Here is a 144,179-nt window from a genome sequence, read left to right on the forward strand (position 1 = left end):
CAGATGAACAAAACCAGAAACACGTTCCTCGCTTTAACAAGTGCTCTATCTCGTTGGTGTCCAAATATTAAAAGGGCAATAGAATAGCTAAAGGATGTAGGGCAACTTCACAAGAAGGGTCACCCGACAGTGTTGAGACTACATGAGACACACCCTGAATTTCTGCTTAACAACTTAGTTTCCCGTGTCCAGTCCTCGCTAGAAATAAATGACATGCTTTCAACGATTGTCCAAGAACTTTTCACATAATTTAGTTGGCAGGAGCCCCACTTAAACTATAGTTTTCTTTTGGATCATCTTCGTATGAAAATTCCCATGAATTGCAAATAAGTAATTATATATGAAAACTATATATGCACATACATTACAATCAGTGCTAAGCTCCTTGTTTGTGCCAAAAGAGCTTTTCATATACATAGTGTGGGTTGAGAAGCAAATATAAATCTATTCCTTGTTTATGCAGAAAAAATGTGTAGAATTATTTAAGCCATTGGAAAATCAAGTGGTTTTTTTTTTGGGGGGGGGAAGATTTTTAGATATATGGGTAGAGTGGTAATGTTCATGATTTTAAAAGCTCATGTTTCTACAGATACATGAGGTTGTGTTTTGTGGGCCCACCTCTTCTGTTCTCTCCCCTGTTTTCACTGGGACCTTCTCTTTCCTTTGGCCTTGCAGCCCACGCCTTGCTCAATTTAAATGATGCTTCCAGCCAAGAACGGTTTTGCTCAGTGGTTAGGGCGTCGGCCTGCGGACTCAAGGATCCCAGGTTCGATTCCGGTCAAGGGCATGTACCTTGGTTGCGGGCACATCCCCAGTGGGGGGTGTGCAGGAGGCAGCTGATCGATGTTTCTCTCTCATCGGTGTTTCTAACTCTCTATCCCTCTCCCTTCCTCTCTGTAAAAAAATCAATAAAATATATTTTTAAAAAATAAAAATTAAAATAAATAAATAAATAAATGATGCTTCCAGCACTTTCTCCCAAGTGCAGGACTTTCTGGAAGGGAACTTTGTTTTATTAGTTTGAAGTTTGGGCCCAGACTGCTCCAGCTCCATCAGGCCTTTCCACGTGGCACACTCCCCAGCAGACTGGAGTCCTGGAACGCCAGACTCACCCGCAGGGGGCTGCTCTGATCTGCGGGACCCCTCGCCCTGCCCACAGAGAGGATCTCCTTCTGTCTCTCTTCCCTGTCTGTCTCCTGTCAACAGGCCAGGCCTTCCAAACCTAGCAGACAAGGGCTAAAAGGCAAAGTTCAGGAGTTGTTTTTGTTCCTGGCAATCTTTCGCATATGAATGGTACAAAAGTATTTCACAGCTGAGGAGTTTTGCAAATCTCTGGACCATGACTTTATGAGATCTGGTCACTCTGAGTTGGAAGCACAGATGGTAATTTATGAGAGCCACAGTGGGGAAATGGAGGAATCATGTTCTCTTTGGACCCAAACTAGGTAGGTGGCTTCTACTTCATGTTGCAATTGCATGCCCGAAAGTGGTAGCTGCTCTTGCTGGTATAACTACAGCTGTAAACGGTGTGGAAACACAATTCAATGGACTTCTTGTTGAGGTAGAACGAAAACGAGGTGATGGGTGGTGCCACCAAAAGGAGTCCCTCATTTTTTTTATAGCATTTCATTACAGAAGTTGAACCCTGGTGCCTGTAACATAGCCCTCTGCCTGTAAGAGTGCTCCCTGGCTTGAAGGGCGGTGGCCTTCAAATGGCTGACCTAGTAGTTTGCACAGATGTAGATGGCATCTTCTGTGAACAGAGAGATCAGCCCTAGCCAGTTAGGCTCAGTGGATAGAGCTTTGGCCTGTTGATTCCTGTCAAGGGCATGTACCTCGGTTGCCGGCTCAATCCCCAGCCCTGGTTGGGGCATGTGCAGGAGGCAACCATTTGATGTGTCTCTCTCACATCCATGTTTCTCTCTCTGTGTCTCTCCCCCGCTCCCTTCATCTCTCTAAAAATCAATGGAAAAATATCCTCAGATGAGGATTAACACAAAAAGAGAGAGAGAGAGAGAGAGAGAGAGAGATCATCAAATGAAGGAGGTAAATTTCTTCTTACTACTAGAAGTACACATTCAACCACATTGAAATTGCAGAGGAAAGAGAAAAACCCAGTGGAATCCACATTTATTGAGAGTATTTTATGGGCCAGGCACTCTGCTAGACACACCACATATTATCTCATTTAATCCTTCAACTCTAAAAGGTAGATGCTTTTTTTTTGACATTTTATAGATATTAAAAGATCAGATGCCCAGCCAGTGTGGATCAGGTCAGAGCTCATGCAGGAGGCAACCAATCGAAGTGTCCCTCTCACATTGATGTTTCTCTCTGTCTTTCCCTCTTTCTTCCACGCTCTCTAAAAATCAATGGAAAAATATCCTCAGGTGAGGATAAAAATAAAATAAAGAAATGTCATATCCTATGAAAGAGACATCTTGAAAATGCCTAAAGAAAGTTGTCATTTTTTCGTGGTGAAGGCACCGGAGTCCGTGTTGATGAAAACACCTTGGCGGCCAGCAGTGGCAGCGGAGTGATGGGGTGGCGCCTTCCCCTGATCAGCCCGCAGAGGGAGACCAGACTGTGGAGGGGGAAGCGGGCCTAAGCCGTCAGTAAAACATCCCCTGAGGGCTCCCAGACTGTGAGAGGGGGCAGACTGGGCTCAGGAGCCTCCCCCCCGCCCTCCAGTGCACAAATTTCGTGTCCTGGGTCTCTAGTATGGTGATAAAAATCAGAAAAATGGTTCCCTATCGGTGTGGCTGAGTGGTTAAGCACTGACCTATGAACCAGGAGGTCATGGTTCAATTCCTAGTCAGGCCATATGCCCAGGTTGTGAGCTCGATCTCCAGTGTGGGGTGTGCAGGAGGCAGCCAAACAATGATTCTCTCTCATCATTGCTGTTTCTCTCTCTCTCTCTCCATCTCTGAAATCAATAAAAATGTTATGTGTTTTTTTAAAGAAATCAGAATAGTGGCTGCCTCTGTGAGTGTGGGGTTATTGACCAGAAAGGAGAATGAGAACATTCTGGAGTGATGGAAATGTTCTATTTCTTGATTTGGGTTTTATTTGCATGGATGTATACAGCTCACAAAACTCTTTGAATTGTACACTTAAAATCTCTGCATTTTACTCTTATGAATTATGTCAATAAAGAGAAACAACCCTACAGTTACAACTCAAATATGGCACCTGCACCTGAATTCAATCCAATCTTGCACATTTATAATTTAAGTTGTACAGGCTTCAATGAATTTAGGTTAAACTTACAACCAAAATGGAAAACTTATTATAGGATAGCATTTGCTTGGAGAACCCAGATCTTTCAAAGCGGGGTTTCCAGGACCAGCCAATGCATGTAAGGGGGTGGGGGGGGGGGGGAGAGAGATAGAGATAGACAGACAGACAGACACAGCGGGGAGAGAAAAGGGATGGGGAGGAGAAAGCAGGGATGTCTCTTCTAACAAGGACTCTAAGCTTATTGGATCAAGGCCCTAGTCTTATGAACTCATTTAACTTTATAAAGGCCCCATCTCCAAATACAGCCACACTGGGACTTCAACATAAGAATTTGGAGGAGGGAGGGACACACAAATATTCAGTCCATTATAGCATCTTTGTGTGAAAAAAATCAGCAGCAATTTCTGAAAAAGTCTAAAAAAGCAGAAGGAATGTGCTAAATACATTTTAATGCTTTAAGTCACTATTTTCATTTCTTTCCCCTGTATTCTCATTTATATCAAATGAACACATGTTCCTGTTAGGTGTGCTGCGTGGCCATGCCGGCTCTCTGCTGCCTGCGAGATAAAACGCTCTGTGAGGCTTTAAAATGCCCACCTCTAGGCAGCCAGGAGAAAGACGGCTTCCTAAGGTTGGTGAGCACAGCGAACTTGGCTTAATTTTTTATTTAAATGCAATTTAGATGGTGCCTTTGGGGTGATATTTTATATTGACTTTGCAGCCAAAAATATAAGAAATGAACCTATTTTAAGTGATGCCTATTTCTAGCATTTTCATTATTCATGGAAATTATATTCATGCTTCCATGTCCAAATATAAACACGACATATTAAGTGACCTGGGAATTCTATGCCAGTGTACAGCAGTGATGCTAGCGACTCGCCACATTAATTATCTGCTGTGTCGAGCATCCTGCCAGCTGCTGGGAGTGCAGGAGGAATAAACCCTAGGCGCTGTCCACAAAGAACTTACACTCCGCTGGGGAGATAGACCCACCTTTCGGGTCACTTTCCCTGGAGGTAAGGGGTTTGTGCAGTCATCCACTTTCTCTTACCCACGTGGCTGCTTAGAAAGGCAGCCGTGGTCAAAAAACAGCTTTCCAAGAGAAGCTCTACCCTGTGGATAGCACAGTTTTGAAAAACCAATCTGTGCCAAGCAGTGAAGCAGTTAGGTATGTGCAATATCTATTTCAAATAGAAATGGAAATTTTGTGTGTGTCACTTAAAACATTCAACTCACTCCAAGATGCCTTTGCCCCTTGGATTAACCTCAGAGGACTCATGGCGTAAACCATAATGGGAAGCCCAGTACAACAGAGCGTTCTTATAAAAGGACAGACTCCCAGCGCCACTCTCCCCACAAAATGCTGCCTATTGTTTTCTTCTAAAACACCATTTTCATTTTCAAAAATAGGATGTTACCCCTGGAGATGTTTTAAAAACTGTAATTTTGCTTCTGAGGTACTTGCAAGCTTTGCCTCTGTGGTTTTGTGAGATCATCAACACCCTGAATACAACACCATGTGGCAACTCACAGGGAGGCTGCATCGCTGCAGGACAAGTGTGATCAGAAAAGCTTCTAGGCGCACCGTTCAAATTTTAACACTCACACTTATAACAGAGTTTTTTATACTTAAAGAAGCCACACAAAAACAAAGTCAATTAAATTTTTATTACAATCAAGAATATAAAATAAATGCAATGTAATTTATTTTAGTTTTAACAGTCATTTCAAGGAGGAGGCCAGGACAAATCAAAAGCGGGGGACACTCGGCTCCAAAGCGGCAGCTTGTCCTGCACCCCCAGGGCGGGCCTCGCTGGGTGCAGCGGCCCTGAGCGACACCTCGCAGCGGAGTGTGGAGAGCATACAGTCATCTCTATAACCATAAAGAGGGGTGCATGCAGGAAGTGACTGAAGTGAGACAAGGACAAGCACACTTCACAAGTAGGAATTATGGGAAATACAAACTATGCAGTTTAAGAAAGCATGTACTACATAACATATATAAAAAGTACTTTAAATTGTTGTTAAAAAGGACATCTTCAGTCCAGATTTTGTGTAATACCTTTAGTGTCTACACAGACAAATCTTTAAAAAAATTAAATAGTATTAATTTACTAAATATTTAGGAGATAACAGTGCATTAAGGATTTTTTTTCATACAATACATACTTATCACGCCTTTGCAGTGACAGCATAGAAGAGTAAGTATGGCCTTAGGTACAACACATTTTTTAAAAATCCTAAAACAATGAACTTTGCTTTATGATATTTATGATATTCTTTAAGATTATGGGGACCTAAACTACTATGCTTTATATAAAACGTTACTTATACTTGAATCCTTCAAGCCTCCTTTACTCTCACTGCCATTTCACTGCCTTCCTCCATTTCCTGCAAAGATATCACCATAGATAGGTTGGGGTTTGCAATTTTCATAGATTTCTTCCTTCATTATATATCGTTTCCGCTACATAAATTTATTCAAAGCAGACTAAGTGGCAAGTCTTATTGTCCAACTATTTTTTCTTTCTTTAGCAGAGAAAACAGCATAGCTTTAGAGGCATATAACTAACAGCTGCTTCACCAGGAATGAGGCAGTGAACATATATGTAAATGCCGTCCCTTTCCATTCTTAAAGGTAAATTGTTTATAAGAGCAAAAGAGTAGTGCAGAAGGCCAAAATTCTAAGTACTAAAGTTTTAAAACCACACAGATATAAAAATATACATGTCCTTGGTTTCTGTATGTTACTGCATGATCTGCTTCCTCACAAGGATTGCTTCAGCCTCCTAGTGTCAGCCCTGCCACCAGGCAGCCTTACCCTTGAGCTCAGCTGTCCTGAAATTCTGAAATCCCTTTTTCCACACACACACCTCACCAGAAAGCTACCTCAAATTGATTTGTAATATGGGGAGCAGAGCACCTTCATTTCGATTCCTTCCTTCCTGTGACCTCCCCTGGTTTAGGTGTTCCCATATGCTGAGGAATCTCCCCCTGCATTCTCAGGGACATGACAGTAATAAATTTTCAAAGAGGAATGTGGTCATTTGGGGACTACAAAGGTAAATTTGAACCTCAAAAAGCTTCATAGTTCTCCTTTGATGTCCCCCAGTTTTAGGGACCATAAATTTGTTAAAGGCTTTGTGCCCCTTTACAGGGTAATGGAAATTACAAATCAAAATTATTTTAAAAGATAACAGGCATCACCAACTCTGAGGCAGGAACATAGGAGGAAAGGGCCAGGGCCAGTGCAATGACCAGAAACCCGGTCCTGTGTGGAATGGGGTATCTGGCTTGATTCTGGAGAACATCGTACTGGGAACAACTGATGAAATCCCCTTATAGCCTCTCCATCAGTTCTGCCAGTAGAATTCACTACACACCAGGAATGCTAGGTAGTCCTATGATCCTGTAAGTACATATCACAAGAACTGTATTTCAAAGTTGTGTATAAAGTATGAAGGGACATGGCATTTTGGTTCATGCACATACTTGGGTATGTCTTTCATTAAATGTAAGGTCCCCTTGAGGGCAGGACAGAACTTCTATTTTCATTCTAATTTCCTACAGCTACTTAATAGTGTTCTGCCTACCAAGAGCCACCCACTTATTGAAAGGCTGCTGTAAACATTTCAAATGTACATGAATGCCTGCTGTGATACTGAATTGCTGGCTTTCTCAAAGGTAACTAGACATAGAAACCTCTCCATAACACTGTTTATTGTGGAGCAGAATTTGGAATAGTGACTCTGTCCAAGTGGGTCTAGAAGTGGACAAAAGGACCTTCGCATTCTAAGATGGTTTCACTTACAAGCCACCCATCATGGAGTGGGGCATAAGCTCCTTCAGTGCCAGCAAGTCCGTCTTGTCCTTTGTATCTCCCATCCAGCACAGCACTGGGTACAGGTGAGGGTGAGTGAGCATCTGATGACCAGTAACTCTGGACAGTGAGGCTTCAGGGCACAGGGCAGAACCTTATATATGCAGCTACATTAGGCAAAGGGCTATTAATTTTTCATTTTGAAAATAGAAGGGGTAAATCATCATGGAGACAATCAGAAATTCCTTCCAATGGAGCATGCATACAACTGTGTCAGTGTTGGTGAGCATCACTATATAGTCTTTATTACTAATAAGCATTATTATGCTGAAATCAGTAAGGTCCTTGCTGGCTACAGGATCACAGCAATAGTGCAAAATATATACTGGCTTCTGTCTAAAGTCTTATGTTACTTGTGTATGGACCCAGAGTATATAACCAGGTAGATAAGTTCATAAAGAATAGTAAAAAAATGCTTATAACTTGCATATACAACAATCAGCTATTTCTTCTAGCTAAGAAAACGTTTAAAACAAGGCTGGTGCTACTAGTAGCATTCAGAGAACACAAATGTCCTGTCCCTTACATTACAAGGAGAGCTCTAACTCTACATTTCTTTGTGACTCTGGGGAGTGAGGGGTTCTTTTCACTGACTGAGAAAGAACTCGGCCTCCGATTCATAGATCATGGAAATGCAAATATGCACTTTATCTAGTTTAGTTGTATACTATCTGCCCATAGTTTTTTAGGCACAATTATTAGTTTTCCCCTAGGGGCAAAAGAAAGTATTCAGTGCAATGAAGATTCTTGATAGAATTACGTTTCAGTAACAACAGCAACATTATGCATACATAATACATACTTTAAACATGAATAAAACCTAAATTTTTAACATGCCTTAAAAATAGTCACTCTATATCTAATGCAAATGGGAATGGAGAACACTGCTCTTTATTTTAAAAGCAGATTCATCGGCAGGCTTCTGTTGAGTACCCTTGATTATGTAAGAAAGTTACTCAAGATGGCCCACATGTGAAGAAACCAACAGCTCTTTAGAGAAGCCAACTTTATGTACAATACACACTAGAAGCTTTTCCTTCAAAGGAAAGTAATACATCCTGTGATCAGCATTGCTCCTTAAAGAATCCTAGTGCAGTTCATGTTCTCTTCAGCTCTCTGGTGCAGGTCACCAGAGGACTGCATTTCATCAAAGCTCTCAAAACCCTTTTAACACAGACTTAGCTACAGGAAGTTAAATTTATAATTCTTCATTACTGACTACTGCTCAGGATAAGATTCTAGGAACTAAGTTCCATGTAAATGATTACATAAAAAATATCACACACTTCAGTTCTTCATTGCATGAAGCATACTAACTTCGAAGATGTAGGCTGTTTTTGGTTGTAGGCTCCCTCTGTCCCACCACTTGTCTTTTTATTAGATCTTCCCTGAAACTAGATAAATAAAAACATAATAGTAAAGTACTTTGGGACAGTAACAATTTCTGTTTAAGACTTCCATGAGCAAAACAGTTATATTTTATGAAAACAACGTAGTGCTTTAAAAGGTACGTTTTTACCTGTGTTGCTAGGTTAGTTGATGAAGTATAAAACTATATACACCACTGGAGTCCTGATTCTAGAACATTAAAATCCTATTAAAAGAGCTTTGAAAAGATAAACATGGTGATTGCTACAGCATGAGAAAGGTGCACCAGGAAATCCTTCAAAAAAAATGCTGAAGGTTACAGAAGGTAAGTGCTGGGATTAGATCAGACGCCCGATCAGAGAAGTCACGATGGAACACATGCAGGGAAAGGGTGCTGGGGAAACTTCACAAAAATCTTCTTTAAGTCAATCAAGAAGAGACATCAGTCCTGCAAGATGCTCAGAATACAGTCTTCCTCCCACGTGAGTAAGATTTACATGGCATCATAGTTTTTGCATTTTTGGTTCTCTTCAATGCGGACATCATATTGCTGGAGTCTGCTCTGGGCTGCGGGAGTCAGTACCGATGGGCCTGGTGAGATGGGTGGTACTGGGTGCTCTGCTGAGATGAGGAGGAGTAGCCCAGTGTGCTCTGGGACTGAGAGGATCCCTGAACACTGCTTTGGTAATTCAGGCGTGAACTGGAGTGCTAGAAGGAAACAGGAGAAGGGAGTTACTGATGGAAGAAGAGATGATCATCACAACGGGATGGAGAAGTGAGCCACTTTCATCAGAGGCTCCTGGATCAGATCCAGCTTAGTTTGTTAATACATTTTGTTGATTGAAAATCATAGCCTGCCACCACTACAACCACACGTTTGGCTGGAATTCTTTGGGAGATGAGCTACACTGGCACACACACACAAGGCAGTGGGGAAACTTACGTTGTCCACTGCTCTCTGTACTGACTAATTCTGGTTAGTCATTCTTTGCATGAGATTTACAAACAAGAATAATTAATTTGGCACATTTGGCCAAAGTTATCCATAATATCTACAGATGCTTGTTAATTTTCTCATTATAAATAACAAAGCTGTGATTAAGAAATCATTTGTAGAGGAAAAGTTTTCAGAGGTAGAGGCCAGAGTGGGGGCAGCAGCAGCACCTCCAGGACAAAGCAAGGCAGAGTTGGGCAGGGCGTGGCAGCAATGAGTGGGCTTTATGACCTCAGGTCTTACTTAGAATAAAAAAATGTTCTTATATGAAAATGCCCTCAGGAGGAGGCAGACACAAATGTATTTCAATTCATTGTTTTTATTACTTTAAATGAAACATTCATCTTCACAGGGCACATATGAAAAAATATGTGAAAGGAAAATTCGTCTATAGAATAAAAACATGGTGCCTGGTGAAACAGAAGAATAGCTGGGACCAAGGCCTTTGGCTATGCTCAGAAGGCCAGTTCTTCCTCCGTGGGAAAGAATATACACAATAAAGCTATGATTTGTGGTTAAAATGCAAATGACTTTGAGGTGGCACTAGGGTTAAGAAAGGGACAAATCAACAAGGTGCCCACCTCAGGTGATTAGGCTGCCAAACTGGACTTGCAACATCTGGCCCAAGTCAGCAGGGCAGTAAGACAGGCTTGGTTAAACACAACTGACCGGATCCTTCCTAAGTTACGTAATTCTCATTAGTTGTGTTAGTGTAAGAAGCCTTCCAAAATTCCATTCTTAACTATGTTTTATTTTGAAAGTTTATTATAAAAAAATGTTCTTTCCACTCACAAGCCCTGTAATTGTTAGGCTGGCGAAGACCACTTTCACTTGAGCAGACTGGACACACACACTGGATTTTCCATACCAGATAAAGAACAAACACAGTGATGATGGTAGAGTTGCAAACAGATGCAAAGGGACTCCCTCTCCTCGTGCTAATCTATCCAACTAAATAGCTGAGATATCTACCCATTTTATAAATATGCTGTTTTATTTTTAAGTAAATAGCACAAGATGGACAAAGAAAAAAGATTTTGAAGAGCTCTTCAGTTTGAAAGGAATAAAAACAGTAATTAGGATCCTGACCAGGCAGCTCAGTTGGTTGGAGCATCATCTCAATACACCAAGGTTTCGGGTTTGATCCCCAGTCAGGGTACGCACAAGAATCAACCAATGACTATATAATAAATAAGTGGAATAACAAATGGATGTTTCTCTGTCTCTCACTCTTTTTTTTCTCTAAAATTAATAAACAAATTAAAAACAATTTTTAAAGTAAAGTAATCTGTCCACAATTGACTATAATCAGGTTATTGTAATATGTAGGCAAAAAGGGGCCACATGCTAACCTGACTAACTCAGGGAAGGCCTGTGTGGTGGCCTTGCAAACTCAGAGACCTAAAGTAACCACAAAGGGTGGTCTGAAATTAAAACTTAAAATTAAAAAGCAGTCTATGGTGGATAATTTTGGCTTAGGCCAGTATCTTCCCTGACAAAGATCAACTTTTATCTTAACTGAGCCTATTGTCTTTTTGCATCTATGATAACATACCTTTGGAATGTCAAAGTAACTTGCAACTTCTCCGTCCACCCCCACCCCTCAGGGCACAACCAAAGTGCCAGGATGGAGACCACAAATTCCCTCATTGTTACTGTTAATTGTTGATTGATAACTATGCTGTACCCACCTATGTAAAAGAAGCATGTGTCTGTCATTTTACTTTTTACCCAATCCCAGAAGTTTCCCCGCTTTGCAATCTCCCACCTTTAATCTATCACCAGCAGATTTCATACCCTCATTTGATGGTAATTTATAAAACTAGGTGAAAAACCGCCATTCTCCGGAAATTCTGCTTCCCAGCAATTGTTGACACAGTTTGATTCAAATAAACTCACATTTTATTATTATTATTTTTTACAGATTTGAATGTTTCTTACCTTAACAAATACAATCAGAGACACAAAGATAAGCCAGTATATAGTAAAGGTTTATTGCTCATATGATAAGAATAAACCAATGTTGGGGGGGGGGGGGGGGAAGGATCTGAATTTATAAGAAAATTCAAAGAGGCTCATGACCTGCTGCTTTTAGAGGATCAAAGGGTAACCTTGACTAGTTTAACTGGAACCAAATGGCAGTGCTGTTCTGGCCCCTCTGCTTGCAGGGAACCTGCCAAGAGAGGTTTTCAGAGACGCAGCTGTGCGAGAAAATACGTTCATTTTTTAAGATGTTCAAAATGGAAAGCCTGTTTAGGCAGCTATTTATTATATCTTTCCTGTTAATGTTTTTCTTGATTCCGGTTCCTTACCAGTGAGTTTATGGCCCCCTTGCCTGTGGTTTTGTTTTCTATTATCTCTAACCTCACTGCTCCCCCTCCACCAGTTTCCCGAGGGACCATGGTTCTAACCTTTCTTCTTTCTACCTTTCATTTAAGTTTTTCTTCTCATTTTTAGACCTTTTCTTAGTTTGTTGCTACCCTGAACACAAGGTGGCTTTTTTTTTTTTTCAAGATTCCTGCAGTTTTCACAAGTATTTTTACCTCTCTTCCCAAATACCAAACCTTTCATTTTTCTTTAATTTCAAGAATTTGTATTACAACTTATAGTTCTCTTTTTTATCAATGTACTTTTAGCAGAAAGTATTTTCTAGTCTCAAACTTATTTCTAGTGAAATTTAATGGTTATTTCTGAGAAATTTCCATTTTAATCCTCTTCTCTTCTATGTTTATGTGGCTATTTACTATTTCCTTCCAATGACAGCAAATCTTTCTGGTATATAGCTATTTTGTCCAAAATATGCTACCACTCTTCTCCCTTTTCAATTGCTTATCTAGGTATCTTTTTCTGGTTCAAAGCTGAAAGGCAGCTGTCTGTGCAAAAGAAGAAATTTTCTTTGAAAAGGAAGGGGCCTGCCTCAGCTTTTCTTCTTGGGGTGTCAGGATAAACAAGTCAAAAGAGAAATATCTTGCAATTACATGAAATATAACAAAGATATTCATTTTCATATAATGCCCTAGAAACAGGATTAACAGTTTGTACAAACTTTAGAGTTAAGTACTACTTAATTCTAAAAGCATTGATTTAATAAAATGTATAAACATTAAAAGTATAAAATTCAGGGGAGTACCTGATACTCTGACGGCATGACAGGCCCGCCTGAGTTTGCGCCTGAAGGCCCCAGCCGTGGCTTCTTGCTGGGAGGCACCTGGTTGAGGCCGGAGTCCTGACTGTGCTGCAGCCCTGCTGCGGTGCCCCCGGCCCCAGCCCCAGCCCCTCCTGCAGTCCCGTTGGTCTGGCTGCTGCTCTGCTGCTGAGGGGGTGCCTGCGGAGGGGCTGCTGTCTGTGCTGGAGGGACCGTGGGCTGCTGATGTTGGTTCTGTTGCTGTTGCTGATTCTTGGAAGGGAAAAAAAGCAAGCTTGGTATGGAACTAAATTAACAAGAAATGTCTTTCAATACCTGATGTACTGAGCCAACCTGCAGGGCGACCTATGTGGGACACCAAAGTGGCTGGAATGGCTGGAAAATGGAGCAGCCAAGGACTACAGCATCCTCAAAGGTTAACGTGCTGCGCCCGGAATGGGACTCATTCTCCAAGGTCCATTCAATTGCATAGTAATCCTCCAACCAGATACAGCATCCCACTGAAGACCACAGGCACATAGGAAATAGTTCTGTCCTCATTAAAACAGCTCTAATAGTCTTTCGAGAGTAATTTTCTGTACAGGGGTGTGGGAAGGGCCTTATATCTCCAAGTGTATCAAGAACAGAACAATGCTTTGAAAAGCAGCCTGCATAAGGTAATGGTAATAATGCTGAACAAACAAAAAGCAAGAATGAAGAGTCAGGGAATAAAATCCTATATAACAAAAGCCTAATATGCAAACTGTCCCCTCACCTGGACACCCTCCCCCTGGTCGGCCCCGCCCCCAATCAGCCTCCCCATCCCTAATTCGTGCACTGGGCCTCTAGTAGGCTATAAAACAAATCAGGAAGGCCATCTATCTGTAAACTTATTACATTTCAAATTTCAAAGCATACCTACATAAATACAGATTTAACTAAATAAAAGGTGGTTAAATACATAGGGATTATCCTATATAATACAGATGTAATATGCAAATGGTCATTATGCCGTGAAGCGTAATGACCGACCGAGTAACAACCGGATCACGGATCAGCAGGAGGGTGGGGCAGTGAGCTACAAGTGGGTGGTGGAGAGCTACAGGAGGGGGAAGGGCAGCAAGCTATGCCCTGCGCATGAATCCATGCGCCAGTAGCTCACTGCCGCCCTCCAGTAGCTCTCCGCCCGCTGCCCTGTCCTCCTAGTTAAGTTATACTTCCCTATGTTCTCTTTTTGCCTCCTTACTCTCTGAAAGTGAAAATGTACTGTGCAGTTCATACCTTATCACCTTTCTCTTCAGGTTCATCTTCATTTAGGAATTCTCGTTTGGGGTATGGAATCTGGCAGCCAGCAAACACACTAAGAATCATTACAAAGAAAGAAATGTCATGACTGAAAATCTACGATATCACTGACCTTGTTAATTTAAAATTCCACTTTTTTCTCAACGTATTTCCTATTCTTCATCTGTGATTGGTGCTTGCTAGATGTCTCCCATCACAACTTAATTAAAGCATTAAAGAACAATTCGTTGTCTTAATTTTACATGTTGCCATGTTCAATAACAAATCTTAGCTGCTGTTAGGGAGTTGACATATATGACAGAATTTCTCCACACAAACTTCATTGGCATTAATAATAACTGAATTTGTATTTCTTCAACAAAGAAAATAACTTTTCTTCCAAGAAAAGCTGTACCTCTAACAAACCTAAGCACAACGATATACGTAGGTATAACCGAGGATGGAGACACACTATTTAATTTTAACTTTTAAGTTCCCCACTGGTTCCGTTTAAACTGTTCTGACTGACCTTCTATAAAAGTCCCATCTGTCCCATTTGTTTTTATCTGTAAAACTGATTAATCATCACTCCTAAAATACTTCTTTTCATTCACACCTCTCCACAGCTTTGCCTCCTTCAAAATACAAGACCTTTCTCGTAAGTACTTTTTCTCCAAAGTAGCATTAATGAAGAAAGTAAAATACTTCAAAACAAGTGCTCTCTTGCTTTCAGCCACTACCCAACACCCTCACCTGGAGCAAAGGACACAGAAAAGGTATGGTACATACTCCAGTGTTGGCAAGGGGTCCTCCTGAAAATAGGGGTCCTGCAGAGCTTGTTCTGAGGTGATTCTCTTAGTTGGATCCATAGTGAGGAGTTTCTGAAGCTAGGGTAACACAGAAGAAATTGATAACACATGAAAAAATTGTTTACAAGTCAGTTCTGACTTTTATATTAATGTCTAACAGGATTAATTCAAATGCCATTTTGTACAGCTCACTGCATGATTAGCACACTATACACATTTATGTGGAATTGGCAAAAATCATTAGCATTAAAGCAGTTTTAGAATTTAATTCATTTTATGCTGATAAAATTATTGGGGGGAAAATAAGGCTGAAAGTCACGGATAACATCTCAAAAGAAAAATATTTAATTTGGCCCAGCACCCACTGATTTCTTGTCCTTCTAAAGAGAAGGAACAGCTGGGACAATTCCATGGGAAATGGGATGAGGTGAGAGCTGCACTAAGGTTCTGACTTCCCAATCTGGGGGAGATGCACCTACCAAGAGGAACACTTTGCTGTCAGGCTTGACCTTGTGTTTTTCCATGTACTTTATGAGGCTACTGTTGGCGTATCTGTAAAGACATAACAATCATACATCATTGGGAACGCTTACATCATACATATAATGGAAAGCTCAAAGACTGGGTTTTCCTATAAGGTATATGTTTTTTCTGATTAAAAAGGAACACACACCAAACATTGGTGTGTAAAGAAATAGGAATTGTTACACACCACATGCAAGAGTTTACATTTTTACAATCACTTTGGAAAATAATTATGCATTAACCATTAGAGTTGAAAATGTGAATATCTTATGACCCAACAATTCTTTTCCTACGTACATAATCTAGTCTAAGGGAGATTTTTTTAAAAAAATACATTTTTATTGATCTCAGAGAGGAAGGAAGAGGGAGAGAGAGATAGAAACAATCATGATGAGAGAGAATCATGGATCGGCTGCCTCCTGCAAGTCCCTAACTGGGGATCGAGCCCACAACCCAGGCATGTGCCCTTGACCGGAATCGAACCTGGGACCCCTCAGTCTGCAGGCCGACGCTCTATCCACTGAGCCAAACCAGCTAAGGCTAAGAGAGATTTTTGCACATGCATAACAGGATACATAGACAAGAAATGTTCTTGGCAGCATTTTGGTAATAGAATAAACTATAAACAACCCAAATGTATATCTGCTAAAGAATGGGTAATTAAATTGTTATGTATTAACATAATAGAATGCTAACAATAGTAAAAATGAATACAGAGGTTGAATGAGGAAAAACAAAGTGCAGAAAGTATGATACTATTTATATAAAAAGTTCAAAGATACATTAAACTGAACAATAATTTATTTGTAGTAAACCTATAATGAAAAATGAGGAATGATAAATACAAATTCAGAACAGGGGCTACCCTTTGGGAAGGACATGAACAAGAAGGGAGGGTACATAGAGTACTTCTGTAATATTAGTAATGTTCTATTTCTTTGGTTGAGGGGTGAGGTAGAAGGGTATTCATTTATTATTCTAAATAAGCTATATATATCACATATACTCTTTCCTATATATGAAATATTTCAAATTTAAATGGGTAAAAAATAGAAAATACATGTTCATGGCAGAAAATTTAGAGAATATAGTAGAGTATAAAGAAGAAAATTAAAATCACTCATAATCAAGCCATTCAGTGATAAAGAACCAGTCAAGATTTTGATAATTTCCTGACATTATACACACACACACACATACACACACATACATACACACACACACACATATTATACAAACAGTGAGGGATTTTTTTGTTTTTATAAAACGGGGATCATACTGTATAAATTGCCCTAACTTTTTTCACTTAATATTGTTTTATAAGCATTTTTCCTTGTCAAATGTTCTTTAAACTTATTATCTGTAGTGGTTTCATATCTCCTACTGTTACTAATGTGTTTCACAACAGTTATTATTCACCTTGCAGGTAAATCTGGTACACATTGTAGGGAGACAATACTGCAGAGCAGGTGAGAATTAGAGACACCTACCGGATCCTGTCAGTTACTATTGTATGATCTTGGGCAGTTAGCACTATGAAAGGCTTAGATTCCTCATTTCAAAGTGAGGATTATAATTATACCTACATTACAGAGTTGTTATAATGATCATATGAGAAAATGTAGGTAAAGGGTATAGGACATGCCAGGCACATAGTAAGTACTGAATTAGCAGCTCGAATTGCTTCCACAGAACAAATTCTTGGAATTATTTGGTCAAAGCATATGTACATTTCAAAGCCCTTTTTATGTGTTCTAGGACCCTGCTACACAAACCTGGCCTCCAGATCTGCAGCATGGGCACCTGAGAGCCTACATTAGAAATACAGATTCTGCCTGGCTGGCATGGCTCAGGGGTCGGGTGTTGACCTACGAACTAGGCGGTCATAGTTCAATTCCCATTCAGGGCATGTGCCCGGTTTGCCAATCAATGATTCTCTCTCATCATTGATGTTTCGATCTCTTTCTTCCTCTCTCTGCCTCTCTGAAATCAATAGAAACACGTTTTTTTAAAAATTCACAATGTCTAGGCTATAGAACACAAAGTGAAGAGTGGTTTATGAGATGAATTTGGTGATGTAGAAGCCAAGCTTTTGTTAGCTGTATTAAGGAATTGAAAGCAATGGTGACTGAAGAGCACTAGAAGACCGACATGATCAAAACTGCTTTTGGCAATGATTGCAGTGTAGACAGTGAGCTGGAATGAAGATTGGAGGTAGAAAAACCACTTAGGAGGCCATTGCAAGATTCTGGGTGAGACAGTGGTGGTCTGCATTTTAATAGTGGCAGGGTGAATGGAGAGAAATACAGTGATTCAAAGGAAATTTAGAACAAAGAACTGACTAGATTTACTGTTTGGACACTGGGAAGCAAAATGGAAGAGAGTGAGATCAGGGATATCTCCATGCTTTTGGCTTCAATAATTAGGTGAATCATGTACATTGAGTAGTATCATAAGATACATAAGTAGGGAGGAAATAAAGCAGAGGAGAGGTTTAGAAGGATAAATGATGAATTCAGTTTGGGACATTTAACTGAAGTATTTGTGGACACTGAAATTGAGATTCCATAAGACAATTAGATAAATGGGTCTGAAACTTAGAAAAGAAATCTGAGTAGGATATATTAATTGGGAATTATCAGCACAATTGACAGTAAATTGTGGCCATTGGGATCATGGAGACTTCCTGGGGAAAGTGTCTAGAGTGAGGAGAGAAAACCTTGAGCGATATCAAGGCTATCTTTAAGAGATGCCATTTGTATGAAAGGAGAGGAGGGTAATACTCCCCTTGACAAGAATGAAAGAGGCCCTTGAGTCTGACAATGGCATCTAACCATAGAGTTTGTGTGTGTGTGTTTTAGAAGTAGGTAGAGGCAAAGGACCTACCAAGGACTGTGTAACAGAGGGGCCAAAAATGTTTAGTGCCATCCTCTACCTGTATTTATGATGTCTGCTTTTGTTCCTATAAGCCTGAAATTTTTCCATTATGTTGCCCAAAAGGGAGCCTCCTTCCCCTTTTCCTCTGAGCATATACACTTATAATAAAGTCCTTTCATGTACCTTTCCTCTCCTCTTGTTTCTACTCAACATAAATGCCCTGCCAGTTACTCAGATCCCTGCTGCCATGTGTTCTTCCTCTGTCATCTTGGCAGCTAGCCCAGCATTTCAGTCACCAGACATTACTCAGAGAAAGATAAAAATCATAGTTGTGGCCCTGAACTGAGCCCTTTATCCTAAGACGGAGGAGAATTTAAACTATCTATTGCCCCTTAAGTTCTTAGGAGTTTTTAAATACTACAGCATAAGCCTGCCATATATGTGAACATCTGTAATATCTTCTTAAAATCATAGGCATAATGAATATTTTAAAAAATCTAGGTTTCTAGTTTAAATAATCTATATCTGTTTTTTTTTAAAGATTAAATATTCCCAATGAAATGACTACTTATATTTAATATGGAGTTACTTACGTTGTTCTTCTAAAGTCTTTTTGAAGTGTGGGGTATTCTGGCATCTTTCTAATATCTTCCCAGTCTTTATCTTACAAAAAAAAATATTGAATGTTGTTAAAGAAAATAATGTGTTACTTTGATAAAATAATCTCCTAGTTATTTTAGCTCAATATATATATATATATATATAACTTTAAAAATATGCTTTTGAAAAGAAATATATATATATATATATATTACTTTAAAAATATGCTTTTGAAAAGAAATGATTTTGAAATAGGACTCAAATATTTTGAAAAAGAAAGTAAATTACCTGCAGGAAATCCCATGACACTAAATATCCGATCGAGTTGATCATGATGAAAGGGATTACTTGTTTTTATATCTTCCTGACGACAGTGAAAAATTGGCTCTGAAGTCAACAATTCAGCAAATATGCAACCTATTGCCCATATATCTATGAAGAAAGGAAAACAAGTTTTTGTACACATTTATTATATTTCTTTGGTTATAATTCCTGGGTATAATCACAGCCTACACATAAAAATACTTTTCAGTAAAGCAATATACAAAATACAGTAAGTGTATTAAGAAAACATATACATGAGACATGAACAGATGATTACCACACAACACATTGAAAGCCAAATAAAAAAACATTTACCTGTGTATTTCCTAATGAAGATAAGCTTAGGAAAGTCAATTTAGTAAGCAATGAATTTACTTTATATATAGGCAAAAGTCTTCCTAACCACTATTAGTAATTCAACTACTAAAGCATTCAACTGGTAATCTATTACTCAAATATGATAGACTAAAACAATATCACCATGAGGTATAGCAATACATTCTTTAAAGCAATCAATTACATAACTATAGAGCAGAATGTCTGAGTCCAACAGTAATACCACATAAAATTATTTGGAAAAACTCAACTTTTGGCTGAAAGACTACCAACTTCAGTTTTTCAAGAAATTGTAAGGTTCAGAAGTTGATAAATACAGAGGTAGACAGACACCAGTAAAGAGAGATGTTATCTAAATACACTCACTCAGTCAGGGGTGGGGAATGTCCAGCCCACGGGCTCTATAAGGCCCGCAAATTTGGTCTGGCACGTACAAGGCATTAAGGGCGAGTTAATTACATGTCTGACCAAATATAGCAGGCTGATTTATAAGCGGATAACCAAATGGCCCTTGGTAGAACACAGGTTCCCCACCCCTGACTTAGATGTTTCCCCAATCCTCCAACATCTCAGGTTAAAGTTAGGCATCTTTGAAAGTCTTATTAACTATTTCAAACCACCACTTATTTTGATTTTATACATTGAAAAACTGTAATTCAGATTCAGAGATTATATTATATTCACAATGCTTTGTCAAATATATTAATAATAAAATAAAGTATTTTTAAAAAATAATGCAGACAGTTTCTATCTCTCTATGCCTCTCCCTTCCTCTTTCTCTCAAATCAATAAAAACATTTTTAAAAAATTATCTTTGCCCTAACTGGTTTGGCTCAGTGGATAGAGTGTCGGCCTGCGGACTGAAGGGTCCCAGGTTTGATTCCGGTCAAGGGCATGTACCTTGGTTGTGGGCACATCCCAGTAGGGGGTGTTGCAAGAGGCAGCTGATCGATGTTTCCCTCTCATCGATGTTTCTAACTCTCTATTCCTCTCCCTTCCTCTCTGTAAAAATCAATAAAACATATTTTAAAAAAATTATCTTTATTTCTCAAAAACACAACTATTTTGATTTTAAAAGCAAAACATTTAATTATAAAATACTCATAAAACTGTGTTTCTCGAAGTGTGGGTTGTCAAAGTGTATGGACCACATACAATAGAATCACCTAATGGTACATGTTAAAAATGGGCCTTGCCGGGCCAGCGTGTCTCAGTGGTTGAACATCAACCTATAAACCAGGAGATCATGGTTCGATTCCCAGTCAGGGTACTTGCCCGGGTTATAGTCTCAATCACTCCCCAGTAGGGGGTGTGCAGGAGGCAGCTAATCAATGATTCTCTCTCATCACTGATGTTTCTATCTCCCTCTCTTCCCTTCCTCTCTGAAATATATATATCCTCTATAATAAAAGGCTAATGTGCAAATCAACCAAACAGTGGAACGACCGGTCACTATCATGCACACTGACCACCAGGGGGCAGATGCTCAATGCAGGAGCTGCCCCCTGGTGATCAGTGCGCTCCTACAGGGGGAGTGCCGCTCAGCCAGAAGCCCTGAGCCAGGCTCATGGCTGGTGAGTGCAGCGGTGGTGGCGGGAGCCTCTTCCGTCTCTGTGGCAGCGCTAAGGATGTCTGACTGCTGGCTTAGGGCATCCCCCAAGGGCTCCTGGACTGTGAGAGGGCGCAGGCCGGGCTGAGGGTTTCCCCCCGCCCCCCAAGTGTATGAATTTCTTGCACCGGGCCTCGTGTGTGTGTGTGTGTTTGTGTGTGTGTGTGTGTGTGTGTGTGTGTGTTTTTAAAAATGGGTCTTACCATGGATTTTGTATAAGAATCTCTGAGCCCTAACCGGTTTGGCTCAGTGGATAGAGCGTCGGCCTGCGGACTAAAGGGTCCCAGGTTCGATTCCAGTCAAGGGCATGTACCTTCGTTGCGGATACATCCCCAGTAGGGAGTGTGCAAGAGGCAGCTGATCGATGTGTCTCTCTCATCGATGTTTCTAACTCTCTATCCCTCTCCCTTCCTCTCTGTAAAAAATCAATAAAATATATATTTAAAAAAAAAACAAAAAACAAAGAATCTCTGAGAAGGAGGAAACCAAGATGGCGGCATAGGTAAACACCTGAACTTGCCGCCTCGCACAACCACTTCAAAACTACAACTAAAAGACAAAACGGACATTATCCAGAACCACAGGAAGGCTGGCTAAGTGGAAATTCTACAACTAGAAGAGAAAAGCACATTGAGACTCAGAGGAGCTGCGGAAGTAAAGGCAGAGGTATGGAGACGCTCGCGTGGAGAGCACTGGCAAATGAGTACACAGCTGGCTTTCTCAATCGGGAGGGAGACAAAAGCTCCCAACTGCTCTGAACTCCAGTTCCGGGTGAGACTCTGGGGACCCAGACTCATATGGGGAGAAACTGGACTGTCTGGCAGCGGGCGGAACTCGAGGGTGGCTTTCTCTCAGAGGTGCTTGCAGTGATTACCAAGAGACACTGAGACCTGGGGGCCTCTTAGGGCAGGGCTGACGGGAAGCCATTGCTGTTTGCTCCGCCCTGAGACTCCACCCCATCCAAGCTGTGTGCAGAGGCTTTTGCATATGAATGGCTTGGTCCTCTGAAATCTAAACTTACCTATCAAACTGCAGTTGAGTCAGAGAGACCCAGAATATCCAAAAGAAGGCCCAAGGCCCCATAGCAGCTTGCATTGCTTCACAGCTGGGCCTCATCTGGGCACCTCTAAAACCCAAACAAAGAAGAGGAATCTGCAGATCTTTCCATAGCTCCTGCTGGGTGGCCTCAGGCAGAGGCTAAATTAGCACCTCCTTGGAGATCCAAGAGCCAGTGTACCCAGAGGTCAGAGTAGGACCATCCAGATTATAACTCCTCAGATCCATAAGGGACACACTCAGGAAGCAGATTCAGTGAGCACCAAAGCCCCACTGAAATAAGTCTTGCCTCATAAGGGTGTCTCCAGCACAGAAGTTCTCCCAGCGTAGACACAGCTGATCCTCACAGCCAATTGGCCTGGAGGTCAATTCCTCCCAGTGATACCAACAACAATCAAGGCTTAACTACAACAAGACTGTGCACACAGCCCACAAAGGGGTGCACTAAGAGTATCCACCTCAGGTAACTGGGGAGGCTGAGCCACTGGGCCCTATAGGACACCTAGCACACAAAGCCACTCTTATCAACTCAGGGAAGCAGCCAAAATGTGGAGACAAAGAAACAGGTCACAAATGAAAGAAATGGAGGAAAGCAAACGACTGGATATAGAGTTCAAAACTACAGTTATAAGGTTTTTCAAGAATTTTCTAGAAAAGGCCAATAAATTTAGTGAGACCCTTGAAGATATGAAAAAGGACCAACTAGAAATTAAGCATACACTGACTGAAATAAAAAATAATATACAGAGATCCAACAGCAGACTAGAGAATCGCAAGAATCAAGTCAAAGATTTGAAATAAAGAAGCAAAAAACACCCAACTGGAAAAGCAAAAAGAATCCAAAAATATGAAGATAGTAGTGTAAGGAGCCTCTGGGCCAACTTCAAGCATACCAACATCAGAATTATGAGGGTGCCAGAAGAAGAGAGAGAGCAAGATACTGAAAACCTATTTGAAGAAATAATGACTGAAAATTTCCCCCACCTGGTGAAAGAAATAGACTTACAAGTCCAGGAAGCACAGAGAACCCCAAACAAAAGGAATCCAAAGAGGACCACACCAGGACACATCATAATTAAAATGCCAAGAGCAAAAGACAAAGAGAGAATATTAAAAGCAGCAAGAGAAAAACAGTTACCTACAAGGGAGTACCCATACGACTGTCAGCTGATTTCTCAACAGAAACTATGCAGACCAGATGGGAGTGGCAAGAAATATTCAAAGTGATGAATAGCAAGAACCTACAACCAAGATTACTCTACCCAGCAAAGTTATCATTCAGAATTGAAGGTCAGATAAAGAGCTTCACAGATAAGAAAAAGCTAAAGGAGTTCATCACCGCCAAACCAGTATTATATAAAATGCTGAAAGGTATTCTGTAAGAAGAGGAAGAAGAAGAAAAAGGTAAAAATAAAAATTATGAACAACAAATACATATCTATCAACAAGTGAATCTAAAAATCAAGTGAATAAAAAATCTGATGAACAGAATAATCTGGTAGAATCAGGGGCATAGAAAGGGAGTGGACTGACAATCCTCGGGGGAAAGGGCTGTGGGGGGTGCGGGAAGAGACTGGAAAAAATCATACACCTATGGATGAGGACAATGGTGGGGGTGGTAAGGGCATGGGGTGGGGTGGGAACCGGGTGGAGGGGAGCTATGGGGGGGGGGGGAAGAGGAACAACTGTAATAATCTGAACAATTAAGATTAAAAAAAAAAAAAAGAATCTCTGAGAATATGATAGACTTTGGTGGGGGCTTATTTAGTTTAACAGGATTTTAGCTGAATTTGCCTTTTCTTACTGGGAATATCCCTTTTAGATATCGATTGTATCAGTGCTTGCTAAGATAAGGTGACCAGATTTTAACATTGGTAAAGCGGGACACCATTGACCGGGGGGAGAGGGGGGTTCTTGATTAAAAATTTGGTCTATATGGAGCAACAAAAATTTTCATAGAACGCAAAAATAGTATTGTAATATATTTTTTTAAATTTCAACATAAGTACAATTTACAAATATAATAAATAAAAAATTATGTATAGTATTATTTTATTCTTTAGCATATTTCTCATTTGAGTGAATTTTTTTTAGTTGATTGCTGTCGTTGTTTAAAAGGTCATGAATTTGCCGTAACGTAAGTCGTAAGTGTCACTTTCAAGGCCAGCGCTAGACTTTTTGCCGCCACTATAAAATATAAATAATACGAGTACTGTCTGCTAAATTCAAGAAAATTTATGTATTGATGAAATAAATAAATAAATTACTTACCTAAATTATCTGAATAGCAGATTTGTAATGACATCACTTGTTTAACTAGCTTACTAGCATGCAGTACGATGTGTATCATCTGAGAGACAATTACAAAATGTTTTCGTCGTTGCCAATCCCCAAAAATGCCATTGCTCATTAAGTCCAAACAATGGTGGTTGAATTCTAACAACTGATCAACAATGCGAACTTTGATAAGCAGTTCTTGATAATCAGTTCTCAACAATTATTTGTTATTATTAAAGTTTAACATTATAAAATTAACAAAAATAATATAAAACTCATATCCTGGCTAAATAGCCACATGGCCGCCGAAAACTGTATATTCCCTTCCCATTCTCCTGCAGTTCCCTAGCTTGTCGTGCATTCTTTCCAAAAAATCGGGACTTTTTTAAAACGCTGTGGAACGCGGGACAAATTGTTAAAAAGCGGGACGCCTGGTCACGTTATGCTAAGAGTCCAACACATACAAATTTCTACTGTTATCACATCCTTTATTCCTACCCCGTGCCCTGGGTTATCTCACGTTCAATTCTGTTCTAAAGCACTATCTGTAACTTCCAACTAACACTACCCCATTCTCTGGCTCACTTTCAGTCTCTTCCTATCCTCTGGTGCCTTCTGTGGTTGCCTAAGAGATTTACTTTTCTCCATAGAAAGAGACCCAATAACAGAAAAAGCAAACATAAGCCTAAAAGTCTAAAAACATAGCCCTATGGTCAAAGTCACTCACTGGGTAGAGTCAGGCTCTGATTTTAACTCCTCATTCTTAGGACCACTCTATTCCTTCCATTTGCTTTTGGTAGTTCTTTCTTCACCCTTCATAGAACTGCCACTGTCAGTTGCTAACAGTGTGGCCTTGACAGCTCTGATACAGAGCTTTACAATGGGCTCAGCTGCCAGGGGAAGGGTCTACACTCTTCTAACTGAGGTTATTCATGGACTCTTTTACTCATTTAACCCTTTGCACTCGCTTGCTTTTTTCTCAATTCCTTTATTCTAATGCTAACCGTGTCGAGTCACACTCGACATCTGAGTGCAAAAGGTTAATAAAACCCTTCAGCAGTATTTATGAAGTATGACAATATTTTAGCACTGTGCTAGTGTAACAATCCCCAAAGTATAAATGTGTTGTGGGTGTCTGAATTTTGCAAAAGTCAGATCTCCCAATGAATGAAGACATTATTATATTAAAACTAGAGGCCCGGTGCATGAAATTCGTGCACGGGTGTGTGTGTGTGTGTGTGTGTGTGTGTGTGTGTCCCTCAGCCCAGCCTGCACCCTCTCCAATCTGGGACCCCTCAGACATCCCTCTCACAATCCAGGACTGCTGGCTCCTAACCACTCATCTGCCTGCCTGCCTGATTGCCCCTAACCACTCTGCCTGCCAGCCTGATAGCTCCCCAACTGCTCCCCTGCAGGCCTGATAGATGCCTAACTGCTCCCTGCTGGCATGATCGTCCCCAACTGCCCTCCCCTGCCGGCCCAATTGCCTCTAACTGCCTTCCCCTGTGGGGCTGAGGGACTGGGGGGCTGAGGCTGAATGAGGTGGGGCTGAGGGACTGGGGGACCATGGCTGGATGAGGCGTGTGGCACCTGCCGCCTGCTGCCTGCCGCCCCCTGGTGGGGCTGAGGGGACTGGGGGACTCCCGCTGGATGAGGCGGGGCTGAGGGGACTGGGCACCACCATCTTGTGGCTGTGGGGGCCACCATCTTGTGAGGGCATGGCAGTCAATTAGCATATTCCCTCTTTATTAGATAGGATTTTTATTTCCCTTTTTAGGATGAGTAGGTTAATTATCAGTCTAATCTTCCAAATGTAAGAACTTGCTTTGTAGTTCTTTGGGTGTCACCAAGTTTTTCATAAGCTTAACAGAAAGAATTGTGCTTATTTGTCTGTAAAAGGAAAATCTAAAGAAATATACTCCCTCCCTATCCTCTCTTAAAGAAATCTCTAGATTTGAGGAAGATTCCTCTTCTTAACTCCCTTAGTTTGCAGTTGGATCCTCTGAGAACAATATAGTGACCAGGTAGCAAAATCTCTGATGCTTCTGTTCTGAAGCCAACTTTAAATCCTACAGAGAGTTTTGTCTGTAACAGATTTTCCTTTTCAGTTGTTTCTTTTTTTTACCTGGAGAGATGGCAAGATGCTGAGCACAGCTAACATACCAAGAGTCTGTCTATTTTCTACCTTAATGGAGAAACTGCCATTCTGATAACTGTAATGGCAAGAGAGAAAGATGAGTCATAGTTTCTTGCTTCGGAAAGGCTAACTTTTCCCCAGATAGAAGGGGGCTCCTCCAACACCCCACTACTCCTGTGTTTCTGTTTGTGAAGAAACAATTCTAAACCTCTCTCCAGTTCTTCTGATCAATAGTAGGTGAGTGCAAAATAAAATTTACATGTTATTATTTCCATAGCAACTCAATGGACCAGATACCTCTATTCGCTGAAAGAAAATGCTTTCTTCTTTAAAGAACCATTTTCTCCTATACAGTTAAAAATCCAAATCCAACAGATTGCAAAATCTAGGAGTACAAAAGATAACAGGACTTTCACAAAGAGACAGAAAGTAGTTTTTACAAAGCAGTTTCATTATTATATCATTTGATATTTAGGATAATTCAATGCCAAGTAATTAAATCATTTTAGACTAACTTACCAATGGCTTTTGTATAATGCCTTGCACCAAGCAAAAGTTCTGGAGCCCGATACCAAAAAGTCACAACTACTGGATCCAAATCTGCTAGCGGCTTTAGAGGAGAATTGAATAATCTGGCAAAACCCATGTCAGCTAAAAAATAAAATAAATTAACATGAAATTCAGTTTGGCATGCTACTGAAAGCATACAAAGTTGATGACAATAATTAGTACCCTTATAAAGCAAGCCTTTTCCTCCATTTTCAACCCGTGGCCTGTACCAGGCACCAGATCTCCCCTTCTGAGGGAGATACTATTATTGTGCCCATTTTACTGATGAAGAAACTGAGGCTTAAAGATATTCTGACTTGCCCAAGGTCATAAAACTACTAAGTATGGAGTCAGAATGAGAATCCAGGTCTGGTTTCAGATTCCTGTCTTTCAGAGACAGCTACAATAATATTCTTAGATTTTTTTAAATTGAAAGATCTAAAAACAATTTGAAAGATAATCTAAGTTTCAATGATTAATTATGACTTCTGTAAGACTAAACATCTAAAAATGGACTAAATCTTAGGTCAGTGTGTGTTAGAATCAGTTCTTTTGGACTCATGAGAGCTGACTGGTACATATCTAGTCTCAACTCTGAGTTCAGTGACATCATGTTGGTGGCTTGAAATTGGCTGTGGTGAGAATATTTACATCATAGAAAACAGCAAACATGTAGAGAATGTATGAGATAATTTGTTGTAATTCAGCATTAACAAAGACCTGTATCAAAGCTAACTGATTTGACTATTAGAGGAGTACAAAAGCAGTGAAAAGAATACTTATTACTAAAGAAGGTCCTGGGGACCATCTAATTTTCTTAAGATTTCATAAACAACAAATAACTTACATCTACCAAACACTTTAAGAGTTTTACAAACTGTTTTCAGATACATCATATATCACTTCATTTAATCCTCATAAGAGCACTGGTTTAATAAGTGTTTTGGTCCCTACTTCTGAGATAAAGGGTCTAGGGGCTGAAGCAGTTAAATGACTTGCCCATGGTTATAGGGATACTTAGTAAAGATGTCAGTACTCAAACAAAAACCATATTATAATCTAGCAGCTACATTTTTAACCACTGATCTGACATCCAATTATAATGTTATAGTAATAATTGCATGTCACAAAGGCAAAATCACAAGAATTATAAACCCCTGTACTTTGAAATACATAATATACACAATATAATTTTACTTAAGGGGCCCCAATGTACTATAAAATGCACAATTAGTACATAAAATTTCAACTACAGACAATCATTTAATCTAAAACTAATGCTATGATATAACATACATTAAAACTTTAATTTACAGTGATATTATTTCTTGAGAGTTTGAATAATTTATAAGACTTTCTGGAAATGTTTTGAAGAAGCCAGGTCTTAAAAAAACAAAGCTGCCCAAGGAAGCCTGTGCTAAAGCCTACTCGTCCTTAACTAAATCTCCCTATTGCAAACAAAAATAGTGAAACCATTCTACCAATATTATACCTACTTCAGAGCACTGCTTTGTAAATTTAACAGATGCTGACTGTTGTTGATGGCAAAGTAGTCTGATAGAATGCTGCTCCACCCACTGAAAAACATTTTGTTTTGAAGTAAAGGCTAAAGCCAGTTTTCTCCCCTTATTTTCTACTTCCTTAATTTTTTGTAAGCCACATCTATTCACTGTCAAATGAAAGACCAGAGGACACAATGTACATTCTTGGAAACAATCTCTGCCTATTATATGAACTTCAAAGGATTTTTATTTTTTTTTATTTTTTATTACCAGATTGTAGATACAAAATAATTAGCCATTTACATGCAATAAACATTAATATTTCAAGAAAAATTATTTTAAATATAATAATGTTACATGCAACGAACATTAATATTTCAATCAAAGGAGTTTTAAACCATTTTTCAAATACTTACTAAATCAGACAAAAGATTACAAGCTTAAACATTACTAACAGTTATTTTCCTAAAATTAGATATGAATGAAATTTCCAATCAGTCAGCAGCAGTAGTAAAATTCTGTGTGGGTGCTAATTAGGCAGTATAAAATTATAGAAAAACAGCAAAAGACACTGTCTACCACCAAGGAGCTTACATGAAGGTGAAATAACAAAATACAGAGCAGACAAAAATAAAAAAGGATAAGTACTGTTAAGAAAAGGAAAGTTGCTACTGGACTGTAAGTCTCTTGAAAGAAGAGCCTAGGTCTCCATGGTTTTCTCTGGAACAATGTTTGATAAACATTTGTACAAGTGAACCAAACTGAAAGCAGAACTGGAGCTGGATGCTGAAGGAAGAGTATTTGTGAACAGTAAAGAAGGCAGTAAGTATTTTAGGTAAGGCCTGGGAGTCTTTAGGTTGCTGAGGAGGGAAGGGCTCAGATACAGAGAAGGGCACAATGTGTTTTCCATTCAACTATGCTTTCCTTTTTGGCCAAAAAGAACAGTATTATAGCATTAAACATAGGAATCAGAGTATTACTAATTTTTTTAAAATAATGTGTTATTAAAATTTAAAGCAATCTTTCAACTAGATTGTTTACTTGACCTTTTTTAAATTAATTTTTATCCCTGGTTTTATCCTTAATCTTGGATCGAATTTCAATCCTAAAACCCTTAATGGTCAGGGTAGGATACAGAATTTTATGTTGAGAAATAGTAGAGATATTTGGGAGCAATAAGGAGGAGACATTAAGTTTGGGTGACTGTGCTCAATGTGATGACAGGTACAAACAAGGGAAAGTATAAGATGATGATGAATTTGGTCTGGAATAATGGAGTGTAGGTTGCCAATAGAAAACAAATAGAGATAAGAATTTCAGCTAAGGTGAGAGAATGGAATCTGAGATCCAGATCCTAGAATAATTCCCTAAAGAAGTAACTGTAGAAGAGGGAAGCCATGTCCAAAGCCAGTGCCCAGGGTGTCTTGAAACAAACGGTTAATAGAAGAAAGAGGCAAAATGAATCAAATATAGAAGTAACAGCAAAAGTGGTATATAGAAAAACAGCATTATATGATGTCATATAGACCAAGAAAAAGTCTCAAGGCCAAACTGGTTAGGAGAACAAATAGCTAAGGCAGTAAAGGAAAGTGGTGACTAGATTTGGTAAGACAGAGTTCAAAGGTGTCTTTTTAGAGAGCAGTTTCAATTGAGGAATGAAATTAAGAGGCCAGATTATAACAAATCAGCTTTAGTGGAACCAATGGGTGAATATACATTCTAGAAGTAAGAACAAAGTGGGGGACACAGAACAAATGGTACAGAAAACAAAATGGATATGAGATTTATTTTAAAGTTGGGAAGAGGACCGTGAATGTTTAAAGGTGAAGAGGAGAAACATGAGAAGGGGAGACTGGTGATGCCATAATATAAGGAGCTGAGTGTAGCAGGAAGATTATTGAAGCTAAGAAGGGCACCAGATGGGCCTTCGGAGGGAAGAGTCATTCCTTCTCTGACAGTTTCTAAGGCAGGGCTGTGCTACAAAAAGTGGTTGATGAGGTTACACCAGGTAGCTCTGCTATCACTAGGTAGCAATGTTGATAGGGAAAGAGACTCTGGACTTGGAATTCAAAGTCGTTCCTTTGAAAGGCTGAATAAGCTACAACCTCTTAAATCCAGCTCTCCTTATATACAATATCTGCCATACAGAGGGGTTGTGTAAAATAACGAAGTAACTAACATGTGAAAGTATCACACTGGATAGTAATCTGTTTATTTTACTGTCTCTCACAGGAAAGAGCCATCCTTTATCTCCACTTTCACCAGTGTCTAGCAAGAGTAGGTACTCAATAAATGCCTATAAGAAAAAGAACGTTAGGAGGGAGGGAGAAACAAGTGAGGAGTGGTGTAAAGGTGATGGGGAGGGAATGAGAAGGGGAAGGGGAAGGAAAGCAGTGACCTGGTTCTTAATTAACATCAACATAAGTGAATGACTGAATCTCAGAATAGAGGTTTAAAGAAAGGGAAGTTGGTTTAGAACAGCTTCTTCAGGGCCTGGGCTGATGTATTAACTGAAGAAGTAGAAGACCAAGCAGCAGGGCTGGCTCGGTTGAAGGAGGACAGAAAGAATTTGTAGTAGGTTAAGTTAGCATAACTTTGTACCACCCCTACCATGCTATAGTCTAATAGCAAAGACAACAGGTTGATGAAACAAAATTTATTTTCAAATCCTTCTAAAAAGCATTGAACATTCAATAAACGTTATTTCTAGTAAAAGAAATTAAAGCATTTCTTAGCTAATTTTCTACCCAAATATTGTTAGGTATAAATGAATCCTTCAGAGTTGAAAAGGAAATTTTAATATACAGATAAGACTCTTTTCAGTGCCTTACTCTTAAGATTAGCAAGTAAAAGGGCCTATAAACTTACATATCCATTTGGAAAAGATATGTTGGTACCTGGCACAGGACATACGTGGGGCAGGGGAAGATATCTGTGAAGCTCTATATGTATTAGGTGAGAGTGGGAGGGATGTATTTAAGGAAAGAACATTTGGTAAAGCTGAGACAAAAATAACATTTTTGGCCGAAACCGGTTTGGCTCAGTGGATAGAGCCTCGGCCTGTGGACTGAAAGGTCCCAGGTTCGATTCCGGTCAAGGGCATGTACCTTGGTTGCGGGCACATCCCCAGTAGGGGGTGTGCAAGAGGCAGCTGATCGATGTTTCTCTCTCATCAATGTTTCTAACTCTCTATCCCTCTCTCTTCCTCTCTGTAAAAAATCAATAAAATATATTTAAAAATAAATAAATAAATAACATTTTTGGGGATTATGTTTAGGGTGACTGTGCAGGACAGTAATAGTGACATACACACATGCTTGGGATTTTGATTGGGAATGAATTTTTGTGGGCTTGCTTGCCTCAGTTTAGAATTATGAAACCTTGTTTTGGGAATAAACCTGAGGGGTTTTATAAACTATCTATCTATATTTCCTAATATCTCTTCTAAAAATATGAGAAAGTAATTTTTAAGTTAACTACTTAAATAAGAATATTAAAAAGGGAAACAATCTTTGCAGTCACTTCAGTTTCTTAATGAATTATTTTAGAAATAATTACCTACCTATTTTGACTCTCCCCCTCTCAGGACCTTCTCCCATTACTAGGATATTTGCTGGTTTCTAGAAATAAAAATAGAGCATTCAAATTACTATGCTTATTCTTTTGACATGCTCTAAAATAGAAAAAAGTTCTTATAATGTGAAAAAGTTCTTATAATATTTGGTATTTTCAACATAACTATAATCAAATATTAAGTACCCTCTACATAGTTAAAGCATTTGACATTTTTAAAGTTAGCACTAACTTTCCATAAACACCCTTGCTATGGAAATATCTTATATTCAAAATTATATCATACAAATAATTACAAGTGAATTAAAGCTGTCATTTCTATTTATCCCACAGAAGTAATGAGTAATGATAATGTAAAAACCTGTACAAATTATAACTGTCTGCTTGCTGCCCACAACAGTGTTTGTGGTTGAAAATTTTATATAAAATTTCAAACCACAACATAATCACATGGAATATTCCTTGCTAAATATTTCTAAACTACTGTAAGAAAATATGATCAACATTCAACAGATTCCATTAAAATTCATACATGACTTCAGCTATAGTTTATGCAAAAGTGAGAAATTCAAAATATTATTTCAAGATGTAAGAAAATAAACACCGAGGCTAATACAAAGCTACATAAAGAAAAGAGTAGGCTGCAAATGTGTCCACCATCTGTTAAGCTGTCCTCATTTGTAGACATCTGGAAACAGAAACTGCTAAGATAGGGCTTTAGACAATGAGTCTCCTCTGTAAACTCCATTTCCAAGGTCTTCTCAGTGAAATGGAGGAGTTACGGAGGGAGGTAACATCTTAAAGGAGAAATTAAAATTAGCAGGACTTTCTGACTAGCTAAAGTCAGAAAATTAAGAAAAGGCTGATAAAGACTGCACCAAGATTTTGAGTTTATCTGACTGGGAAGAATGATGATGCCTTTATTTTGGAAGAGTTATGAGAAGTACTGGTTTGGGAATAACAAAGAGAAGGAGATGATATACTGAGTTTGAGGAAGGTGAGATGCCTAAGTCAGACTAGCCAGGGTAGTGAAAATAGGAAGATTTGGATTTGAAAGTTATTGTCACTAGAGTGTGTTAACTGAAGACAAAAGATTGGTTTACCATAGCAGGAAGAGAAAAATAGCATCAGACAAAAACAGAACGTTCAAAATTCAAGCTTGACAACTATTTATCAAAGACTCACTATGTATAAAACATTGTATTGGAGACTTTCAGGAAACAAAGAAAATTTCTTGACTTAAGGAGTTTAAAATCTAGTAAGAAAAGACAGCTTTTTAGAATAAAACATATTATGAAAGTACCAAAACAGCTAAATAAAATGTCAGGAAAGAATGATTCTTCTCAATGAATATTAGTCTTTAGCAAGGAGATGGCTTTAGGTGAGTAAGGAGACTAAAATTTTGATAAGCATAAACAAAAGAATGACTTTTCAGACTCAGGACGCCCTAAAAGCAAGGGTGTGGTCACATAAAATCACAGACATGGCATACTGAAAGAACCTAAAATGTTTTGATTTGACTAGAGCACAGAATGCTCAGTGCAGAAATAAGACTGGAAACAATGTTGGAAATAAAATGCCACATTAAATAAACTGGAATTTACCCCAGTCAGTGTGGCTCTGTGGTTAAGCATTGACCTATGAACCAGGAGGGCACAGTTCGATTCCTGGTCAGGCCATATGTCCAGTTTGCAGGTTCGATCCCCAGTGTGGGACATGCAGAAGGCAGCCGATCGATGATTCACTCTCATTATTGATGTTTCTATCTCTCTCTCTCCCACTTCCTTCCTCTGTGAAATCAATAAAAATATATAAAAAAAGAAAAAAGAAATGGGAGTTTATTCTATAGGCTCAGCCAGTGGTCGGCAAACTCATTAGTCAACAGGGCCAAATATCAACAGTACAATGATTGAAATTTCTTTTGAGAGCTGAAAACTGACTTCGGCGCATGGGCCACGAAGTTTCAATCGCACTGTATGTGCGCACCCACATGTGGTATTTTGTGGAAGAGCCACACTCAAGGGGCCAAAGAGCCGCATGTGGCTCGCGAGCCGCAGTTTGCCGAGCACTGGGCTAAGCCAACACAGATTAGTGAGGTAATCATATCTATATTTAGGAAAAAACTCTGGTAGCAGTATGAAGAATGAATTGGAAGGGATGGATAAATCACAAAGTACAGACAGAGAGACAAATCGGAAGTGGGCTATAATAGTCTAGGGAAAAGTAAGGGCACCCTAACTTGTGACAACGGTCATGGAGGAACAAATCAGAGCATTTAAGGTAAAAGGTAAATACTTGGCATGGCTTTTTTACACCACTTTCTCCCGCTCCATAGTCATCCATTCAACAAGTATTGACTGAGCACATTCTAAGTATCAGGCAGTGGTTTAGATGCTAGAGATACAGCAGTAAACAAAACCAGGAAAAATCCTTGTCCTCATGAAGCTTACATTCTAGTGAGAAAAGAAAGACAATAAACAAATGTACAATACATCAGATATTGGTAAGTACTGTGGAAAAAACAAAACAAGGAGAATACAAGAAGTTTCCATACCTGGTATTATGGCTGACTAAATGCTCTAGGGGACACTGTTATTACAGAAAAAACATATGCCACATAAGAAACATTCCTTGAAGGATCCCTGATCTCACAAGAGGTCCACAATCCCATGCCTCAGCCCAAATAATGTTTCCTTGTGGTTGGAGAGTGACAAAAAGCGGGATGGGCCTGAAAGCAGATGCCAATAACAAACACTGAACCTTGGGCTACCTACAAAGTAAGGACGCTGAGATGCTACCCCTCAATCAGCCAAGACTCTCAAGGGGACTAGAGTAAACCAAATTGCTAAAAGAAAGCTGGATCAGCTAAGTATTGTCAGACAAAGTAGCTTAAAGACAAAAATATTATTAGGTATAAAGATGGTAACTATATAATACAAGGTTCAATTCACCAGGAAGAGGCAACTCCTAAACTTGTGATGTAATTGAAAAAATATACATGCATAGTGAAAACTGATATAACTTCAGGGAGGGAAAAGAACAATGACATCATATTTTTCTCATTTACTGGTATGTCAAGCAGACAAAAGATTAGTAAGGTACAGACTACCCAAAGGACACAATTAGCAAGGTTGATTTAGCAGTGATATGCACATCTTCTTACCCATTAATTGAAGAGTACATATTTTTCTCAAGCACACATGAGTATTTACAAATACTGATCATGTACTAACAGGTCTCAAGAAATTCCAAGGAATTGTCATCCAACAGGCTATGTTCTCTGATCACAATGCAATTACGTTAAGTCAATTATGAAAGTACTAGAGGCCCATTGCACTAAGATTCATGCAATAGGCCTTCCTTCCCCTGGCTGCCAGCACCCGTTTTCTTCCAGCACCCAGGACCCAGGCCTTCGCTCCGGCCGCGGTGGAGAAGCCAAGCCTCAAGGCTTCTCCGCTCCGGCCACAGCAGAGAAGCCAAGCCTCTTCAGTCTTCAGTCTTCACTCGGGCTGGAGCCTTCAGTCTTCACTCCGTGTCTGTGTATGCAAATTAACCTGCCATATTTGTTGTGTTAATTTGCATACTCACTCCTGATTGGCTGGTTGGTGTCACAGAGGTACAGTCAATTTGCCTATTTCTCTTTTATTAGTGTATATAAACTAAAAATTCCATATATTTGGAAATTTAAAAATATTTCTAAATTGCCCTGACCAGTGTAGCACAATTGGTTGGGCATCTGCCTATGCACCAAAAGGTTGCTGGTTAGATTCCTGGTCAGGACACATAACCAGGTTATGGGCTCGATCCCTGGTAGAGGGCATGCAAAAGGCAGCAGATTGATGTTCTGCCCTCACGTCAATGTTCCTCTTTCTCTTTTCCTCTCCCTTCCTCTCTCTAAAAGTCAATTTTTAAAAATACTTTTAAAATATTCCTAAATCACTTAGAGGTAAAAGGAGAAACTATGAAGAAGTTAAAAATATGCAGAAATGTAATAATGAAAGTACAACCTATGAAAACCATAGAATGCAGCTAATGCTGTACTTACAAGGGAAATTTATAGCCTTAAATATTTATGTTAGAAAGGGAGGAAGGATGAAAATAATTATGTGCCCAAGTTAAAAAAAAAAAAAAAAAAGCTAAACAGAATAAACAAAAATAATGTAGAAATAAAAGAGGTAAAGTTAAGGGTAGAAATCTATGAATAGGGAGGATTTATGAAGCCTCTAGGACAACTAGAGCAAGAGGAGAGAAGGTACAAATAAACAACATTGCAAATTGCAATAGGAACATAACTACAAATCCAGTGAAGGTTACAAAGATAAAAGAGGAATACGAAGAACTTTATATCTATTAATTTTAAAACATATAAAAAATAGACAAAGTCAAGAAAATGTAACGTACAAATTGACTCAAAACCAATTAGAAAACCTGAAAGTGCTGAATAAATTGAAACTGTAGTTAAAAATCTTCCTGCCAAGAAAACACCAGACCCTAGTTGATCAAAGAGGCAAGTTTTCCAAATTTTCAATGAACAGATTGTTTCAATTTTATTCAAACATTTTCAGAGAATAGAAAAAGAGAGAATGCTCCCAATACATCCTAGAAGGCCAGTATAACCTTGACAACAAAACTAGATAACATATGAGGAAAAAAACTTTTTAGGCCAACCTCACTCATGAGTATAGATGCAAAATTATTAAAATATTATTAAGCCAAATCCAGATATAGGAATGCCAAGATGGCTTAACATTAAGAAAATCTATATAAGCCATCACCATATTAACAGATTAGAGACAATTATCTTGATAGTGGCTAAAAAACAGATAATTATCTTGAGAGAGTGAAAAAGCAGTTGATAAAGTTTAACACCCATTCATAATAAACACTCTTATCAAGTTAGACTAAAAAAACTTCCTTCATCCAATAATGGGTATCAAAAACTAAGAAGGAAACAATGAAAGCATTCCCTTTAATATCAACTAAAATCAACATTTTATTATAAGCCCAGTGCTATAAAACAATAATTAAAGGCATATGGACTGGAGAGGCAGAAACAAAACTATTCTTATTTAGAAATAACATAATTATCTACATAGAAAATCCAAAGTATTTACAAACAAATGAGCAATAGTAAACGAGTTTAGTAGGATGCCTGGCTAACAGAGCAATGTGAAAAAGTCAACTGTATTTCTATATGCCAGGGGGGGGGAAAAAAGCTAGGAAATAGCCTATATAATAATGAGGTAATATGCAAATTGACCATCACTCCAACACACAAGATGGCTGCCCCCATGTAGTCAAAGATGGCCACCACAAGATGGCCTGCAGGGGAGGGCAGTTGGGGGGGTGACCAGGCCTGCAGGGGAGGCCAGTTGGGGGGGACCCAGGCCTACAGGGGAGGACAGTTAGGGGCGACCAGGCTGGCAGGGGAGGGCAGTTAGGGACAATCGGGCCGGCAGGCAGACATCCCTCGAGGGGTCCCAGATTGAAGAGGGTGCAGGCTGGGCTGAGGGGGGACACCCCCACCACCCCGTGCACAAATTTTGTGCACCGGGCCTCTAGTAATTTAATAATTTGTCTACAGCAACAAAATAGCTATAAGGTGCCTAGGAATAAAAATATCAAAGGGTGTACAAGATTTTTATACAGAACATCCTGAAACCTTATATTAAATGACATTAAGAAGTCCTAAATAAAAAGGCTGGGGGTTGGTGGGTGGGAAGAGATCAACCAAAGAACTTGTTTGCATATATGCATAACCCATAAACACAGACAATAAAGCAGTGGAGGCCTGGGGCAGAGGGCAGGGGCAGGCTATAATGGGTCAACGGGAGAAAAAAGGGGATATATGTAATACTTTCAACAATAAAGATTAAAAAATTAAAAATAAATAAAATAATTATTTTTATTTCTTAAATCCTCACACAAGGATATTTTTCCATTGATTTTTAGGGAGAGTGGAAGAGAGAGGAAAGACAGAGAGAAACATCGATGTGAGAGAAACACATCAATTGGTTGCTTCCTCCATGTGCCCTGGTAGGGGGCATGCAACAGAAGGGCCCAGGAGCCTGCAACTGAGGTACGTGCCCTTGATCGGAATTGAATCAGGACCCTTTCATCCACAGGCCCACACTCTATCTACTGAGCCAAATCAGCTAGGGCAGGGTCACTTTTCTTAGCGTATTACTTGGCCTCTTAGCTGGCCACTTATTCTGAGCCAAACCAGCTAGGGCTAAAATAAAATTTAAAAAATAATAAAATAATAAAAAAGAAGTCCTAGATAAATTAAGAGCCCATGTTTATAGATAAGACTCAATACAGGGTCTCAGAAAGTAGGTTTACAATTGTGAGTACGCAAAATAGCTTATTCTTGTATTTTATTTATTAATTATTGTATTATTTTCCATATGAACAAATGTAAACCTACTTTTGCCCACCCCTGTAAAGACATCAATTTTCCCCATACTTATATGTAAATTCAATGCAACTTAAATCAAAATCTCATCCAGGTTTTTTATTGTGGAACTTGAAAAGCTGGTTTAAAAATGTATGTGAAAGAGCAAAGAGCTAAGACTAACCAAGATACTGTGAAAGTAGACAGTGTGATACTGGTACAGCGACAGACAAAATGATCAATGGGACAGGACAGAGTATCTAGATGGAACCATGATAGTGAGAGAAGAAGAAATTCAGATCAGTGGAGAAAGGAGGACTATTCCATACATGGTGCTGATACAACAGGTTATCCAAATGGAGAAAATAAATAAAAGGAATCCTCACCTTATAACATATATGAATCTCAGGTAGATTAAGGATTTAAATGTGAAAAGCAAAACTTTACAACTCATTGGGGGAAAAATCTTTCTGATCCTGAGGTAGGGAAGAATTTCTTAAACACGTTACAAAAAATAACCATTAAAAAAAAAAGACTGATAAATTTGGCTATTAAAGTAACTTCTCTCTTGGCTGTTGTGGCTCAGTTAGAGCATCATCCCGTACATCAAAAGGGGGCAATTCGATTCCTGGTTGGAGTGGGTAGAAGAGTCAATAGATTGATTTTTCTCTCTTACATCAATGTTTCTCCCTTTCTCTAAAATTAATTTTAAAAACTCTCTTTAAAAATAAATTTAAAAAATAACTTCCAATCATCAAAGATAAAGAAAATTAAAAACAAAGCACAAGCCAGAAGTATATGTTGCATACATTAAGTAACAGAGATACACTATCCAGAATAAAGAACTACATATCAGTATGAAAAACAACCACACAGAAAATTTGACAAAATGTCCAAACAGGCATTTAACAAAAAACAAAAACACAACAAAAACCCATGCTTTAACCACTAAGCATAGGAAAAGATGCTCAATTTCATTAATAATAAGGGAAAATGCAGATTAATATCACAGTCAGATACCATTTATACCTAGTATATTGGTTAAAAACTAAGAACTGCCGAATAGTAAATGGGTCTGGGGAAACTCTAATACACTGCTGGTGGGAAAATAAATTGGTACAACTTCTTTGGAAAAGAATTTGACATCTTCCTGAAAAACTGAAAAATTACATAGCCTTCAACTCAGTAATTCCATTTTTAGATACACTAGAGAAAGTTCATAGAAGCACAGTTTGTAATGTAAAAAAATATGGACACAACCCAGATTCCTAGCTAACAGGAAAATGGAGAAATTAATTGTGGTAGAGTCATACATGGATTTTAAAATTGCAGTGAACATAAGTGAATTACAAACAAAATTTTAAAAAATGTTCAAATCAGTCCTAGCCCATTTGGCTCAGTGAACAAAGTGTGGGCCCACAGACTGAAGGGTCCCGGGTTCAAGGGCATGTACCTCAGTTACAGGCTTGATCCCAGTCCTGGATAGAGTGCATGTGGTAGGCAACCAATCAATGTGTCTCTCTCACATCAATGTTTCTCTCTCCCTTTCCACTCTAAAAATCAATGGACAAATATCCTCGGGTGAGGATTAACAAACAACAACAACAAAAAGTTTAAATCTTGGAAGTATTATATTGAGTGAAAAAAGCTTTGCATACAGCAGGATGGCATTTTCATAAAACTTAAAATCAAGCAAAGTTTAAAAATATACTGGTTAGCCATACATATAAATATAATGAACTGTTTTAACAAAGACGTGAATAATGAATTCAAAATTCTGGATATTTGTTACCTCTCAGAAGGGGGCAGGAGGATAGGAAGGGGAAGAACGTAAGTAGAAGCAAGTTACTGGTTGTGTCCCAGATATTGGGTTAAGTTACAGGCTCCTAACTGTTAAACTTTGTGAAATCCATAAATATTCCAAATATCATTTTGTATATAGAGGTATTAAGAATATAATAAAGACAAGAAGAAAGCAAGGAATAGGAATAGGCACTGTTGGGAGTGGGTTGAGAGGTCTTATTTTCGGCATTATTTAAGCACTAGAGACCCAGTGCATGATTGAATCATGCACGTGTAGGGTCCCCTACACACTTTCAATCACGGGGGAGCTGGGTGCCTGTCCGCTGGTGCACCAGGCCTTTCAGAAGCCTCCGGCACGGCAGGAGGCTTCTGAAAGGCCTGGTGCCTGAGCAGACAGGCACCCAGCTCCCACGCTTTTGATGGTCCTCAGTGGGACGTGAGCTCACTGCCCCAAAGGACCCTTCTGTGCCGCAGCACAGCCATGGTGCAGACGCTGAGCTTGAGCCGCCGCTGGCGACGTGAGCTTAGCGTCCCGCCGGCCCAATCGGCCACCCCGGCCACCCCGAGTCCCGCCCCCCCGCGCCTCCTGGCCAATCACGGGCATAGCGAAGGTACGGTCAATTTGCATATTTGTCTATTATTAGGTAGGATTATTTTATATTACTCAGAGAACACCTCCTTGAGAAGGTGACCTTTGGGATAAGATCTGAAGAAAGTACAGTATAACCCTGCTGGAATCTAAAGGGAAGAACAGTCTGCCAAGGGAAGAGCAATTTGCCAGGCCCAAGGCAGGAGTTTGCCTAGTGAACTGGAGACATGCTAGGGGGAAACAGTGGGCAGCAGAAAGAACAGTGATGGAGCACTAATGATTCTAGAGAAGGAAACCCAAGAGAGGAGCTTGCTTGCTGTTCCCAATTGTTCTGCCTTGGGCACAATTCATCTAAGAATTGGACAAGTACTTGAGCACTCTCTGGCCTGTGCTGTGAGTTGGTGAGGGCTGCCACAAGGTTTGCAGAAGGGCAAGGTCATGGTGTTTGGAGCAGTTAGGAAAAAACTTGGGAGAGCCAGCAGGCTGGCAAACGAGAAAGAGCAAAGAAGTCAATGTAACAGGAGAGTTAGGGTAGGAGGAGCAATGGAGAGGTAAAGCAAAGGTTAATGAGGGGGTTGTCAATCATACAGAATGATGTGGAAACATGGACAAACTTTATGTTTTACATGATTAGAATTGGTATCATTTTTTTTTATCCTCCTGTCTAACCTGTAATTTCCACAAGTTGTATAATACATATGTAGGTTTTGGTGTTCTGCCCAGGTGTTCTGATAGCAGGGTTTGGAGAGGCTGCCATTTACTACTACAATATATGTAGTTCTATAGTGTTTGCTTTTGTATATTTTGGTATTACTTGTCATTAGAGAAATAGTATTTTTAAATATATAATAAAGAGTAAATAATGCTGAGAGGAATAAAGGGTGATTAGATGAAAAAGCCAATGAAAGAACCTGCAAAACAGCATCCACTGTAAGAAAACCAGAGCATAGGGTTCTAGAAGCCAAGAGAGTTTAGAAAGGAAGAGGTGATTGTTATGAAGAACAGAATGAAGCTGTGAAAAGGCAACTTTTGGACAATTAGAAAGTCATTGGTGACTGAAAAAAATTAATTTCTGTGCATTTACAGAAGCCAGACACAGTAAATAATACTCAAGTAAGTGGAAAGAACATAAAGACAAAATTAGAATATACTTTTAAAGGCCTTAGTGAAAAGAGGATATAACAATTTTTAAAACTGTAAAATTATCAAATAAACCATCTTAAATACCATTTGCTATATAATTTGAATTTCCTAAGTTTCGAGCTTAAATCCTTTAAAAAATATGATATAAGATAAAAACAAAAAGTATATGATATGGGAGCAAAATTGCTTTATATAAAAAGATGAAAATAGATTATGAGCTGCTAAATAGGAGAAAAGCAGGAAGCTGGTCTTACATAATGTGAGCTAATGCTTGTTAGAAGTTCCTGCAGTCAATATTATGTAGAAACAGAGAATATGAGCACCACAATGGAATGAGGATATATATAGAGAGAAAGGGGGATCTAGCTAGTATTAGAGTTAGTAGAGAACACCTTTGATATACTTGAAGCCTGTGGAAGCTCTAAGTGTGAGGTCTCCATGTAAAGTCTGAGATGAGGGTGAAGGTAGTGACAGGGTTTAGGGGAGCAGAAAGGAACACAGAACTAAAGCAATATCCACAGAGAAGGGCTCCTGTAGTCAAGTAAAGATCTAGAACTGCAGAGAGTCATTTTTAAATGCACATCCTTTATTTGGGATCACCTGTCTCTTTCATAACAAGTAAACACAAGTGTCAAGACCTCCAGTGGAGCCCTAGCTGGTTTGGCTCAGTGAATAAGAGCATCGGCCTGCAGACTGAAGGGTCCCAAGTTCGATTCCAGCTAAGGGCACATGCCTAGGTTGTGGGCTTGATCCCCAGTAGGGGGCGTGCAGGAGGCAGCCGATCAATGATTCTCTCTCATCATTGATGTTTCTATCTCTCTCCCTCTCTAAAATCTCTCTCTATATATATATATTTAAATATATTTTATTGATTTTTTACAGAGAGGAAGGGAGAGGGACAGAGAGTTAGAAACATCGATGAGAGAGAAGCATTGATCAGCTGCCTCCTACACACTCTCCATTGGGGATGTGCCCGCAACCAAGGTACATGCCCTTGACCGGAATCGAACCCTTCAGTCCCCAGGCCGACGCTCCACCCACCAAGCCAAACCAGCCAGGGCAAAAATATATTTTTAAAAAATAAAAAGAAAAGACCTCCAGTGGATGCATGAAACCATGAATAGTACCAAACACTACATATATTATTAGAGACTTGGTGCTCAGATTCGTGCACGGGTGGGGTCCTTCAGCCTGGCCTGCACCCTCTTGCAATCAGGTACCCCTCGGGGGTATGTTGGACTGTCGGTTTCGGCCCGATCCCCACAGGCCAGGTCTGCAGGGATCAGGCTAAAACTGGCAATCCCATATCCCCCTGAGGGATATAGCAGTGCCGAAGCGCAGGCAGCAAGGGAGGAGCCCCAGCTGGGCCAGGCCCCACTGCGCCTGCCGCCACCCAGTAGCACTGCCTGGTAGCATTGCCGTGGAGGTGGGAGAGGCTCCCACCACCACAGCTGCACTCGCCAGCCATGAGCCCAGCTTCTGGCTGAGCAGTGCTCCTGCTGTGGGGGTACACTGACCACCAGGGGGCAGCTCCTGCATTGAGCGTCTGCCCCCTGGTGGTCAGTGCACATCATAGCAATCGGTCAACCGGTCGTTCTTGTCATTCGGTTGTAATGGTCACTTAGGCTTTTATATATATAGATGTTTTCCCTATACATATATCTATGATAGTGTAATTTTTAAATTAAGCGCAATAAGAAATTAACATTAACTAATAATAAAATGGAGCAATTATAACAACATCCTATATAATAAAAGCGTAATATACTAGGTGTCCGACTGATGGGTCAACCATTATGTCGACCGCTTGACCAGTTGCTATAATGCACACTGACCACCAGGGGGCAGATGCTCTGGTAGGTTAGCTTGCTGCTGAGGTCTGTCCGATTGGGACTGGGAGAGAGGGCCGGACATGCCCTGAAGCCCTCCCGCGGTTCCTCCTCGGCTGGCCGGCCCCCATCTACCTCGATCAGGACTGGGCAAGATGGCCCCAATCGCCAGCCAGGCCAAGGGACCCCTTCTGTGCACGAATTCATGCACCGGTCCTCTAGTACTGTAATAACAGTTACATGAATATAGCCCGTCTCTCTTTCTCATAACCTAGATGGCTACTAGTTAACTCATGGTCAGGTAGCTATATAGCATGGATACACTGGACAAAGGGATGATTTACGTCCCAAGCAGAATGGAGCAGGACAGCCTGAGGTTTCATCGCACTACTCAGAATGGCATGAAATTTAAAACATGAATTAATTCTGGAATTTCCATTTAGTATTTTAGGACTGCAATTGACTGCAGGTAACTGAAACTATGGAAAGTGAAACTGAGAATAAGAGGGGAATACTGTAAATGTCAAGGTCATAAGATTCTCGTTTCAAAATAATGGTAACAAAATAAGTGATATAATGACCATTAAAATACATTTAACTTTTCAAAGCATTTTCACATAAATTTCCTTCTCCTTAATGGAAATACTCAAGGGCTTACAGGGCTAGGATTTTATTGTCTATCTGACAATAAAAACCTCAGAACAACTCCACATAATCCTCAAGATACCACACCGGGCTGTGTTTACAGAGATTATGCTTAATTTTCAAAAGGCTAACTCTGACAGTGATTAATTTTAGTGAAAGAAAGTATATGCCTTAAAGGAAAATAAAGGCAACTGCAGCTCATGAACACACATACAAACCTAAAAGAGTGAATAAAGGATACCAAAATTGTTCTGACCTAGTTACATCCCAATTAACACAGACTATGCTTTACAAAAACTCCTCTTCTTACTGTGAACACAAAATGCCAGCTGTGAAAGAAAGTGATACTGCGGGGTTTGCACACTTTAGTTACCATAGAAACCGTAGCAATGGCAAGAGTTGGATGCCTCACATTTAAGTTATCAGCAATAAAATCGGATAGACAAATCAAGGCTTCGGGATTTATTTAATTTGTACTTTAAAGGTAAAAGTCAAGGAAATAATGTGATAAACAATATGATTCCTCAGAAACTATTCTTGAAATCTCTGCATTTTAGCAGAATTCAGTTAATTCTTGAATTTACATCCACATGTATTTCGGATTTGCCTTTGCCTTTTATAGAATCAATTTTTTTCACAAGGTTAAATTTATTTCAATTAATTGGCACATCATAAATAGAACAGTCTAAAGATACAGAATTATCCAGCTGCATTTGCTTTCCACTCCCCATCCCAGGAACCAAAATATGAAACCCACAAAATGACTCTTATCAGCATCAATAAAGAAGATAGAGGAACACAAACACAACTGCCTACAATCCTGAATAATAGGAACAAAACCAATCAGAATATCAGTCGGAGTAGTTTCTGAACAATGCTGCCCTGATATTAATGGGTACATTATTCTTCTATTTAAATATAGAAGTGCCACAACTCTCCTCACATTTGATACAGAAGTACATTCCCAGGAGAAAACCCTCAGTTTATGTTCCTTTCGTTACACTGTTCTCCATTGTTCACCTTGAAAAAGTAAGATTCTGTGTTGTAACAGATAGGGCAAAGGACCATCTAAGAATAAGATACTATAAATGCTTTCTTTTCTTAGCAAACACAACAGTCATTTGCTAATAGCATCAGTCGATCATAACGTTTACCCATTAAAATAACCTCACTGATAGGAGAGGATTTAAAAATATAAGGAATTTGACTTTGTGATTGCAACCTCCTAAAGGTTAGGGAAGGTATTTCCATTACCACTTATTTATCTGCTGAAATCCACGCATAGTGTTTAATAAATATTTGTTGAATGAATAAACAAATGAATGAATGAACAAAAACTGCCAATGGTTAGTACTCATGGCTCTTTGTTAGGTAAGTTCTCCATTTTAAAAGAAGTTGTAAGAAACCAGAATAAGCACTTACCCCCAAATATGCAAGTTTACCTCTGAATATAGATTTTTTTAAAATCCTAATTCTAATTTATTCCAGAGTTCAGCCATCACCCATATGCTAATGACTCCCAAGTCTATCCTTCTAGACTAGTGCTCGGCAAACTCATTAGTCAATAGAGCCAAATATCAACAGTACAACGATTGAAATTTCTTTTGAGAACCAAATTTTTTAAACTTAAACTATATAGGTAGGTACATTGTTATTAACTTAATTAGGGTACTCTTAAGCTGGCCTTTGCTAAAAACTCAAGGGGCCAAACAGCCGCATGTGGCTCTCGAGCCGCAGTTTGCCGACCACTGTTCTAGACTATCTAAATTTTATATATCTTAGCGATATGTCAACTGTATGCTGTCCATCTCCGCAATCATCTCAAACACAACTTATTCAACCTGAACTTTTACAGTCTCTTTCTGGTATTCCCTTCTCAGTCACTCAGTCAACAAAAGAAGTCTGCATACTCTGTGCTTAATCAGTCCTCAGATATGTATCTTACTCCGCTATCTTGATTACCTTAATTCAGGTCTTCATCATTCCTCAACCAGCTGATTACAAGACTAATAAAGCTGCTGTCCCTGCACCCTCAAACCAATTCTCCATATCCCTGTCTCTGAGCATTTCTTAAGCAAAAATCTGTCCTGCTCAGCTCCAACTAGCCACAGGAAAAATCCACACTTCTAAACATGACAATTAAGATCCACCATAATCTGATGCCTACTTCTCACTTCTGCCTCTTTTTTCACTACTTCTTGCTGACCCCTGACTATACCTCATAATTTTTTTCAAACCTTATTATTTTGTGATGATTCATTTATGTGTATCTTCTGCCATGCAGTGGCAAAATATAATCCCTCATTGAGGGAAGGGACTGTATTTTATTTATCTCTGTATTTCCAGTGTCCAGCATAATGTCTGGTATATATTAAGAGGTCAAAATATGTTTGTAAAGCATATATTTAAGTCTATAAACCAGTACTTGCCCCACAGAAATCTAGAAATAAATTAACAATTTAGTTTAAAAAATGACAGGTTCCATAGATCTATAAATGTCATACTTTATGTATATTGAGGGTTAAATAGGCCTTTATATTCAGAGAACCTAATCACTATTTAATATGCTGTTTCTAAGTGAAAAATGCCTTCCCAGTTTGAAACTACACATCTATAAGTAGGTGCAGGCTACTTGTAAATCGGGAGCAGCCTATAATATTAAAAGCAGTGCTTAATTTCACTTTGCCTTAAAATGGCCTAGAGGTATCTATAATAAGTAACTCTGTTCATCAAACCTTGGTATTCACAGTAAACAATGCCTGCCAAGCCGGCACTGAATAACAGTTAACAATACACTTCTTTGTCTTTGCCTTTTAGGAGTGGTCACAGGCCTGACCAGCAGAGATAAGGTTTTCTTTTCTCTTACAAGAACCAATAAAGAGTAGTCATTATGAAAAGCTTAATGCAAGACAAACACATGTATCTAGAAGGTTATTCACCCAATTAACTTCAAGGTCACTTAAGAGAGCATAACCAAGATATATGCCAAATACACAGCAAAGACATTCAGGTTCTATCCCGTTCATTAAGGAGTACATCCACAGAGGAGCAATACTGGTAGAAAGCAGTTTTCTATTTACATTTGTGACATTCAATTCAAATAAAATAATTTCAATCTCATTATCACGAGAAATTACAAATGTCAGAGGTAGAAATTATCAAAATGAGCCCTCTGACTTTACTCATGAAGAAACAGAGGTGAAAGGTCTACAACCTTAACCAAGTTCACCATCCACAAACAGTGGCAGACCCAGGATTAGAACCCAAATTTCTCAGAGATGCACTCCAGGCTAGGGTTATTAGAAAAAAACACACTTGAAAAATGCACATCACTTGATTTATAGCCTTCACCTCTAGAAGTCTTCTACTCAGATGTGTGCTTAGTGAGAATATAATCATACAAAATACCTATCCTCTGTAATCTCTCAGTAAAATGAATCATCAGACCTTGCATGCAAGATCCCCTCTTGATGAAGATACCATCAGTAAGGGATCTTGAACCAACCTATAGTGCCAGTCAAATAGGATGCCTGTGGTATTACATTTGTCCAAATATATCAATTTATCATTAATATGGGTGTATCTTATTGTATAGAAGTTCTCCCTCAATACAATTAATTTACTAAAATAGTATACCTGACTTGATTCTTCAGTTTTAAACACAGGCCTCGCCCTAGCTGGTTTGGCTCAATGGATAGAGCGTCGGCCTGCGGACTGAAGGGTCCCAGGTTCGATTCCAGCCACGGGCACATGCCTGGGTTGTGGGCTTGGTCCCCAGTGTGGGGCGTGCAGGAGGCAGCCAATCAATGATTCTCTCTCATCATTGATGTTTCTATCTCTCTCTCCCTCTTCCTTCTTCTCTAAAATCAATAAAATATATTTTTTAAAAGAAATAAAATAAAATAAACACAGGCCTCAAAAATACTGGGACTCCTCCTGTAGACCTTGGTTCCCAACCAGTTCCTGCCACTGCTGTCACTGTGAAATATATCTTAACTAGAGGCCCGAAGCACGAAATTCATGCAAGGGGCTCGGCCCTCGAAGCCCTGGCTTCATCCGGAAGGCTGTCCAGAAGGTCGTTTGGCTATCCAGTCTAATTAGCATATTATGCTTTTATTATTATAGATTATATTCTTAGTGACCTCAAAGTCAGTTGGGTACATAGCCCTCTGTTAAAAAAGAGACAAACCTTTGCATGTGGCTCAGCTGGTTGGAGCATTGTCCCATATACCAAAGGGATGCAGGTTCAATTCCAGTCAGGGCACATACCTAGGTGATGGGTTCCATCCCCAGTCAAGACATGTAAGGGAGGCAACCAATCTCTCTCTCTCCCTCTCTCTCTCTCTCTACCCTCCCTCCCTCCCCCCTTCCCCTCTCTCTAAAATCAATAAACATATCTTCTATGAGGTTTAAGACAAAAAAAAAAGAGAGAGAGACAAAAGGTCCAAAATGGAGTCACTTGTGCCAGGCCCCACATCAGGAAACCAAGATTTAACACTTAATCTAATTACAGTTTCAGCCACTCCCAGAAATGTAATCTTTAACAGTCAATGTAGAATTACCTGGTCAGTAATAGTGAGGTCATCTGCATGATAGGCCCCTTCCAATACCCTTACTTGAAACAATGCATTCTTTGCTAATAATATCCTTTCTTCCTCTGCCCCCTTTCTGCCTTTAAAACCTTTTCTTCTCTATAGCTCAGGAGAGCTCCTTTTTATTTGCTAGATGAGTGAGATGCTGCTCGATTCATGAATAGTTGAATAAAGCCAATTTAATCTTTCAATTTAGTTAGCTGAATTTTGTTTTTTAACACTTTGAACTTAGGTTGGCAAATAACTTTCTAGATACATGTGTTTGTCAATACAAGCCACTAAAATTTTATGTCCAAATCAGGGATCATCAGAGCCCTGTCCCTAAGCTGAACCTCAGGAGGCCTCATAGGCCACTGTGAGTCTAACACATCTCCTTTGAAGTTGGTTCTCTTGGAAGTGTGATACTTAGCGCATCAAACAGCTGGTAGAGCATTGTGCTCTAACTCAGACAGGCGTACAGGACTCTGCGGATAGCTCCAGTTATCTGGCTATCACTGTGAATGACGGAAAAGCTGTCATGCCAGAAAAATCACAACCCGTAACTTAAAAACACTTCAAATATACCTTCTTAAAAAAATACCTCTTATGTTTTTAAGGTATGTATCACAGTATCCAGAGCATTGTAAGAAACGTTCTCTCGTCTCATCTTCAAAAGACCTGTGTAGAGGCAGCAGGACAGGAGTCACTGCACATGGATGACATCCCCACAATCAAAGGCCTCCAGACTACAGACATGAATGGCTAAGCCACAGATGACTGAGGACCCGGCTCTAAGGAACTAGTTAGGGATCAGAGGTCTTCAACAGGAATCCTAAGTGTTGTTCTTCAGCATGACAAGATCTGTAATTGTCCAAAATCACCTAAAATTGCAGGTTAGAAGATAACCAAGCCATACTTTACTTTTTCATAGTTAGCTCTGCAGTCTGAAATAAATTAAAATGATTAAGTCATATTAAAATATATACTGCATTCTATCATAATTCTGTAAGTAGAATGTTAATAAGTTAAATGAAAAACAATGAATAGAAATTCATTTGATTAGCATGGGACAGTTAGAATGAAAACTAAGTTAAATGAATCTCTAATTTAGATCTCATTTTAGCAAGTTTTTTTAAACTTTCATATTTTTAAATATGAAGACTTGGTAAAAATATTAGCAATATTTAGATATAAACAGGATGAAATGTGGATTACTCTTTTTTAAAATAGAGGAGCATCTTTCACATATTTCTATTAGGGCTCTACTTTGTAAAGCAGAAGAAGGTAGGAAGAGTATCAGGCTACAAGAACTCTGGGGAAGAAAGCAGTTTAAAGAAAGGGCATCTTAGGATTGCTGATGGAATCCAGAAAGAAAGTACAGGAGCTTCTACAGAGGGAAATTAGGAGAAATTCAGGAACTCTGGGCTAAGAGTAGGAAGTCAACAACCATATAAAGTACATATCATTAACCTCATATTACAAATGAGTAAACTGAGGCTTAATCATCAAGATTAGCTATCTTAAAAATAAATTTTTTTAAGTCTAGGATCTCAAAGCTCCTATATCATGAGAACTGCACAAGGCTAAAACTATGAAATATTATTAAAATGCTTGCAATGTGCATGATGGCTACAGTAAGATTTTAAGGATTTCTTTTAGGTATAACACAATTACCTTCTCAGGCCTGTTTAGCAAAAATACAATTAAAAACTTGTATCTCCTTGTCAGACAAGGTATGAAGGAAGCTGTGCTGCACAGAGATTCCTAGACAATTCTCCAGCTTCCAAGCACTTATTTTAATCAAAGTATCACGATTAACAGTACAGCACTTTTTTTCACAACTGCATAGAAACAAAGGGCCTTCTTTGAACATTCATTCAAATCTTTCATTCAATAAACACCTAGCATTTATCATGTGCCAGGTGCTAAGATAAGAAAATAAAAAATACGAGTTTAACTTATAGTTCAGTTTATGTCATTAATTCAGTAGCAGTATTCTGTAACTAAGGAGCCATAAATCCACTTAACAATATTATCCTTTAGCCAGCATTTCTCTACCCTTGCTAAAGAAAAATGTGCAATTACCAGATGTTTTGCTAAAATGCAATTCAAGTAACTTATGAGCAGAAACAATATGCCAATGCTAGGAACACAAAAATTAGTGAGATATGATCCTTGCTCTCAAGAAACCCATAATTTTGAAAAAGATATACTATATCTTGGCATTCTTCCAACCTAGCAGAATAGTAGTCTCATAAAAATGAGTCACACTATATTTCATCTTCTTACTCTTAGCTACATCCTGCTATAAAATTACAATACATCTTTTCCCTCTTTGTGTTTACAAGTTCCAAATGTTTATAGACTTATGTCTCTACTTCACTGTCTCTCAGCCAAGATGAATATATTTAGCTTCTTTTCTCCTTTCCTTTTAAAGCAATTCCTCAATATGAGTAATCTTTTTGGTGACTTTAAATAGTCTATTTCTGTGTTAAACTCTAGGATCAAATGACATAATTAAAATACTGTTCCAGACAGGAAATCAATCACAATGAAAAACACCAACCTCGTTGATGATGTAATGCTTCAGATTTTGTAACGTGTGTCAAGTTTAAAACACTTGTTTTTATTTACCTTTTAAGTTTTAGGAATTATACTAATTACATTAAAAATTTATATTCACTCTAACCCTTTAATTTAGAGATGGTACATACTCTGAAACAGTTGTAACTAACAAATAATGTAAAGCCAGATTTCTTACAGTAATAGGAAATGAAGCATTAAAAAAAATTACTTGTTGACTAAAATTGCAAATCTACTCTTAAGCTCACACAAAAAAATAATTTTTCAAATGTCTCCAACATGCTCCTTTTAAGATCATATCTATACTTTGTATTTCTTTATCTACTATAGAATATATGTACAAAGTAAACATACAACTTAAATCTTCTATCCTGGAAATACTTTGGCAAAACCATGACAATATGGTTCAGGTAACAGAACTCACAATCAATGAAAAGAATTGAGTAGTGTGTCACAATCTAGATTCCTATTGGTTCAAAAGTTTCAAATCTTATTAGAGTTACTTACATAAGGAGTAGAAGCATTTGATAAATGTGTGGGTAAAATATAAGCAAGTGCCATACTAGGTCAGAACCATGTTCAGAACATATTTTCAAGATTGTGTTCATGCTATGGATAAGGTAACATTCATCCAGGGAAAATTAATTCTCTTGCTCACAAGCATTTAGCACTTAAACACAAACAAACTCCCTAGCCTGATATTTAGGGCCTTCTTCAATAAGGCTCCAACCCATATCTTTCTAGTCTTACCTCATACTACCCTAATTCAGCTTATCCATTTTTGAGCCAGACAGAACTACACAACCTTTTGGGATAATTTAAGTGCTTTCCCATCTCAGAAGTTTCACAGTCAATACTCCCATAGGTTAACTTCACCCCTTAAATTTCTATTTAAATTCTACTCACCCTTCAAAGTCCAGGTCAAATGGTACCTCTCTGAAGCTTTCCCTTATTCCCCAACTCAGAACCTTTTCTAACCTTGAAAGCATTTAGGTCTGTACTTCTCACATAGCCATGACCACATTCTCTCTCATCTATCTTACAGTGTAACTGTTTATACCGGTATGCATGTCATATTTCTTCTCTCAAACTAAATGCTTACGGAGGTCTTTGATGCAGTCATAGTTGTACTGTCCCCCTCCAGGCTTGGCACATATAAAGAAATGGTAAGTATTTATTGGAGACTGTATTGAAATGCAAAATATATGTTACTTGATCCAAAAACATGCCATAATAATATTCTTACTGATCTTCATTCACTAAAGAAATGGTTCCTCAGTACCCATTGTGTACTGGAATAGTGATATACCAAATGAATCTTAAACCCTACTCTCTCAAGAAGTTTATGGTCAACAGCATCTTCTAGAAATCTATATAAATTATTATGATACTAATAGATAAGTGCCAGAAGAGAAGTAAAGATGAAGTACAATAGCAACCAATAAGAAGGAAAGATGATTTCCAAATAGAAATGGATATGAGGGTAAGTTTTAATGTCTGTGTGGGTCCTGAAAGATAAGTAGTATTTGAATATGTAGAGATGGGGTAAGGAGTTTTAAGACCGGAGAAATAAAGGCCATTCAGCAGGAAAGCTCAGGAGGATACAAGAAACAATCAATAGTTCAATGGAACAGTGTGTAAGTGAAAGATTATATGGGTACATATTTAAAGAAAATATTTAAAGGCAGTTGGAGATACATCTGATAAGATCCTAGAAGCCAAATAAGGAACTAGAGCTTTAGTCTGTAAACAATGAGGAACTATTTCAAAGTTCTTGAACAGAAGCTGAGGTCAAAAGGTCTAAAGTGGACTGAAAGGGAAAGGGACTATTGACAAAGATTCAAGTGAAGAGGCTAAACCCAACTACAAGAAAGAGATAATAAAGGCCTAATCTAGGAAGAAGGCACTAGAGATGAAATTACATTAACAGAGGAGATATTTTAGGCAAATTCTAGATATGGAGTGTAAGGGTCTGCAAGGAATAAAAGAAGTTTCTAGGCTATGAAGAAAGTGGTGCCACAACCAAAATAGAAGGCACTAAAGCAGCAGCAAGTCTGGATGGGAGAAAACTGAGTCCTGGTCATAATGAGTTTTAGTGCCAGTGAACATTAAGGTGATAACATCACAAACTAAATGTGTTAATCTATGCTATTTAGAATAAAATATAGGCATGTCTCATTTTATTTTCCTTCACTTTATAGACTTTGCATTATTTACACATTGAAGGTTTGTGACAACCTTGTATCAAGCAAGTCTATTGGCACCAACTTTTCCTTTTCTTCCTTCCTTCCTTCCTTCCTTCCTTCCTTCCTTCCTTCCTTCCTTCCTTCCTTCCTTCCTTTCCTTCCTTCCCTCCTTCCCTCCCTCCTTCCTTCTTTTTTCTTCCTTTTTTTTTTTTTTTTGGAGAGGAAATTGCAGTTCTAGTTTTTCTATTTAATCTTTATTATTGAAAGTATTAAGATGTCCCCCTTTTGTCCCCTCTACCCAGTTCCTGCCCTGCCCCGGGCCTTACCACCCTACTGTCTGTTTCCATAGGTAATGCATATATGCATATAAGTTCTCTGGTTAATCTCTTCCCATCCCCCCTCCCCTCTTCCCTCTAAGATTCGCCAGTCTGTTCCATGTTTCCATGCCTCTGGTTCTATTTTATTCATTGGTTTATTTTGTTCATTAGATTCCTTGTTCGTTTATTTTTATTTTTAGATTAATTGTTGATAGATATGTATTCATTGCCATTTTACTGTCCTTATTTTTGTTCTTCCTTTCTTTTCTTAAAGAATACCCTTCAACATTTCATGTAATACTTTAGCTTTTTCTTGTCTGTGAAGCTCTTTACCTGACCTTCAATTCTAAATGATAGCTTTGCTGGGTATAGTAATCTTGGTTGTAGGTCCTTGCTATTCATCACTTTGAATATTTCTTGCCACTCCCTTCTGGTCTGCAAAGTTTCTGTTGAGAAATCAGCTGACAGTCACTTGGGTGCTCCCTTGTAGGTAACTAACTGCTTTTCTCTTGCTGATTTTAAGATTCTCTCCTTGTCTTCAACCTTTGGCATTTTAATTATGATGTGTCTTGGTGTGGTTCTCTTTGGGTTCCTCTTGTTTGGGACTCTGTACTTCCTGGACTTGCAAGTCTACTTCTTTCACCAGATAGGGGAAGTTTTCTGTCATTATTTCTTCAAATAGGTTTTCAATATCTTTCTCTTTCTCTTCTCTTTCTGGCACCCCCATAATGCGAATGTTGGTATGCTTGAAGTTGTCCCAGAGGCTCCTTACACTACTTTCATATTTTTTTATTCTTTTTTTTTTTTTTTTTGGCTCTTCTATAATTGGGTATTGTTGTTTTTTTTTTGCTTCCTCATATTACAAGTCGTTGATTTGATTCTCAGCATCCTCTACTGCTGATTCCCTGTAAATTATCTTTTATTTCAGTTAATGTATGCTTAATTTGATTGATCCTTTTTCATGTCTTTGAAATTCTCACTAAGATCTTTGAAAGTCGCACTAAGTCCCTTGAAGCTCTCATTAAGATCCTTGAGCATCCTTAACCACTGTTTTAAGGTTTGTTTGCTTCCAATTCATTTATTCTTTTTCGGGAGATTTCTTCTTTCATTTGTGACATGTTTCTTTGTCTCCGCATTTTGGCTGCTTTCATGTGTTTATTTCTATGTATTAGGTAGAGCTGCTATGTCTCTTGGAATTGGTAGAGTGGCCTTGCATAGTAGGTGTCTTGAGGGGCCAGTGGCTTAGCCTCCCCAGTCACCTGAGCTGGGCACTCTAGGTGCGCCTTTGTGTGGGCTGTGTGCACAGTCTTATTGTAGTTGAGCCTTGATTGCTGTTGACATTACTGGGAGGAGTTGACCTCCAGGCCAAATGGCTGTGAGAACTAGCTGCAACTATAGTGGAAGAGTTGCTGTGCAGGAGGCAACCCTATGGAGCAGGACTTGCTTCAGTGGGACTTTGGTGTTCACTGAGTCTGTCCCTTGAGTGTGTCACTCATGGATGTGTAGAGTTGTAATCTGCTATTGTCTGAAGTTGTCCATTGGGTGCACTGGCTCTGGGGCCTCCTGGGCAGTGCAAAGTCAGCCACTGACTAGGGCCACCTGGCAGGAGCTACAGAGCTATCTGCAAATGGCTGCTACCTGTGTTAGGCTTGGAAGTACCCAGGCAAGGCCAAACTGTGAAGCAAGGCAGGCTGTTGCTAGTGCCGATTCTTGCTGATGTCAGCTGCTGCTTGTTTGAGAGATTTTAGAAAAGTCTGAAGACTGAGCCAGGACAGGTCTTTCATATGGAAAAGCTGCAGCAAAGAGCTTGGGTGGGACTACAAATTGGATGGGGCATAGTCTGAGGAAATCACCAGGGTTAACAGTGTGAGCAAAACTGATGAAAACTTAGATATGGCTGCCAGTCAGCTCTGCAATGGGGGAGGTCTCAGCATAGAAACAATGACCCCTGGGAGCACCACTGTCTGGGAGAGAGCCACTCCCAAGTTCTTGCTCCAATGCCAGACAATCCAGTTCCTCCCCATATGTCCCTGAATCCCTCCAAGCCACTGCCCCAGTGCTGGAGTTCAGAGGAAGTGGGACCATGTAAGTTCATGTATAGGCTCTTTAAGAGAACTGCCTGGGTCTCCAGCAGCCTCCGTGTCACTCAGCTATAATCCCTGATTTTTACAACCCGAAGTTACGGGGGCTTCTCTCACGGCACTAGAACCCTAGGCTGGGGGTCTGGTGTGGGGCTGGGACTCCTTGCTCCTCACAGGAGGCCTCTGCAGTTGAGATATCCCTCCTGATTGAAAAAAATACCACACATGGGTGTTGGACCAAGCCATTCCACACCTCCACCCCTCCTACCAGTTTCAATGTGCTTTCCTTACTTCTCTAGTTGTAGGACTTCCATTCAGCCAGATTTCAGGCAGTTCTGAATGATGGTTGCTCTGTGTTTTAGTTGTAATTTTGATGTGGTTGTGGGAGGTGGTAAGTACTGGTGTTTACCTATGCCACCATCTTGGTTCTCCCTGATGCCATCTTTTCAAGAGCATCTGCTTAGTTCATGTCTGTGTCACATTTTGGTAATCTCACATTATTTCAAATTTTTTCATTATTAGTATATTTGTCATAGCAATCTGTGATCAGTGATCTTAGATGTTACTATTATAAGTTGGGGGAGGGTACCACAAACCATTCCCATATGAGATGGCAAACTTAATTGATAAATGTTGTGTTTTGACTGCTCTACCTACAGACCATTTCCCTGTCTCTTTCTCTCTCCTCAGCCTCCACTTATTCCCTGCAACACAATACTGAAATTAGGCCAATTAATAACCTTACAATGGCCTCTTAAGAGTTAAAATGACAATGGAGATTGGGAGATAAAAATAGAATTGTGTTACGATGGCCCAGCCGATGTGGCTCGGTGATTAAGCATCGACCTATGAACTAGGAGATTATGGTATCAGGGTACATGCCCAGATTGCAGGCTCGATCCCCAGTGTGGGCGTGCAGGAGGCAGCCAATCAATGATTCTCTCTCATCGTTGATGTTTCTATCTCTCTCTCCTTTCCTCTCCGAAATCAATAAAAAAATTTTTTTTTAATTGCATTAAAAAAAAAAAAAAAAAAAAAAAAAAAAAAAAAAAAAAAAAAAAAAAAAAAAAAGGAGAAACCAAGATGGCGGCATAGGTGAAACACCTAACCTGCAGCCGGGCACAACAATTTCAAAGGCACAACTAGAGGTCAGAACGGACATCGTCCAGAACCACAGGAGAGCTGGCGGACTGAAATGCCCACAGCTGGGGGGAAGGAGAAGGCCACGGGGACAATCGGGGGAGCCGTAAAAGCCTGAGGTATGGAGAAACTGGCGGAGACACGAGCACGCGCGCCTGCGGGGAGGATGGAGCCGGAGAGGAAGGGGCGGCTGACGGCCTGGCCGGCGTTCACTGGCAGGAAGGAGATAAAGGCTCCGGAGTGTGCTAAGCGCCGGCTCCGACTGCACTGAGCGCCAGTTCCGGGCGAAACCCTGGGAAGCCAGGCGCAGGCTGGGGGAATGAATCTGGGCTGTGGGGCACAGGCACAGAGGAGCGGGGGAAGGCAGAGCTCCAGAGGCACGCACGGGAAGGGGCGCAAAGGACGGACTGTTGCCTGCGCCACTGAACTGCCCTAGCGGGAAGGAGACATAAGCTCAGGACCGTGCTGAACCCCAGTTCCGACTGCACTGAACCCCAGTTCCGGGCGAAACCCTGGGAAGCCAGGCGCACGCTGGGGGAATGAATTTGGGCTGTGGTGGCGGAGGCACAGAGAAGCGGAGGCACAGAGAAGCGGCGGCTCCAGACGCGCGCACTGGAAGGTGCGCAGAGGACGGACTTTTGCCTGCGCCACTGGGTGGCCCTGCTGGGAAGGAGACAGGGACGCCAGACTGCGCTGAGACCCAGTTCCAACTACACTGAAACCCAGTTCCAGGCGAGAATCTGGGAGTCCAGATTCATTAGGGGAGGGACTGGACTGTTTGGCAGTGGGCGAAACTCCAGGGCGCGTTTCTCTCAGAGGTGTTTGCAAGGAATACAGAGGGACACAGACACAGGAGCCTCATAGGGCGGGGCTGACAGGAAGCCAAGGTTGTAGGCTCCACCCTGTAGCTCCGCCCCAGCCAAGCTGAGCAGAAGCTTTTTCCTGCTGAGTGCCTCAGGTAGTGGCTGACCCACACTACATTGGAGACCCAGAAACGAGGGCATCTAGTGGTTGGTGGGAGATGACACCAGATTTCAATCACTTGCATAAGGGAGGCATTCTAGAGGCAGACTCAGTGAGCGCCAAGGCATTGCTGCATCAAGACCCGGCCCACAAACATGTCTCCTGCACAACAACTCTTCCTATATAGTCAAAGAGGGTCCTCACGGCCAATTGGCCTGGAGGACAATTCCTCCCAGTGACACCAACAACAATCAAGACTTAACTGTACAAAGGAGGACCAAGATGGAGACATAGGGCGCCAGCCTGATCGTTGCCTACCACAACAATATTGAGACTACGACGGGAGAGCAGAGCAGACACCAGCCAGAAAGACCGGGGGGCTGGCTGAGCAGATGCTCTACAACTAGAATAAAAGAGAGGGGTACGCAGGATGATGCTGATGCCGGTGACCCAAACTCCACACTTTAAGAACTATGGCTCAGGCGACACAATGGTGGCCTGGAACGTGCTCGGCGCAGTTCCCCCGGCGGTCTCCGGCTGAGGGGACGGCTCCACTCGCTGCTGAGCACGGACAGACGAGCCCCTGGGAGACATGGGGAGGGAGACTCCGTGCTTGCTGACCTCCGAGTCCTTCAAGAATCTCAATGCCCCGAAGTGGCCAGGTGCGCACGCTCAGCGACTGGCCACCGTTGCAGACCCAAGGGCCGACGCAGCGACACCGGACCAGCCCACCGCCGGGCACCGGGCACACCAGAGCCTTGCCGAGCCCGCCGCCCAACGAGTTCTGCGGCAGCCGCCCTGGAGCTCTGAGAAAATGACCGAAGGAATTGCTGAGAGGGAATTGACCAACAGGAATTGGGATCAAGAAGACGAAACCCCGCTGAGACCCGAGTCCAGGCGAGCCTGCGAGCCTCTGGGCTCAGATGTGGTCACACGCCTCTGGGTCTAGGTGAGGCCTCACGCCCCTGGGTTTGGGTGAGGCCACGCGCCCCTGGGTCCAGGTGAAGCTGGATTCCGGGTTCGGGTGAGGCCATGTGCCCCTGGGTCCGGGCGAATCTGAACCCTGGGTCCGGGTGAGACCGTGGGCCCCTGGATCCGGGTAAGGCTGGGTCCCGAGTACGGGTGAGGCCGTGAGCCCCTGGATCCGGGTGAGACCACGCGACCAGGGGTCTGAGAGAGGTAACACGCCCCTGGGTCCGGGTGGCTTCGTGCACCTAGGTCCAGGTGAGGCCACGTGCCCCTGGGTCTGAGAGAGGCCATGCACCCCTAGGTCCGGGCGAGACCATGTGTCCCTGGATCCGGGTGGGGCCTCGTGCACCTAGGCCCGGGTGGGGCCGCGTGCCCCTGGGTCCGGGGGAGGGCAGGCGTCCCTGGGTCCGGGTGAGACCGTGAGTCCCTGGATCCGGGTGAGGCCTCGTGCGCCTAGGCCCGGGTGAGGCCACGTGCCCCTGGGTCTGGGGGAGGCCAGGCGTCACTGGGTCCGGGTGAGACCGTGTGTCCCTGGATCCGGGTGAGGCCTCGTGCGCCTAGGCCCGGGTGAGGCCACGTGCCCCTGGGTCTGGGGGAGGCCAGGCGTCCCTGGGTCCGGGTGAGACCGTGTGTCCCTGGATCCGGGTGAGACCTCGTGCACCTAGGCATGGGTGAGGTCACGTGCCCCGGGGTCTGAGAGGCCAAGCGTCCCTGGGTCCGGGTGAGACCATGTGTCCCCGGATCCGGGTGAGGACGAGTGCACCTAGACCCGGGTGAGCCCAAGTGGCCCTGGGTCTGGGAGAGGCCAAGCGTCCCTGGGTCCGGGTGCGACCATGTGTCCCTGGAGCCGGATGAGGCCTCGTGCACCTAGGCCCGGGTGAGGCCACATGCCCCTGGGTCTGGGAGAGGCCAAGCGTCCCTGGGTCCGGGTGAGACCATGTGTCCCCGGATCCGGGTGAGGCCTCGTGCACCTAGGCCCGGGTGAGCCCAAGTGGCCCTGGGTCTGGAAGAGGCCAAGCGTCCCTGGGTCCGGGTGAGACCATGTGTCCCAGGATCCGGGTGAGGCCTCGTGCACCTAGGCCCGGGTGAGCCCAAGTGGCCCTGGGTCTGGGAGAGGCCAAGCATCCCTGGATCCGGGTGAGACCATGTGTCCCTGGATCCGGGTGAGGCCTCGTGCACCTAGGCCCGGGTGAGCCCAAGTGGCCCTGGGTCTGGGAGAGGCCAAGCGTCCCTGGGTCCGGGTGAGACCATGTGTCCCAGGATCCGGGTGAGGCCTCGTGCACCTAGGCCCGGGTGAGCCCAAGTGGCCCTGGGTCTGGGAGAGGCCAAGCGTCCCTGGGTCCGGGTGAGACCATGTGTCCCTGGATCCGGGTGAGGCCTCGTGCACCTAGGCCCGGGTGAGCCCAAGTGGCCCTGGGTCTGGGAGAGGCCAAGCGTCCCGGGGTCCGGGTGAGACCATGTGTCCCAGGATCCGGGTGAGGCCTCGTGCACCTAGGCCCGGGTGAGCCCAAGTGGCCCTGGGTCTGGAAGAGGCCAAGCGTCCCTGGGTCCGGGTGAGACCATGTGTCCCAGGATCCGGGTGAGGCCTCGTGCACCTAGGCCCGGGTGAGCCCAAGTGGCCCTGGGTCTGGGAGAGGCCAAGCGTCCCTGGATCCGGGTGAGACCATGTGTCCCTGGATCCGGGTGAGGCCTCGTGCACCTAGGCCCGGGTGAGCCCAAGTGGCCCTGGGTCTGGGAGAGGCCAAGCGTCCCTGGGTCCGGGTGAGACCATGTGTCCCAGGATCCGGGTGAGGCCTCGTGCACCTAGGCCCGGGTGAGCCCAAGTGGCCCTGGGTCTGGGAGAGGCCAAGCGTCCCTGGGTCCGGGTGAGACCATGTGTCCCTGGATCCGGGTGAGGCCTCGTGCACCTAGGCCCGGGTGAGCCCAAGTGGCCCTGGGTCTGGGAGAGGCCAAGCGTCCCTGGATCCGGGTGAGACCATGTGTCCCTGGATCCGGGTGAGGCCTCGTGCACCTAGGCCCGGGTGAGCCCAAGTGGCCCTGGGTCTGGGAGAGGCCAAGCGTCCCTGGGTCCGGGTGAGACCATGTGTCCCAGGATCCGGGTGAGGCCTCGTGCACCTAGGCCCGGGTGAGCCCAAGTGGCCCTGGGTCTGGGAGAGGCCAAGCGTCCCTGGGTCCGGGTGAGACCATGTGTCCCTGGATCCGGGTGAGGCCTCGTGCACCTAGGCCCGGGTGAGCCCAAGTGGCCCTGGGTCTGGGAGAGGCCAAGCGTCCCTGGGTCCGGGTGAGACCATGTGTCCCTGGATCCGGGTGAGGCCTCGTACACCTAGGCCCGGGTGAGCCCAAGTGGCCCTGGGTCTGGGAGAGGCCAAGCGTCCCTGGGTCCGGGTGCGACCATGTGTCCCTGGATCCGGATGAGGCCTCGTGCACCTAGGCCCGGGTGAGCCCAAGTGGCCCTGGGTCTGGGAGAGGCCAAGCGTCCCTGGGTCCGGGAGAGACCATGTGTCCCTGGATCCGGGTGAGGCCTCGTGCACCTAGGCCCGGGTGAGGCCACGTGCCCCTGGGTCTGGGAGAGGCCAAGCGTCCCTGGGTACGGGTGAAGCCAGATCCTGGGTCCGGGTGAGACCGTGCGCCCCTGGATCCATCCGGGTGAGGCTGGGTCCCAGGCCCGGGTGAGACCACGCGCCCCTTGGGTATGGGTGAGGCCACGTGCCCCTTAGTCCGGGTGACGCCGTGCCCCTGGGTTCGGCCGAGACCAAACCAGAGGGAGTCGGACCTCCATTACCACCATTTGTCCACCATCCAGAGCTGAGGGGTCAGTGCTGACATGTACACATAAGGAACTACTGGACATTGAAATTGGGTCTCAAAAGAACTGTTGGTCCAGGGGGAAGCTCGCTACAGATTGATTCATTTGCCTGTCAGCATAACTATTATTGCTCGTCTCACATTCAGTTCTTATTAGTATATATCTAGTGACAGATGATCTCGCTCATCTAGGGGAAAGGATGAACAACATAGACTGAGGAACAAGAACAGAACCAGAAGCAAGGAGGCATCGATCGGACTATCGGGCCTCGGAGGGAGGATAGGGGAGGGTAGGGGGAGGGTGGGGGGAGGGGGAGAGTTCAACCAAAGGACCTGTATGCATGCATATAAGCCTATCCAACGGTTAAGTTCAACAGGGGATTGGGGCATGAGTGGGGAGAGGGGTGGGATGGGAATGGGGGGATGAGGACAAATATGTGACACCTTAATCAATAAAGAAATTAAAAAAAATAAAAATAAAAAAAAAAAAAAAACAATAAAAAAAAAAAAAAAAAAAAAAAAAAAAAAAAAAAAAGAGTTAAAATGAAAGAAAGAGTTGCATGTCTTTCACTTTAAATCAATAGCTAGAAATGATTAAGTTTAGTGAGGAAGGATGTTGAAAGCCAAGATACATGTAAAACTAGGCCTCCTGTGCCAAACAACCAAGTTGTGGTAGAAGTAACTGCAGATATGGTAGAAATAGGAAGAGAACTAGAAGTGGAGCCTAACGATATGACTAAATTGCTATAATCTCATAATAAAATTTTAATGGGTAAGGAGTTGCTTCATATGGATTAACAAAGAAAGTGTTTCTTGAGATGGAATCTACTCCTGGTGAAGATGCAATTAAGATTGTTGAAATGACAAAAAGAGCTTAGAATAGTTATATTCTCTACTAGTTATATTCTCTATTGATAAAATGAAAGATTAAACTTAATTGATAAAGCAGCTTCAGTGTTTGATAGGACTGACTCCAATTTTGAAAGAAGATCTACTGTAGGTAAAATGCTATCAAAGAGCATCACATGCTAGAGAAATCATTGTGAAAGAAGGAGCAAGTCAATGCAGCAAACTTCACTTTCGTCTTATTTTTTAAAATTGCCACAGCCACTCCAACTTTCAGCAACCACCACTCTGCTCAGTCAGCAGCCATCAACACTGAGGCAAGACCCTCTACCAGTAAAAAGATTTAGGGCTCACTGAAGGCTTAAGATGATGAGCAACATTTTTAGCAATGAAATATTTTAAACTATGGTATGTACATTGTCTTTTTAGTCATGATGCTATTACACACTTAACAGACTATAGTATAAACGTAACTTTTATATGCACTGGAGAAACAACAACAAAAAAATCACTATATTGCAACAGTCACTTTATTGCGGTGGTCTGGAACCAAACCCACAATATCGCCAAGGTATGCCTGTATATAATTTTGTGAAAAAAAGGAGATGAGCTGAAATTAGTTAATTGTCAATAAAAGATTCTGATTGATGATTCAAAAATGACTGTGACCTCAAAAATATAACTCACATAGGTTACATTATTGCAACTTAAAATCTAAAACCATTCATGTAGGAGGTTTTTAATCTAAGAACATCATCACATACCCAAGAATCAAAACCATGCTAACTCATGGTTAATAGTAAAGTGGATATGTGGAAGTCTTTGAACCTTTCAGTTTAAAATTGAGGTACAATGTGTTTGAACGGTCAAGTCAGATGAACAGGACTGACTGACTAGGTAGCAAGGGGTCCTAACTAGGTCTCCTTGTGTACTAATATTTATTCCTTTCTATAATAAGTACTTATCCTCAATTAATAAAACTGAGTTGACTTAGATTGATATCTACCATATACCTAGCATCTCCAAAAGCCTAAGAAATAAATTATTATGAAATGATTTTTGTGGGGGGCAAAATAAAACTTCCAATTATAAACTCATGGGTATTACAATTATTCAGTTCCCACTGCCTTTCCAGAACAACATAAATGAAAAATGACAATGCAAAGAGGAGTAGCATATAATTTGACATTAATAAATGTTTGCTTTATGTGTACTGAATAAAAAAGTAAAATCAAACATTTGAATCGTGGCTAATTAGCCTAATAAATACATTCCACCTTTGAGATTTATTCATTTATTTATTGTGAATACCAATAACAACATTCGATTTACTGGATGAAATGTCATTATTTCAGTTTAGCTCATAAGAAAAAAAAACAACAATGAGAATTTAGTTTTTAATTATTAATGTTTTTACTAATGATAAGCAATAGTAAAAAAAAACAAATGTATCAAAAGGTACTTTTTTCACATATGACTATCCCATTAACATTATACCAATCGCTTGTTGAAAATCACACTGATATTTTATAGCTATGCATACATATAATGGAAGAACATACACCAAATGTTAATAATGGTAAATTTTTATCATAGGTTTATGAATGGTTTTTCTTTTCTTCCTTTTTGCTTATTTTCAAAATTTGCTATGTTTATCATAATTGTAGCAAGAAAAAAATATCTTTTAAAAGAAAGGGGGAAAACATTAATTTTAAATAAACATACTTACCAGATCTCTGTGAAGCACCCAATTTGCATGGAGGTAATGGATACCATCAAGAATCTGATAAAGTAATGATTTAACCATAGATCTTGGCAACTGCATGGGCTTTTTATTTGCTTTTGATGCACGGTGAAACTTAATAATATGCTAAAAATAAAAAAAATACTATAACAAGAGTCTTTGTCATGTCAATAATACATAAATAAGACCGTAGTAAGTTCTCTATATTTTAAAAAATACTTATTAAAGGCAATAATGACACAAAGAACAATAATTTGAATAACAAGGCCAACCAATAAAATGGAATTGATATTGGGGGTGAATGTGACAGTTTTAATGGGGTATAATGACTAGATTTACAGAAATCATTAAGATTTTCATTAAATAGGACCAAAGGGTTCAAAAGGATTGATATTTAAGAGCCTACTTAAAAATAGTACTAGTTATAGTCTCTACTGACAAAATGAAAGATTAAAAAAAGAAAAAAACTGTAAATCTTTACTATTCTATAAAAAGTTAGCACATAGTGCATTTGAGTATCACACTGACTACATGTATATTTGAATTGTTGTCAAGTTCCACCTTCTTTTGGCACATAACGAAATTAGGAGATATTTCTAATAGTTACTGGAAAGGAAGAAGGAGAAAAATGGAAATTTACTTTTTAAATAAATAAATTGGATCACCATAATCTAATTTTTATGTCCACATGTCATATTGTGTATTATAAAAGTACTAGAGGCCCGATGCATGAAATTCATGCAAGGGGCTCAGCCCTTGCAGCCTCAGCTTCATCTGGAAGGTCATCTGGAAGGACGGGAGGTGGTTCGGCCGTCCGGTTTAATTAGCAGATTACGCTTTTATTATTATAGATTGAGTGACAGGAATGAAATTCTACTTGCCTCCCACACCACCATTTCCACCTCCATCTCCACCCCACCCTTGTCCATAACATGCCAAAATGAGTACTGAATATCCACGAAAAGAATGGAGGTTCTTGTCAGTATCTGCAGTAATAGCATTAACTCTGAAAGTTACTCCAAGACCTATAAGTCTGTTGAAGTTATTCCTAAACAGATTTATAACTGACATATATGACAAACCACACTATATTAAGTCAAAATTTTATTATCCAAAATTTAAACTTACTGCCAAGTTTGAATTTTTTTACTTTTAGAAACGCCTCAGATAATATGTTTAAATGCCCTGAATACTAACTTTAAAAGTTTGGAATTGGAATTAGAATTTTTGTCTCCCATTATATATTGATAAAACACCCCTAATATTTGTAAAACTACATAAATACTTCTATTTGGAGGAGTCAGTTTTAAATGAGAAGATGCTGAAAGAAATTAACCTTATCTTAGAAAGGGAAACAAACTATTAGTACATAATTGCTTAAATTTGAACTACTGTGTTAGCACAAAAGAGAGCAAAATTCACTAGACATATTAGTAAACTACCATTAATTACTTGCATAAAAGTATAATCTCCCACTCATTAGCATTGTGGGAAGTGAAATTTCTGGTTATTACAAATACTATCTTCTCAGTAAAATAAGATGATAACGTGTATTGCTCAAATTCTTTTAAATCTCCATTTATATTTATTATATTTGTTTTGAACTACGATCAACAAAGCATGTTGTCCTTTGTATGAATTAGCAATATGTAGTGCATCCATTTATTTCTCTGTTCCTATATAAAAGTTCTAAAAAGAAAGTGATTCTAGACTTACCCACAAATCATGTTCTGCATAGTCAAACAGCAGCCACACCTTCCTGTCACTGTGAGAAAGGAACACCTTCTGCAATGCGATCACATTGGGGTGCTTCAATTCTCGCAAAAGCTGCAGGCAAGAGGAAGAGTCACTATTCTGTTAACAAGGAGGGGAGAATGATGAATTTCCTATAACTTTAAAATGCAATTTTTGCACATTTAGACAATCCAGATAAGCAAAATAAAAGAAAAAAATACCACTCAAAAATACCATTACTCAGAGATAAGCTCTGTCAACATCTTGGTGCATATCTTTCCAATCCATTTTCTGTGTGTGTGTGTGTGTGTGTGTGTGTGTGTGTGTGTGTGTTTAAAATGAGGTCATTTTAAAATGGTAAAATGTGAAATAGTAAACAAAAGTATTATCATATCACTAAATAATTAAATATATTTTGGTATGTGCATTTTTTTTACTAGAAGAAAAGCTTCTTGAGAGGCAGGAATTGTGTATTAACATTGTTTATATCCACCCTAGACAGTATGTACTCAATAAATATTTGACAAAAGAAGGAAAGATAATTTAACAAGCCCTTCACTCATCCATGTGTAAAGCGTGTGGCTTCAGCTTTTAGAAAAGTAGTGAATATAAGGGAATGACTCTTATACCCACTGATAAAAATTGGTGTGAAATGGTCCTTTAAATAGAGCAAAGGAAGAGGACTTCACAAAAAAGAGCTTCAAGCTGGACTCCAATAATGACAAGGAAAGACAGACCAAACCAGCAAGTGAAAAATTAGCATTGGCACATATATAAGAGGCAGATGCTTCATTAAATATTTAACAACAATAACATTAGCTGCTCAAGGTAAGAGCCCGATAAATATGCCTGCCTCAGGCTATCCTTAACCAGGATTCAGATTTAACAGGTACAGAGAAACATACTCAATTTGAATAATATATTGAATGCCTTTTAAATGTGAAACTCTATGGAAGATGCAAAAAAAGAGAGAACAAAACTTCTATCGAATACTTTCTATGTGCAAGATGACTATACATAAATGTTTTCTCTCATTTAATCTTTTATAACAACCCTATGATGCACACAGAACCTGATGTTCGGTGTAATAAAAGTATCTTGACCAAAACCAAACACCCAGAAAGAGAAGAGATTTGCTTTTAAAAAGATCTGCCTGGTTCCAAAGTTCATGCTTTTTCCACTATGGCTGAAGTTTGTGTCTTCAAAGTCCAGAACGTAGTGAGGAAAACATACAAACAGATCAACGAGGCAAAAAAAAATAAACTGCTTATCCATTCTAGTAACTTTAAATGAGTAAAGTATACCTTAAGTGCCTGTGCTGGAAACATGTAAAAAGAAAAAATCTTCTAAAACTCCATCCTAAGGAACTTTCATAGACTATTTCCCAGTTGCCTAATTCTTTACTACTTTCAATGATAGATTTCCTAGTTCCTCAGTTCTCTCATTTTGGCTCTGCACCTCAGCTCTTTCTCTTCACCTACACCTTGACAACTTTGCTGGAAAGTGTTCTATCATCTATGATCTGAGCAGGATTCCCAAATATGACTCCCTGAGTTCTTCTCCCTCCAACACACATGCCCTGGAACACAGCTAAGAGGTAAGAGCTGGGATAGGCTGGGCTGCACCTAGCCAGCCATCCACTTTTTACAGCTAGTCTCTGTATTTCCTGGGGATCTAGGTGGGGAAAAGGAACTGGAAGAGAAATGACCAAGGAAGAACTAATAGTCCTCCCTTGGTGGGGAGGGAGACAGGGGTGATTAGATGGATGTTGGTTCAGCTATCAGCTTCTATTTCTGTTCCCACTGCCTAAGAAATGTTAAACAACCATACTTCTTGCTTCAGATGCAAATGTTACACATAAAATGATCCTAATTGATGACTGACATTTTGGAGGGATGCAGAGTTTACTCAGTTTTCTGCTTTTGAATGTTTTTGGCTCCCAGACTGAGTAATATGCATGTTTAATGACCCCGCTTGCAGTACTTGGATCCTGGTAAGAGGCCTTGCTCTAGGCACAACTAGTCTCCCTTTCTTATGACTCCTTGGTATTGGTCAACTTAGACAGTTTGACTTTATTAAGTCTCTACCCAAAATATGTTCTCTTTGCTGCCTGCAATGGAAGGGAAGTTGAAACTTACTTCTGCATCTAAATCAGGCTATTAAAACGCCAAATGTGAGCAGAGAGCCTAGACCCCACACGTCTGGGAGAGAGGATATCACATGGAGCAACGAGTAATCAATACCTCTAGAAATTATGTTTTCTATAATTATAATTTGTTGATACCTTTACAGGGAGTCTACCTTAAGTCCCATGTTTAGATATTATTTTGAATAGGTAATACATTTACATGGTTCAAAACTCAAAATTATATAAAAGGACAGATTGAGATGTCTCATTACCACTTCTGCTCCCAGTGACTTCAGTCCTTCCTGCCTCCTACATCAGCGATTTTCAACCTTTTTCATCTCATGACACACATAAACTAATTAATAAAAATCTGTGGCACACCAAAAGGTATATATTTTTTTGCTGATCTGACAAAAAATAGTATAATTTTGATTCATTCACACCAGATGCCTACTGTTGTGTTGGCTGTTGTCATTTTTTTTTTGATTTGACAATCTAAGGAAAAAGAGTCAGTGCCCCTGACTAAATAGTCAGGTACTGCATGTTTTAAAATTTTTGCAGCACACCGGTGGAAAATCGCTGTCCTAGATAACAATTTTTATTGTTTGCTAATCCTTCCTGTGTTTCTTTATCCAAATAAAATATAAATATATATTTTTGTCTGCCTTATTTACACAAAAGATAGCACTTTACCTTTTTTACTTAATCTATCTTGGAAATCTCTCAATATCAGTAAAATATTAGTACTAGAAATCTTTCTATTTCTTCCAGCTGCATGGGATTTCTAGGTCACCTTTTTTTATTATTGTGGTGAAATATACTAACATAAAATTTACCATTTTAACCATTTTTTAATATACGGTTCAGTAGTATTTAAGTACATTGACACTTCGTGCAACAATCACTAGCCTTTATATCCTTTCTCCAGAACTTTTTCATTATCTGAAACTGAAACTCTGTACCTTAAACATCTCCCTTTTCCCAGCCCCTGGTAACCACTGTTCTACTGTCTCTCATAAATTTGATGGTGTAATGTAAAGAGCAGAAACATAGCTCTCTCTAGCTCAGGGTGAGATATTTAACCTGGTGTAGAAACTGAAACCTGGGTACTATGAGGGCATTTCCTGAAAGGGCTGTGAATCCAATAAATGCTATAAAATCCTAAAGAAAATTATTTACAGGAAAAGGGGACCAAGAGGAACACACCTGAGGAACTAAAGCGGGTATTAATCCAATCACTGATTACTTTCAAGGCTGGTGTATTCATAAAATGCTAGGCCCTAAACAACTGCCACACAAAATTATAGTCCTTACCCCTATTTACTAAAACAAAAAAAATTAAAAAGTAAATTCCTTTACCACTAAAGAAACAAAAACAGCAAACAATATAAATGTTCAATAATAAGAAAACTGACAAGTAAATTATGGTATATCCACATATTATAGCCTCAAATATATATGCTGAGGAAGTTTTTAGATCCATTAGAAAAGACTTGTGCTATAATATTGTGATGTAATATAAAAAGACAACAAAATATAAATGTTTTAAAACAGGAAATTTAATAAGACATTAATATAGTTATCTGAGTGGTGGGATTATGTGTGATCTTTCTGTTTTTCTATTTTACAAGTTTTCTACAATGAGCATTACCCTTATAATTTACACACACACCCCAAAAGATAGCCATTTCCAGAAATTTACCTGCTGAGATAAGGTATCATTGCACTATCACAGCTTCTCAGGCAGTTACACAAAGAAAGGAGATGAAAGGTACTTTCCTTAATTCTTTATTTCACCAAAGGACTTTAATCTCTTGCCACACAAATATTTGTACAACCTGACATCATACAACTATAAATATGTTTTAATCACATCTAAACAGGAGTTAAGTATAGCATCATTTTCCTTGAACAATCCCACACTAAATGACATTTCCTGTGCCAGATATTCACTGAGTACTAACGTGATCCCAGAGGAACCTAACGAAGAATATACAGTGAACATGCCAAAATTTTATCTGATTCCCCATTCAGGGTATTTAACTGACTATAAAAAGTGTCTAATTTCCACTGTCCTAAATTATAACAATCTAAAGTTACAATCCTAAACTTTTTCCTCTAAAGCACTAGTTAGGATCCTGACTGAATTTGGGGAGACTTGTGATAGATTAACGTTTACAGAATCCATTTGTATATTTATCTGCACATTTTCCTCCCCTTTCATTCCCATTTTCTGTTCTCTGATGTCCCCATGGATTCCAGATTCCTTTTCCAGGGTATCTGAATGGAGAGTCCTCTTGTACTTCAATAATTCACTTATCTCAAAGTAAATCAAATTTTCTATTTTTATTAGATGTTACAAGTAAAGCACTGAGTATATCATTTTTTTTTTTCAAAAAAAACCTATGCCACCCACCACCACCACAAATGAAAATGAAGCAGTGTATTTTATGGTAGATTTACTTAACTCCAAAATTCCCCAATATTCCTAAACTGAAATTCCCCAATATTCCTAAACTGAAATTTAAGAATTAGCATTTTGAAACCTGACACTTTTTTTCACACTTGTGACAGGACTTTTGGAAGCCAGTCTTTACAAGCACATAATAATACATCATAACCTTCCAGCAGGTGGCACTCATACCCTGAAAAGGGGTCTATAAAATAGTAACCCAGTCATGGTTCAAAGTGGCCTTAAATTTTTTGCTTTATTTTACTTTAGTGATACTGCTTAGGTACGGAGTCATAATTTTCAAGCACGTCTATGTTCCCCATTGTCACCCAGTAGATGTGATAATGAGGTAGCAGGTATAATGCAAAAAGTACAGGTTTTAGAACTCAGAGACCTGAGTTTGAGTCCTGACTTAATAGTTGTATGACATATGATTTCATTATATGTGGAATCTAAAGAACAAAATTAATGAAAAAACAAAACAGAAACACTCATAGACACAGAGAACAGACAGATAGTTGCCAGAGGGGAGAGAGGTTGGGGGACTGAGAGAAAAGGGTGAAGGAATTAAGGAATACAAATTAGTAGCTACAAAACAGTCATGAAGATGTAAAGTACAGCATTATGAATATAGTCAATATTGTAATAACTATGGTGTCAGGTGGATACTGGAAATATTGGGGAGAACATTTTATAAAATATATGACTGTCTAAACACTAAGCTGTATGCCTGAAACTAATACAAATAATACTGAATGTAAAGTGTAATTAAAAAAGAAAACTATTTTAAGTAGGACTAATTTATTACTATTTCTAAGAAACCTTCCCTGAAACTCCTAGTCAGAAATGGATGTGTCTCTTCTGTATTTCCATCCATACTGCATTTCCCTTAACATTGCCACTAACTGAATAAATTTATGACAAAGTTTAACTATTTATCTTCCCTAATAGATTGTAAGGTCCTAGAGTGCAGGCGGTTACGTCTGCCATCTCTACATTTCCACTGCTTTGTACAAGCCAGACATCTGGTAGGTATTCAACAAATGCTGCAGAATTAATGAGATCTAACTCCTATCTCTTCTAAAACATCCTATATTGACATCAGATTATCTTGCTAAAATAAAAAGTCTGATAATGTTAGCTCTCTCATTCCAAAATCTTAAATGACTTCAAAGTTAAAACTCTTAAACAGAACATTCAAAACCACCCTGGCCAGTGAGGCTCAGTTGGTTCAGTGTCATCCAATGCACCAAAAGGTCACGGGTTCAATTCCTGATCAGGGCACCAAACAAAAAAAAAAAGAACATTCAAAACCATCCACCCCAAAGGCTAAATCCATTTTTCCTACAAATAATTTTTTAGGGGGGAAGTAGGCTGAAACTCAAGATAAAACTGCTTAGTAACCCTAACATTTTAACCAAAAATGAGGCAGGTGTATAAGATACAAGTTAAGGACGAATGAGTTTTTCTCTGACAAAGGGGAATATCATAACTAGCATATGTTGTGGCCTTCACCTTAAGGATACACCCTAGGTAATCATCATGAATAAGCTCCCAAGGTCTCCACTGCACAGAATTCTGCCCATTATCTCCCATAAGGCCTTGCCCTAGAACTCAGAGACCTGAGTTTGAGTTATGGTATATCCACATATTATAGCCTGTAGGATGAGGCAGAAGTGTGATAGACAATACCCAGGAAAGGAAGACGGATGGACGGAAGGAAGGAAGGAAGGAAGGAAGGAAGGAAGGAAGGAAGGAAGGAAGGAAAAGAGAGAGAGAGAGAGAGAGGAAGGAAAGAAAAGGGAGGGAGGGAGGGAGGGAGGGAGGGAGGGAGGGAGGGAGGGAGGGAGGGAGGGAGGGGGTCAAAATGTATTCATCAACATTTAAGTGCCCAGCATATTCCATGCACAGGGAAATCAAAGAGGAGACAGATTAAACAAACAATTTTAAAAGTATAATTATGATGAGGCTACTAAGAAAAATACAGAATATGTCATACAATAGAAATAACCTAGTCTGAAAAGTCAGAGGAGGTGCTCCTAATGAAGAAAGAGGAAAATGAGAATCACAGAGCCTCAACCAGCAAGAAAGTATACTAGAGCAGGTTATTCTCATCACATCATGAATACACTAATTCTAAGAACTTCTTCACCATTCATTTTGTAGGAACAAATATCAAATGAAATCCTTACTTTATTCTAAATTTGCTATGGCAGATGTCTATCACTAGGTAATAGAGCACATCCTTTTTTCTTTCCAGATGAATATTTATAAAACCACCTAGCACAGGACCTGCAAAGCAGGCACTCAACAAGTTTTGTTGAATGAGAAAATGAAAGCAATAGTACATGAAATATGGCTTTTATGTAAATACTAGAGGTCCGGTGCACAGATTCGTGCACTGGTGGGGAGGCGTGGCCTGCAGGGATCAGCCTGCTGTAGGAGCGCATCTCATCCCAGTCAGCTGAGCAGCTGTGGACCCACTCTCTGAGCAGCTGCTGAATGAGAAAATTAGTTTGAGCTGATATTTTGGGGTAATGTCTTGGGTAAAGGTGTGTTCTGTGTCCTGGAGGAACCTGGCGGAGAGCTTTGCATCGCAAAGCCACTCGGTGAATGTCCTTGATGTGTGATGCCAGGTCGGTGATACCATTGGGGATGTTCAGGGCAGCCATCCTCCAGGATCCTCAGCCATCAGCACAACCTCCTCAGGGGGCCCACAGTCACGTCCCCTCTTGCCATCCACCTATGCCAGCTCCCCGTGCTCTTTCTAGAACACATCTTAGAGGGCCTGCATCAGCTGGTAGGGTCAGGCCAGAGTCTGGATTGTCACAGGTATTTGATAGGTGCAGAGACTCGGCCTCACCCTGGGCCTGCTAGCGGCTGCTCCTGCTGCGGGAGCAGCTGCTCATCCCAGTCAGCAAAGTGGGAGCGTACTGACCACCAGGGGGAAGCTCCTGCATTGAGCTTTTGAATAGATGGGAATATTTGCGTCATAGCGACTGGTTGACCAGTCGTTCTGGTCGTTCCACCGTTTGGTCGTTGGGCTTTTATATATATAGATGTTGGTAAAATGATATTCCACATTGAAAGAATGTTAATTTCAAAACTGTGGTTATCTTTTATATACCAGAAATGTGCAAACAAGATTAACACATTAAGTGCCCTGTCAGTCACCGGTGACTGACACTATACTTTCCATCCGGAAGACAAAACAGGCTGGGCGCTTAAAGTGTTAGGAATGTTCGAGGAATTTAATAAGTCTAAACAATAACTTGAAACTGGCAATTGATTGAGCAAAATAAAGTAGTAAGCTATTTGTTTTTATACCTAATCCAGACCATTATAACTTGTATTTCTAAAATATACAGTTGACATTTTCTTTAGTATAGTAAAAACAGGCAAACAAGTAGCCCTGGTGCCGGGGTGAATAGATCCCACTTGGAGAGCAGGAGGGAAGATTTGGTTAAATAAGACCAACTCTCTTTTCAACTAAAAACAAGACACACATAGGAATAGAGTAAGAGCATGAATCAGGACCAGCCCTAGGCATCTTGATGGGACAAATGACATTTTTCTTGGGTATGACTCTCACTTCCTACTACTACTCCCTCACGCATTTTCTGCACTATTTAGTGACTTGAATTCAGATTCATAATGCTTATGCTGTCTGAAGTCCAGTCTCCCTGTAAGGCCATCCGTTTTAAAGTGTTAATGCTTTAACAATTCCTTTGTGGAAAGTCACTCCCTTCTGTTTTCTTATAATGCATATAAAGGTTTCTTATCAGATTTGGAACAAAGTGGATTTTCTGCTTAATGGAAACAATACAGTAGACATTTCCTGGATTGTATTTTGGTCAGATCATTAAGTAGCTTTGCTTATTACTATGGTTAAAATTCCTATGAGGTCTTCAGGAACTATAAATGATTAATTTATTTAAGCCTTGACTTCACTGTGTTTATCTTCTGTAGCAGCATAGTGATGTGAAACACGTTCAGTTATTGGCACTGGTAATTTAGCAATTAATAATTAATCAAAATCCTTAGGTTTGAATTGTAAATGTTAGTATAGTTTCTTGTAGTTTCAGGGCTGGGGTGTGAGACCATAATTCCAGTCATTCTGAAAAGTGGAGCATCCAACATGTATTAGAAAAGTTCTTACAGAAAGCAAAGCCCTTACCTCTCCCTGCAGATTCTCCAGCATGGTGTGTGTGTGGGTGTGTGTGTGTGTGTGTGTGTGTGTGTGTGTGTGTGTGTGTGTGATGGTCTAGGTGTGTGTGTAATAGTCTGTGTGTGTGTGTGTGTGTGTGTGTGTGTGTGTGAGAGAGAGAGAGAGATGGTCTAGGGGTGTGTGTGTGTGTGTGTGTGTGTGTATGAATTCCACTGCTCTAGAATATTACGTTAAAAGTATTTTGAATAGAATACTCAGAAAAGCCGAAACCGGTTTGGCTCAGTGGATAGAGCATCGGCCTGCGAACTCAAGGGTCCCAGGTTCGATTCCGGTCAGGGGCGTGTGCCTTGGTTGAGGGCACATCCCCAGTAGGGGGTGTGCAAGAGGCAGCTGATTGATGTTTCTCTCTCATCGATGTTTCTAACTCTCTATCCTTCTCTCTTCCTCTCTGTAAAAAAATCAATAAAATATAAGAAAAAATAAAAAGAGAGAAAAAAAAAGAATACTCAGAAAAAATCTTAATGGCCTTATAATTTCCATTTCAAAAATAAGAATAATTTTATATTAAAATGAGTTTTTACATGTCGATTCTTTTTTTTTTTTAATATATTTTATTGATTTTTTACAGAGAGGAAGGGAGAGGGATAGAGAGCTAAAAACATCGATCAGCTGCCACCTGCACACCCCCCACTGGGAATGTGCCCACAACCAAGTACATGCCCTTGACCGGAATCGAACCTGGGACCTTTCAGTCCGCAAGCTGACACTCTATCCACTTAGCCAAACCGGTTTCGGCTACATGTCGATTCTTAGTATGACCAACTTGAAAAGGTCATGAAGAAAAAATATAATTTCTGAAAACTCAGAGAGAAAACTTAAAAAGATGTACTAAGATGACACTTATACAACATATAGTAAGACTTGAATGAATTCTAAAAATGAATATATGTATTTGGAATAGTATAAGTTATACACATTAATCATCTCTAAAACTGACAATATTGAAATTAAAGAAGTTTAGTTAAGATTGTTTATCCATAAAGAGATCACCAAAATAAAAGATTTTTTTTAAAATGAGGCTGACCATTTCAGAACACTGAGAGAAAACCACATAGTTCAAATACATGTACAACAAAAAATCATGAGGGCACATATTTTTAGTTGTTGTTTTTTTTGTTTTTTGGTGTGTGTTTTTTTGGTGTCAAAGGATGTGTTTGTTCAGGTTACAAATACAATCTATTGCCCAATCACCAGTTTGATCAAGAAGGTAACTACAAAATGACTAGCCAGAGTTAAGAAGACAGTTCAGTCACTAAATTAAGTAAAATTAAGTACAGCAGAATGAAATTAAGACTTTGTTTTTGCCAACATAACAACCAGAGGATCTATATTACTGAGTCATACCATCTGTAGAAAGCTCATTTGTTTTTTTAACTTTCACTAACTTCAATTTCATGTATCTTTACTACTTACCTTACATTATCTCTCCCTCCCTATTAGCTACCACTCATCCTCTACTACCCTTGCTTGCTCTTTACTTCCTTTGTTCCTTTCCATTCATTAATGAGCTCTCATTCTTCCAAATCCCTATAGCAATTATATATACCGCTCATTTGAAATTTAACAAATTATTTCTTGTATCATTTATTTTTTTACATATATCCTAATGTTTTCACATATAGATATATGCTTATATTAACTATTTGGTAAACTGAATGGTCATTCCATATTAAAAGTGTGGTCAATATCACTAACTCCTTTTAGTTATATTTTTAAGTTCTCAAATAATCCAGAAGTCAAACGTTGTTCAGAGCACGGGTTCCATGACAAAATAGATTCAGGTAATCAACATATGTCCAGAAGATTGGGACCATAGGCCCAGGCTAACTCTGGAAGCATTGAGTCTAATAAGTCTAAAAGAAAGAGGGGGAGGGAAGATAGTACCTGATATGGGTAATGGCAGTTAAGAACAGAAAGGAAGAGGTGAATAAAAAGAGGGCAGGGCAGGAGAAACCAAGATGGCGGCGTAGGTAAACACCTAAACTGCTGCCTCGCACAACAATTTCAAAACTACAATTAAAAGACAAAACGTCTATCACCCAGAACCACGGGAAAGCTGGCTGAGTGGAAGTTCTACAACTAGAAGGAAAGAGAAAAAGAGCATTGAGATGTGCACAAGCGCTGAAAAGCTGAGGTACGGAAGCGCGCGAATCGGGCTGGTGGCGGGCGACTGGATGTTCTGCTTTTTTTTACCCGAAGGGAGACAAGCTCCCGATTACTCTGAACTCCAGTTTCTGGGGAGATGCTGGGGACCCAAACTCCTACGGGGAGAAGCTGGACTGTTGGTCATCGGGTCGGAAAGTGAGGGCGACTTTCTTGCAGAGGTGCACCCAGCAATCGTTGTTTACTGCGCTGGGGCGCGGGACATGGGGACTTGGAAACGCGGAAACACAGAGACGGCTGACTGGCAGCCATCGTTGTTTGCCACGCCCTAGCCTAGTGACGCCCTGAGACCCCGCCCCGCACAATCTACAAACCCACCCAAGCTCCACGCAGTGGCTTTTGCATATAAATGGCCTGCCCTATCGCAGCTTAACCTAACAAACTGCAGCTCTGGTCAGACAGCTCCAAAACCTCCAAACCCCAAGCAAAGAGGAGAAAATTGTAGTTCTCGCTGTAGCTCCTGCTGGGTGGCCTCAGACAGTAGCTGACCTGCACCCCATTGGAGATCCAGACACTAGTGTATCCAGTGGTCTGTGTGAGACGACACCAGATTTCAACTACTCACATTCATAAGTGACACATTCAAGAGCAGACTCAGTGAGCACCAAAGCACCACTGAAACAAGTTCAAGGATATGAAAAAGGACCAACTTGAAATTAAACATACACTGACTGAAATAAAAAATATTATACAGAGACCCAACAGCAGACTAGAGGAACGCAAGAATCAAGTCAAAGATTTGAAACACAAAGAAGCAAAAAACACTCAACTGGGAAAGCAAAAAGAAAAAAGAATCCAAAAATTTGAAGATAGTGTAAGGAGCCTCTGGGACAACTTCAAGCGTACCAACATCAGAATTATGGGGGTGCCAGAAGAAGAGAGAGAGCAAGATACTGAAAACCTATTTGAAGAAATAATGACTGAAAACTTCCCCCACCTGGTGAAAGAAATAGACCTACAAGTCCAGGAAGCGCACAGAAACCCAAACAAAAGGAATCCAAAGAGGACCACATCAGGACACATCATAGTTAAAATGCCAAGAGCAAAAGACAAAGAGAGAATATTAAAAGCAGCAAGAGAAAAAGTTAATTACCTACAATGGAGCACCCATACGATTGTCAGCTGATTTCTCAACAGAAACTATGCAGGCCAGACGGGAGTGGCAAGAAATAGTCAAAGTGATGAATAGCAAGAACCTACAACCAAGATTACACTACCCAGCAAAGTTATCATTCAGAATTGAAGGTCAGATAAAGAGCTTCACAGATAAGAAAAAGCTAAAGGAGTTCATCACCACCAAACCAGTATTATATGAAATGCTGAAAGGTATTCTTTAAGAAGAGGAAGAAGAAAAAAGTAAAGATAAAAATTATGAACAACAAATACATATCTATCAACAAGTGAATCTAAAAATCAAGTGAGTTAAAAATATGAGGAACAGAATAAACTGGTGAATATAGTAGAATCAGGGACATAGAATGGGAGTGGATTGATAATTCTCAGGGGGAAAGGGGTGAGGGGGTATGGGAAGAGACTGGACAAAAATCGTACACCTATGGATGAGGGCGAGGGGGGGGGGGGTAAGGGCAGAGGGTGGGGTGGGAACCGGGTGGAGGGGAGCTATGGGGCGGAAAAAGAGGGACAATTGTAATAATCTGAACAATAAAGACTTATTAAATTAAAAAAAAAAAAAAGAGGGCAGGGCAGATTCAATAGGACTTAGTAACTGATATACTAACGCCTAATGATCCAGGATGGTACAAGCAACTCAACAGATAGTGGTACAATTTAGAGACAAGGAAAAGCATTACAGCTTTGAGATGAGGATCAATGTTGATTTTAGTATCAGATATGATGAGTTTGAGATGTTCATGGGTGCATATCGATGGGGGGCTTGGATATGAGAGAACTCAACTAGAGGCAAAAAAAAAAAAAAAAGAGGAGTCATCAGGGCAGATAGAAGATTGCTCAGGAAGTGTTTTTCATGAAAAGATGAGAAAGACAATTAGTAGAGAGCTCTTTTGGGAAATAAAACACTGGGGAAAGAGACATTTAAGAAAAAAAGGATCACATAAAGACTCAGGATGTGTGCTCAGAGAAAGAGAAGCCTCCTTCTCCCAAGAGAGGATCCTATATAATAAAAGGCTAATATGCAAATCAACCGAACGGCAAAACGACCAGTCGCTATGACATGCACTGACCACCAGGGGGTAGACGCTCAATATAGGAGCTTCCCCTGGTGGTCAGTGTGCTCCCACAGGGGGAGCACTGCTTAGCCAGAAGCCGGGCTCATGGCTGGCAAGTGCAGCAGCAAAGGCAGGAGCCTCTCCTGCCTCCGAGGCAGCGCTAAGGACCCCTCGGGGGATGTCCGACTGCCGGCTAAGTTGGCAGGCACACATCCCCCTAGGGGTCCTGGACTGCGAGAGGGCACAGGATGGGCTGAGGGACCCCACATACACACACACCCCAGTGAACAAATGTCATGCACTGGGTCTCTAGTATTGTTATAAAAACCAAGAAGGGTTTACTTCCTCCCACAAGGGAGAACAAATGACTATTTCAAGTGTTGAGAGAACTGTCTATTGGATTTTCAGCCTCTGTTGGAGGTATTCAGGAAGCTTTGAAAGAACAGTTTTTCTCCACTGAAAAGATAAATTCTATGAGTATAGATATCACATCTGTCTTATTTATAGTTATTTATTGCACAGAGAACAAGGCCAGTCATGTGGTGGACATTCATTAAATGCTTTTTGACCTACACTGAAAGTGGAAATAAAATCAGATTGCAACAAAAGCTAGCTGTCCTTGATAGTTAATGGTGAGGAGAAACCACCTGGCTATAAATAGAGGAGCACTAAGAGCTCAGAGAGGTAGTTTCAGATTGTTCAGCTTTGTTCGGTAGGAGAGACTTCAACATTTTTTAAATATGGAGAGTGAAGAATCCATGGGGAACAGAAAATAAACATCTGCTCCGACTTCACATATGACTGCTTCCAGAATTACTTGCTAACTTTAGCCCAAAGAAATATCTAATTGTTAAAGACTTGAAATTTTAAAAAATGAGTAGGGAAAAAAATCAAGCAACATTGGCTCATGATACAGAACAGGGGCTCCTTATAAATGAGTATAGGAAAATCAGCTACTAAACCATTGTATCTTTTCCCCAGTTTCCTACCTTCCTTTACTTCTAACTCACAAATTCTTTAAAGATGCCCCTACAGCAGTGGCAACAAGACCTTGTGAAAGTCAGAGGTCAGTAAAGGTGGGGTGGTTAGAAGGGGGAACAACTAAGGAAAAGGGCAAGAAAAAGAAAGAACTGAAAGATCCTTAAGGAAGGGTGTTGTTCTTAAAATAAAAAACTACCAACAGAGCTTCAGTTGTTAATATAGTGACATGGTAAGACCCAAGTCATTAAAAAAAAAAAGACAAACCATAATCTCACATAAAACTCCATGCTTCAGGATCCCTCAATTCTAGAAATCTATGGTATCTATTAAATGTGATCAATTTTTAAAAGATCTGATCAAACAAAAATAGTGGTACTGTGTTAGCAGTTTCTGTTATCCTAAAAATATTTCTGAACGTAACACTGAAGCTCCTTGACCTGATTCTGCAGCTTTGTCACTGGCTGGCCTCTTGCTTACATACTACCTCAAGCCACACCAAACTGCCTCTAGATGCCCAGCGCAAATACTCAGACACTCACCTTCAAGATTCAGCTCAAGCATCCTCTGTCCTTTGTGAAACCTTTTCCTGACTGCCCCATTCCACCTTTCTCTGCCCACCACCCATCCTTTCTTGAAATACATGATTCTAAGCAAAGTGAAATACAAGAGATTGTTACCAAAATTTTGGAAATACAAAATTCAAGAATATCCACCAAAGCAATACCTAACCAGAAGTCTATAGCTTTGCCAACAACAATCTACATCACCCTTAGAGCTACTGGATTTAAACCCTTAGAAATAAGCAATCACAAAACAGAACCATTTTCAAATAGAAATAAATGTACTGTTTTTGCCCAGATTATGAAGGATATAAGTTAAAACATAACTAAGTGTATACTGTGTTGTCTCCCCAGATGTAAATGTGATTGTAACTATAATTTTATTAGAGGCCCGGTACATGAAAATTCGTGCATTCAGGGATTGCAGGGGTCCCTCAGCCAGGCCTACACCCTCTCACAATCCAGGACTCCTCGGGTAGGGTCCCTAGGCCTGGCCTGAGATCAGGGCCTATTGGGGCTTTCCCAAAGCACTCCTTGTCCTTCTTGATAATGTTTGATTGTCTTTGATACCACCAAGCCATCTAGCTGCACTTGCTTCATGGCTCAATTTCCAGACCCACCTTTGGCTTTCCCTGCTGTGCAGGGGGTGGAGCTAAAAGACTTGGTGGTCCAGCCAGTGCCTTCCTTGAGGGATGCCATCTTTCCAGAGTGACAGGAAGAAAGAGCTGTAGTGCTTTATTCTAAGGTTCTCTGTAACTATCAAAGTTCCTCTGAATGAGGACCAAAACAAAAAAACTGAAACAATGTTTATTTGACTTCATATATACATTTCAACAAATATAATTTTAAAAATTTTCTAAGCACAAAATACCAATGTTGAAAGTTTCCTTTGATTTTAAAAATTTTATTTTGGCAATGTTTTACTAAGAAAAGTATTATAATCATATTAATTATTCTTCTTTTACTGAGCTAAAATTCATATAACATAAACTTGACCATTTTAAAGTATACAATTCAATAACTTCCCGTATCTTCATAATGTTGTGCAACTATCATCACTATCTAATTCCAGAACATCCCAAAAAGAAACCCCATACCAATTAAGCAGTTACTCCCCAATGCTCCCTCATCCCAGACCTTGACAACCATTAATCTGCTTTCTGTCTCTATGGATTTGCCTATTCTGTACATTTCATATAAATGGAATCATACCATATGTGGCTTTTTGTGTCTGGCTTCTTTAACCTAATGCTATTAAGATTTATCCATCTTATAGCAAGCATCAGTACTTCACTTCTTTTTATGGCTGAATAATATTCTATTGTATGTATGTACCACATTTTATTTATCCATTCATCAGCTGATGGACATGTAAATTGTTTCCAATTTTTGGCTATTATAAATAATGCTGCTACAAACGTCTGTGTACAAGTTTTTGTTTGAACACCTGTTTTCAGTTCTATTGGGCATACTCCTAGGAGTAGAACTGATGGCTCATAGGGTAATTCTATGCTTAGCTTTTGGTAGAAACACCAAAATGTTTGCCATAACATCTAAACTATTTTACATTTCCATCAGCAATGTATGAAGGCTCCAATTCTCCACATCCTCTCCAACAACCCTTATTTTCATTTTATTATTATTGCTATTTTAGTGAATGTGAAGTTACCACATTGTGGTTTTGATTGCCTAAGTAACTAATGATATTAAGTATCTATTCAAATGCTTAATGCATTTAAATAACTCTTGGAAGCACTGTCTATTCAAGTGCTTTGTCCATTTTTAAATTGGGTTGTCTTTATGTGAATACTCATTTTTAAATTCATTGGGAAACCATCTTTTCTCCAATTCTTCAGGTCTACAGACTTATCTATATATATAAAAGCTTAATATGCTAAGTGTCCAACTGTTCGTTCGACCAGTTGCTATGATGCACACTGACCACCAGGGGCAGATGTTCCGACCGGTAAGTTAGCTTGCTGCTGGGGTCAGGCTGATAGGGACAGGGTGAGACGGGCCGGACATGCCCTGAAGCCAACCTCCAGTGGTCCCTCCCTGTCCTCTAAAATATTTCTTCTAATTAATTTCCTTTCAATGTGCATGAATCCATGCACCAGGCCTCTAGTTTTGTTAATATTTTGGAAGGATATTTCCTATTTTCCTTTAATATATAATATATTGTTCTTTTTGCTGTTGTTAATTCTCACCCAATGGTATTTTTTCCATTGATTTTCTAGAGAGAGTGGAAAGGGGGTGGGGTGAAGAGAAGAAAGAGAGAGGGGGGGGGAAGGCATCGATGTGAGAAAGACATATTGATTGGTTGCCTCCACACGCATCCCAACTATGGCCAGGGATGACACCTGCAATCCAGGTACATGCCCTAATCAGGAATAGAAACCCATTACCCTTTTGTGCCTGGGCTGATGCTCTAACCACTGAGAAACACCAGCCAGGGCTAATATTTCCTTCATTCTCCTCAGAGTTTACATTTTACAATGCCTCTGGGGCACTGAGGGCCAGTTCACAAGTCTAACATATCTGATAGTAGCTTACTCACTAAGTGAAAAAGACAACATTATGTTAGTAGGTTAAGAGCATCAAAATTACCGTATTTTCCGGCGTATAAGACGACTTTTTAACCCAGGAAAATCTTCTATATGCCCAGTCGTCTTATACACCGGAAAATACGGTAACTTGATCATTTAAACCAAGCCAACATTTTCTGAAAACTCCTTTATATGAGACACTATGTGGGTTTTAAGCACGTAATTAATTAAAAGTCCAGTGACTGTTTAATGCCTTTACAATGGTTCTATCATTCATTTCATATGTTCTAATACCTTGGCAAAACTTAATTTAAATGATTACCAAATCTCTAAACCTTGAAATGTCATACAGTTTGCTTTTCACAGCACTCTCTTATGATGAATAACCAAAAACAATGGAATACCCTGGAGAAGAAACCCGGGTTACCCAAGATATGTGATCAGTGTTGGGGCCCCGCCAGCAGGCGAGGGGATCCCAAGGCAGGTGCTGGGCGTGGAGGCCATGGGGGCATAGGCTACCAAGGAGACAGAACTGAACCTCACATCACCCTGCTTGGCCCCAGAGGATGGCTGGTTAGCCAGAGACGGGTAAGATTCCTCAGGGAAGGAACAACGTAAGACAGGCACAGTCACAGAGGGGCCATCAGGAGAGAACCTGGGGGTCAACTGAGGTGGGGCACAGACCCTCACCCCCCAACTTTGCAGGGGCCTGAACACTCACCCCTTCTGAAGGAAGTCTCCTGTCCCCAGGGCTGCTTAACTTCCCATGCCCAGCTCAAATCGGGACCCGGGTAACAGACAGGGACTTGGCCGACAGCAGCTGCCCTCTCACTCCAACAAGACTTGTCTGAGTTGTCTTGTACCCATGGTGTGGGGAAGTGGGTTTATGATATCTAAATCCAGCCTACAACCAGGAATGCTCAGGACCTACTCAAGAAGGCAAATAATCCTTTCCACTAATATTTACAGGGTAAAATAAGATTGTTGTTAGAGTAATAAATTTAATAGTAAAATAGTAGTCAAGTTTTTAGGCAAATTTAAATTGGCTAGTTGAAACAAGCAAATATTCTAGAAAAATTAATTGTACTGGACAAAAAGGTGTTCCTAAAGTGTTAACTAAAATTTTTCTTGCTAGTTCATCTCATGATAAAATTGCACACCATGTAATGAACCTAAAACAGTAATATTATAGTGCAAAAAATTAAAATTTAAAAGCCATCAAGACTACATTATAAAATTTTCAAAAGCCTCCTAATATTTAAATCAAAAAAGGGGGGGATAGTAGAAGAATATCATGTAAGGAAAAATATCCTGTAAGTAAATTACATCTAAAAAATTTGTACTTTAGAAAATTAATTGTAAGGCTAAAAGCAAGACACCCATGAAAAACAGACAAGGTGTCAAAACAAGGCAGAGGAAAATCATTTGGGCAAAAAATGAAATAGGATCCCAAGTCAAATTTATAGAAAATATTCCTTTATTAACTTTTGGTCGAGAATATGTCTGTATATTTTCAGAAAACAACTCCGAGACCATGTGGATTCCTGCAACAGAGAGGAATTGACAGGACTACTCCAGCCATGAAGACAGAAGAGAAGCAGTCCAGAGATGGAAGACGCTGACGTGGCCTTCCCATACTAGCAGTTAGCAGCTGTGCGTCACTGCAGGTTGCCCAGGACCAAACCAAGTCGGACCTGCATTACCACCATTTGTCCACCATCCAGAACTGAAATATCACTGCTGACATGTACACATAAGGAACTGTTTGACATTGAAATTGGGTCTCAAAAGAACTATTGGCCCAGAAAGAAACTCACTACAGACTGATTAATTTGCCTTTTAGCATAACCATTATTGCTTGTCTCATTTTCGGTTCTTGTAAGTGTATTTCTAATAGCACATGATCTCACTCATCTAGGGGAAATAATGAACAACATAGACTGATGAACAAGAACAGACCCAGAAACAAGGAGGCATGGATCAGACTGTCGGGACTCAGAGGGAGGGGGGGAGGGGGGGGTAAAGGGGAGAGATCAATCAAAGGACTTGTGTGCATGCATATGAGCCTAACCAGTGGTTAAAGGACAACAGGGGGGTGGGGGCATGCGTGGGGAGGGGTGTGGGATGGGAATTGGGGGATGAGGACAAATATGTGATACCTTAATCAATAAAGAAATTAATTTAAAAATAAAATAAAAAAGCAAAAAATATTTTTTTTTAAATGGAACATCTTTCTTTTACAAGAATAATTTTAAAGTATTCTTGGATTGTAAATATTTTTATTTTAGCAACCTAAAATAGTTGGCAGTACTAAGTAACATTCTTCATGAACAAAAGCATATTACATTTATTAAGAAAGCATATATTGTCTCTATGGAAAGAAGTGCAACAATGCTAATTATGTTTTAAATCCATGGGGACCACTAAAAGGAGTTATGTAAATAACACTGAACTTCTCTTCTGAGCTTGCAGAACATACCACAGGCAAAGAGAAAACCTTAAAATCAAACAGGGAGAACACTGACTTCCTAGAAAGGCAAGACATCACTGACAACAGACATCACATCATCAATAACCAAGGCCAGAAGACCATGGAGAAATCTTCAAAGTGCTGAAGAAACAAACTTCAAATTGTATATCCAGCTAAATTGTATTTCAAAAGTGGGGACAAAGTAGACATTTTTGGTCAAAAACGTTAAAAATTTTGTCATTTAACAAGCCCTTGATTAAAGAAACACTAAAAATATACCCCAATAAGGAGTGTGTACAAAAAAAAATCAAGTAGATCTAATTAAGTGCTGACTGTTAAGAAACTAAAAATATACAAAGTTGGAGGTTAGGGGCTTGGGGAAGAGGTTAAGTGAAAACAAGGTAGAAGTAAAATAATAGAAATAAAAGAAAATAGCTGAATTAAAAACTTCTAAGGTCCTTGCATGGAGGGAGCTGGAAAAACTTGAGAATTTAAGTCAAATATGTGTGTAAAAATATAAGAGTAATTACTAACCTAAAAATAATGTAAGTTATTTCCAAACCAGAAGTTTAGGAAAAAAGGAAATAAGGAAAATTCAATCAATACTTCATAAATCAGAAAAGAAGGGGTGGAGGGGGAGAATCAAAGCATCAGACACAGATAATTTAAAAATAAGATAACAGAATTCTAAATATATGAATAGACACATTAATGTAAACAGATTAAACTTTCCCAAGTTAAAAAGGATACTTAGATTAGAAAGGATATTAAATTTAAAAATCAATTTCACAAAAATCAACCACTATTAGAAGGGTGCTACTGTTTCTCTAGAATAAAGAGCTAGAACAGTAAGCAGAATGGTTATATGTTTTTTTACAATATGCCAGTAGCTTTAACAATCCCACAGACCAGTGTTCTGAAAACCCTGATTCACATCAAGTTACACAGCAGCAAATGGAATTAGAATTCCCCAGTGCGTTAAGACTTGTTCTTTGGAGAATCAATGACCTTCCCTGCAATATTCTACTTCCATTTCTCAAAAAAAGCTCTTGACAAGGTAATGATTCAAGGAATAAAGAGTGACTTTTAAGACATTGGACAAGACTTTTTTCATGATCTTTGGCACAGTCTGTGATGCTAATGTAAAAGCAATGATTCATAGTGACCTATTGAGCTTCCTTCATCACAACAACAAAACCAGATGTGTTACCAGGTACCATCAGTTTTAATGGCAAGCCACTTTTCACTGTTTTATCTCTCAACAATCTTTCCAATTTCCAAAATGTCTTCACAAAACAAGAATCTCTGATGGTATCAGCATGCTCTTAAATGACAAAAAAGAGAAACTAGCTTCATTAAGAAACATCAGAATTCATTCAGTTACTTGCGGAAAGAAAATGGCATCATAACTTCCAATTCCTTTAAAACCATGATTTGAAACTACAAGGAAAAAATGGGAATAATTCGGGAAGAATAATGTCATCTGAAAGAGGCCTTCACTGTTCTGCTCCCAGTCACAAAACATCCAGATTTCAGAGAGCTTCATCTGGACCTCTCCCATCAGATTGTTACTTTTACTTATAAGATTTTGTAAGATTGGGCGTTTGTGTTGGAGCAAATCCAAATAGAGGGAAGTTTCCAGCCTTTTCTTCTTTCTTTTGTTATTATTATTAGTCCTTACCCAAGGTTGTTTTTTCCACTGATTTTTTAGAGACAGTAGAAGGGAGAGAGGGAAAGAGAAAGAGAGAGAGAGAAACACTGATGTAAAAGAGACACATGGATTGGTTGCCTCCTACACGTGCCCCAACAGGGCAGATAAACACCCTTGACTGGAATCACACTGGCGACCCTTCGTGAGCAGGTCGACCCTCTAACCATCGAACAACACTGGCCAGGGTAGTTACAGCCTTTTCAAATTAAACCACCTTCTTGTCAAAACAATTCACACTGTCCTGTATGTTTTCTGGCTGGCAGACATACTAGTAGAGGCTTCTTCAGCTTTGTTGGCTTCTAGCTTCAATTAGCAAAAATATTGCCTTACAATAAAAAGCATGATTTTGTATCCCGGTATACTTAATCTTTACAGTAAGATCAAAGGACACAGTTTTTGTCCTGCTTCCATTTTCATTTTTTTATTGTATTTCAAAAACATGTTTCCATAGTTTCTGAGCCTTTTGGCTAAGATCAACTGTAAAAATATTTTTCCATTTAAACTAAACTCTACATAAATACAGATGGCATGGTAAATGTCCCTGTACATAACCTAACTAGATATACTAATGCTCCATGACACCCTATATTTGTAAAAATACCCAAACAATTTTGACTTTCGGGGGGGGGGGGGGGGGGGAGGGGGGCATTTTTAAAAAGGAAATTTTCAAAGTAATTGAAAAATACATTTTTAAAACCTTTTAAATTAATTACATTACATCACAATTTAAATTAATTGTGCTCAGTAATTATTTAACTCAGTAATTCTAAAATTATAAATCCTAAATATCATTAAGACAATCAATGTTCAAAAGATGGTTTTCAAGTAATCAAAAAGCTTATGCAGCTTTTCTCATCTTATATATCATTAACATCTTTGAAATAACCATGTACTGTTTACATTAATGAAACTATTTTATATTAATATCAATCATCATCTAATATTAATAACAGAATAAATAATATATTTATATCCACTTACTGCAATCTCTCTACAAGCCGACATGGATATTCCTGTGCCTTCAATTTGCTTCAATGCATATTCCTTTTCATCTTTTCTGCATATGAACACAAAAAGATTATTTTTTCTATACATTTTCAGATTTAAAATTATAATTACAAAAACAATGAAAATGTACTAGTCTCTCAGTGATATGTAAACACTCTCACATGCATGCACTGCTTACTGTTTCTGATACTTCAACTACAGAAATACAAAATACCAAAATAAATTCATGTCACAATGAAAATACCAGAAAGAGCCAAAACATAAAATTCAAAATTAAAACAGAACAGGATACTGAACAAGGCACTGGTTTCAAAAAGTAAACTGGTATGGCTTAGTGGTTGAGCGTCAACCTATGAGTCAGGAGATCATGGTTCGATTCCCCATCAGGGCACATTCTTGGGTTGGGGCTCAATCCCCAGTAGGGTGCATGCAGGAGGCAGCCGATTAATGATTCTCTCTCATCACTGATGCTTCTATCTCTCTCTCCTCTCTCTTCCTCTCTGAAGTTAATAAAAATATTTTTTAAAAGTAAATAAACATAAATATCAACTCAAGTATACTGCAAGATAATTCTATTCCTATCTTAATTATCTGAAGTCTATGAAAGCATTGTTATAAACATTAACTACAAAAATAAATGCCAGATGTAAACTCCTATATTTGTTTAAAGTAATTTCATAGTCTCAGAATCATTTATTAGGAGGGAGAAACTATAGAAGAATATTGACCCGCTGGGACACCCTAGTTCTCACATAGTATAGGGAACATTCAAAAGCCCCATTAACTCAACATAAAGCCTTGGAAAGACTTAGAAACTCCACCACCATCTCAAGAACTCTTGGAAAAACCCAGGAGTTACAGTGAATTTTCCAAATAATGGAGGTAGGATCAGGGATTGTGGGGAACCACAGTAGTTACCAGGATGCTTAACCAAGTGAAGACAGCAGTTCAAAAATGGTGATACAGTTCATAAAAATAGTAATAGTATATCAGATGAGTGGCTAGGACCACACAGTATCCTCAGGTGCTGACACCAGAATCAGCCACATTAAGGCCCCAGCTGCATGTCACAAATGTGGTTCATATTGAGGGTTGTTCTGATAAGAGGAGTATAACCCATACCCTCTAAATTTTGTCTTTTGATTATATTAGAGCCTCAGTAAAGTATCACCATGTCATGATGCTTTGTTTTGCCAAATGATAGTACGTTAGTGGTGCCACACCCTGTCCTACATACCTATTTCTCATTTTCCCCATTCTGTGTTTACAAGCAGATAAATCAGATTAAGAGGTTATTTATAATATGCATTTAAAACAACTTAAATGCCTTTTGAAGGTTTTCACAAACATCTATGTTTTGGGCAAATAATTGAGTAACAGTTACTTTCCCCCACAATCAGTGTGAAAATTATATCCATTACTCTTCCAGTACATGGCATTCAAGATAAATAAGCATTTTTTTTACTTTCTTCTTTATTTTTGTTTTCTTTTTTTATAAGCAGCATTTTAATAAAAAGAAAACACACCAGCTGAAACCGGTTTGGCTCAGTGGATAGAGCATCGGCCTTCGGACTGAAAGGTCCCAGGTTCAATTCCGGTCAAGGGCATGTACCTTGGTTGCAGGCACATCTCCAGTAGGGGGTGTGCAGGAGGCAGCTGACCGATGTTTCTCTCCCATCGATGTTTCTAACTCTCTATCCCTCTCCCTTCCTCTCTGTAAAAAATCAATAAAATATATGTATTTTTTAAAAGAAAGAAAACACACCAGATATTTCAACAGGATGGACTGCTATCAATTAATAAAATAATAATTATGAAGGTCATTAGAAACATGAAAAATGTTTACCATTTACTACTGAGAATTACACAAATTGTACCATATAAAAATATTCATATATCTAGACATATGTTGAGGTAATATAACTAATGAAAAGCAGTTGTGTTAAGATGGAGAAAGTTATGTTAATTAGCTTTAGTACTAACATTACTAAATGTCTTTTAAGTAAGAATTGAAGGAACAAAGAAAAGAGCCAAAATAATTTGACACTCAGAAAATAGTCACCTACTAAAACAATCTTTAGTATTTTCAAAGTGCTATCTTAGGTATGTTTTCAAGAGCAAAGTAAAAAACATGAAAAGCTTAAGTGATCATTTTTCCTTTTTCTCTGTCCTGTTTCCTCCAAACATAAAACAAGACTTTCAAACTACTCAGAAGCCACTAAGAAGTACAAGCAGCAGGTGACTGAATGTCATTAAAGCCAAATGTCTCCCCTCACCTACAATATAGGGTATCCCAAAAAATGTATACACACTTTGAATAATTAATTATAAAGGCAGTGCTTATTAAAATACATTTCATTTTCAAAATTAAGCTATCAGCTGTTACAGAGTATATGCATTTTGGGGGTACACCCTATATATGTGTGGGTATGTGAGAGCCCTTGTGCCTGAGAACTTAACACAATGCTTACAACGTAAAGTTCATAATTTAACAATTAAATTAACTAGTAGGCATCTATTACAGAATATTTAAGTATAATAAATTATAAAAATAAAATTATATAAGCGTTCTGAAAAAAATTTAATTTGAAAGCATAATTTTTTAAAACAAGTATTTCAATACTCAGTTTCCCTAAATAAAGTCTTCCAGAAGCTCATGTAATTGCACAGTTTTATTTTTAATACTGTAAAGAATATTACACAATCTGGATAGGTTATCGTTGCTATGGAAACTATAAAATTTTTGCAGTGAATCAAAAAGTACAAAATTAACACATCACATTAATGACTTCAGAATTTTACATTGAGGCTGTCAAAGGCATTTTAAAGCTTGAGCAAAACAGACTGAAGTATAAGCTTCTTATTCTGAATTATGTGGATAGGAACTAGGAACAAACCCAGTAATTATTTCACTTAATAAATTTAAATATAACTTCCATCTGTTAAATTAATAAAATACTCCAAGGTCTGAAAACTTAAGAATTATTTGCAACTTTCAGATTGAGAATCCAAGTACATATATCATTACCATTTCTCCTGTATGTTAACTGTCAGGTAGTAAGTGATGATATGGCCCCTCTGAGGTTCACCATATGAACAAGTGGCAGAATCCCAGGGGGCATACGGGACCCACTTTCACCATGGTACTATGTCAATGCCAATCTTTGGTCACATGCCACAAGGCCCACAAATATTTCAATGACTAGCACACGGGGCAGGGAAACTTTACTGCTCTCAATCCATGTGAGTGACCCTCTCCAGGAATTCCTTCAAATGGAAGTGACAAGTCATCCCCACAGCTTATATGCCTCAGGCACATATAGTATTAAATGCCATAGGTATAATTTGTTCTTTTACATAACAAGGCTGAAAAGAGGTGAACCTTACCTATACTGTTATGATGGTCTGGCTTTTACAGGCAGCTCAGTTCTTTCTTAAAGCTATTTTATTTCTAAATAAAAGTAGTTTATTGTTTACTATAGTAAAGACAGACAAAGCAATTTCAAGGCCTTCAGGTAAACTGCTTTCTAAATTTTAGGGCATATTAGATACTATGATAAGTTAGAGCACCTACATATTGAAAATAATCAAAGTAGTTTACGAAATAAATCCAGGAGAACTAAAAATATATAAATTTGTACTATAAACATAGATATATTTAACATAGAAATTTTTTAAATTTAATGACATTTCTCCTATATGTTAGTAATGTGTAGCAAAACTATGAAGATTTTACTCTCAACAGTCACAAAGAAAGTATTTGTTCAACAGGAACATTATGTAACAACAAAATAAAAAAATAAAAAATTTGGCAGACACTGTGATCCTATTACTTTTTCCCTCTGAGACACTATGTTCTGAAAAACTCTTGATGCAAGCAATTCTATAGATAGAAGAAACAATAAAAAGCACATAGTTGTGCAAATTGTAGAAATCATTGCCTTAAAATTTCTACCAGACTCAGTAGTAATATTTAAACGTAATTCAGGGAAGAATTGCTCAAGCTAAAGAAACAAGTTCAGTAGGAACATGTCTTAAATGAAATCTTAGGAACTGGTTTAATGAAAAAGATAGTCTTCTACCTTTCAATAACGTACAAACTTGGTGACCAGCCTCCAGTCACTTTTAGCAAGGTGAAGCACCATGCAGCAGCCTGTATGCACAAGTGTGGTTAAGGTCTGGCCAGAACTCCATTTGCTATCATCAGAACTAAACAGGTCCAGGGCTTGTTTTTGGCTCCTATCAATAACACCATAAGGTGTTCAGATCAGCTCTGAGCCATCTTTGGTCCCAAGAACCTTTGACAGACAAAAATCTAGAAGTATCTTTTTAAAAAAAGATGAGGGAATTCAAGCTCAAGCAAGGCTGAGAGAAAATTTTTAGTCTTCAAACTAATAGGGTTAAAATCCATTTTTGTTTCTAAGGAAACAGAAGTACCTTACAAACTTATTTTACATCAACCAACAAAGAAACACTGAGTAAATAGTGCATGCCCCAACACTATGCCAAACTCTGAGGGTGAACAAAATTAGACTACCCTGGATAGCAGAGTTCAAAATCCAGCTGAAAGAGATTCTGGGTGAGTGGGAAATATAGACAAATAACTGATATGACTCCCTCTGCACTCAAGAGGTATGCATAACAGGAACAGAAAGAATGAAACTAAAATTTCTTCCAGAGCTTTAAGAAAGGAAATTAACTACTTGAGTAATGCCTTTAAGAGAACAGTTTCCAGAGAGAAGGGATGAGGAGATACAGAATTCCAGGCAGAAGTGTAGCATGAGAAAATTAAAAGGCATCTTCAGAAAACCACTGGTATTTAGTATGGCTGGCAGCTGGGGGCATGACGACAAGAGGCAAGAGATGAGAATAGAAAAGTAAAGGGAATGGACCATGTGAGCTAGCAAAGAAGCTTATACTTCATATGTAAACAATGTGGAGCCAGAGGTTTTTAGAACAGAGAAGGTACATTAACAGATCTTTGCTCAGAAGGATAACTGTGATGGTAGACCAAGTATTTGGTAGGTTGCATCAAATGTTCAGATTAGAAAAGATGAAGATTAGAATAGTGACAGAGAACAAATACGGATTTCAAAAGGCATTGGAATCAGAACTGACAGATTTGATAACCAATTTGATTTTGTAGATCAAAGAAAGATTCTGAAGACAGATAAAGTTTCTACTTTGTCTAATTGTGCAAATGATAACACCATTAACCAGAGAAATGATGATGTGAATTAAAAAAAATGGAGACCAGATAATATGAGTCTATTCTAAAGGCAATGAAAGTTATGTATGAAGATTAATCTTAGTAGGAAGAAATGAAATTAGAAGTGTGAAAAACTAATTAATTAGGAGGTTACTGTAAATGTAAGAAGGTGAGAACCTGGATTAGTGTAATAGAAAGTTAGCTCCAAAAGGGGCTTAAGACAACCTCCTCATTTTAATGATGAAGAAGCTAGGCCAACAGCTAGAAGCAGAGTTGAGACAAAATCTTCTAATTCCAAGTACAACATTCTCCATAACAAAGTGGTAACAGTAAGACTAGAGAAAAGAAGGAACACTTGTGACAGTAATTTTTAAGGAGGAACTGGCAGGACCAAATGAATAAATAATGACTAAGATGATTGGATCAGGTTAAGTCTGAGGTTCTGAGCTTGGCTGATGGGGAAGATGTATCATTGAGAACAAGAGCTGGGTCAGATCTCAGAATATTCTTCAACTCATAAATGATTCTTTTACATAGAAAAAATTTCCAACCCCAAATGAAAATATCTGAGAAGTTCCAAGAGGAGATATCCTAAAGATGTTTCTTGAGGGCCTATCATAGTAGTTTCAGATTGAAAGGCCTTGAGCCTACATGAGATATTGGATTAGAGGAAGCAGCACATAGATGACTTTGTTGGTGCCCAGGAAAAAACTTGAGACAAGGAGGAAAGGAGACAGAGAGAGGAAAGAAGAGATGAAAGAACAATTTCTGAGCACTTCTCTCTCACAAACAATTTTATGAATTCATCCTTCAGGTTTTCTTTTCAAAACTGTAAGAGTAAAATTCCAATAATTAAATCATCAGAATAACAGTATCCAAGATGGTACGGTATGACCAGTTTTTATAACCATGTGTTACCAGTAAGACATTCTTCAAATATGACACCTGAGTCTTGCCAACAATTTTTTTTCTTCAAGAAGAATGTTGGCATAAATCAATGTTATATCCCTTTTCTTTAATATGTGATGATTTGGCTTAGCTGATTAAGAGACTTCCACATCACACATACAAAATAAGGAATAAAAACTTAGAAAAACAAAACTCAAAAAAGATTAGTTTTACATTGGTGTCATTATTCAATATCATAAACTCAATATTCACACAGCCTGGTAGTAATGATTCCTTACTTGGGAACTCTTTCTTTATTATGTCATACCATAATATTTTAAAATTTTTTATCAGGAAATTTTCCCAAAATGAGCAAATAAGTGACAGCCTGGCCAGTGTTGAGCGATGGTTGGAGCATTGGCCCGAGGACTGAAGTGTCCCGCATTCAATTCAGGTCAAGGGCACATACCTCAGCTGCAAGTTCCCTGACCCTAGTTGGGGTGTGTGCAAGAGGCAACCAATCGATGTGTCTCTCTCTCACATGGATGTTTCTCTCTGTATCTCCCTCTCCCTTCCACTCTCTTTAAAAATCAATGGGAAAATATCCTTGGTGAGTTTTAACCAAAAAAATAAAAACAGCTATAAAAGTTTCTGTATATTATTTAGGAGCTAACAAAGTGCCTTGCAAATAGTAGAAACTCAACTATTGTTGAATTGAAATACACTTATTTAGTCTTTTTAAAATGATTTTAGAAAGAGAGAAAGGGAGAGAGACCCGAAACCTTGCATATCAAAAGAGAAATTAATAGTCAAGATGTCAACAGCAATACTTCATATTTAAATATATAGCTTTTCACCATACTATTGAATGTTCTGCCAAACCTAGACTACTGAGGAATCTTCTTTTGATAAAATTTAGGTTTTGCATGTTTTTCATAGCTGATCTTAACTATTGTGACAACACAGAATGTGATATTATAAGAAATATATATTTCAAACTTCCTCCACGGTTCCTGGCTCACAGCTCCTAAAACCCCTGTAATTTCCTAAGTGATTAGAGCATAGAAGTACCTTTTACCATAATATTTTTGTTCCTGGAACAGCTCCAGAAGGATAAATGAAAAAAGTTATTTTATTCATAGCAAGCCCCTTTCAACCACACCTGAGTTTTGGAAAGTCCCTAGATAACCAGTGGACAGGTGGCTGGTTGTCAGTGAAACATATCAGGTGATTACAACTTTCAGCCCTTCCCACCCCCAAAAGGGGGACTAGAGGTTGAATTAATTACCAATGGTCACAATTTAATCAATCATGCCTACATACTGAATACGCCATAAAAATCCCTAAAGTACAGAGTTCAGAGAGCATCTAGGTTGGTGAATCAGAACACGTCCACTTGCTGGAAGGGCAGCACACCCTAAAACTTCATAGGGATAAAAGTTCCTGTGCTTGGGACTCTTCCAGGTATAGGCCCAGCCCTATGTATCCTTCATGTGGCTGTTAATTTTTATCCTTTATACTAGTAGCCCATTTGCAGGAAGAATCCTGCAAGCGGCCATTGGGGCCGAGTGCGCTGCCACCGCCTTTGCGGGCCGCCGCGCCTGCACCCACTCGCCACTGCCACCTGCCCAGCTCCACCCCGCTCCGCCCCACTCCGCCCCGCCTGGGCTTTCCCTTTGGCAGCCACCTTGCTTTCCGCTTTTCCTCCCTCTTCCTTCTAAGTTGTCTTCAGTCTTCACTCCTCCCTCCCTCAGCGTATGCAAATTAGCCGTCATCTTTGTTGGGTAATTTGCATACTCGCCCTGATTGGCTGGTGGGCGTGGCTTTGTCATAGCAAAGGTGCGGTCAATTTGCATATTACTATTTTATTAGGTAGGGTATTCTTTGTAATAAACCAGTAATCTGGTAAGTAAACAGTTTTCCTGAGTTGTGAGGCATTCTAATAAATGATTGAATCTGAGGAGGGAGTCATGGGAACTTCTGATTTGAAGCCAAGTCAGAAAGAAGATGGGGACAACTAACTTGGGGACCCACACTTGTGTCTAGCATCTGAAGTGGGGTTAGGGGACAATCGTGTGGGACTGGGCTCTTAACCTGTGGAGTCTGTACCAACTCCAAGTAATTAGTGTCAAAACTGATTTAAACTGTAGGATACCCAGCTGATGTCAGAGAATTAGTATCGAAAAAAACACACACATTATCTGGTATCAGAAGTATTTTGGGGAGTGTTGGATGTAAGTGGACTTGTGAATAGAGAAACAGAATTTTCTCTTTCAGAAAATCTAGTTCCTAATACTATATTAAGTACCCTTACCAGAACCCAAACCATTTGAACCATTATAATCCACAATTTCTTAAATAAACTTGAAAGAAAAAAAAGTGAATTCCTTCAAAGAACTTTACTTGAAACTTCAATCAACATATCACATAAATCATAAAGTATAAAGTCAGCTATTAGCTATTAAGAATTACTTTTCTTCTAAAAGTTTCCATATAGGTTGACCTGAATTAGTCTGTATAAAAACTCAGGTAAACCTAATGTTCTTAAGTGGTCCATTTCTAAGGAATGTCAACCTAAGATCAAATTCTAATCACGGAAAATAAAGCTACTGCCCATCCAAGAACAGAATATCAATAATAATAAGCCAATCAATTCATAATTTATGAGGAAAAACAGTATTTTTTCTTTTAATATTGAATAATCTTTAAAACATAAAAATACTATCCAGTATCACAACACATTATAAGAGTTATTAATAACTGTTACATTTATATATTACTTAGTATGAAGCAGGCATCATTATAACAGCCTCAATTACATGAACTCTTAATTCTCATAACATACTGTGAAGCACGTACTTTTACTACCCCCATTGTACAGATGAGGCCACTGAGCAGAGAAGTTAAGAAATCACTACAGATCACCCAATTAGTTAAGTGGAAGTCTGGCTCCAGAGTTTGTGTGCTTTTAATCACCCCAGTTTCATTTCTTTATATTCCTCTTCTGGAAAAAGGGAATAGCATGTGTCAGGCTCAGAGACAAAAGAGCATAATGCATGTGAAGTTCAGTAAGGCTGGCTTAGAACAGAGGAAAGTAAGTTAAAGCTGAAGAAGAAGGAGGCAGGACCAAATCAAGCAGAACAGGTAAGCCCACAGTAAAAACAAACTGGACTTCCTCTCAAGGAAAAAAGGATTTTAAATACTCTGTGCTTTTGTGAATAGTTTGGAGGTAAAGAGGACACAGGGAGACTTAAGAGGTAGTTAAGAGGTCTTTGCAGTAATTTAAGAGATGATTATAATCTAAATTAGGATGGTGGCAGAGGGATGGCTCTGAAATACCATTAGGAAACAGTATCAACTGAACATGTGGTTAAGAAACAAGAGAAAGAAAAGCAAGAATGATTCTGTTTCTGGCTTGGATAACTGGGTGACCGTGGTGCCATCCACTGAGTTAAGAAAGAAAAGAAAAAGAAAAAAGACTGGGGTAGTTTTAGAAAAATTGAAGCTGAGCGTACTGTGGTGTTGTCTAAATGGGGATGTCCGCAAGGCATTTTGATGAATTTGTACTTAGAAGGAAGATATGGACTGAGATAGAGATATGAAAATATTTAGAAATTGAAAATGCAAGAATAGAGGAGAGAATAGAACTCAAGGACATCATTTAAGAAAAAGGATACCACAGTATTAATAATGTATACTACATTATCTCATGCTTAACACTGCTAAGTGGCTTCCAATTATTTCACTCTGGTCTCCCCACTAAGTTCACTGAAAGCTGTTATACCTCCTATAGACCTTTGCAATTCCACAACTTTTAGAATATTAATGACTGTTTGAGGTACTTAACCAACTGAGATATGGAGAACAGATAAATACAATATTCTTGATTTTAGGAAAATCCTTTTATTAAAATCCTTTAATCTTCCATTTTTTTCTCTGGGCTTTCGCTCTCTCTGTACTTGTTGCACTAATTGCTCTAACCCAGACAACTGATAATATAGGAGTTATGTAATGGTTCAGTGATCTACTCTCTCATACTCAACACCTAATAGCAAATTAATTTAAGAGGAAAACAGAGGAGAGTGGTACTCATTTAAAATAAAAGACAAAATTTGTTCTACAGAATTTTACTACTATGATATAAATTTTATTATAGTTTTATATTATACTGTCAAATCACAAAATACTTGCTGTTTTGGCTCTCAGTCTTTTCCACACTCACTGATGTCCCTGATCTCTCAAACTGTACCCTTTTCCCCTTCCTCCCTTCCTCCCTTCCTCTCTTCCTTCCAGACAATATCAAGCTTCCAGAAATTTATGAACACTCTAGCCCAGTGGTCGGCAAACTCATTAGTCAACAGCCAAATATCAACAGTACGATTGAAATTTCTTTTGAGAGCCAACTTTTTTAAACTTAAACTATATAGGTAGGTACATTGTTATTAACTTAATTAGGGTTCTCCTAAGCTGGCCTTTGCTAAAAACTCAAGGGGCCAAAGAGCCACATGTGGCTCGCGAGCCGCAGTTTGCTGACCACTGCTCTAGCCTAAGGCCAAACCTCTCTTCTTTGCATTCTCCAAGCACATCTCTATACTATAGACATGACATTCATCCCATACCACTTTGTATGGTAACTTTTCTGTAGTGTGTGATTTAAAGAGCTTAGGGCATGGAATCATACATCTATTACACTAAGTCACAGAGCTAATAAGTTATACCCACATGTTACCAGTTTTTGCATATGCAAGTTGGAAATAATAAATCTAACACAACAGAATCGTTTTAATGATAAATGAGATCACATAACTAAGTTACCTAGCACAGTGTCAGCACCCACTTCATGCTCAATGTCAGTTCCTACATCAAAACTATAAACTTTTCTTAAAGGAGTATGAAAGAAATCTGTGGCTAGATACTTCAATTAGAACATTCATGAAGGACACAAGAATATGACTTTTGGAGAGGAACCAAGATGGCGGCATAGTTAAACAACTAATCTGCTGCCTCACACAACAATTTCAAAAATACAACTAAAAGACAAAAACGTCTACCACCCAGAACCACGGGAAAGCTGGCTGAGTGGAAGATTTACAACTAAGAAGAGAAAGGAGCACAATCGCTGAAAAGCTGAGGTACGGAGGCACGCGAATGTGCCACACTAAAAGCAAGATATTAATCATAGGGATGTGGGGGGAAGGGTAAGGACTCTATACTTTCCACTCAAACCTAAAACTGCTCTAAAAAATAAAGTCCATTATGTTTTTTAAAATACTTTTAAACCATTCATTTCATCAATCTTTCTCATAGAAGTAGGGAGATGAGGACCCGGAAAGCAGTCTTCCTATCCCTTAATATGGGCAGTACTTTATACATCTTAATACTATTATTATACTATTGATTAGCATTATCAATTGAGATTCTCAATTAGCAACAAAATACACCATACTCATATTAGCTAAACAAATATAACACTGAATAATTCAACAGTGGTGAAAACAACCAACTAGCCTGAAAGTGAAATATAAAAAGGCCTTTCAAGAAATTACTTTCAATCTATTATTGGTAAATATCCTCAAAATGGCTATTGAAAAAAGTAAAAGAAAGGAGAAAGAGCTTAAGAGGTAAAACTGTAGCTAACCTCAATAAATACCTAAAAATCATCTATTCCCTCTAGTTTAAAAAGTAGCTTCTCTTAATAGGAGGAAAGGAAAATAAATAGTGAAACAGGGTTGATATTAAAATGGAGTGGTCCTGCTTGGGGCACATAGTAGAAATTTAATAAATATGTACTATCCTAATTTCACATAAGGTGCACATTTAAATATAAGGTATAATGTACAGCCATTTACTTGATATCAAAACACATATAATTTCCAGAAAAAATAAGAAAACATTCCTCTAATTCCCATTCAGAATCTAACAACTAGCCATATTATTAACTTTATGTCTAAGATTAGAACTTTGTTAGCTGCTATAGATCTTTAAAAAAAACACTATTCAGGTATCACCTGAAAGAAGTTCATAAATGGTTTCATAAATTCACAGAAAGCGGTATCTATATTATTTGGCACATAAATGGAAAAATATTTCTATTTTTTGTAAAAAAATCAAAGAAACATTACCCAAAGAAGCATTAGTGTCACATTATTTTCTTAAAAAGTAACTCATTAAGAGGTTTCTATAAAAACATATTTTACAAGTATGTGGGATGTGTTTGTTTCTCTACTGAAACAAGAACTAACTTGAGAGAAGAGCATATTAACAAGTTCTGAAGAGAGAGGTAATTAGCATATTGGAAACTAACATTTTTGGCACATGGCACCTATAGCAAGAATGTCTATCCTCCAGTAATGAGTCATACGCTAGGCTGCCTTTCTATATATTGTGAAGCAATATTTCAGCAAAAGGAGCAGCAGGGAAGAATGCAACATATGAATAATAACTTGGACAACTTCCCAGGAAGAAATCATAGTGAAGTTAGGTCTGAGAAAGTTAGATAGCATTTACTACAAATTACACTAACATTATCTTTTCTTAATCACTCTTACTCTTTAGTTAACAGCAGAGAGGAAGTTTTCCTTTCTTTAATAGAATTTAGTAATACAGAATAAGGTTATACAAGTATTAGCTTGGTTTTAATTTTTGTGAAAGTGAATTACCTAATGAATCATTCTAAATTATTTTATGATGACATTTATGAAAAGTTCTCACCTGTCACATACCCACCCCAGCACACACACACAAGGACACCAGAAGGCAAACACTCTGCTTTACCTTCTGCTGAAAAGTCTGCAACCTCCAACGCTTGAGGTCCATACACGAAGCCCTCCTGGAATCTATGAACACAGCAGAGGCAAAAGGCAGAGAAGTTTATGTAGATTTAAAGTTACACTGCCCAAAACATAAAATGCCAAATGACTATCACAAGTCTACATATCTGCCAAGGAAATCAGATTTTAGCTTTGACGATGAGCAAATCAACAATATGTTGATAATTTTCAGAGTTCATTATATATTATGCAGCTAATTATAAGGAGGGAAAAGTTGAGCCTTAACTAATTTATATTCTCACCAACAGAAGTGATTTACACTATGAGAAATGCTAACAGACCAACTATGTATAAATTCACATATGCTGAAAGTAACAATTTAATTTTTAAAAGTATCTGAAGGAGGCAATACATATATGAGAAATATAAAAGAAATTAAATGGAAAAATATACTTCACAAAATGAAAGTTACCTACAACTCAAGGTACATTCTTTCTTAGGACCAGAGAGTGTTGGGAATATAAGAAAAACAATTAGAAACAGACCTGGAAATGGACAAAAGCAGAGGGAAGAAGGGAAAAGTAGAACTGTAAAGACAGTCTAATGCCAAGATTTAATTTAAGTCTGACAATACTGTTGAAATGAGCAAGGTATACTACATATGCTGAGCAGTATGGGGGAAATCTACCTTGTTCCAATATTATAAAATAAATATAAGTATGAAACTTGAAAAGCTTTTCAGAACACATTCATGTAAAAAAAAATTAAGGATTTAACCAGGTAAAATATTTAGATCTCAGATTTCATCTCTTCCTTTTCTGATGACAAAAATAAAAGATTACAAAATACAGCTGGTATGTAAGAAAAGAAATCAGATAATTTTTAGTAGTTCTTAAATTTAAGAGGGGCAGATAATCTTTATGTAATATTTAGAAATCCTTGAAAATATAAATCAAATTAGGAAAGAGGGAACAAAGTATTATCTTAAAACATGATGGTATGTCAAGAAAGAAATATACACCACCCCCAACTTTGCAGGGGCCTGAACCCTCACCCCTTCTGAGAGAAGTCTCCTGCCCCCATGGCTGCTTAACTTCCCATGCCCAGCTCAAATCGGGACCCGGGTAACAGACAGGGACTTGGCCGACAGCAGCTGCCCTCTCACTCCAACAAGACTTGTCTGAGTTGTCTTGTACCCATGGTGTGGGGAAGTGGGTTTTTGATATCTAAATCCAGCCTACCACCAGGAATGCTCAGGGCCTACTCAAGAAGGCAAATAATCCTTTCCACTAATATTTACAGGGTAAAATAAGATTGTTGTTAGAGTAATAAATTTGATAGTAAAATAGTAGTCATGTTTTCAGGCTAATTTAAATTGGCTAATTGAAATAAGCGAATATTCTAGAAAAATTAATTGTACTGGACAAAAAGGTGTTCCTAAAGTGTTAACTAAAATTTTTATTGGTAGTTCATCTCATGATAAAATTGCATAACATGTAATGAACCTAAAGCAGTCATATTATAGTGCAAAAAATTAAAATTTAAAAGCTATCAAGACTACATTATAAAATTTTCAAAAGCCTCCTAATATTTAAATCAAAAAAGGGGGGGATAGTAGAAGAATATCATGTAAGGAAAAATATCCTGTAAGTAAATTACATCTAAAAAATTTGTACTTTAGAAAATTAATTGTAATGCTAACAGCAAGACACCCATGAAAAACACACATGGTGTCAAAACAAGCCTGAGGAAAATCATTTGGGCAAAAAATGAAAAAGGATCCCAAGTCAAATTTATAGAAAATATTCCTTTATTAACTTTTGGTCGAGAATATGTCTGTATATTTTCAGAAAACAACTCCGAGACCATGTGGATTCCTGCAACAGAGAGGAATTGACAGGACTACTCCAGCCATGAAGACAGAAGAGAAGCAGTCCAGAGATGGAAGACGCTGACGTGGCCTTCCCATACTAGCAGTTAGCAGCTGTGCGTCACTGCAGGTTGCCCAGGACCAAACCAAGTCGGACCTGCATTACCACCATTTGTCCACCATCCAGAACTGAAATATCACTGCTGACATGTACACATAAGGAACTGTTTGACATTGAAATTGGGTCTCAAAAGAACTGTTGGCCCAGAAAGAAACTCACTACAGACTGATTAATTTGCCTTTCAGCATAACCATTATTGCTTATCTCATTTTCGGTTCTTATAAGTGTATTTCTAGTAGGACATGATCTCACTCATCTAGGAGAAATGATGAACAACATAGACTGATGAACAAGAACAGACCCAGAGACAAGGAGGCATGGATCAGACTGTCGGACCTCAGAGGGAGGGTAGGGGAGGGTGAGGATAAAGGGGAGAGATCAACCAAAGGACTTGTGTGCATACACATGAGCCTAACCAGTGGTCAAGGACAACAGGGGGGTGGGGGCATGCGTGGGGAGGGGTGTGGGATGGGAATGGGGGAATGAGGACAAATATGTGATACCTTAATCAATAAAAAAATTTAAACAACAACAACAACAAAAAAGAAATATACTATTATTATACATTGGCCCTGAAGTCAGGTGGCTTGAGTTCAAGTTCCAGCTAAATCACCTAATAGCTTTGTGACATCAGGCATGTCTCTTAACCTCTCATTACAACCAGAGGTTGTTCAATGAGAACTTCATCATCTCTCAGATTTATACTGAATAGCAAATAAAATAAGGTATTAAAAATCACGGAATGTTATATTTTGCAAAAACTTAAATCAGTGCATTTGACTTAAATTAACAATTTGAAAGTTAACTAAGAATAGAGGGAATACAGAGTGCCAAGCTAAGGAATTTGGGTTACTGTGTAGGGAAGGAAGCTCAAAGAAGCAAAAAGGCAGAGTTTACCAAAAGAGTCTAGAGTAGTCATCAGGACTAAATGATAACCAGAAGGTCACAGTCCCCAAGAGATAGTTTTATCATATTACTAATTTAGCAATTTGCCTAGCACTATCTATCTCAAATGTATCTTCTCTTAATTCCCAAAACAACCTTATAGGTTACCCTCCTCTAAGGCAATGCTTGTGACAGTCTAAGCTAAGATCTGAGACACAATAACTATTTGTATATTGCATGTATTTCTAAAAACCAAAGACATAAGAGCCCACCCAATAAATTAATAATGGCAGCAAAGGCTTATATAGGATGTATGATGGGCCAGACAGTTTTAACAGCTCTACAGGTATTAATTCATTTATAACTCTGAGATAGGTACTATTATTATCCTCATTTTACAAATGAAGAAACTAAGACACAGGAAGCTTAAGAAACTTTTGATCCCAGTCTGGCTGGCATGGCTCAGTGGTTGAGCATCAACCTATGAACTAAGAGGTCATGGTTCGATTCCCAGGCAGAGCACATGCCTGGGTTGCAGGCTCAATCCCTAGTAGGGGACATGCAGGAGGCAGCCGGTCAATGATTCTCTCTCATCATTGATGTTTCTATCTCTCTCTCTCTCTCCCCCTTCCTCTCTGAAATCAATAAAAATATATATAAATAATTTTTAAAAAATAAAAAATAAATAGCCCAGCCAGTGTGGCTCAGTGGTTGAGCATCGGTCCATGAACCAAGGTTGCAGGCTCAAACCCCAGTAAGGGCGTGCAGGAGGCAGCCAATCGATGTTTCTCTCTCATCAATGTTTCCATCTCTTTACCCCTCTACCTTCCTCTCTCTAAAATCAATAAAAACATATTTGAAAAGAAGAAACTTGGCTAAATGCACATAGCCAGAGGTGACAGACCTGCAATACAAACACAGACTGTCTACTTCTAGAGCCACACTTTTAGTCACTATAACATCTAGTCTATAGAATTAAAATCACACAAACCAGGCACTTATCTATATGTAAGAAACCAAACAATTATAAATGGTTTTAAGTATTCAAGCACAGTATATATTTTTTTCTTTAGCATGTGCAATATCACCTGAGAAAAGTCAAATTCAAATGATTGTTTTACAAAATATGTTTTTCTCACCACATATTTAGGATATCTCAGATGAATAACTACATCCATAAGAGGTTAGTAAAAATAGTAATAATAATAGAGTCTAAACAAGAAAGTCATTCTAGGGGGAAAATTAACTGAATGCTATGACTACTGTCCTTATCCAGATCTTCTCAAACCTCAAAAGAAATATATTACTACTAGTAGCCCTATGCACAAATTCGTGCGCCAGTAGGTCACTGCTGCCCTCCTATAGCTTGCTGCCCTGCCCCCTCCTGTAGCTCTCCACCGCCTGCTTGTAGTTCGCTGCCCCACCCTCCTGCAGATCCGTGATCAGGTCGTTATGCTGTTACGCCTCAGGGCGTAGTGGATAATTAGCATATTCCTCTCTTATTATATAGGATGATAGCATAGGTATGTTCAGGCAACTCTATAAGACGTCCATGAATGGATATAACATAAAACCAAACAAGTGCCATGAAACAGAGGCACAAAGTATTTTAATTAGAATAAAAAATGTCCCAACAGGGAAGATTTGGTTGGTATATTTAATGCAAAGAACAACAACAACAAAAAAAAGAGTATAAAATTCCCTTCTATGGGAATATTTAAAAATGCAGAATTTTTTATCTATATGGAAGTTCATGTTTAATCCTATTTGAAAGCAAGAGAGGTGAGTGTTAGTGACCTAAGTCTTCCTCACCCAGAAATGAATGTCTTAGTCCTACAACCCCAGCCATTAAACAATCATCCTTTAGTTACCTGGAAACTGAAGGTCCTTGACTGTGTCCCAGAACTCAGTCTATGCCAATACGGACAGCATTATTGAGAAGGTAACACAGAACAGGGTTTTCACAATGTAAATTCTATAGCCCTGTTCTCAATGGTGAGAAACACAGCAGAACTCTGTGAAAGCAAGATCGTTCTCAGAGGCCCAATCAGCCCTTAGAGTCAAGGAACCTCTGCCAATAACTTGCCCAAGTGCCTCCTTCACCCCACCCCAATCCCAATTCTTCAGAATAGAAATTTCCAACAAGAACTTTGTGAAATACAAGAGCTAATGCTTGCATACACACCAAAACAGAAGCAACTTCTCAAAGGAAGATGCTATCCTTAACTAATTAAAGGAAGAAATAATTAGTAAGAGAAAGGGGCATGATAAAATAGCTCTTATCTATCAAAACAGAATTAAATTACTTTTATCCTCCCCTTCTAAATAAGCCTGCAAAAATAAAAGAAGAAAACAATAAAAGATACACTTTCCACTCTGGCATTATGCAATGGGTAAACTATTTTTCGTTTTTATGTCATCTCAAGTGAGCCTACAATTTGGTCCCAGCTTCTGGAAAATCAACTCAACTACCATCCTGGCCTCTTCTCTCAGGTGGCCTTCACCCCACTCATCCAAGTAGTCACTGAATCCTATCTTTCTCCTAAATACTCCTTGAACTTTTCATCCCAGCCTTCCTACTTTTCTACTCCCACAACTGCCGCTAGGAAACAGGTCCTCCACTTCTCACCTGGACCTCTCCAATAGCCTTCCTGCTTCCATTCTCATCCCCTCTTGTCCTCTCCACTATCCACAATGCTGCAAAACTGATCATGACAGTCCCCTCTATGAGGCTACACACCAAACTGTTAGCAGTTTATTAGTTAGTGGTTATTTCTAGTGAATACCTACGTTTTTGTATTACTTGTTTGCATTTTACAAGCATGTGTCCCTTTTACATTAAAAAAAAAAAAAAAGTGCCCTAGCCGGTTTGGCTCAGTGGATAGAGCGTTGGCCTGCGGACTGAAGGGTCCCAGGTTCGATTCTGGTCAAGGGCATGTACCTTGGTTGCGGGCACATCCTCAGTAGGGGGTGTTGCAGGAGGCAGCTGATCGATGTTTCTCTCTCATTGATGTTTCTAACGCTCTATCCCTCTCTCTTTCTCTCTCTGTAAAAAAATCAATAAAATATATATTTTTAAAAAGTTTATTATTTCCATTTTGCGAACTATTGGGACTCCATTCCATTTAGAATCTATTACTATACCACTTCTCCATCAGATTAAAGTCCAAATTCTTTAGCCAGGTATGTAATGATCATACTCAGCCTTTCTCAAATGTATTTCCAACCTCCACCGTAAGTACTTACTCTAGCCATCCTGAATTACTTGCTGTGCATTTCTTTATATCATAATTTTATACATTTTGTTTCTCTTGGGTAGAATAGAGATACAACAATAATCTTGAGTCTGTCCCTAATAATCAACCTGCCTTCCACTAATAGTTATAGTAAATCATTAATCTAAGAAGAATAAAGAATAAATATACCCTATCTCTTCTTTTTTTTTTTTTTTTTTTCAAATTATAAGAGAAAGTTTATTTTAAAAGTTACAGGGGTAGTAGAAGTGAGCCAACTGGGCTGCATGGGCCCAGAAAACAAGTTATAGAAGCCAGAGAAGGGCCCTTGGAGTTTAGGAAAGAGAAAGGCAAAGGCAATGTAAAGGGGTGGGGGGAGAGTAGGAAAGGTGCACCAATATACCTCATCTTGCAGTATGCCATTGTAACCTACAGTCCCACAGTTATACCAACAAACTAAATTTTTCCTCCTAATCAAGGAAACTGATGCTTTTAAAAGGATAAAATAAGATAATGCTTTGCATCCTTAGCCTAAGTGATGATATGGCAGGAGGCATAATGCAAAATGCTAAATTTGGGTAGGAGATGGGACAGTAGAGAAAAATAGGGTAAGGACCCTGGATAAATTTACAGCACAACTTGTCACAGAGTGGAATAGTTTAATCTGAAGTGTTATAAAATTTTGTATCAAGTAAAGCATAATTAACTTCGAAAATAGTTGGCCACTTTAAAAGCACATAATTGGCCCTAACTGGTTTGGCTCAGTGGATAAGAGCATCGGCCTTCGGACTGAAGGGTCCCAAGTTCGATTCCGGTCAAGGGCATGTACCTTGGTTGCAGGCATATCCCCAGTAGGGGGTGTTGCAGGAGGCAGCTGATCGATATTTCCCTAAAAGCACATAATTGGCTTTACCTTCCTTATTTTTTTTCTACTATGTAACAAGAACAATCCAATGTAAATTATAGACTATAAGCAACTTAATGAGATCTCTTCTTTTATTATAAATCACACATAACTCTCTTTCATATCATATAAAACACATAAATATAACCCAGCCTGGCTGGCGTGGTTCAGTGGTTGAGTGTCAATTCAATCTATAAACCAGAAAGTCATAGTTCAATTCCCAGTGAGGCAGCTGATCAATGATTCTCATTCTCATTCTCATTCTCTCTCTCTCTCTCTCTCTCTCTCTCTCTCTCTCATTCTCATTCTCTCTCTCTCTTTTTCTCTCTCTCCCTCCCTCTCTCCCTCTCCCTCTCTCTCTCTCTCCCCCTCTTCCTCTCTGAAATCAATAAAAATATATTTTTAAAAGAAAAGAAATATAACCCAGATTTTTAAAAATATAAACCAAACACATGGGAAAAAAATCAAAACTTCTCCTTTGTTGATTGTGTAATTGGGTCAGATGAAATTAGCAAACAGCATTACCAATCCAGATTTCTACCTACAGAAATAAATCAAGAAAAATATAGGAAAAGAGGATGGGGATAAAGATAATTCAATATGTTACAATGATTGAGAAGCAAATCTAAGGATTTTCATACATTTTTTGTGCTACATTATATAATCTTGGTTCCATTAAAAAGAATAAAATTATAATGTTCTTTGCTGAAATAATGATATTATGGTTATGCAAGAGAATGTGTTTATTTTTAGGAGATGCATGCTGAAATATTAAAGGCTATTGTGCCATAATGATTGCATCTTACTTTCAAGTGGCTCACAAATACATACATACATATATACATATATATATACACACACACATACATATATATATGTATATATATATGTATGTTATGTATATGCAAATACATTTACAGAAAAATCAAATGTAGCAATCTGTTAACTGCCTAATCAGACTCTGGGATGGAAAACTACAGCCCAGACGAAATCCAGCCATGCCTGTTTTTGTAAATAAACTTTTATTAGAACACTGCCAATGCCCATTCATTTGCCTGTTGTCTATGGCTGCTTTCTCACTACAACTACAGAATTATGAGTAGTTATGACAGGGACCACATGGCCTTCAAAACCTAAAATATTTACTGGTCCTTTACAGAAAATATCTGGCCTTTTACAGAAAAAAAATTTTGCTAACTCCTGATCTAGACAATGGATATAAAGGTGATCATAGGACTAAGTCTATAAACTTCTGTATGTTAGAAAGTTTTTATAATCAAAAGTTGAAAATTTTACAATTTTATATATGAATCTTCTCACTTCTCAAGAATATAGATAAATACAGAAACAGATCATTGAAAGAGAGCTTGGACACAATCATAATAATGATACACTAAAAAGTTATTATGCCAGTTTCAGTGCAAAAGGAACAACTTTTTAAGACAGAAACTTGGTGTCTTAAACACTCTTACCCTAATAGGAATTTATCCTATAGAAATACAAAGTGTAAAAAGATTAATAGCAGTGTTTGTTATCTGCCAAACACTGGTTCAAGCACTTCACAAGTTACATAATCCTCACAACAATCCTATCAGGTAAGTACTATTATCCCCATTTCACAGATGAGGAAACTAAGACACAGAGTTAATTTGCCCGTCACACAGCTAATAAGTGGTATAGCTGGGATTATGAATCCAGATAATACAATTTCAAAGCCCAATCTTTTTTTTTTTTTATGTAGAAAGGCAATTTATTCCATTACAGTATAAGCACTAACATAGTTATTCATGGAGAATAATAGCAGGCCTGCTGTTGAAACAGGTCACCCAAAACAGAGATGTATCAAACTAGTGGTCAAGTATTAACTCCTAAAAATAAAAAAGCAACTCTTATCCAAGATTAATTTACTTATAAAAACAAATACAAGCTATCAATTCACCCTTCTCAACTTAACTGAATAGTCTACCTCTTTACAACTTGGTGGTCCCAAGTTTTTTTTTTAAAAAAAAACATTTCACATAAAGGAAAAAAATAATATGAAAACAGCTCAAGAAATACACTAACAGCCCTAGCTGGTTTGGCTCAGTGGATAGAGCGTCAGCCTGTGGACTGAAAGGTCCCAGGTTCGATTTCAGTCAAGGGCACAGGAGATTGAGCCCACAACCCAGGCCTGTGCAGGAGGCAGCTGATCAATTCTCTATCATCATTGATGTTTCTCTCTCTCCCTCTCCCTTCCTCTCTAAAATCAATAAAAAATGTATTTTAAAAAAGAAGAAATACACTAACAAGCAAAAATATATGGAAAAGAGAAACACGTAATTTTGACTTAACTCACAAAATTGAGAGGAGACTGGTCTACACAGGAAAATGTGCATCCTGGAAAGTCAGGTGTGAAGATTTTATTTTGTTGTTGTTAATCCTCACCTGAGGATATCTTTCCATTGATTTTTAGAGGGAATGGAAGGGAGGCGGATAGACAGAGACAGAGAAACATCAATGTGAGAGAGACACATTGATTGGTTGCCTCCCACATGTACCCAGACCGGAACTGGGAATCGAGCCTACAACTGAGGTGCAAGGTACATGCCCTTGACTGGAATCAACGCGGCTGATGCCCTATGCACTGAGCCGAACTGACTAGGGCTATTTTAATTTTATTTTTGTAAAACCTAAGCGATTGCAGAGAAGCAAGCAAGCTTCTAATTTAAAAAACTTCCCATGACCAACAAAATATACCAAAAACATAGAGCAATAGTTTGGGGTTCTGAGAAAAAAATATTCTTAATATAGAATTCTATATTCAGCCAAACAATCAATCAAGTATGAGGACATGCAAGAACTCAGAAAATCTACACATCCTATATGAAAAAGTTACTAAAAAAAAAAAAATCAACTAAACAAACAAAAAGGAATCCAACAAAAAACACACATGGGATATTAAGAAACACTATTAGCTGACTATGCCCAGAAGACTTCCCTTAGGCCTTAAAACTTAGATTATTTCAAAAAGCACTTATTTACACACAAGATTACACTTCCTTCTCTAAGGGTCTCAATACCCTAATTCGTTCAGCAATAAATAACTTTCATAATCATAGTATTTTAAGACTATTGAACGGTTTCCAATATTCAGTTTTTAGAATAAACCCATAGACAAAAAGCAATGAATAAACCAGGATGCTATAAAAATTACACTTTAAAAATTGGGAGACAGAGAAAAAAAGAGTAAGAGAAATGTGTTACTTTCTTTAATATTCATATCAGGAAGGTCCATATAATATCCTGATAAATTAAGAAAAAGAAATTGAAGTTTATAATTTAAAGTCATAAAAGTATTTACCATAAGTTAAAAAAAAAAAAAAGGTAAGAAATTTCAAGGTTGAGATGGGAAAAGGGAAAATAGGAAGTAGTGAGATTTCACAAAATTGCTCAACTTTTCTAATGGAAAGTCAACAGAAACTGCCGAAAGTGGATAAATCAAGAAACAGAATTATTTGTATACTAGAGGCCTGGTGCACAAAATTTCGTACACTGGGGGGGAAGAGGGGCAGTCCCTCAGCCCGGCCTGCACCCTCTCACAGTTTCAGACCCCTTGCTCCTTACCGCCCACCTGCAGCAGAGGCAGGAGAGGATCCTGCCACTACCACTGCACTCGCCAGCCGTGAGTCCGGCTTCTGGCTGAGTGGTGGTCCCCATGGGAGCGCACTGACCACCAGAGGGCAGCTCCTGCATTGAGCATTTGCCTTCTGGTGGTCAGTGCATGTCATAGCGACCGGTCATTCTGCCATTCAGTAGATTTGCATATTAGAATTTTATTATATAGGATACTTTAAAATAATTTATTATATAGGATACTTTAAACACCAGCAAAACTTTAAGCACAAACAGTTAACACTAGTTTCCTTTGAGAAGTGAAGGAGGCTTGGGAGTGGACAGTAAGAAGGCTTTTACTTTTACTTTTAAGTACAATTATACTGTTGGCAGTTTTTTTTAAATCATTTGCTACTATTATCTGACAAAATTTAATAGCATAAAAACATTCCTATTTTGATACAAATATGCTATAAAAATCAAAAAATTGCTGAGAAATTAGTTAACAGAACTGACTTTCTAAGTTACACAAGTTCACATTACACACAGAGTGGGGCAAAAGTAGGTTTATAGTTGTGAATAAACAAAATGCAAAATTTATTCTTATATTATTTTTTAATTATTGTATTATTTTCCATATGGACAACTGTAAACCTACAATGACAATATATAACTTTTCAGAAGGAAGGTCATTTTTTTTTTAATTTGCACCTAAATCCAAAACAATAGGACTCACTCAGTGTTTAAATAACTCTTAAAATGAAACTATAATAATTACATTGCGAAAGGAAAAGGGGAAGAGGAAACTAACTTTTGTAAAAAGTAACATACTTTGTGCCTCAAACTGCTTGGTACTTTTACGGGTGAGCTTACTTAACAATCACAACAAAAATTATAACTTTCTACAGAAAGAGACAATTAACCCAAGTATACGGCCAAAATTTTGCCTTATTTTTTTAACAGCCATGGATTTACCTTTCTGTCCTAATGTAAATATCTACAAATATCTGCAAAACAGTTTGCTATGACAGGCTTTGGTCTGTGGTCACAGAACAAAACTAGGGTAGCTGGCCTACTTGGTAATTAAAGCTATCTGCTAATCACATTCATCTTGGTAACTGAGCCTCACTGAAATAATATTTTTAAATAGATAATGCACAACAGGTTAAAGCCTCTATAGGGAGGGAGTGTTTTTCCTTTAGAAAGACTTCATATATTAGAAATTCAAAACATTTTTAAAAGAATAGCAATTATTTGAGGATTTCACAGGTTTTTATTTCTCTTTGATCAATCACCGACTTCTGGGTAAGAACTCAAACCCTCAATAAAAACTACTGCTGCACACTTGTATCCTGAATTACATCCTGTCTGCTCTCTTGAGACTCTCTTTTATCCTGCACAATGCATGCTCAAAACAGCTATTACAGGAACTGTTGAACTATCAGCTATTTATAAATGGTCAAAAATCTTTAAATAGCTTTGTCAGCTACCTCTTTATGGTTCTAGACCAAAAAAACTACCTGATTTTAAAGACACAGTCACACTAGTATTTAAAAATATTTAAATGCTCTCTGAAAAACAAGTGTCTTGTTCTTTGTGTTTTGGAATCCAAAAGCAGCACTAACATTACACAGTCACAACATGACAAGATAAGGAACAAGTTGATCTTTAAAACCCCATTAGCCAAATACTCTGACTCTATTCATTTACCACCAAGAAAACTTCAAATTCTAATGTACTGCCTAAGTCTTCTACATTGATGCTTAACCTTCACTGCACTACTTGAGCATTTTATAAAACGAATACACAATTTAACATATTAATTTCTTTATCCAGCATATCCATTTCAAAAATATAGTACACAAAAATAAAAATTCTTAATTCATCAAAAATCTTCCCTGCCCATTGGCCTGCCCAAGGTTGATTCCCAGTCAAGGTTGCAGGTTCAATGCAGTGGTCAGCAAACTGCGGCTGGTGAGCCACATGCGGCTCTTTGGCCCCTTGAGTTTTTAGCAAAGGCCAGCTTAGGAGTACCCTAATTAAGTTAATAACAATGTACCTACCTATATAGTTTTTAAGTTTAAAAAATTTGGCTCTCAAAAGAAATTTCAATCGTTGTACTGTTGATATTTGGCTCTGTTGACTAATGAGTTTGCCGACCACTGCCTGGCCTGCTTTTGGGGGGAGGGGGGCAGGGCAGCGGGGTGGGAGGCAACCAATGTGTCTCTCTCACATCCATGTCTGTCTTGGTCTCTCTCTCTCTCTCTCTCTCTCTCTCTCTCTCTCTCTCTAAGTGTCTCTCTCTCTCTCTCTCTCTCTCTCTCTCTCTCTCTCTCTCTCTCTGTCTTCCTCCTCTCCCTCCCACTCTCTCTAATAAGCAATGGAAAAAATATTCTCCGGTAAGGATTAAAAACACAACAACCTCCCCATAGGTCTGTCTACTTTTTGCCTATCAAAAACTCAGAGACAAGCCTTTCACATGCTGCTAAACCAGTAACTTGCACTTCCTACAGCAAACTAATGATTTAGAACTCATTTTTATGTACTAATAATTATTTTTAAAGCCATAACATTTATCTTCTTTATTCTCAGCTCCCTGTCTCTAGTCTTTGAAATTTTTTATTTCATACAGCACCATATTAGCAAATCATTTCAAACCATTACTTCCAAGGGTAAGCAACTTCTAGGAATTTAATTTACAGCTATACTAATACACACAAAATACTGTACCTACTAGGATATTCACTGCAGTGTTAGTACTAGCAAAAGACTGGAGACGGCCTAAATGTCCATCAAGAAGGACAAATTCAATAGAATACAATGAAACTATTAAGAGGAACTAGGCATCTCAGTACATAAGATACATAATAATCTTCCCGTTGTATTTAAAACTAGAGCGAAAGTCGTGTACTACCATTTATCACTAAACACACAGCCCCCAAGAAAACCTCTCTAAAAAGAAAAACCAAGTTGCTTCTAGAATGGGGAAAAGGTGGCTGGCAAAGGGAAGGCTACATTACATTATATATCTTTTTATGCACATGCATTTATTATGCATTCTTTTTGTTTTTTTACAAAATGTTTTTTGAAAAAGTAATCAGATACCCTTGATTCCACTCACAAATTGAGTTTTTCAGTTCCAGCCTCAAATTTTCACCTATTACTTGAAAGGTATCTTTCCTATTTCATTTGTCCACACCGTCATTTACACATTTTTATTAAAAGGTCACTCCATGGATTTGAGAATTCTGTGTTGCCAAACCACTCATTCCAAAAACTCTAAACCTGTGCATTCCAATATTATAGCTACTAGCCACTTTCTCAGACACACTAATCATGCCTCTTGAGCCACATGTGACTAGTGGCTACCATATTGGACAGCACAAATGTGTTCTCATCACTGCAGAAATAATAACATCACTGCTCTAATCTAAGGGTTGGCAAACTAGTCTGCAGGGCCAAATCCAGCCCATCACCTGTTTTTGTAAATAAAGTTCTACTTACAAAACACAGCCATTCTAATTTGTATTTGTTTACATAATATCTGTTGATACTTGGCACTACAATAGCAGATTCAAGTAATTGCAACATAGAAGGTATGGCCCACAAAGCCTAAAATATGTGGCATCTGCCTATTTACAGAAATTCGTCAACCACTGCTCAATTTCAATGAAAAGAACATTTATTTCTTCTGGGTCTCAAAAATAGTTTTAAAGGCTTGCAATGCATAAATGAAGAACCCATTAAACATATACCAACGCACACTTGATTTACTAAGTGCTAAAGATACTTAAATTTTTATCAAAAAAGTCCTAAAATGTTTGAACGCTGACATTTTCTAAGCATCTCTATAAAATAGGCACTAAAAGCACAGAAGATAGATAACTACAGTCTAGCATAAAAGACCAAAAAATGCCTAATAATTCAAAAAATTCACCTATGCTCCTTATCAATCTATTGTTTCACCAAATGTCTTGAAAAGCACCATATAATTTATTAGAACAAAAATTACACCAGACCTAGTTAGTGCTACAGAAATATTTATATTTAACCAAGTATCTCATGCAACATCACTATATTTCAGGCTTTCAAAATTATTACTAAAAATATCAGTGAAGCTTGTTTACCAATTTAGGGCATTTTTTTAATTAAATAAAAATTCTGAGTGTGCATTATCTGTCCAACCCTGTGATCACACATTTGTAGCTATTAGTTGAAGGAGCAGATAAATATCACTTATATTGCTATTATACACATAAGAACAGAGGGACAGAAGCACAGCTAATGAGTATACTGGGTGAATAAGGGAAAGCTTCTAAAAGAAAAACTATTTAAATTGGAGTATAAGCAGGAGTTTGCCAGGTCTATGGGGTAAGAGGAAGAGAGAGGGCGGAATGGTAGAGCAACACCACTCTAATTTGAATATAGAAAAAAGAAAATGAAACATGAAAAAGACTTAGCAAGTCCTAAAAAATGAGTAGTTCAATGCTACAGAAGCATAGGGCTTGAACACACTGGAAAAAAGGAGGGAGTTGGTGGCAATGTAAAGACCGTGAAGACTAAAGACTTTAGGATCTGAATGCAAATACTTCTACATGCCAAACTGAAGAATTAAGATTGGAGGTGACTGTATGAGCCATAGAGAATGTACAGTTTTTCCAGTAAGAGATATGACATGATTTATTTTATTTTGTAGGAAAATGACACTGGCAGCAACTTTGATCTTGGGTAACAGTGAGGAAAGACTAATGGCAGAAACCAATCAGCTACTGTGCAAATCAGAAGATGACCAAAAGTAATGACAGTGAGGATGAAGAGAAACCAGATGAAGAGCATCAGTGATAGAATCCAGAGGCCAACATGCCTACTTTTTAAAAATGTCCCTCATATGTGATTATTTTCCCTTTTCCATATTCTTTGGTATAGATGTATCCTTTGCATGGAAAAAGTTTATGCAGTAAGATTGTCAAAACTGAAGGCCTTTTTTGTTTCTCCTCCCATGGTATTAGGATGTAAAACACATTAGAAATGCAGTAATTCAGAGTCAAGAGACCTGGATTTCAGGTTGTCTCTGCTGTGAGACTGTGGGCATAACAATTAGCTTCTAAAAGCTTTGATTTTTCTCATTTGTAAAAAGAGGAAATTAGACAAGATGATCTGAAACTCTTGAAAGTTCTAAAATGCTATGATCGTACTGATAGATCTTTAATTTTCAGGTCTCCAAAAAAATGCAAATACAATCATCTATTTAACTACTAACCAAATGTGAAAAATCCATCAAAACCAGGCAAACACTATTCTATTATTTACCTACTACATTTATTTGTAAAAGGTTTCATGGCATACATTGAAGACATATAGTCATCAACTACTCATCTGAAACCCTAACTCTGTAAGACTTCTCTGTCAGCCATTTCACTTTCAATTACTAAGTATCTTTCAAAAACATCTCCAAAAAGGAGCATTCTTTTATTGGAGTGGTTCAAAAGACTAAATGTCTGCAAAGTTGAATAGTAGTATTGTTGGGTACAAGTTTTCAGACATAACACTATCCTATGGAATCATGTTTGTCTGAACCTCTTACTGACAAAGAACTTTTTAACAATATTCCTTTATCAATCAAAACAAAAAGTGTTTCAAACTGAGAAATATGGTCTCAAGATTTGTAACCATAAACTATTGTGTGACTTTTTACTAATGTTAAAAGAAAAACTGTATTACAAATTCTTCTCATACTAAAACATATAGAAATATTCTGAACTTGTTTTTCTTCAAGAATAACATTTAAGCCTGGTTTTAAAAAAGACAACAGTTGGGTGAAAAGATTCTCTTTCTTCAAAACAAAAAGATGGAACAAATAACATTTAAAGGTGAAAACCCCAGATGTAATTCTTGCACTTTGCAGTCTGTTCTAAATTTAAGGAGCATAATTAATATAGTCTAAGTTAAAATTATATATTTCAAAGGAAATAACATTCTAAGGTTTTGTAAACTGTAATATTAAACTATAAACAGAGCCTTTTCTAATGATGTTTTATGTTACATTAGTTCTTCCAGTGTTTCTTCTAAAGACCTGAACAATTTATTGGTTATACAGTATACTACACTATATATATATATATATATATATATATATATATATATATATATACACACACACACACACACACTAATTTCTCTTTAAGGTATCCATGTGATTTTTCTTGCTCCCTAAAATAGAACTATACATTTTTCTGAGTTAACCAAAATAAATTCTGGAAAGAGCTGAACTGTTATTTACCATGATCAGAGTGTAAAATCCTTTACTATGCAAATCCGTATTACAGTTTACGCTTTTTTTTTTTTTTTCAAACTGCTGGTATCAATGAACATCAAAATGAACCTGCCATAACCCACAAGAGATGTGGATATTTAGCTTAAATTTCAACTAGACCTTTGGTCCAAGAAAAAAATCCTTTACTCTGACTTTTCTTACATGTAATAAATATAGTGGTTAAAAACTAATGCTTTCAAAAAAAATAAAAGGAAAACTAATGCTTTCAGATCCTGAAAGTTTTCTTTAAAGCATAATATTTTGAAGATACACAAACTGATCTTTAGTAAAGAATCTCCATTAATCCTAGTCAAACAAATTTCACGCAAGAAGAAAGTGTATTCAACTCAATAACTTTATTAGAAGGGGAAAATATTTTAAAAGAACTAATAGAAGCAGGAATTAAATTATCTGTTTTTTGTTGTAGACTATGCTATTCAAATACAATTCAGAAGCAGAATTTTTAACTTTTCTTAAAAGTTGCCTGCTATTTTAACAAAAAAAATCAAAAAACATTTTTAAAAATTCCAGATCAAGTATATTACAAAGTTAGCATGAGGAGTATGAAAAACAGCACATCTGATTTGTTTTGTAATGTCTATGCCCAATTAGGAAAATTGGATGTATTTTCCCAAAATGTATCTGATTAAGATTCCCACAGAACAACGGTATAACAAGTAAAGTGGATAATCCAAAAGCAAAATACAAGTCAAATTACAGTACCTCAAGGACACCTGGCAATTAAACTAAAAGAAATCTGGAAAAAAAAAGTTTACAAACAACTGAATACTATGGGGCCCGTTCAGCTATAACAAGAGAAAAACTTATTTACTATATATAGTACCTTATAGTTTTCACGTTTTATGATAAAGCAGTTTATAAGGTGTGCTTTTTCATTCCCTGTATGAAATCAGCACACACCGACACACTACCTCGAGTCCAATCAACCATTTCAGTTACAAGGTGCACAGAACGACACGCGGCACTTCAAACTTACTGATGTCACTGTGACTGACACTCAGTTTATTCAGAAATGTTCCGCTGAGCCAAAAAGAAAAACAAAAACACTCTTCCATCTAGTCTGACCATGTTTAAAGGCTCAGAGGGGCAGGCTAAGAGGTCCCCAGGCGCTCTCGTTCGGGGGGAGGGGAATTCCTGCCAGGATGGGCAACGAGGGGACGACAGATTGAAACCTCCTCTTCGCAGGCAGGGAGCTGAGCTGGTTCCACCTGTCCTGCAGTGCAAGCCCGCAAGCCCTCCAGGGCCAAGGAGAGGCGATCTCAAGAGCACATTATCCAGCTCGCCTTCTCCTAAGAGAACAATAAGCATGGGCTTCCTAAGGGGTTCCTTCAGTTCTCCCCCAACTCCCAGGAACACAAAGGTTCGGGCCCAGATCTGTATCACTCCGCATTCCGTTCTGGATCCTGGGGGCTCGAACCACCCCAGCCCGCAGTCATCTGGCCGCGGACGGAGTGGAGGACGTAAGAGTCCCCGCGGTGGAGGGGGGCGGGAAGGGGGGATGAGTTACCGGAGAACTAGACGAACTCTCACATTCTGCGGGCAAAATGCGGTTCATCTCCCAGGAGATCCTACATTCGGAGGGAGGTGGAGAACCCAGAATGGGAGAAAGCAAAATCAGGGGAGGGGTCGAGAAGTCGTCGGGTAAACCACTGGGAGGAACTACGCTGAAAGGGCCCCTGGGTTGGCCGACCCCACGGGCGGAGGTGCCCGGCGGGTCCGGACCCGCGAGGCTGTCAGGGGCGCCGGCGCTCGGCCGCCCGACGGGCTCTCCGCGAGGTTTCAAACCGCCGCCCCCGGAAGGCGCCCAGCCGATTGGAAGTTCCATAACGACCGTCACCAGCGCAGGGCCCGAGCGGCAACTCCTCGGCGGAGCTCTCAGCTCTCCGCGTCTCCCCAGGAGACCAGACCCCACAAACTCCACCTCCGATCGAGAGCCCAACTCGCGTCCCGCCGCCAGCTCCTCGCCCACGGAAATCTCCCTCCGGGACGGGACCGACGCCCCCCCACCCCCCGACCAAGCTGCGCCGCGAGAGTTCGAGGGGCGCGACGGGGCCGCACGGGAGGGTGGAGGGGGCGAGCAGAACCCGCGTCCCTCCGAGTCCGTCCCAGGACGCGGCGTCGCGACCACCTCCGCCTCGCCCCTCGGGCACGGCCGGGCCGGGCTCCGACCCACCCATCCCGCGCGCGGGCGGGCAGGGCGAGGACCCGAGCCAGCCTACTCCCCCGCCCCAGCTCTTACCCATCTTTCCGCCTCGCCTTGTAGACGTGCCCGTAGGTGCCGCGTCCCACTTTGCACCCTTCGTACTCAAACAAATCCTCCACCCGCTCCCGCTCCGCCGCCAGCTTCGCCTTGAAATCATAATCCATTGTCTGCTTCCCCCATAGAGGCACCGGGACGCGGGGGCCGCCGCTCAGTCCCTCCTCCTCCTCCCCCCCGCGACCGCCGCTCCACTTCTCCAACAGCCGCCAGTCGGGCGCGCGCACACGCGCGCGACACCCGCCGCCCCGCGGTCCGCCTTCAGCAGGGGATTCCTCGGCGGTCCCCGCAGCCACCTCCTCCTCCTCCTCCTCCGCGGCGGTGGCGGCAGCTCCGGCAAACACCCCCAATCCCGCCTCCCCCCTTCATTTCCTTGTTTTGGAACCTGGTGGGCCGCGCCGCGGCTTCCTCGAGCTCATTAACAAACCAGCCCTCCCGCCCCGATGTCGCGGAGGCTCTTGGGAAATGTAGTTCAGGCAGCCCCAGGAGCACTTGAGTTTCAGCAGCCCAAAAAAATACAACTCCCAGGTTGCCTTGCGTCACTACAGCCTCGCCCCCACAAGGCATGCACGCCTGCGCACTGGGACTGTCCCACCCCCTCAGGTAACGCTGGACTGCCAGTTCCTGTGAAGGCAAAAAGTGCAAAGTTGCAATTCTTCTTTCTGCGAGTCTATGGGAGCTGGTGGGAAGAAGGCCTTAGCTCTGGTATGAGGCAGGGACTTCACTATAACTGTCCCGGGGCGAGGAGGGTAGAAAGCATTTAACAAACGCCTTGTCCAGGAGTTTGTGCCAGTGGTTTGGGAGGCGAGGACTGTGGTTAGAACAGTTGTAGTGCAGATGGTATTTTGTGGCAATTGGTCCGCCTGTTGCCCCGCCCCCCGTCCAGCCGCCCATTGGCGGAGACTACAGAATGACGTCCTCGTTGGTGCTTGGGTATCCCCAGGCTTTGGCTTCTTTCCTGCTCTTGATTGGTAATTGAATGTGCTGCGTTCTTCCTGATAGGTTAATTTTTTTTTTTCTTGACGATACAAAAACCGTATTTCAAAAACTGAACATTACGCTGTTTCCTAGTTCTAGCATCGGTCTGAGAAGAGCGTGTGACTTCTGAGCCCTAGCAGCCAATCATCCTTTTCTTGACCTTCTAGTTATGGTCTCCTCCTAACATTTGAGTTTCCGTAGCTAAGCTTGGGTCATCTGTCTGAGGACAATTAAAGTTTTTGGAGGATGCAGCGTTTTAAAAACAATAATTTGAATTGGGTTGCAAAGGTGTTTTTTACGGTGTGTGCATAATGCTGACGTTCTAGAATGTTTTAAGAAAGTCTCTTTAATCAAGGTGAACCCTAATTCATTTCATTTTTGCGTGCATCACATGTCAGATGATTGGAATACAATCCATAACATGATTGATGCTAGGATGGGACTTATATGCTACATTCGGTGGAAACACAAAGGAGGGAATGGTCGAGTTTATCTGAAGTGGTAAGGAAAGTGAACAGTGACCTGTCTGCTAGGGTCTGTAAGAAACCTAGACACCCAGAGGGAGGAGGGAGGAGGATGGTTTATTTACTACAACAGTAAGTTCCCTGAGAAACTTCCTCAGATCTTGAAGTAAATCAAGAAGTATTTGAGTTTCTCTTATTTCCAGGCACTAAGATAAACGCTGGAGATACTAGATGAAAACGGATCTTTTTCCAGCTGGGAACCAAAACGTATTGGAGGAGGAAGAGGGAGGGGGGGAAGGGGAAGGGGTGGGGGAGAGGAGAAGAAGGGAGAGGGGAGGAGGGAGGAAACTAAGAAGAGACTGGACAGATAAGCAGAGGTCAAATTATGAAAGAGCTATATACTAGTATATCAAGCAGAAGTTTTAGATTTCAGCATTCTGTAGGCAATAGGAAGCTACTGAGCTAAGACTTTTGAGCTAAGGAGTGGTGTAACCAATGTTGTGTATTCAAAAAAATCCTTCTGACAACAGTTTTTGAGATAGATTGGGGGGAGGTGAAAACAGTAAAAAGCTATTGCATAATACTTGTAAAATACAAGGATCTGAACCATGGATTGACAGTGCTGATTATGAGAAAAAAAGCAGATACCGGAATTATTTATGAACAAGATTCAACAGGACCTAGTGATTAATTAAATGTGGGGATTAAGAAGAGAATAATCCAAGATGAGAAAATAAAAGAATAGGAGCAATTTATAAGAGAAAGATGATGAGTTTGCCTGGGACATGTTGAATTTGAAATGCCTGTGAGGTATCAAGATAGAAATAATAAGTAAGCAGATGAGTATTTTTACCTGCTAATGGGAAGTCTGACCTAAATGTACAGATATGAAAATCATCAGTGTATGATGGTGGAGTGTGGAGAATATTTTTTGGTTGGTTGCTATTTTTTTTATTGATTTCAGAGAGAGAGAGAGGAGAAACATCAATGATGAGAGAGAATCATTGATTGGCTGCCTCCTGTGTGCACCCCCCTCCTCCCACTGGGGATTGAGACCGAAACCCAGGCATGTGCCCTTGACCAGAATCCATCCCAGGACCCTTCAGTCCATAGGCTGATGCTCTATCCATTGAGCCAAACCAGCTAGGGCTGGTTGGTTGCTATTTTAAAATAGGAGTTTTGCATTCATTTATCCTCAAAACATTCCTATTAGGTCTGCTGTATTATTCCTGTTTTACCTTTGAACAAACTAAAACAGCTAGTAAATTGCAGAGCCAGATCTTAATGAATATGTACTTGAAAGTAAATGGAAAGTGGACCTAACCAGTTTTACTCAGTGGATAGAGCATCTATCTGGGAACTGAGGCTCCCCAGGTTCAGTTCTGGTCAAGGGCACGTACCTTGGTTGCAGGCTCGATCCCTGGCCCTGGTTGGGGCACAGAAAGGCAACCAATCAATGTGTCTCTCTCACATCGATGTTTCTCTTATCTCTCCCGTTCCCTCCACTCTCTCTAAAATTATATATATATATATATATATATATATATATATATATATATCCTTGGGTGAGGATTAACAAAACAAAAGTAAATGGAAAGTGGACCATTATGTTAGTGAAAAATAAAATATAATTATGAAAAACTTAACTAAAAAAAAAAATTGGACCACACCCTGTGTTATCAAGGATATGGGAAAACAGATACTCTCCTACATTGCCTATGGAAGTAAATATTTGAAAAATACATGCCAATGTTATACATTACATTTTGATCTTAGCAGCATCTATCAAAATTACATAGTAGTATCCTACAGTTATACTCCTGTGGTGGAAACTGTAATGTGCCTCCCAGATCCCCATTCAGGACTAAAGGATGTATACCTCCACGCTGCTGGGAGCGGTGCTACAGACAGCCTTCAGCTGTCAGTCCCCTTCAGGGATTGCCTTAGCCACCTCACCTAAGTCATGCCATTTCCCCAGAGCAGCGATTTTCAGCCTTTTTCATCTCATGACACAAACTAATTTCTAAAATTCTGTGGCACACCAAAAAATATATTTTTGGCCATTCTGACAAAAAAAAAGTATAATTTTGGTTCATATCAGACAACTATTGTGTTGACTGGTTGTCAATTTTTTATCTGACAGTTTAAGGGAAAAGTGGTAAGTGCCCCTGACTAAATAGCCAGGTATTGCATGTTTTAAAAACTCCTGCAACACACCCGTGTGCCTCTTGTGGCACACCAGTGTGCTGCGGCACACTGGTTGAAAATCGCTGTATTAGAGCAAATTATATCCAATGGCTGATCATCAGTTCAGAGATATACAGGCCCAGACCTCTCACCCCACTTCAGGACAACTCTGATGAGACATCCTATCATCAGAACTCTTTGTGGGGTTCACTGAGGCCATCACTGAGAATGTGTTGCAGACCAACTTTTCCATCTCCCCCATTCCGCTTTCTTCCTTTCCCCTCCAGAGGTACTGATCACAGTTTATTAACACTCTGTAACAAACTGATTACATGTCAATCTCTATCTCAGGCTCTGCTTCCCTAGGAGCCCAACTTGTCATATTCCCCACGTGTGCAAGATGAGGTAATTCAAGGTACTCACTGAGCATTGTTTCAAATAGGAAAGGACTGGAAACAACAGAAGTGTTCATTAGAGGGGGACTGGACAAATAAATTATGGCAAACCCAGGAATGAATGATTATGCAGCCCTGACAATAATGTGAAATCTGTAAACTATGCCTCTTGGGTCTTCTTCCTGAAGGGAGGCCCCGCTGCTAAGCTCTGAATCTACCACGGCATTTGCAGTGAGGCCCTATTCCCATGAGCTACTCCCAGCCTATGATTGAGCATAGACTTCACTTAGTTATTTAGTTGATTGTCCTGTAATTTAGTTATAATTCCCGTTTGGTCCTGTGATGAGGTGAGTGTAGTTTCCACCTACTCTGCTGCCATCTTGGATCTCCAGATGCTTTTTTATTAAAAAACAATCTGTCTCAGATAACACCAAACACCTTGAAATCCCAGATTAGGCTTTCTTATTTGTATTTTTCTTTTACTAAAGGAGAGTCTAATTGTAAGAATATTATTAAACATTCCGTCTTTATCTTTTAGCTACTCTACCCTGGCAAAAATAGATCATGGTAGATTAATCTGATTCTTAAAAATTAACCTAGTATTCTCCGTAGATAGATTGCAAGACATTTTTTCTTTCTATTGGTATTTTTTAGTTGATCATGTTTGGAAAAATATAGGATATCCTCAAATATACAATAAATACAATGTACTACAAGACAACAATAAAGTAGATTGATCAGTCCCACTATCGAGCAGAAAGTTATTTCAGAGTTGAGGGACACATCATTTTCTTTTTATTCAGAGAAGAAAAAAGTCAAATTCCTTTGAAAAAGGAACAATACTACATAATAACTGTATTTGTCTCTTTGGCTTACTATGTTTTCAGGACAACAGAGAAATTAAGAGTCTATAAATAAGACTTTGCCAGTCATTCTTTCATTCTTTAAACTTTGTAGCCCCAATACAGCACTAATTGTTTCCTGACACTAAAATACAGCCTGCCCTAAGTTTTAAGCAAAAATCAAACTAATGATATCACACAGAAATTAATAAGGCCTAATTACATTGCTGGTAAGGTATTTGAAAAGTTTGATCTGAACATTAAAATATTGAGTTCAAAAAAATTGAGTTCATTTGGCACGGGTAGAGAATAGCAATGAAAGAAGAAATTGATGGTTTCAATCGTTTGTTCATCAAAGGAAAGGTGGGTGTGCCCTGCTTCCAATGGATTAGTCATGAAGAGAACTGAGCTACAAATCTTGCAAATCAGGTTTGATGCACATGTGATCGAAGTAGTTAGCAAAATCGTGACTATTTTTTAATGCCTATGCCATTAGTCAGAACCAGTTTATAAGCTATGTGGAAGTCAAATTTTAATATGGAGACAACATTTCTATTACCACAGTCTAATCTAGGTCAGGAAAGCTTATTAAAGAGATTTATCAAGTTATTTCTTCATTGTTTAAGCTCAGTCTTCCTTTAGAAGACTCCCTGAGGAAGTCTTCTCTTGCCTCCCCAGTCTACATTGAGTGCCCCTCATCCATGCTGGTAACACTCTGTAAGATTTCTTTACACTTTCTTCATCTTATGCATATCATGTTTATAAGTCTTCCTTCCCAGATAGTGTATTGGAAATAACAACTAATAATTTTAAGTAGTCTTTTTATTAATTATTCAATAATAATAATATGTTAACATATTTATATTAAAAATAACTTTTCCAGCCCTAGCTGGTTTGACTCAGTGGATAGAGTGTCTGCCTGCAGAATGAAGGGTCCCAGGTTTGATTCCAGTCAACGGCACATATCCGGGCTGTGGGCTCGATCTGCAGTAGGGGCCGTGCAGGAGGCAGCCAATCAGTGTTTCTCTCTCATTGATGTTTCTATTTCTCCCTCTCCCTTCCTCTCTGAAATCAATAAAAATATGTATTATGAAATAATAACTTTCCAAAACAAAATTAATGAAAAGAATGTCATTGTTTTACTTGTGTGTAAATCTTTATACCTGGAATATTAGAACACAGGTAGATTTCCATATCTGCTTCTGCATTCATTCTGATACATTATGTTGTTTTGGTTATGTTTTGTTTGGTTAATTATGTCTTGTTATGAAGAAAATCTAGCATCACACAGGTATATATATATATATTTTTTAAAGGGGGCAATATTTTAATAGGTAATAGGTTTTTATAACCAATATTTTAATAGGTTACCATATATGTATATTATTCTCTGATAATACATCAAAACTCAACAAGTGGTAGTTTATTTTTTTTAATATATTTAATTTATTTTTATACAGAGAGGAAGGGAGAGGGATAGAGAGTTAGAAACATTGATGGGAGAGAAACATCAACCAGCTGCCTCTTGCACATCTCCTACTGGGGATGTGCCCGCAACCAAGGTACATGCCCTTGACCGGAATCGAACCTGGGACCTTTCAGTCCGAAGGCCGATGCTCTATCACTGAGCCAAACCAGTTAGGGCAACAAGTGGTAGTTTATTAAAGGATAGTGACAATGTAGAATCTGAAGCCAATAGCAATGAAGTTTTCATACTTTATTACCTAAAAATCCATTGCCCTATCTTGAACTTTGAATTCATCTTTTCCTCACACATTTGTAGGTTGATTGGTCCCACTGCCAAGTTACGCATCACACATAAGCCGTTCAGAAAATGTTTCACTAAATTATGCAGATCTTCCAAATGTTGACACATTGCATTATCAAAAAAATATTTGTTAATATCACCACAGGTCTCATCAGGAAAGTTTTAAGCATTGAAAAAATATCAAGCTTATGGTATCAGGTAAATTTTTCAAACTACTAATTTTGGTTTGAAAGCTCAATTGTTATCATGGGCAATAAATACCATTAACTATTTTCCTTGAATTAACAGAGTCACTTTATTCATTTCTAAGAAAATACGAGATACCCAGTCTGAATAATCAGTTTTTCAAGCAGTCATTCTTTCAAGTAAAAATGGTGTTCTATGGGGGGAAAAAAGTGGCTAGTCCACTTGTGTAATCAATTCCAGTGATTACAAAAGTGCCTTTCCTTGAGACAATCATTGTACTTCAATATGCAGAAGCGCTTTTGCTTGCTTTCCATCTTGTCCCACAGACCCTCTAGGGTCAATATTTAATAAAGCCAACAATTTTTCTGCTTCATTGAGGACATTCCTATGTGTAACTGGCATTTTCTTTATTGTGAATGTGTGGTGGTGAAGAATACAATGACTACCAGTACATTTGGTGCCACTGTCTCATATGCTGAGATGCCAACTATTTTACCCACCATTGATTTCTTTTGCGCCAAATGTCAATGCAGTAAAAACAGGGGGCATCAAATAATGTCTTTTTTAATTTATTGATTTGAGAAAGAGAGACGAAAGAGAGAGAGATTTGTTGTTCCACTAATTTATGCATTCATTAGTTGCTTCTTGTATGGCCCTGGGGATATCAGACAGTGCTCTAACCAACTGAGCTACCCAGCCAGGGCAATAATGTCTTAATATTATGAAAGTAGTTTTAACCTTGTAGACTCACAAAAAGGGTGTTAGCAATGCCCAGGAGTCCATGGACTTTACTTTAAGAACTACTGTGGTAAATAGCTAGTTCCCCGCTTTATAAATGCCTTAGAGTTGCTGTAACAAAATACCACATTCTGAGTGTCTTAAAACAACAGAAGTTTGTTCTCTCACTGGGTGTCTTAAAATACCAGAAATTTATTCTCTCACAGTCTGGAAGCTAGAAGTCTGAAATCAAGGTTACCGGTAGAGCTCTGTTCCCACAGATGGCTCTTCCAGCTTCTGTTGGCCTCAGACATTTCTTGGCATGTGGCAGCATAACTCCAATCTCTGCCCCCATCTTCACGTGGCCTTCTCTGAGTGTATCTCTGTGTGTTCTCCTCTTCTTATAAGAAGACTAATTAATGAGTTTAGGGCCTATCCTAATCTAGTATAACCTGTAGGGGAAGAAAACGTCCCTAGCTAGATCTGAAAATCACTTTTATGTGACATGGAAGAACTTCATAAGGAAATGATGACCTGTAGTAATAGACTTGAGTATTTTTATTTCAGTCTCAATGAAGAATGGATAGTTGTGGAGGAATATGGTAAGTTAAAGAGTAAGAGGTAAATGTAGTAAGCTGAGGAAAACTTGGCAAGGCCTCTTTGTTCATATTTTTCTCAGCATACTTTTGTCTACAGAGATAAGGATGCTCCGTTCCTCCAGGTATAGAGTGGGCCTCTCACATAAGAGTTTTATGACCTGTGTCAGGAGCAGGGGGATGGTCAGAGAGAACTTTTTGCTTCTGCCATTTTCTCAAATTCTTCAGCTTAAAATATTCAATATGCTAAGGTGCCATATTTTGGGGTTGTTGCCCTGAACCCTATCAAGCTCATCTTGGCTAATTACAACTACAAAGACCCTAACTTTGAATAAGGTCACATTCTGAGGTTCTGGATAAATGTGAATTTGTAGGGACACTATTCAAGTCACTATACCCATCAATATTCCCTAAGGCATATTCAACCTGGAGCTGCTGTGAGTGAAGGTAGCTAAAAGTTCACAGCTGTCACCCGGTGGGTGTGGCTCTGTGGATTGAGCATCATCCTATGCACCAAGAGGTCACCAGTTCAATTCCCGGTCAGGGCACACGCCTGGGTTGCAGGCTCCATACCCAGTAGGGGGTGTGCAGAAGGCAGCCAATGGATGTTACTCTCTCACCATCGATGTTTTTTTCTCTCTCTAAAACATTTGTTTTTTAGTTCACAGCTGTCCTTTCTCTAGAGTCTAAAGAATTGCCCTTGAGAAAGGGAATTGTTTCTTCAAGAAGATATTTAACCCCTCCCACAGGCAGTTCACAGCCAATGACCAATTGATATTGTGGTATAAAAAGTTGGCCCCCTTGCCCTAGCTGGTTTGGCTCAGCAGATAGAGCATCGGCCTTCAACCAAAGGGTCCCAGGTTCGATTCCGGTCAAGGATACCTTCCTTGGTTGCAAGCTCCTCCCTGCCCAGGCCCTGGTCAGGGCTCGTGCAGGAGGCAACTAATTGATGTGTTTCTCTCACATTGATGTTTCTCTCTCTGTCTTTCCCTCTCTCCTCCACTCTACCTAAAAATCAATGAGAAAAAAAAAAAAAAAGGTTGGCCCTCTTGCCTGGCCAGAGGGCTCAGTTGACTGGGCATCATCTGGTGCACCAAAAGATTGCTGGTTCGATACCTGCGTTTTGGGTTTAATCCCCAGTTGAGGCACATACGGAAGGCAAACAATTGATGTTTCTCTCTCTCTCTCTCTCTCTCTCTCTCTCTCTCTCTCTCTCTCTCTCTCTGCCTACCTTCTTCTCTCTAAGCATGTCCACAGGTGATGATTTAAAAAAAAAAAAAAAAAAAAAAAGTTGGTCCCCTTGTCTCAAGGCAGTGCTTTTATGGACAAGTGATACCCTTGAGATCAGGCTGAAGCTAGCCTCCAGCTGAGACCAATAGCTCACTTAATGTTTTTCCCTAGCCCATCCTATCTCCCTCCCTTTTTTAAAAAAATATATTTTTGTTGATTTCAGAGAGGGAGATAGAAACATCAATGATGAGAGAGAATCATTGATGTGCTTCCTTCTGTATGTCCCCTACTGGGGATCAAGTTGCAACTTGGGCATCTGCCCTGACTGGGAATCGAACTGTGACCTCCTTGTTCATAGGTCAGTGCTCAACCACCAAACCATGCCATTCGGGCCTTACTCCCTTTTGAGAGTACAACTCAAAATAATTCCTAAATCATTTTTTACCTCTCTGTTTGGTAATTATTTATTTATTGCTGCTTGAGTTTCACTGAAGACAGGGAAATTAGATAATGTTAAACATTTTTGTTAGGGAGGTAAATTGATATCATCTTTCTTGAATGCAGTCTGGAAGTGTGAATTTTAAAATTTAAATATATATCCTCTTTGCCCTAGCCAGTTTGGCTCAGTGGATAGAGAATCGGCCTGCAGACAGAAGGTCCTGGGTTCAATTCTGGCCAAGGGCACACGCCTGTGTTTGGGGCTCAATCCCAAGTTGGGGGCATGCAGGAGGCCGACAATCAATGATTCTTTCTCATCATTGATGTTTCTATCTCTCTATCCCTTTGTCTTGGAAATCAATAAATATATATATACTAGAGGCCTGATGCATGAAATTCATGCACTGGAGGGTGTCCCTCAGCCCAGCCTGCACCCTCTCCAATCTGGGACCCCTGTGGGATCGGGCCTAAACCGGCAGTCAGACATCCCTCTCACAATCCAGAACTGCTGGCTCCCAACCGCTCGCCTGCCTGCCTGCCTGCCTGCCTGCCTGCCTGCCTGATTGCCCCCTAACTACTCCCCTGCCAGCCCAATCGATGCCTACTGCTTCCCTACCGGCCTGATAGCCCCCAATTGCCCTCCCCTGCTGGCCCGGTCGCCCCCAACTGTCCTCCCCTGCAGGCCTGGTTGCCCCCAACTGTCCTCCCCTGCAGGCTTGGTTGCCCCTAACTGCCCACCCCTGCCTACCTGGTCGCCCCTAACTGCCCTCCCCTGCCGGCCATCTTGTGGTGGCCATCTTGTGACCACATGGGGGCGACCATCTTGTGTGAGGGCGTGACAGTCAATTTGCATATTACCTCTTTATTATATAGGATATATATATATACTAGAGGCTCAGTGAACGACATTTGTGCACTGGGGGGGGGGGGTGGGGGGTGTCCCTCAGCCTGTCCTGCGTCCTCTCACAGTCCGGGACCCTTCAGGGGATGTCCTACTGCCAGCTTAGGCCCACTCCCCGCGCTAAGCAGGTCTCCCACCAACACTGTTGCACTTGCTAGCCATGAGCCTGGCTGCTGGCTAAGTGGTGCTCCCCCTGTGGGAGTGCACTGACCAACAAGGGACAGCTCCTGCATTGAGCGTCTGCCCCTCTGGTGGTCCATGCACGTCATAGCAACCAGTCATTCCACCGTTCAGTTGATTTGCATATTAGCCTTTTATTATATAGGATAGTATATCTGTAATTGAAACCAAGTTCATTTGCCAACATGCAGTAGGACTAATTACTAAAACACCAAGTGTGCAACGAGGAAAGAGTTTATTTCAAAAGGCAGCCAAATGAGGAGATGGGGAGAAGGTCCAAACCTGTTACCTTGATCCAGGGTTCTGGCAGGTTTTTAAAGGGTTAGGGGGAACAGGTATGTGCTAGTGCTGGCAGGACAAATTGTTTTCTTTTTTAATCATCACCTGGGTATATGTTTTTATTTATTTTAGAGGGATGGAAAGGGAGAGAGAAACATTGATCAGCTGCCTCCCATACGTGTCCCGATTGGGATCGAACCTGCAACCTTGGTATGTGCCCTGACTTGGAATTGAACCCCCAACCTTTTGGTGCACGGGACGATGCTCCAACCAATTGAACCACCAAGCTAGGATGCAGGTTAAGTTTTAATTGGAGTGTCACTGGGAAGAACTGGGTCAAAACATGTCTTCCCTAGCACAGTTTGGAATGTGTGGGGTCTTGATTTCATGCAGGAAAGATTTCAAGATACAAGTTCAGGTGATTTTTTAAAACATATTGTATTGATTTTAAGAGAGAGAGGACAGGAAAGGGATAGGAACATCAATGATGAAAGAGAATCATTGATTGGCTGTCTCCTACACACCCCCCACTGGGGATCAAGCCCGCAACCTGGGCATATGGTCCGACTGAGACTCAAACTATGACCTTCTGGTTCATAGGTAGATGCTCAACCACTGAACCACACCAGCCGGCCCAAAGCATGTTTTAAAGGGCAGTGCTTCTCAAACATTAATGAGCAAAAGGACCCTCTGGAGATCTTGTTAAAATGCAGATTATGTTTAGGTAGGGCTGGGGAAGGGCCTAAGAGTCTGCGTTTCCAACTGCCCCCAGGTGGTGCTGATGCTGTTGATCATGGGCTACACGGAGTGGCAAGATTTCAGAAGGTGTCAACATTGCAGTTGCTATATCAAAACTATGAAACTGAATACAAAGCTATGAAATTGAGTGTGTGCAGCATTTCTAAAATTGCCAACAAAATCAACTAATGTAACTGTACAGTGACTATATATGACTCAGAGAATCCTGAGGCCTTGCTTTCTGTGTATTGAAGTCTTATGTGGAGAGGTATTACTCCCAAAACAGGTGATTCTAGCTTGGAGAAAAATCCAGGTAACTAAAAAAACCTCACTTCCTAATTATGTTGGTTAAGTATACTCTTTTCCAAACATGCCAGTCTTCTGGATGAATTCAGCATTATTTTTTGTTTGTTAATCCTCACCCGAGGATATTTTTCCATTGATTTTTAGGGAGAGGGAGAGACAGAGAGAGAGAAACATCAATGTGAGAGTAACACATCAATTGGTTGCCTCCCACATATGCCCTGACCAGGGCTCGGGGTACGTGCCCTTTGACTGGAATCAAACCCAGGACCCTTCGGTCCACAGACCAACACTCTATCCACTGAACCAAACTGGCTAGGGCAGCATTCTTTTTTAAAAAAAAACAAAACATGTTTTTATTGATTTTAGAGAGGGAGAGGGAGAGAGAGAAACATGGATGAGAGAGAGACATCAATCAGCTGCCTCCTGCACACTGCTGGTGATCAAGCCCAAAACCCAAACATGTGCCCTGACCAGGAATTGAACCAGCAACCTCTTGGTGCACAGGAAGATGCCCAACCAACTGAGCCACACCAGCCAGAGTGAATTCAGCATTCTTAGAAGTGACTCATGATACCTTAAGTTCCAATTATAAAAACCTCCCCTGTGCCCTAACTGGTGTGGCTCAGTGGATAGAGCATCAGCCTGCGGACTGAAAGGTCCCAGGTTCGATTCCAGTCAAGGGCATGTACCTTGGTTGCGGGCACATCCCCAGTAGGAGGTGTGCAAGAGGCAGCTGATCGATGTTTCTCTCTCATTGATGTTTCTCTCTTATTGATGTTTCTAGCTATCTCTCTCCCTTCCTCTCTGTAAAAAATCAGTAAAATATATTTTAAAATAATAATAAAAAAATAAAAATAAATAAAAACCTCCCCTGCATTTCAGGCACTCTGGCAGTATGGGAGATTAGATTCCCAAAACAACCCTCACACACAAAACAAATTTAATTCTGTCTAGAACATGAAAAACATCTCTTCATAAAAATTTTGAGCTAGCAAATAGCTACGAACCATTCAGAGGCTATAAAACAAGTGAAAGCAAGAATCTAGAGCAGTAAACAGCACAAAAGGAAAAATTTTATGGAAGGTGAAGGGTATCTTAATTCTGGTGACTTTGAGCTAGAGTTCTAATGGCCATGAAGGGTGAGGGAATAGGAGAAAAGCCAAGACCCCAGCCAAGATAAGGAGTCTAATAGGAGATCCTCACAGACACACACACATACAAAGGTCTACACCCTCATCAAATAACAACAACAAAAAACACCTGCCCTACACCAGGGGATAGCAGGAAAACTTAACATGTCTTTTTTTAAAAATATATTTTTATTGATTTTAGAGAGGAAGGGAAAGGGATAGAGAGATAGAAACATCAATGATGAGAGAGAATCATTGATCAGCTGCCTCCTGCACAACCCCTACTGGGGATCGAGCCCACAACCCAGGCATGTGCCCTTGGCTGGAATCGAACCTGGGACCCTTCAGTCTGCAGGCCGACACTCTATCCGCTGAGCCAAATGGGCTAGGGCAACTTAACCTGTCTTGACCTTGGCTCCAGATAGAAGAGGGGGAAAGCTACTGTAATAATTTGCAAGCACAAGCGTGGGCTCATGACCCAATTTAAACTGCCTATTCTTCATGAGTCTCTCAACTTTCTTTCTTTTTTTTAATTTAATAAATCTTTATTGTTCAGATTATTACAATTGTTTCTTCTTTTCCCCCCCCATAGCTCCCCTCCACCCGGTTCCCACTCCACCCTCTGCCCTTACCTCCCCCCCCACTGTCCTCATCCATAGGTGTATGATTTTTGTCCAGTCTCTTCCCATACCCCCACACCCCTTTCCCCCTGAGAATTATCAATCCACTCCCATTCTATGCACCTGATTCTATTATATTCACCAGTTTATTCTGTTAATCAGATTTTTAATTCACTTGATTTTTAGATTCACTTGTTAATAGATATGTATTTGTTGTTCATAATTTTTATCTTTACTTTTTTCTTCTTCCTCTTCTTAAAGAATACCTTTCAGCATTTCATATAATACTGGTTTGGTGGTGATGAACTCCATTAGCTTTTTCTTATCTGTGAAGCTCTTTATCTGACCTTCAATTCTGAATGATAACTTTGCTGGGTAGAGTAGTCTTGATTGTAGGTTCTTGCTATTCATCACTTTGAATATTTCTTGCCACTCCCATCTGGCCTGCATAGTTTCTGTTGAGAAATCAGCTGACAATCGTATGGATGCTCCCTTGTAGATAATTAACTGTTTTTCTCTTGCTGCTTTTAATATTCTCTCTTTGTCTTTTGCCCTTGGCATTTTAATTATGATGTGTCTTGGTGTGGTCCTCTCTGGATTCCTTTTGTTTGGGGTTCTGTGCACTTCCTGGACTTGTAAGTTTATTTCTTTCACCAGGTGGGGGAAGTTTTCGGTCATTATTTCTTCAAATAGGTTTTCAGTATCTTGCTCTCTCTCTTCTTCTGGCACCCCCATAATTCTGATGTTGGTACGCTTGAAGTTGTCCCAGAGGCTTCTTACACTATCTTAAAATTTTTGGATTCTTTTATCTTTTTTGCTTTCCCAGTTGAGTGTTTTTTGCTTCTTTGTATTTCAAATCTTTGACTTGATTCTTGTGTTCCTCTAGTCTGCTGTTGGGCCTCTGTATAATATTTTTTATTTCAGTCAATGTATGTTTAATTTCTAGTTGGTCCTTTTTCATATCCTCGAGGGTCTCATTAAATTTATCAGCCTTTTCTAGGAAATTCTTGAAAAACCTTATAACCGTGGTTTTGAACTCTATATCCAGTCGTTTGTTTTCCTCCATTTCTTTTGTTTGTGATTTGTTTCTTTGTCTCCGCATTTTCGCTGCTTCCCTGTTTTGGTAAGAGTCTCTCAACTTTCTACATATTGTGAGCAGAGGCACAACTGTCTTTGTTCCAGATTCTATCAACGGTTTATATCCTGAGCAGTGTTGGAAGAGAACGAGGGCAGATTTGCTTATAGTCTTGGAAGATAGCTGCAAGGTCTACCTCTGGAGAAAAAGTCAGGCGTGCCTATAAAAGATCCATGTCCTGTAAGTTCAGGCTTCCTTTCTTGGAATCCAACCCACTGCATGTGTAGATGTCATCTGGACCACTTTGTGTTGCTCTGTGGGAATTGGGACTTGGGAAAGCAACAACAAATGCTGATACTCTGGCTATTGCTTTGCTTTGATTAATAACCTGTCCTTGGTCTCTAGCCCAAGAGTAGTGTGTCTTCTGCCAAAATCCATACACTGTATGCTGAAAATTTATTAAATTGGTCCTAGGTTAGTAGTACCCCTAGACAACTAATATAAGCAAAAGAAAATCCTCTCTAGAAGAACACCCTTCCATTCAGACCTCAGACAATTCTCATAGCTAATATACCAAGGAATGATGAGCTATTTTGCTGAGCCACATAAAACCCAAGAAAATAAAATACCATGAAGTAGAAGCAGTCTCACAAAAGTTTCAGATACTAGGATGATTAGATATAGACTACAAAACAAATATGTTTAATATATTTAAAGAAATAAAAGATAAGATTTAAAATTTGAGTAAAAAACAAGTGACTGTTAAAAAATGAGCAGCCAAGTTTGCAAATGATCCAAATAAGACCTCTAGAAAAGAAATTGCCAAAACCGGTTTGGCTCAGTGGATAGAGCGTCGGCCTGCGGACTCAAGGGTCCCAGGTTCAATTCCGGTCAAGGGCATGTACTTTGGTTGCGAGCATATCCCCAGTAGGGGGTGTGCAAGAGGCAGCTGATCGCTGTTTCTCTCTCATCGATGTTTCTAACTCTCTTTCCCTCTCTCTTCCTCTCTGTAAAAAATCAATAAAATATATTTTTTTAAAAAAAGAAATACAAACAGGCATATCTTGGTGATATTGCAGGTTTGGTTCCAGACCATGAAAATATTGCAATTAAGTGAGTCACACAAATTATTTTGGTTTCTGATGCATAAAAAAGTTATACAGGGTGGGGAATAGGTAGGTTTATAGTTGTGTGTATAAAAAACAGAGTTTATTCTTGTATTATTACTTATTAATTATTGTATTATTTTCCATACAAACAACTATAAACCTACTTTTGCCCCACCCAGTGTTTACACTATATTGTAGTCTATTATGTGTGCAATAGCATTATGTCTTTTAAAAAAGTAAAAACAGCCCTGGATGGCATGGCTGAGTTGGTTGAGTGTCATCCCATGCATTTGAGGGGTCACAGATTTGATTCCTGGTCAGGGCACATGACCTTGTTGTGGGCTCTATCCCCAGTAGGGGGTGAGCAGGAGGCAGCCGATTGATATTTCTCTCCTCCCTTTCTCTCTCTAAAATCAATATAAACATTTTTTAAGTAAATACCAGGTGCAGTTCACTTTAGACAATTTTTAAAATGTGTATAAATTTGACTAAAGACAAACCCAGAGCTTCTTGTTTAAAAGGGAACTCTGGGGAGGGGGGCAGGGGCAGGGGCAGGCTAGAAGGGTTCAATGGGGAAAAAAGGGAGACATATGTAATACTTTCAACAATAAAAATTTTAAAAATAATTAAAAATAAAATGGAACTCTGCTACAGTCTTCTATAAATAAGGTAGCTTCCAATATATATTGTGTAGCTATTCATGTTTACACTTCTATCTTTCTTAATAATTGGGAAATACCTGTTTTGTAACCCATAGTCATATCAAATAAAGGCTTACATTCTAGAGTTATCTTAAAAATAAAATGCAACAATAATAAGTAAAGGAATTGCTGATTTTGATCTCTATGTCATTTTTATAACCATTTTTTATATTTTTATTTATTTTAGAGAGATAGAAACATTAGTCAGCTGCCTCCTGCACGCCCCCTACTGGGGATCGAGCCTGGAGTCAAGGTACATGCCTTGACCGGAATCTGACCCATGACCCTTCAGTCTGAGAGCTGATGCTCTATCCACTGAGCCAAACCGGTTAAGGCTATAACAAACTTCTTGTAAAAACCACAGGTAAGGATTAACAAAATAACAAACAAACAAACAAACAAAAACAGCTTCACAATACCAATATGAGTCTCAATTTTAATACTTAAGACCTAACTCAGTGCCAAAATAGGTACTGATAAAGAGCTGTTGCATGAATAAGTGATTGAAATCATTCATTCATTCATGAATACACAAAGATGATGACCCAACACACAACTGTATGCATGTGTTACTTAGCAACATTTCCCTGTCTCCTCTCTCGCCTCCTGTTGGGAAACCTGCTCAGAGGCTATAGAACTTGGCAGGGGTGAAGGAAAATCCAATGACTGATACTTTATGTCCAGGAATTTTCAGAGGCTATAGGTGACTTTTGGTTTTGAAACGTGATTTTTATTCTAGCTTTTTTCCTTTAAGGATTAAAACATATATATTAGAGAATTTGCTGCACAATGAAAGAAGCAGAACAGAAACGTGTTTGACTGGAATAGGGTTTTTTAGCACTGGTGCCACCACACCTTCATTGCTAAAGGCATTGCTGTTGGGAAACGCTGATACTCCCCTTCTCACACTTGGGGTTACAGCTCTGTAGAGTTAAGCAATACACTACTTCACACTGGAAACCTGAATTTAAATGAGTTACTACTGACTTTTATGTAGGTTAGCAAGGTACATGAAAAAGAACGTAAATGAGTAAGAGGAAGAAGGAATCACTTCTATATAACTTCTATATATAATTTCTATATAAAAAGAAAGTAAATGAGTACAGAGGAGGAAGGAATCACTTCTATATAACTTCTCAGGTATAAGTATAAATCTGAGTAGGTAAAGTAAATACTCCTTAAGTATAATTATAAGTCTGAGTGTATAAGGTATATACATCAATACCAGCCAAAGTAAACAAAGCTAAGCTGAAATTACTGTAATACTTTGTTCACATAATTGCTTTCTTAAAAAAAAAATTAAGTGGAGTCAGAGCAAAAGTCACTTTGGGGAGCATTCAATGCTAAAGACTTGCTTCCTGAGGAAGAAGCCCAGAAAAGGAGGAAGAGGGTTCAACAATGGCTCTTTCTTAGGAAATCAACCAAAATGTCTGACAGGTGGAGATTCTTTAGATCTCTTTTTTCTAATCCTCAACTGAGGATATGTTTTTAGAGAGAAGAAGAAGAAGGAGAAGAGAAGAAGAAGAGGAGGAGGAGGAGGAGGAGGAGGAGGAGGAGGAGGAGGAGGAGAGGAAGGGGAGGAATAAGAAGAAGAGGAGGGCCGAAACCGGTTTGGCTCAGTGGATAGAGCGTCGGCCTGCAGACTGAGGGGTCCCAGGTTCAATTCTGGTCAAGGGCATGTACCTTGGTTGCAGGCACATCCCCAGTGGGGGGTGTGCAGGAGGCAGCTGATCGATGTTTCTCTCTCATTGATGTTTCTAACTCTCTATCCCTCTCTCTTCTTCTCTGTAAAAAATCAATAAAATATATTTTTAAAAAAAGAGGAAGAAGAAGAGGAAGAGGAAGAAGAAGAGGAGGAGGAAGAAGAGGAGGAGGAGGAGGAGGAGGAGGAAGGAGAAGAGAGACATCAATAGGTTGCCTCCTCTACATGCCCTGACCAGGCTGCAACCTAGGTACCTAGGTATGTGTGCTGACTGGGAATCAAACCCACAACCTTTTTTTTTTTTTCTGGTGTATTGGATGATGCTCCAACCAACTGAGATACCCAGCCAATACTAGATCATTTTTATCACATCCATTTCTTAGAGGTTTCATTTTCACCCTGTGGATTGTATCCTTTGACACAAAGAAGTCTTTATGTCAAAGACTGGCTGACTTTCAAAGGTGTGGCCATTGAATTTTATCAGGAGGAGTGGGAACACCTGAACTCAGTTCAGAGGGCCTTGTTCTGGCACAAGATGCTAGAGAGCTATAGGAATGTGCTCTCCTTGGGTGAGGATAACTTTCCTCCAGAAATCAAGATCTGCCCTTGGGTGTCTTTTCCATTGTGTGCTGCTTGGGAGTCCTTGACTTGGGTGACTGAGATTGAAGCTCTGTTTACTGAGACATGAAAAGGCTTCATAATGTAACATCAGGATTTTAAAGTTGCCCTTTATTCAGATGCTCTACCCACTTCATGATGCATCAGGGGTTGTTCCAGAGCATAACTGTTTATAAAGCCCTATGGCAAACTTAAAATCTACACTAATAAAAGAAAAACATGCAAATTGACCATCACTCCACTATGCCCACCAGCCAATCAGGAGAGAGTATGCAAATTAATCCAACCAAGATGGCGGCAGCCACAGAGCTGAAATGAGCAGGAGGCTTGGGTTGCCCCGGCGATGGAGAAAGCCAAGCTTCCCACCTGCCCTGGCCGGCCCTGGCCTCCACTCAAGGCTACAAAGTTTCAATTATAGAAGATAGATAAATCCCAGATACCTGCTTCAAGCAAGCCCTGGCCTCTGTTCAAGGAGGTGCTGGGAGCCGAGGTTGCCAGGGGCAACCCAGGCTACCAGCCGGCCCTGGCCTTCGCTCAAGGCTACAAAGTTTCAATTATAGAAGATAAATAAATCCCAACAAAAATGGCTGCGGCCACAAATCTGGAGTGAGCAGGAGGCTTGGGTTGCCCCCAGCGATGGAGGAAGCCAAGCTTCCCACCTGCCCTGGCTGGCCCTAGCCTCCACTCAAGGCTACAAAGTTTCAATTATAGAAGATAAATAAATCCCAGATACTTGCTTCCAGCTGGCCCTGGCCTCCGCTCAAGGAGGCGCTGAAAAAAAAAAAAAAATGGAGGGGCTGGGAACTTGGGTTGCCGGGGGGTGATCAGGCCAGGATGGGACAGCAGTTGTGGGTGATAGGCTGGTGGGGGATGGGGCCATTGGGGGTAAGCAGACCAGCAGGGGGGCAGTTGGGGGTGAGCAGGCCAGTGGGGAGGGAAAGTGGTGGTGAGTAGGCCAGCAGGGGGGGGCAGTTGGAGGTGAGCAGGCCGGCAGGCAGAGTGGTTAGGGGTAAACAGGCAGGCAGGCAGGCAGGTGAGCAGCTGGAGCCAGCAGTTCCGGATTGTGAGAGGGATGTCTGACTACTGGTTTAGGCCTGATCCCTGTAAACCGGCAGTAGGACATCCTTCGAGGGGTCCCAAATTGGAGAGGGTGCAGGCCGGGCTGAGGAACAACCCTCCACCCCCCATGCACAAATTTTGTGCACCGGGCCACTAGTATCTAATATTTTGTTTTCTATCTCTCTATGATTGAGTCAGTAGTTCTTGGAAGAGAGGATGGTATCTGCATAAGACACTGGTCCCTATGCACAGAAGGTGGCAAGCAGTGGATGGATTTATGAAATGTTTCTTTCAGTCCTTCTGGAATATCCTCATAACCTCAATTAAGCAAAGATTGGGAATTCTGCCGAAACCGGTTTGGCTCAGTGGATAGAGCGTCGGTCTGCGGACTGGAAGGTCCCAGGTTCGATTCCGGTCAAGGGCATGTACCTTGGTTGCGGGCATATCCCCAGTAGGAGGTGTGCAGGAGGCAGCTGGTCTATGTCTCTCTCTCTTTGATGTTTCTAACTCTCTATCCCTCTCCCTTCCTCTCTGTGAAAAATCAATAAAATAATAAAAAAAAAAATTATCTTTAAAAAAAAAAAAAAGATTGGGAATTCTGAAAAAAACTACAGGTCTTCATGTTTCATTCTTTATATATGCAGGAATTTTTGTTTCTGATCTAAATATTATCTCTATTTTGGAACAAGAAAAATTGCTCTGGACTCTGGAGAGTGAGTTTGAAAATAGCAAACGAAAACAAATCAGTGGGAATGTATAAAAGGTGTGAACACATGGAAGAGCTCAGAAAGGAGAGAGGAAGCTGCAGCATTAATAGTATTTGCAAGGGAAAAACCAAGATGGCGGCATAGGTAATCACCTATACTTGCTGCCTCTCACAACCACATCAAAACCACAACTAAACAGCAGGACAACTACCACCCAGAACCATGGGAAAGTTGGCTGAGAGGAAGTTCCACAACTAGAGATGTGAAGAAAGCTCACTGAGACTGGTAAGAGGTGCAGAGGCGGGGAAAGTGCTGCACGTGGATGTGCTGCTCTTTAAACTGGGAGGGTGATACAAGCTCCCGCTTGCTCTGAACTCCAGTTCTGGGCGAGACTCTGGGGGACCCAGGCACATACGGGGAGAAATTGGACTGTCTGGCATCGGGACAGGAACATGAGGGCAGCTTACTCTTAGAGGTGCTTGCAATCATTGTTCCTGCACTGGGGCACGGGACGCAGAGAACCTGGGATTTCTCTGGTTCAGGGCAGCCATTTCTGTTTGCTCCACCCTGGTGATTCCCAGAGACCCCGCCTCACCCAATTTACAACCCCACCCAAGCTGTTCGCATTGGCTTTTGCATATGAATGGCCTGTTCTTTCGCCTAAAAGGAACTGCAGCTGAGTCAGAGAGCCCCAGAGATTCCAAAAGAAGGGCCACTACCTGGCAGCAGCAGTAGCGGCCTGCTTCACAGCTGGGCCTCGTCTGGGGCACTTCCAAACCCCATACAAAGAAGAGGAATCTGCAGATGTCTTCTGTAGCTCCTGCTGGGTGATGGACAGAGTGAGACAATACCGGATTACAAATCTTCACATCCATAAGAGACACACTTAAGGGGCAGACTCAGTGAGCACCAAAGCCCTACTGAAGCAAGTCCTGCCCCATAAGGGTGTATCCTGCACAACAGATCTTCAAGTGTAGACACAGCTGGTCACCACAGCCAATTGGCCTGGAGGTCAATTCCTCCCAGTGATACTAACAGCAATCAAGGGTTAACTACAACAAGACTGTGCAAACAGCCCACAAAGGGGTGCAACAAGAGAGTCCACCTCAGGTGACTGGGGAGGCTGAGACACTGGACGCTATAGCACACCAACCACACAAGGCCACTCTATCAACTCAGGGAAACTTAGCAGCTATCCAGTACATAGAAACAAACACAGGGAAGCAGCCAAAATGCGGAGACAAAGAAACAGATTACAAACAAAAGAAATGGATGAAAGCAAAATACTGGATATAGAGTTCAAAACCACGGTTATAAGGTTACTCAAGAATCTTCTAGAAACCTATGAGAAATTTAGTGAGACCCTCAAGGATATGAAAAAGGACCAATCAGAAATTAAGCATACACTGACTGAAATAAAGAATAATATACAGCGATCCAACAGCAGACTAGAGGATCCCAAGAATCAAGTCAAAGATTTGAAATATGAAGAAGCAAAAAACACCCAACTGGAAAAGCAAAAAGCTAAAAGAATCCAAAAATATGAAGATAGTGTAAGGAGCCTCTGGGACAACTTCAAGTGTACCAACATCCAAATTATGGGGGTGCCAGAAGAAGAAAGAGAGCAAGATATTGAAAACCTGTTTGAAGAAATAATGACAGAAAACTTCCCCCACCTGGTGAAAGAAATAGACTTACAAGTCCAGGAAGCACAGAGAACCCCAAACAAGAGGAATCCAAAGAGGACCACACCAAGACACATCATAATTAAAATGCCAAGGGCAAAAGACAAAGAGAGATCTTAAAAGCAGCAAGAGAAAAACAGTTAGTTACTTACAAGGGAGTACCCATACAACTGGCAGCTGATTTCTCAACAAAAACTATGCAGGCCAGAAGAGAGTGGCAAGAAATATACAAAGTGATGAATAGCAAGAACCTACAACCAAGATTACTCTACCAGCAAAGCTATCATTCAGAATTGAAGGCCAGATAAAGAGCTTCACAGACAAGAAAAAACTAAAGGAGTTCATCACCACCAAACCAGTATTATATGAAATGCTGAAGGGAATTCTCTAAGAAGAGGAAGAAAAGGGTAAAGATAAAAATTATGAATAACCAAGTGACAACAAATACATATCTATCAACAAGTGAATCTAAAAATCAAGTGAATAAAAAATCTGATGAACAGAATAAACTGGTGAATATAATAGAATCAGGGGCATAGAAAGGGAGTGAACTGACAATTCTCGGGGGGAAAGGGGTGTGGGGGGTGCAGGAAGTGATTGGACAAAAATCTTACACCTATGGACGAGGACAATGGGAGGGGGTAAGGGTATGGGGGGGAACCGG

At 39.7% G+C, this 144,179-nt stretch overlaps 1 protein-coding gene and 1 pseudogene across 2 annotated transcripts; one reads left to right on the forward strand and one right to left on the reverse strand.

Moving 5' to 3' along the window:
- Positions 1-4,892: 4,892 nt before the first annotated feature.
- On the reverse strand, positions 4,893-121,263 carry CDK19 (cyclin dependent kinase 19). Of its 2 annotated transcripts, XM_054721656.1 has the most exons (15): positions 120,887-121,263; positions 120,155-120,215; positions 101,714-101,775; positions 88,816-88,891; positions 66,392-66,529; positions 64,661-64,801; positions 32,057-32,114; positions 26,963-27,094; positions 18,993-19,136; positions 18,698-18,767; positions 15,182-15,254; positions 14,683-14,780; positions 13,891-13,969; positions 12,616-12,882; positions 4,893-9,199 (listed from the first exon to the last, which is right to left on the reverse strand). In XM_054721656.1, exons 1-15 carry the CDS (start codon positions 121,012-121,014, stop codon positions 9,068-9,070), a joined length of 1,659 nt encoding a protein of 552 aa, XP_054577631.1. In that variant the 5' UTR covers positions 121,015-121,263; the 3' UTR covers positions 4,893-9,067. The 2 variants fall into 2 exon arrangements, with proteins under 2 accessions (XP_054577631.1, XP_008156652.1); XM_008158430.3 differs by lacking the exons at positions 101,714-101,775; positions 120,155-120,215 and having other exon boundaries at positions 66,392-66,502.
- On the forward strand, positions 17,981-18,073 carry LOC114231201 (U6atac minor spliceosomal RNA; annotated as a pseudogene).
- Positions 121,264-144,179: the final 22,916 nt, after the last annotated feature.

This window comes from Eptesicus fuscus, chromosome 10 (assembly GCF_027574615.1).
Source record: "Eptesicus fuscus isolate TK198812 chromosome 10, DD_ASM_mEF_20220401, whole genome shotgun sequence".
In the NCBI taxonomy this organism is placed as follows: domain Eukaryota; kingdom Metazoa; phylum Chordata; class Mammalia; order Chiroptera; family Vespertilionidae; genus Eptesicus; species Eptesicus fuscus.

Coding starts and splice junctions, on each gene's coding strand:
- CDK19 (XM_054721656.1), bottom strand. CDS start 121,014: ATGGATTATGATTTCAAGGCGAAGCTGGCGGCGGAGCGGGAGCGGGTG. Junction 88,892..101,713: donor TGCAGACTTTTCAGCAGAAG/GTAAAGCAGAGT, acceptor GTTCATATGCAG/AAAAGATGAAAAGGAATATG. Junction 64,802..66,391: donor ATGCAGAACATGATTTGTGG/GTAAGTCTAGAA, acceptor TTTTATTTTTAG/CATATTATTAAGTTTCACCG.